The sequence below is a fragment of the Tachysurus fulvidraco genome, chromosome 1 (genome assembly GCF_022655615.1).
Source record: "Tachysurus fulvidraco isolate hzauxx_2018 chromosome 1, HZAU_PFXX_2.0, whole genome shotgun sequence".
Taxonomy (NCBI): Eukaryota; Metazoa; Chordata; class Actinopteri; order Siluriformes; family Bagridae; genus Tachysurus; species Tachysurus fulvidraco.
Window position 1 is genome coordinate 48101072 of NC_062518.1, and position 127488 is coordinate 48228559.

At 38.5% G+C, this 127488-nt stretch overlaps 5 protein-coding genes and 3 long non-coding RNA genes across 13 annotated transcripts in view; 3 read left to right on the top strand and 5 right to left on the bottom strand.

The window, feature by feature from the left end:
• Positions 1-10342, bottom strand: part of LOC113649478 (C-C motif chemokine 3-like) — a 22595-nt gene extending 12253 nt beyond the window's left edge. Inside the window, exons 1-3 of one of the 5 annotated variants that reach the window (XM_047809954.1) lie at positions 10038-10217; positions 9323-9440; positions 8696-9086 (exon numbers count right to left, since the gene is read on the bottom strand). In XM_047809954.1, the coding sequence (XP_047665910.1) occupies positions 8957-9086; positions 9323-9440; positions 10038-10107 (318 nt within the window). In that variant the 5' untranslated portion in view covers positions 10108-10217 and the 3' untranslated portion in view covers positions 8696-8956. Of the gene's footprint in view, positions 1-307; positions 470-8695; positions 9087-9322; positions 9441-10037 lie in introns of those variants that run through there. The other 4 variants (XM_047809953.1, XM_047809960.1, XM_047809956.1 and 1 more) reach the window with 4 other exon arrangements.
• Positions 10343-26462: 16120 nt separating this feature from the next.
• Positions 26463-29048, bottom strand: LOC125140722. 2 transcript variants are annotated; one of them, XR_007139938.1, is made up of 3 exons: positions 28920-28980; positions 26777-26883; positions 26463-26493 (listed from the first exon to the last, which is right to left on the bottom strand). It is a non-coding gene; the product is annotated as an uncharacterized LOC125140722 (long non-coding RNA). The 2 variants fall into 2 exon arrangements; XR_007139939.1 differs by lacking the exon at positions 28920-28980 and adding an exon at positions 28986-29048 and having other exon boundaries at positions 26467-26493.
• Positions 29049-32365: 3317 nt separating this feature from the next.
• Positions 32366-91065, bottom strand: LOC113649470. The gene is made up of 11 exons (XM_047809897.1): positions 90895-91065; positions 89606-89821; positions 79942-79956; positions 44875-44879; positions 35477-35568; positions 35165-35277; positions 34794-34868; positions 33776-34066; positions 33381-33674; positions 32929-33044; positions 32366-32580 (listed from the first exon to the last, which is right to left on the bottom strand). The coding sequence occupies exons 2-11, from the start codon at positions 89673-89675 to the stop codon at positions 32458-32460; spliced, it is 1194 nt and encodes a 397-aa protein (XP_047665853.1). The 5' UTR covers positions 89676-89821; positions 90895-91065; the 3' UTR covers positions 32366-32457.
• LOC125138354 (C-C motif chemokine 3-like) lies at positions 65564-67671 on the bottom strand. The gene is made up of 3 exons (XM_027157304.2): positions 67534-67671; positions 66239-66350; positions 65564-66031 (listed from the first exon to the last, which is right to left on the bottom strand). Exons 1-3 carry the CDS (start codon positions 67601-67603, stop codon positions 65902-65904), a joined length of 312 nt encoding a protein of 103 aa, XP_027013105.2. The 5' UTR covers positions 67604-67671; the 3' UTR covers positions 65564-65901.
• On the bottom strand, positions 83689-87724 carry LOC125138386. The gene is made up of 6 exons (XM_047809898.1): positions 87434-87724; positions 87039-87332; positions 85099-85389; positions 84704-84997; positions 84252-84367; positions 83689-83903 (listed from the first exon to the last, which is right to left on the bottom strand). Exons 2-6 carry the CDS (start codon positions 87079-87081, stop codon positions 83781-83783), a joined length of 867 nt encoding a protein of 288 aa, XP_047665854.1. The 5' UTR covers positions 87082-87332; positions 87434-87724; the 3' UTR covers positions 83689-83780.
• A 1280-nt stretch (positions 91066-92345) lies between the features above and the next one.
• Positions 92346-94976, top strand: LOC113649489. The gene is made up of 3 exons (XR_007143548.1): positions 92346-92402; positions 93622-93695; positions 94833-94976. It is a non-coding gene; the product is annotated as an uncharacterized LOC113649489 (long non-coding RNA).
• A 3773-nt stretch (positions 94977-98749) lies between these two features.
• Positions 98750-99862, top strand: LOC125138430. Its single transcript, XR_007144449.1, has 2 exons — positions 98750-99342; positions 99571-99862. It is a non-coding gene; the product is annotated as an uncharacterized LOC125138430 (long non-coding RNA).
• Positions 99863-104614: 4752 nt separating this feature from the next.
• LOC125145433 (C-C motif chemokine 18-like) lies at positions 104615-106629 on the top strand. The gene is made up of 3 exons (XM_047818166.1): positions 104615-104761; positions 105645-105756; positions 105993-106629. The coding sequence occupies exons 1-3, from the start codon at positions 104692-104694 to the stop codon at positions 106120-106122; spliced, it is 312 nt and encodes a 103-aa protein (XP_047674122.1). The 5' UTR covers positions 104615-104691; the 3' UTR covers positions 106123-106629.
• The last annotated feature ends 20859 nt before the right edge of the window (positions 106630-127488 follow it).

Below are 127488 nucleotides of genomic sequence, written 5' to 3' on the forward strand. Positions count from 1 at the left end.
AAAAATTAATAGTTTTTTCGGTATAAGAGAATAAACTCTTGTGGACGTTCTGTTACAGAACAATCCTCATCTTTACAGTGTAACAGTAACTCTGCTTCATCACACCACCACATCACTCAGTATTTTACTGTAACAGTGTGACAAACACACAGTGGTTTATTAATGCTGCTTATTTACAGAAACCTCATCAGCTTTTTAGGAAATTCAGCATCAGTATGAACCAGGGGTTTAATACTACTACTGATAATAATAATAATAATAATAATAATAATAATAATAATAATAATAATAATAAACTTTATCTTACCCTGGGCCTTTGTGAAGGACTGAAGGCAGGCGAGAACCAGCAGAACCAGCAGGAGAGAACGAGAGATCATGACTGCTGCTGATGATGATGAAGAGAATGATGAAGATAGTGATGGTCAGGAGCAGAATGGTATTAGTGCAGATATCACCTCCCTCTTCAGTTTATATAGCTGGTGAGAGGGGTGGGAGAGTGTGGTCTGGTGTTTAAGTGACAAAAAATTTCCACTTTGACTGAGATAAAAAAACATCCACCTCTTTCACAGGAAACCCAACTGTGGTTTTTACCTACAACAAGGAAGAAGTGAATATTTAACACCTTGTAATCAAAAAGATCTTACACTAATCTATTAAAATAACATTATTAGTTCAACATTAATTCAGTCCAAACTCAGATCTCAGATCAAATCACACATCATCCACAGTACAGAGAGAAAATTACAGAAATCTTAAGCTTTAACTTATTAATAAACAGGAAATGTTACAGCTTAAAAATATTTTCATTCAGATCAAATCTATTTTAGTAGAAATCAGCTGTGCTTAATGGAGACTAGTGAAACACACAATTACGGGACAAATAGTCACATATCATCATCAGCATGGTACACACACACACACACACACACACACACACACACACACACACACACGTTTTCTAAATATAAAAGGTAGGAATTTTCTTTAATGGCTAAATTCAGTGACAGAAGTGTTGAGTAGGGACTTTCAGAACTGAAACACACACAGTTGCTCTCTCTGTCTTTCACACACACACACACACACACACACACACACACACACACACACACACACACACACACACACACACACATTTTAAGCCTTTACAATTATACAAGATGTAAATTTTCCTTATAATGCAAGTGATTAGTTGGGACTTTCAGAACTGAAACACACACACACACACACACACACACACACACACACACACACACACACACACACACACACACACACACATTCTAAGCCTTTCTAATTTTTAAAGATGTGAATTTCCCTCATAACAGTGTGATACATGATGTAGTACAACTGCAGTACAGTTTCTAATCAAAGAACCTGCACTAAACATGTAGGACAACTGTTACCTATTCTGAATCATTTAATATAATTACAGTCCACATTACTGAGTATTTTATTGTATTCATGTCCTTTACATATAAAAATCATGAAGCTTAGCTTTAAAGCTGAGAGTATACCACCGCTCACCTAAAGACGTGTTAAAGGCTATAATTCAACCTGCTATCTAAATTTAGCTCTTTTGGATTTAACAATTTTGAACTATTAAATAGACCTTACAGCAATAGTTAAGAAGTCAATTGGTCTACAAATGTTGGCATCTATTATTTCCTTTCCATCGCCCTCACCAACAATGATAGCATCAAGTACAACTATGTGACTGTTTATAGAGTACAGATCAGACTTCAAAACGCAGTCCACACACATGTTGGCCTCTAAGAGAATGACCCTCAGACTTGAGTCACTAGTGTGTCTATGAATGCTGACTTGTACTAGTCTGGGACAAAATATTTTGGCTAGAGAGACTTTCCCATGTTTTTTCTTTCTTATGCAACGTAGAATAACATTTTACTCATTTGTTTATATTTAAACAAGGCAGACACCCTTATCCAGAGTGACATACAAAAGTGTTTATATATTTGATGTCTTATTTTAGCTCATTAGTAGGAATGATGCAATCACTATTACTGTAATTAAGCTTTAATCACTAACTTGTGTCACTGTTATTTTAGTTGCTTACACAAACCTTTCTAAGATTTGAAGATAAAAAGAAATTAAAGGGGATCCGAGGCCACAACATCCAATAATTATGTACAATCCAAATTCCGGAAATGTTGAGCGTTTATAAAGCTTTGATTAAAATCAAAACGAAAAGACTTTCAAATCACATGAACCAAAATTTTATCCACAAAAAACATAGATAACATAAATGTTTAACCAGAAAAATCTGACACTTTTACCGATTAAATGAGCTCATTTCAGTGCCTGCTACAGGTCTCAAAACAGTTGGCACAGGGCAATAAATGGCTGGAAACGCAAGAAATTTTAAAAAGATTCAGCTGGGAGAACATCCAGCAACTAATGTTGTTAATTAATATCAGGTCTGTGACATGGTTTGCTATAAAAGGGATGTGTTAGAGAGTCTTTTAGAAGTAAAAATGGGGCGAAACTCTCCAATCTGTGAAAGAGTGTGGAATACTTTAAAAACAATGTTCCTCAACAACAAATTACAAATCTCATCATCTACAGTGAAAAACACCATAAAAAAAGATTCAGAAAACTGGAGAAATTGATGTGCATAAGGGACAAGGCTGAAGACCTTTATTGGATTCAGCGGTCAAGGTGCTGGGATACTAATCAGAAGATCGGGGTTCAAGCCCACAAGCTGCTGAGACATCTACGTTGGTACCCTTCACCTCACCTGCTCCAGGGACGCCACACAATGGCTGACCCTGCGCTCGCACCCCAGGGTCATAATAGACTGGGATATGGGAAAACGGGGCAGTGGTGGTTAAGGCTCTGGGTTATTGATTGGAGGATCAAGGTTCAAGGCCCAGCACAGCCAAGCTGCCACTGCTGGGCCCTCAACCTCCCTGCTCCAGGGGCAGCTGTATCATAGCTGCCCCTGCACTCTGACCCCAACCTCCCTAGTTGGGGTATGTGAAGAAAAGAATTCCACTGTGCTGTAATGTATATGTGGCCATAATACAGGCTTCTTTGCCCCCCGTTCTTCTTCTTCTTCTTCTTCTTCTTCTTCTTCTTCTTCTGGATGTCCGTGGTCTTCGGGCCATCAGACAACACTGCATCACTCATCGGCATGATTGTGTCAATGGCATCACTACATGGGAACACTTCCAGAAACCACTGTCAGTGAACACAATATGTTTACAAAAATGTACAAAATGCCCCAACATTTCTGGAATTTGGATTGTAATTCTTGATTAGCAAGCTAGAGATTAGAGGCTGTAATTATGTTTACACAGTAACAGGGTGAATACTAAAACAATCATAACTGTTATATAAGAGGAGAACATCGCTCCATCACTGCTGCACCTTACAGTTCCACAGAAAAATCAATGTTCTGCAGTATTGAAGTTATACTGGTAGCCCAAGAGCACTATAGCAACACATGTTTTTTTGGTTTCTCTTCTAACTGTTAGACATTTCCATCTTTTAGAACTAGATCAAATTTTCCAGTCTTTCCGCCAAACACCATGTTCTTTTCCTGATGCGGCCTACATTAGGTGCATAAGTTTAAAACAAGAGAATTTGCTGCTGTAACTGTGAAATCCTAGTCTATTATATTTAGACTAAAGACAAACAATGTAACATTAATTTCCTGAAGTACATCTGAAAGTATCCTGTTGTCACCAGCAGCTGCACTACCTTTAACATCATGGATGCGTTCTCAGGCAAATCTGCTCACACCTGCATGGTCTTTTATAGCACCTCAGTCCCATGCAGATAATCAATACAGACACACGACAGGTGCACATGATGCTGCTTAAACCCCAGCCTCAATCAGTGTACGGTAAAGTACTCCTACCCCCTGCCACTTGTCCCTGCCACCCAGGAACATCTGCACACTGCAGGCTTGACCTCTGCAGTGCATACAACCTGGTGAGGATTTACAAAGGGAACAACTGGAAGACGGGGTTTATTACCTAAAAGTAAGATCATTTAATTCATGTGTCATCATATGAAGGTGGTGCTGTCAGCATCAAACAGGAAACTAGCAACACGAATCTTCTAGTAGGAAAAATTACCTAAGCTTTTGGTAGTTTTTAAACAAGATTATAACTGTAATTATTACTATATTGATTAATGATGCACACACACACACACACACACACACACTGTTAACTATTAACTGACCAAGTTTCACCCTTATGATCTTTGTAAATTGTTGTAGGTTAAGCAAATCAGGTCCATCTGAGAATGTTGCAATAGGACGTGGAGGAGGAAGGAAGAAATTGGGATCATTTCCAGCCCTTGAAACTCCACAGACATCCACAGAATCCCCACTGTCCGTTTGCCTCTTTTGGTGGAAGACTGCTTGACATGGCTAGGGAAAACTAGGAGGAGCAGCCATATCAATTCTGCTCTGTAATTGAATATGTCCATGTATGTGAAAATAGATAGACGAGGCAGCTACCATCATGCATCACCACACTGAGTAACGAAATGCAGATCAGAAATAGTCCTTCTATCTTCCAGCAAGATGACTGCTGCCCAGTACAATCTGCAGGTTCCTGGCCTGCTGGTATGACCAGTAAACAGTGAATAAACAGGTGAACCTGGTAAACTAACACCTGCAGCAGTTAAGTTAAAGAAAAAAATACCCAACTTTATCTCATCAACTTATTAAAATGTAGATGACCTGTCACTGCTTTGTCATCCTTTGTCATCCTTTGTTGTTTTCTCCATGAGCTGCCAGGGTGTACTGCTCCAGAAGTGAGAAGACATCACCCCTTACAACAAAAACAACGGAGTGAATCAGTGGATCAGTTCACAGATGTATTTCACAGTGGAACCAGGACAGATGAACATTTCCCAGAAACCCAACATCAGGCTATTCAAATGACATTATAGTACTGCCAGACCCTGGTCCAGACCTAGGGAAGTCCCAGAATGTGTAAAGACCTCTGGAGACCAAACCAGTTGTCAGAGTTTGATGGCTCCCCTCCAGGCAAATGACTTGGTGGAGCACCTGCAGGGAACCAGGGTCATTTCAACACATAAATGAGAGCTAATGCCCAGTTATAATTTTAGGGCAAACATCCATTTTTAGAACAGTATAGTTTCAGTAGCATTTTGTTTAAGAACATTTAGAATCTTTTAGCATTAAGTTGTTAGCTGATCTATATCCTAATAATGTTAATTAATGACATAACGTGACTACTGTGAGTGACTACTAGGAGCTCCTTGCCAGCATACTAACCACACACACACCTGATACTCATTTACGCATCTTGTTTAATTATCAGTACTGCTTCCGGAGTGATGCCGAGTGGATTACTTTCCCCCGTTTCCAGCACAGTGCCGCGATTCTCCAACCGCGCACTTTTCCTTTCTTTCACAGACTGCCTCTCGTCAGTTCAGGACATAGTGGGCCGCAGCCTCGGAGCGCACAACCGGATCATCCCTGCGTTGGCCGCAGGTATTTGTTTTGGCGTTGTGTTCTAATAAACTGTGTTCACTGCTATTTCGGCTTCCACCTCCGCTTCCGCATAACACTGTTGTGTTTGTCTAGGATCCGTAGGATCTTTTCTGATTGTACGGAGATTACTTTATGAATCTGGGAATATTAGAGATTTATTATAACAGCTGATGTCTTTAGAATGCTGCAGGAATAGTTTTCCACATGGACACATTCCCATTTAAAATGTTTCCCCATATTGAGAATTCCCTTGAGTTGTCAGTCACTGAGCCCATAAAATGTTTCAAATGCATGAATGAATGTATGTCAGGAGTCATGATCATTTTCATTGCATGGAACCACCACTTGAGGGCGCTGCTGCTCAGTATGTATAGAGAGTACACACGTGATGGGAATCCAGTGTCTTTTAATCGAATCAGTTCATTTCTTCTCATGAAGCTCACAAATAAGAACCGATTCTTTTATTTTCTCTAAAACAGAGAGTTTGTGATATAATGACCGGTGATTGTTGTGTGTGAACTGTGGCCAAAACTATTTATTAAATCTTACACATTATCATTAGACTCTACACACTTCTGTTTGTTCCTTTTCTCTCTTTCTCTTTCATAAAAAATAATCACATGCCATTAATATAAATTAGAAATAAAATGTAAAGTTTCTTCTTTGGCTTATTTGTATGTTGCACAGAAAAACACCACAGGAAACTCATTTTATCATCAATTTAATCTACATTCTGTTTTTAGTTTTCTTTAATTCCTAGAATATTTTTTTTCTATCTATATGTAAATTTCTGTATCAGTTGGTCTAAATAAATACAGAGAAATGTTGATGGTGTGAACTTCTGCATGAACCACAAACACGTCTCATAATGCAGTGATTATTTTTTATATTTGTTTATAAAAATAAATTTATTTGTTTTTGATTTATAATTTATAATCAGAATTTATTTTGTGACAATTCAAATAAATATAAGAGAGAAATAATAAAATATATGATGCAAACCTGCATGAAGACAGAAACAAATCAAATTTTCCAGCAGAACAGAAAGTTATACATGGAAGAAAAAGAGTCCAGAAGTGACCTTGACCCCAAAGTGCATTAATATTCAGCTGAGGGATCCGTCTGGCAGCTTGGTGTTGGAGTTGCTGATCAGGAAGTTAGTCCAGGGGTGAAGCTCCTGTGTGACCTTAACTAAAGCATTCCTCAAAGACACTTCAAGGTGAGTGATAGAGGATATTTAAGGGTGAGAGGTATGCGATCCATCCCTGGTTAGAATACTCTGTATGTTTATTCAATTCAATTACATTTATTTGTATAGTGGTTTTAACAATTCACATTGTCTCAAAGTCTCAAACTATTAAAGTTTAAAATGAAGTTACTATATATCTCTAACATCTATCGCTATCGCTAATGAGCAAGCCAGAGGTGACGGTGACAAGGAAAAACTCCTTGATATGATATGAGGATGAAACTTTGGATGAATGAATAGATGGAACGATGGATGGATGATTGGATGGGTAGATATTTGTATGGATGGGTGGATTGATGGACGGACTAATGGATGGATATAGTGGTCGTAAATAGTGGAAACAGTCAAGCAGATATTTTTTGAACAGGAGAGTAAAGAACAAAGAAATGACAGGGTGATGAAGAACATGCAGCTGGATGGATGGATGGAAGGATGGATGGATGGATGGATGGATGAATGTATGGGTGGGTGATTGATGGTGAGATATTTGGATGGATGGATGGATGGATGGATGGATGGATGTACTGAGTTAGTGGGTCAGAAGAAAAAAGGCAGAAACAGACAAACCAATATTTTCTGAACAGAAGAGTAAAGAATGAAAAATGAGTATGAGAAAATTAAAGGTGAGTAAGAACATGAAGCTGGATGGATGGATGATGCAGGTGGTGCCAATGTAAGACAATATAATATTTGCAGCTGTAACTGTGATAGTTACAAATGGTTAAATGTTTAGGATTAAATGTTCACTAAGGGTTTTTTTTTATCTCAAAAATAATAAATAATATATATATAAATAACACACTTACAGCAGAATAGGTTTCAGTCAATTTTGTGTACTGTTCGTCCTTCACTGGGACACAGAGGGCCTACAGATTTACACACATATGTCATTTAACTGTGTTTTTATATATGAGCAAAAAGTGTTTTGAAATTAATTTCTTTTTAAATCAAAGATTTAAATGCTACACAACTAACATACTAACACTACACTGTTATATATACCAGATATCTATATTAATATTAAACGGGCATTTGACCTGTATAATGACATATAAACTCATTATTAATGTATAGAACCAGCACTTGAGGGAGCTGCTGCCCAGGAGGTGTAGAGAGTACATACACACAAACACATACACACACACACACACACACACACATACACACACGCGCACACACACACACACACACCACATACACACACACACACACGATGGGAATTCCATCTCTTTTCATTGAGTCAGCACATTTGAATCATGAAGCTCCTCTCGACTCTTTCGGCTCCCAAATGATCCAAATGTGCTGAATATAAACATAAAACAGTTCATTTAAAGGTTTATTTATTAAAAAAAACTTTTTTTTTTAAATGGAGAAATGTTAGTTATATGTTCCCACACTACACCCATCTGTTGGGCTCATTTTCTGTTCTTGTAAAATCATTAAATGTCATAAAGCATGAGTGAATGAGAGTGTGTGTGTGTGTGTGTGTGTGCCCTGTGATGGGTTGGCACTCCGTCCAGGGTGTATCCTGCCTTGATGCCCGATGAGGCCTGAGATAGGCACAGGCTCCCCGTGACCCAAGAAGTTTGGATAAGTGGTAGGAAATGAATGAATGAATGTTTGCGAGTGCCAGGGCAGATGGGGCTGTTTGGGGTTGTTACTTTGAGGATTGTTATAATGCAGCTATAACATACTGACCACTGTGTGCATTAACCACAAACACGCCTCATAATACACTGATTATTTATTGACCTTCATTCTTCTACTATTTTGTAACAATTCAAATCACTAGTAAGAGAGAAAGAAAGAAAAAATGAAGAATTGTAAACAGTAAGTATAACTCAGATTATTTTACATGGAAATGATGATTTTAACATATATGATGTAAGACTGCATGAAGACAGAAATAAATAAATTTTGCAGAATGGGAAGTCATATCATGATCAGACATATGTGTGTATGTTACATATATTAATATATTAATGTTGTACATAAACCTGTTAAATGTTTAAATGCAACCAACATGATTTTCTTTTAAAGCAGAGAAATGTCAATAAAAAGTAAATGAATTCATGTTAACAGTCTGTAGAATAAATCAGATTATATTTAAGTTTATAACTAAAAGCTTTGTTTCTCCTGTCTGATTATGTAAAAAGTCCATTTTATAAAATAATTATTCATTACTTATTAATGGAGAGAGGATTTTTAACTCTTTAAGGATTTGAACTCTCTGTAGGTTTGTTCAGACTGTTAAACAGACGCTCCTCAATTCTGTCCTTGTGATGCTTCACCCACTTGTCTTGGGGATCTGCACACACATGACGACCGTCCTGTAGAGTAAAGCTGTAGAGGAGAGAGAAGATTTACATCAGTGTGAAACTGTAATAAAATCAGAAAATCAGACACTCTGACACGCCCCAAACCTCCAATATAATATAAAGTTAGATTCATATATAAGATTTATAAGTTAGATTCAGTACCAAGTTCAGTTCTATTACACATAAACATAAAGAATTAATAGACATTAAATTACTAACTTTATTTATTCATTAAAAATAAACAAGGGACTGAACACTTACATGACTCCAGGTTTTGTACACCGAATATCTGTTACTGCATAAGCTGTAATGACTCTTACAGGGATTGGTCGTGTCTGAAAGCTGAAACAGCACTGGTACTCTTCTGGTCCATTTCCCTCTGTATGAAAACATTTCTACATTTAGTTCTGTGATTAAATGTTCAATAAGAAAATATTAGACACTTTTATATCTAGTATCAGATGCAGATTATTGTAGCTATTAAACTGTATTATGTCACAGTTGAGTTCTGGACTCTGATTGGTCAGAAGGTGATGATTAATTCTCTAGAAACTATTTATTATTGTATAGTTAAGAACATTATCAAACTTGTTTCACCAACATTAAATGTAACTGTAAATTTATAAAACATATTTCTTTAAGATGAAAAATTAATAAAAAATTAATAGTTTTTTCGGTATAAGAGAATAAAACACTTGTGGACGTTCTGTTACAGAACAATCCTCATCTTTACAGTGTAACAGTAACTCTGCTTCATCACACCACCACATCACTCAGTATTTTACTGTAACAGTGTGACAAACACACAGTGGTTTATTAATGCTGCTTATTTACAGAAACCTCATCAGCTTTTTAGGAAATTCAGCATCAGTATAAAGCAGGGGTTTAATATTACTACTACTACTACTACTACTACTAATAATAATAATAATAATAATAATAATAATAATAATAATAATAATAAACTTAATCTTACCAATGGCCGTTGTGAAGGACTGAAGGCAGGCGAGAACCAGCAGAACCAGCAGGAGAGAACGAGAGATCATGACTGATGATGATGATGATGGTGATGTTGAAGAGTGATGAAGATAGTGATGGTCAGGAGCAGAATGGTATTAGTGCAGATATCACCTCCCTCTTCAGTTTATATAGCTGGTGAGAGGGGTGGGAGAGTGTGGTCTGGGTGTTTAAGTGACAACAAAATTTCCACTTTGACTGAGAGATAAAAAAACATCCACCTCTTTCACAGGAAACCCAACTGTGGTTTTTACCTACAACGAGGAAGAAGTGAATATTTAACACCTTGTAATCAAACACATCTCACACTAATCTATTAAACTCATCAATTAAAATGAAATTAAATAAGTGCAGCTTTTTTGGAGTTCAACATTAATTCAGTCCAAACTCAGATCTCAGATCAAATCCCACATCATCCACAGTACAGAGAGATCAAATAAATTGTAATGACTCACAAATCTTAAGCTTTAACTTATTAATAAACAGAAAATGTTACAGCTTAAAAATATATTTGTATTTTCTTTCAGATCAAAACTATTTTAGTAGAAATCAGCTGTGCTTAATGGAGACTAGTGAAACACACAATTACGGGTCAAATAGTCACATATCATCATCAGCATGGTACACACACACACACACACACACACACACACACACACACACACACACACACGCACACACACAAGCTTTTCTAAATATAAAAGGTAGGAATTTTCTTTAATGGGTAAATTCAGTGACAGAATTGTTGAGTAGGGACTTTCAGAACTGAAACACAGTCTCTCTCTCTCTCTCTCTCTCTCTCTCTCACACACACACACACTCTCTCTCTCTCTCAAACACACACACACACACACACACACACACACACACACACACACACACACACATTCTAAGCCTTTCTAATTTTTAAAGATGTGAATTTCCCTCATAACAGTGTGATACATGATGTAGTACAACTGCAGTACAGATTCTAATCAAAGAACCTGCACTAGTTCAAGGCTATAAACATGTAGGACAACTGTTACCTATTCTGAATCATTTATAATTACAGTCCACAATACTGGGTATTTTATTGTATTCATGTCCTTTACATTTAAAAATCATGAAGCTTAGCTTTAATGCTGAGAGTATACCACCCCTCAGCTAAAGACCTGTTAAAGGCTATAATTCAACCTGCTTTCTAAATTTAGCTCTTGTGGATTTAAAAAGTTTGAACTATTAAACAGACCTTACATCACTAGTCAAGAAGTCAAATGGTCTACAAATGATGGCATCTCTTATTTCCTTTCCACCCTCCTAACCAACAATGATAGCAACAAATACAACTATGTGACTGTTTATAGAGTACAGATCAGCCTTCAAAACGCAGTCCACACACATGTTGGCCTCTAAGAGAATGACCCACAGACCTGAGCCAATAGTTTTTCAATGAATGCTGGCTTTTATTAGTCTTGGATTTAACTAAATTTGCCAAAGGAAAATATTTTGGCTAGTGACGCTTTCCCATGTTTTTTTCTTTTCATATGCAATTACAGAATTACAGTTTACTCATTTGTTTACATTTACATTTACAACATTTGGCAGACGCCCGTATACAGAGTGGCGTACTGTACAAACGTGTTTATATATTTGATGTCTTATTTTAGATCATTAGTTTGAATGATGTAATCAATGTTAATTACTTACACATACCTTTCTAAGATTAGAAGATAAGAAGAATTTAAAAGGACCCGAGTCCACAACATCCAATAATTATGTACAACCCAAATTCCGGAAATGTTGAGACATTTATATAAATTTGATTAAAATCAAAACAAAAATCACATGAACCAAAATTTTATCCACAAAAAACATAGATAACATAAATGTTTAAACAGAAAAATCTGACACTTTTACCCATTAAATGAGCTTATTTCCATGCCTGCGACAGGTCTCAAAACAGTTGGCACAGGGGAAATAAATGGCTGGAAACGCAAGAAATTTTGAAAAGATTCAGCTGGGAGAACATCCAGCAACTAATGTTGTTAATTAATATCAGGTCTGTGACATGGTTTGCTATAAAAGGGATGTGTTAGAGAGTCTCATAGAAGTAAAGATGGGCAGAGATTCTCCAATGTATTAAAGAGTGTGTAAAACGATTGTGGAATACTTTAAAAACAATTCCTCAACAACAAATTACAAAACTCATCATCTACAGTGAAAAACATCATAAAGATGATTCAGAGAAACTGGAGAAATTTATGTACATAAGGGACAAGGCTGAAGACCTTTATTGGATGTCCGTGGTCTTTGGGCCATCAGACAACACTACATCACTCATCGTCATGATTGTGTCAATGGCGTCACTACTGTGTATGTGAAAATTGATTAATGATGCACTCACACACACACACACACACAAACACACACACACTGTTAACTATTAACTGACCAGGTTTCACCCTTATGATCTCTGTAAATTGTAAATTGTTGTAGGTTAAGCAAATCAGGTCCATCTGAGAATGTTGCAATAGGACGTGGAGGAGGAAGGAAGAAATTGGGATCATTTCCAGCCCTTGAAACTCCACAGACATCCACAGAATTCCCACTGTTCATTTGCCTCTTTTGGTGGAAGACTGCTTGACATGGCTAGGGAAAACTAGGAGGAGCAGCCATATCAATTCTGCTGTGTAATTGAATATGTCCATGTATGTGAAAATAGATAGACGAGGCAGCTACCATCATGAATCACCACACTGAGTAACGAAATGCAGATCAGAAATAGAGATCAGTTTTCTCCATGAGCTGCCAGGGTGTTCTGGTCCAGAAGTGAGAAGACATCACCCCTAACAGCAAAAACAACTGAGTGAATCAGTGGATCAGTTCACAGATGTATTCACAGTGAAAACAGGACAGATGCACTTGACGCAACTCAACATCAAAACAGGACCTGGAGTTACAGCAGCATGAACAATCCCCAGAAGCCCAACACCAGGCTATTCAATGTCATCAATATGCTAAGTTTTTATATTATAGTACACTCTGCCAGACCCTGGTCCAGACTCATCAGGGTGGTCCTGCAACCACTAGAGAAGCCCCAGAATGTGTAAAGACCTCTGGAGACCAAACCGGTTGTCAGAGTTTCATGGCTACCCTCCAGGCTAATGACCTGTCGGAGCGTCTGCAAGGAAACAGGGTCATTTCAACACATAAATGACAGCTAATTCTGAGTAATTAATTTAGGGCAAACATCCATTTTAAGAACATTATAGTTTCAATAGCATTTTGTTTAAAATATTTAAACATTAGCATTAAGTAGTAATAATGTGAATTAGTGCAATTACTTAACATTATAATACTATATATATATATATATATATATATATATATATATATATATATATATATATATATATATATATAAAATAAAAAAACAATATAATAATGTTAACTAGATCACGACAAACTTTGATGTTGGCTTTGACGGTGCAAGTATTCGCAAAGGCCGGTGCATTTTGGAGGCGAGTGGACAGAAAGATTGTGAAAGCTACTGGACCGCTAGGGTGCCAATACTTTGGGAGGTGAGCGGACATGAGCGTGTGAACATGATCCGAATGCCCGTGAGGCAGTTCCTCTCACTGTGTTGAGTGTTTTGATATGTCCAGGTCCATGTTGTGTAAATTTTTAATGGGGTCACGTGACGTCACGTGACGTGACCATAATACCCGTGGGGCAGTTCCCTCATTGTGCTGAATGTTTTGATATGTTTTAATCTACATTACATTTAAAAATTCTAAAGCTTTAAAGCTTCTAAATTAAAATTCTTAATTCCAAGACTATAACAACCCTCACATAAAGGCCTGTAAAGGCTGTAATTTAACCTGTTTACTAAATTTAACTCTTGTGGATTTAATTAGTCTGAATCATTTAATAGACCTTACATCACTACTCAAGAAGGTCTTTGAGAGTCTTATGAATAAATCCATCTGTTCCTCCACCCCTGACACCACAACTCACTCCTGTTTACCAATTAACTCAATAGGTCTAGAAATGGTGGCATCTCTCATGTCCTTTACAACTCCCTCACCCTCACTGATAGCAACAAGTGTAACTATGTGACGCTGTTGTTTAGAGAGAACAGCTCAGCCTTCAAAATGCTTTTGGCCCCCATGTGTATGACCCTCAGACATGAGTCCACAGTGTGTGAATGAATGCTGGCTAATAGTCTGGAATTTATTCAAATATGCCAAGCAAAATATTTTTTTAGAGGGACTTTCCCATGTTTTTTTTTTTCTTTCAAATGCAGCATAGCATTAGAGTTTGCTCATTTGTTTATTTATTTGATGCTTATTTTATATCATTAGTAAAAATGATGTAATCACTACATACACACGGTTGAACTTTAAAAGGTAACTGATGTCACCATAATTTGTGTTGTTCACACAGACCTTTATGAGACTGAAGAAATTAAAGGGACTTTATGTAACTGGATCTTAAATTAGAGACTGTAATGTTTCACAGTAACGGGGTGAATACTAACACAATCACAACTGTTACATGAGAGCAGAACAGTGCTCCATCACTTCTGTACAGTTCCACAGAATAAAGAATCAATGTTGTGGAATATTGTAGCCAGGAGAACTATAGTAACACACAAGGTGGAGGTGGGAATCAAACCCCGACCCTGGAGGTGTGAGGAGAACGCGCTAACCATTAAGCCACCGTGCCCCCAATTTAATATTCTATATGTATATTACCCAATGTAATAATTTAAAATAATGCATTTTTAAACATATATTTTATCTCTCTTTATCGTGGATGATGTGTGCTCTGATCTGAAATCTGAAAGCTGCACTCATAAAATTTTACTTTTAATAGAGTTGTGTGAGATGTGTTTGGTTACAAAGTGTTAAATATTCAGATTCTCTAGTTTCAGAAACTAGATTCAGATTGATTCTAGGCCTTACTGGCACAAAGTTACAGAGGCTAGAATGGAAAGTTTTCATTTCCGCCCGGGGTTGTTTACCTGATAAACTGATTAATCTTATTTTTCTGGAACATGTTAGGGACCAAATAACAACTGAGGGTCATAGCCACATGTCTTGGCTTTCACCAAAAAAATTTCAAGTCAAAAGACCCAAAAATGGCTTCAATAAAAATATTTTTCTACGGACATGGGCGTCTGGTGCAGCGTTTTAGTGTACTTGTTTACTGTATAACTTTGAATTAAAAGACTGCATGCTCAGTTTAAAAGGACTAAAACAAGCAGAGACTCTCTGTCTATCACTCTGGTGTGAAAACAGGCCTGTAACTTGACACCCTGAGCTGTGAGAGGGACAAAAGGTCAGGGATTACGCAAGAATTCTTCTGCGCAGCTTGTTCACGCAGAACCAGGGAGCAGAGAGGGGGGTTGCCGCATATCGTTGGAATCGTCTGCTTATTGGCTAAAGAGCTATAGAAGTCCCGGCCCATTTCATTGCTATTGGAAGGAGTAATTGTCAGTCAAAGGCGGGTTCCCAAAAATGATGACAAAAATGCCGTCTATCTCTGCAATACAAGCGCCGATTGGCTCAAGTGAGGGCTTGTTTGATTCGTTCGGCCCTGGGCTATAAATATGACGTAAACTTAGAATTTTTGAATACCCCAATGAGAAGTTAGAGTGGCAAAACCAGATGATGGTGCACTTCTGTTTCCAGTTTTCAGAACAGTAACGGAATATTTGCGGCACGACCAAAGCATTTTGGATTAAAAGGTTTACAGATTCCAGTTCCTTGGACCTGTGTGGATTTTTGTGGAATATTTGTTTTGGAATATATTACCCCAGTGAAGAAAGGGACGCGTCTAAAGGTAAGGGAAAAACCGGTCTAGCGCCATCTAGGTCAGTTTTGTCCAAATTTTTTTTCTAATAGTATGAAGGCTGTGAATCATATTATGCTTTGTGTGGGGGCTTAAAAAAATATTGAGAGTATAAACTTTACTAGGTAAATAGGTTTTTTCGTGTTTTTAGAGGATTTGATGCTTTAAAGATGAAATGAAGCTTGTTTCTGGGTCATCCCCTAGTGGTCACTTTGACTTCCGTGCCATGCACGGCACGGCGGCCCGTATCAAAATGCATTATTTTAAATTATTACATTTGGTAACATTTAAAATGAATAAAAATGATACATTTTAACTATTACATTATTCACACAATATGAAAAAGTAAAATATATATTTTTTTATTAAAAAGGCTTAATAATGAAACTAAACATGAAGATGTGTCATGGGTGGATTGGAAGTCAATTATATCATGGTTTAATATGTGAAAGCTGCTTAGAATGAAGTCTAGCCATCAGGTCTATTGTAAGATCTACTGCAGCACAAACTGCTGAAAAAGTGACTGCTGACTCTGATAGAAAGGAGTCTGGTATGGATGTAAACAAACAGTTTGGCACAGCAGATTCTGCTCTGGACAGAGATTAGGTTTCTTTTTTTTTCTGAGAGCAATTATCATACCATAGCACGTAAATTGGGAGGCAGACTTCCTGTTGAGGCAGGTGCTGAGGCCCCCGGAGTGCTGTCTTTACCTGCAGGTGCTGGAGTTTATTTGCATATTTTTTAGCATACGTGGATCTGTATGCATCCAAATAGTCAACGCACCATCAGCTTTGGTATTCCCTTTTTCACCTGATCCCAGCTAGAGGGTGCTATGATCGAGTCCACTTTCTTCCAGTGGCTCCTTGTTGGCCTGATAGAGTTTGGTTCATGGACCTACAGTAGTCTTCCTCCTAGATGGCACTATATGGGAGATTCCCATCAGAAATGTGGCTGCCATTGATTTGAACAACACCGGCGGGTGGCAGCACGGGTATTGACATTCCCATAGCCTCAGCCATGATGCAGCGTCGAGTTTCCTCAAAAAGAAACTACACCAGGACACATATTCTTTATATGAACTTGGTGGCACATTATCCCTTCGTCATATGTCCTATCCGAGCCAGCAAATTGGCGTGTGTGCACACAGAACTTCAGACACAACTGCCTCAGTGAACATTCCATTTTAATTTTGATTACGAATGGACACATTTTCAATTCATAGTGAAGTCTGTCTTACACAATTTTCTTTCTTTTTTAAAAGTGAGACACACAGACTTCATGATTTTGTTATTCTTTTGGACATTCCTATATGTAATATTTTTCAGAGACCATGTAAAATTCTACAGCTAAAGAGCACTCTGTTGACTTTGTATTCTATTTCATTTCATTTCAATTTACATGTATAGATTATACTGTGGTGTTAATCATTAGTGTTTAGATGCAAAAGAAAGACTGAAATTGTAAAGTAAATATTCTTTTGGATGAATCCCATTATATTTGTTGGCACTTTACAGACATGTAAACATTGACCTCATTCTAGAAAGTTTTTATGTGCACAATACCATTCCACACTCTTCCACTATACACACTCCATTAGCATTATTTAACAGGCTACCATAATCTTCAAAAAATGTTAGTTTTATAAATCTCTGCCAAGTGTCGTCACGTTAAAATGATTAGCCCCAACTGGTAAACCTAAAAACCCCAAAGTAGAAAAATCCTGTCTTTGTTCATGAGAATGGAAACTACAGAGGAAGAGCTGATTGGTGAACAGGAAGTAGATAAGGTCATGTTTTTATATTTCCTGCTGCATTTCTTTTTCATTATTACTATATCAAACAGACCGAGCTCAGAAACATGATGAACATTAAAGAAATGAGAAATCTGTTACCATGAGATTTGAGCACAGAGATTTCAGCTACTATTTTGCTATCTTCATTCATTTTGTAAGCAAAAAGTGTTTTAAAATTCATTGAATCAAAAAAAAATTATGAAAAATCAAAATATTAAATCTGTTTTTATTACAATGTTAAAATGTAACTTTATAAAGACAGAAACAGACCTAAATATCTAAAAATCACCACCAATGCTATACAAACATTATGTATCACTATCAGCAATGCTGTAATAACACTACACCATTATATATACCATATATCCATGTTTATATAAACAAGAAATAATAAAAGATCATAACATTAACAGGTCATACACAACCTGAATTCCGAAACAGTTTGGACATTTTTTTAAATTTGAATAAAATGAAAACTAAAAGATTTTTATATCACTTGAGCCAATGTTGTATTCACAATAGAACATATATAACATAAAAAATGTTTGTACTGAGAAATCTTTTTCAACTACATAAGCTCATTTCAAATTTATTGCCTGCTACAGGTCTCAGAGTAGTTGGGACGGCGTCATGTTTGTGGTGTAGCATCTCCTCTTCTTTTCAGAACAGTTTGAAGACATCTGGACATCGAGGTTATCTGGTGTTTTGGTGTTGGAATTTGGTCCCATTCTTCTCTGATATAGGTTTCCAGCTCCTGAAGAGTTTGTGGTCATCTTTGATGTATTTTTCGTTTAATGATGCACCAAATGTTCTCTGTAGGTGAAAGATGTGGAATGCAGGCAGCCGATTCAGCAGCTGGATTCTTCTACGATGAAGTCATGCTGTTGTAATAGCTGCAGTATGTGGTTTTCATTGTCCTGCTGAACTACACAAGGCCTTCCCGGAAATACTGTAGACGTCTTTTCACTTTTCCACTTTGAAACAGTCCATTTTCAATGTGCCTCGACCCACAGGATATGACGGTGCTTCTGGACCATGTTCACATACTGTACGGCTTCCTTTGTGCATGTTACAGCTTAAGGTGGCATCTGCAGAGGGAAGTCCGAAAGTGGTCCTGAGTCCATGTAGTGATGTCATTGACACAATCATGCCGATGAGTGATTCAGTGTCATCTGAGGGACCGAAGACCATAAACATCCAAGAAAGGTCTTAAGCCTTGTCCCTCACACAGAGATTTCTTCAGTTTCTCTGAATCTTTTGATGATGTTCTGTACTATAGATGAGATTTACAAAGCCTTTGCAATTTGATGTTGAGGAACATTGTTTTTAAAGTATTCCACAATCGTTTTACACACTCTTTCACAGATAGAGTCTCTGCCTATCTTTACTTCTAAGAGACTCTTTAACACATCCCTTTTATAGCTAATCATGTCACTGACCTGGTATTAATTATAACATCATTAGTTGCTGGATGTTCTCCCAGCAGAATCTTTGCAAAATGTCTTGCTTTTTCAGCCATTTATCTCTACTTTGTGACATGTAGTATGCTTAAAATTTGAAATGAGCTCATTTAGTGGATAAAAGTCTAAACTTTCTCTGTTCAACATTTGTTATGTTATCTATGTTCTATATTGAATAAAATATTGGCCCATGTGATTTATTCATTCAATCATTCACAATTTATTCAAATGTTAGCAATTGCAGTTCTGGACTCATATTAATTCTTCTATTAATAAATAAATATTGTAACCTGTGTTATAAAACACTTGTAGACGTTCTGTTACAGAACAATCCTCATCTTTACAGTGTAACAGTAACTCTGCTTCATCAGGAATTATTATGAAAAGATTCGGACTCAATTTTCCTCTAATGACTCAGCTTCAGTGTGGAAATGTCTGAAAGCCATCACCAACTACACAACACCTTCCCCTCATTCTTCAAAAGCTCCACCATCATCCCCATTCCAAAGAAATCAAAAATTACCAGACTTAGTGACTACAGACCTGTGGCTCTAATGTCTGTGGTCATGAAATCATTTGAAAGACTGGTTTTGGCTTATCTGAAGGACATTACTGGACTCTTACTGGACCCTCTGCAGTTTGCCTACAGTATGTCAATATGTCAAAAAGTCAATATGGTACTGCATTATGTTCTGCAGCATCTGGACAGACCAGGGAGGATCCTGTTTGTGGACTTCAGCTCTGCCTTTAACACCATCCTCCCATCACTCCTCCAGCCCAAATCAACCCAGCTCTCTGTGCCCTCCTCTGCCTGTCAGTGGATCACCAACTTTCTGACAGACAGGCAGCAGCTAGTGCGACTGGGAAAACTTAAATCCAGCACCTGCACCATCAGCTCTGGCGCCCCTCAGGGTTGTGTACTGTTCCCACTGCTCTTCTCACTGTTCGGCCTCATCCAGGACGGTAACGAGTTTGTTTACAGACTGGAGGTTGAACGGCTGGCTGTCTGGTGCAGTCTTAACAACCTGTAGCTGAACACGCTCAAAACAGTGGAGATGATCGTGGACTTCAGGAGAAACCCCCTGCTCTCCCCCCACTCACCATCATGGACAGCATATGCCCCTTTTCCACCGAGGCAGTTCGAGTGCTGGTTCGGAGCCAGAGCCTAATTTAGAAACAGTTCTTTCTGTTTCGACCGCCAAAGCACGACTCCGAACCAGGAAAAGTGGTTCTTAAGTAGCACCAAAACGTTGCTGGTCTAGACTTAAGAACCGCTTGCGTCAGGAGCTGGGGACAGGGCTACTGTTAGCGCATTTGATAATGTACCTTGAGTATACTAATGTTTAATACACTTTTACTTTACCGCGATATGATACATTATCAGCACACATGATAGTAGTTAGCTACATGCTAAGGCTAAATTTTTTTCTGTGTTAACGATAAAATAACGTTATGTACTTTATCGATTACAACCTACTTATACAGATTACACGGAGCCGCACGTACACGTTTTATTCGCCGCGTTTGGATGCCAATGTAGGTTCGCAAAGCCATGAGCATTAACAGTAAAGCAACATCCGCCATTGTTGTTGTGTTTGTGTTTGCCGCTGCTGCGCTAACGTTTCTGGGACACGTGACACGTATTGAACTGTTGCCATCTGGTCGACGCTACAGAGCCCTGAGCACCAGAACGACCAGACACAGAAACAGTTTCTTCCCTCAGGCAATCTATCTGATGAACACTTGACATACATGGAACATACAACACTATTTAACATCACATTATTTACCTAAACTTTACACATACTTATTTATATTTCAATTGCACATTTTACACTTGTACATTTGTCTATATTATATATGTGTTCTTGCCTTGTCAATGTCATACTTTTACACTGTGGAGCTTCTGTCACTAAAACAATCTGATTCTGATGGATGAAGAAATGTATTCGTTATTTCACAGAGGAAGGCCAAATGCAGTGGGCCTCAGCCAGCCTGCTCATGGCCATTTAACTGGTAGTACAAGTAATTCTATCGAAGGAAACGTCCCTCCCAGTCCTCAGGGGACATCTGTATCAAACCTGTCTACAATCTGTGTCCGTTCACTCGGAAGGGCCAAAGACAGAGGAGGTGAGTAATAATGGAATAATGTTTTTTGGGGGGAGCATCTGCCGTAAAACCTGTGTCAAGTGGGATGCTCTTTCCCTACTCCCATTATTCCCTTATTACACTGCAAAGGGATGGGAGAATCTGTGGCCAGGAGCATCAAAAACCAGAGATCATTATGGATTATTATGTCACAAAAGGAGGGGTGGGCAACATGGACAAGCTGGTGAGGACTCTACGCTGGCCACTGCTGATGTTCTTTGACATATTGGACATATCAGCATACAATGCCTTTGGTATCTGGATCACACTGAATCCAGAGTGGAACAGAGAGAAGCTCCAGAGGAGACGAGGGACTGGGAAAGGCACTGGTGAGACCTCAAATCCAGAGACTACAACATGTTCCAAGAACCCCAGCCTGTTCGTCCATCATGAGGAGGATTCAGCAGTAGAATGCTGTTGCCCCATTTACCCGACCTACAGAAACACCATCTGAAAAACCTGAAGTGAGTGTGTGATGCTGTTGCATATGTCTGTCACTCATGCCTTGCGAGAGGGAGAGGTGCTAGTAAAATAATTTCCTGATCTTTTCATCATTCTAGGTTGCGTCCAGCAGCAACAAAAAGAAGCGCTGCGAAGTGTGTGGACCCAAGATGGAGAGAAAAACACAATATTCATGCATCAAGTGCAAGAAATACATATATAACACACACAGTAAAACTCTACCCCTCATGTGTTATATAGGCTGGTATGAAAAGGCAATGTGTTCAATGGGGCGGATGTTTCTAGACTGACATGATTAGACCTGAATGAGTTACATTTCTAATAAAGTTCAAATAAGTAAACATAAACAGTTTTGAAAAACTTTGCTTCCTGGTAATTTTGTTGATTTCTTTCCACTCATAACTTGATTAAATTTGATTTTTTTTTATTGCATTTTATTAAAAAAAAAAAAAAAAAAAAAGAGTAGCACTATAATTAAAAAATGTGATGTAATAAAGGTAAAAGGCAAATATTAACCATATATGCAGTTTATATTGCTTGTAAATGAGATGAAGTAAACATTTGTAGAGTATTTTAGCATAAAATTTTTGATTGTGCTGAATTAAAAACCCAAAAAAGCAGTGGGTCCACCAGACCGACGAACACTGGCTGAGTAACAAAAATGAGAACACCATACAAGGATGCTTGTATAAACCATAGAAGGAAGTTCTTCAAATCTCAACTTGTTACCTGTATAAAAGACACCTGTAATCATTCATTTTCCAAACTCTCCAGCAAGGCCAAGACCAAAGAGCTGTCCAAGGATGTCAGGGACAAGATTGTAGACCTACACAAGGCTGGAATGGGCTTTAAGACCATCGCCAAGCAGCTTGGAGAGAAAATGACAACAGTTTGAAGAAACACAAAATAACTGTCATTCTCCCTCGGTCTGGGGCTCCATTCAAGATCTCACTTTATAGAGTTTCTATGATAATGAGAACGGTGAGGAATCAACTCCCAAAAATACACAGAAGGATCTTGTCAATGATCTCAAGTGAACATCATATTCACCAAGACAACGGTTGGTAACCCACTATGCTGTGAAGGAGTGAAATCCTGCAGTGCTCGCAAGGTCCCACTGCTCAAGAATGCACATGTACAGAACTGTCTGAAGTTTGCCAATAAATATCTGAATGATTCAGAGGAAAACTGGGTTGAGAGGAAAAGTGTTGTGGTCAGATGAGACCGATGATTAGACCAAAATCGAGCTCTTAGACATCAGCAGGAATGCAGCCTTTCAACCCAAGAACATCATCCCCACCTTCAAATATAGAGGTGGAAAAACTTTGCGTAGGGGTGTTTTTCTGCCAAGGGGACAGGATAACTTCAAATACTTATTTCACTCATTAAAATTCAAATCAATTTATAACTTTTTTGAAATGATTTTTCCTGAATTTTATTTTGTTATTCTGTCTCTCACTGTTAAAATAAACCCTTAAAATTATAGACTGATCATTTCTTAGTCAGTGGGCAAATGGGACCAGATAACTTTTCCCTTACTGTACATATATTTAGTTATATGGTTTATATAGTTATCATTGTATACATCTAGAAATAGCAATAAATTAGAGTCATATAATGAGGTTCATTGAAACACTGAGTTAACACCTCACATTTAAGGTTCGGATACATCTGGGGGTTTTCATTTATTTATATATATATATATATATATATATATATATATATATATATATATATATATATATATATTTCTAATTGATACATGCTTATTGTATACTGTGCTATCTTTCTGGTTCCTTCATGTGAGTTTAACCAATATACAATGGTATAATGTACTCGAGGCTGTGGTGGGTTTTCCTTTGCTTCATATACATCTAATAATAATCTAGAATTTTTATTCTGTTAATTCTTATTTCTTTTATTATTCGTTAATTCCTTTATCATTAATTATGTTTACCTTCTGCTCTATGTTTATGTTCTGTAAAGCTGCTTTGAGACAATGTCTATTGTACAAAGTGCTATACAAATAAACTTGAATTGAATTGAATTGAATTGAATTGAATTGAATTGAATTGAATTGAATTGAATTCACCTATGGACGCTGCTCTCCCTAAGAATTGTGTACTTTCCAAAACTCTGTTCTATATGCATCACATTATTAGACACAGTATTAACACCTGGATAGTGGTCCAATATTTATATACATTTTAATGCAGTTGTGTCTAAAGAGAAAGCACACATAAAGGGACTTATCATTTATTAACACTTATTGTGCATGGAACCACAACTTGAGGGCACTGCTGTCCAGGAAGCTAGTAAACACACACACACACACACACACACTCGTGTGCGCGCGCACACACACACACACTCAGACACATACATACATACATACACACATACACATGCACATGCACACACACACGCACACACACACACAGACACACACACAGACACACACATACATACATACACACATACACATGCACATGCACACACACACGCACACACACACACACACACACACACACACACACACACACACACACACACACAGACACACACACTCGTATGCGCACACACACACACACACACGATGGGAATTTCATCTCTTTTCATTGAGTCATCACTGAGTTTCATTATAGTCAGTATATTTGGCTCATGAATCTCACTAATAAGTGTCGACTCTTTCAAATGATTCATTGCCACTTTTACTTAGAACGGACAAAGGAAAAATTGCAGTGACTCATTTGGTAGCCAAAAGAATCAAATGTACTTTGTAAGTTTATAGTCACCCTTCTGACTCCCATATGTTGAGCTCATTTTCGCTTTTTGTTGTAAATGTCATAAAATGTCATAAAGCATAAATACATCTTAGCACTTATTTGTAGAGAAACAGTAAATGTGTGTTGTATACTAGGAAACCAGTTATAATTTATGTTAAATATGTTTGCGAGGGCCGAGGCAGATGGGACAGATGAGGCTGTACTTTGAGGATTGTTATAATGCAGCTATAACAAACTGACCACTGTGTGCATGAACCACAAACATGTCTCATAATACACTGATTATTTATTGACCTTCACTCTTCTACTATTTTGTGACAAATCGAATCACTAGTAAGAGAGAAATAATAAAAGATATGATGTACATCCGCATGAAGACAGAAACAAATCAACACAATTTTAAAGCAGAACGAAAAGATATACAGGGGAGGGAAGAAAAAACCAAATAATTACACAAACAAAACGATCAGCTATATGTTACATATATTAATATAATAATATTGGTATATACATGCCCAGAAAGAGCACAACAGATGAAATTTTCGCTCTGAGAATGTTGATGGAGAAGTATAGGGATGGTCAGAGGGAGTTGCACTGTGTGTTTGTAGACTTGGAGAAAGCGTATGACAGGGTGCCAAGAGAAGAGCTGTGGTACTGTATGAGGAATGTTAGGAGTAGCAGAGAAGTATGTTAGGGTGGTGCAGCACATGTATGAGAGGTGCAGGACAGTGGTGAGGTGTGCTGTAGGTCAGACAGAGGAGTTCAAAGTGGAGGTAGGACTGCATCAGGGATCGGCTCTGAGCCCCTTCCTGTTTGCTATAGTGATGCACCAGTTGTCAGAGGAGGTCAGACAGGAGTCTCCTTGGACGATGATGTTTGAAGATGACATTGTGATCTGTAGTGAGAGCAGGGAGCAGGTGGAGGACAACCTGGCGAGGTGGAGGTTTGTGCTTGAGAGAAGAGGAATGAAAGTTAGTCGTAGTAAGACTGAGTACATGTGTGTGAATGAAAGGGGGGGAAGTGGAACAGTAAGGTTACAGGGTGAAGAGGTGAAGAAGGTACAGGAGTTTAAGTACTTGGGGTCAACAGTTCAGAGTAATGGAGAGAGTGGGAAAGAAGGAGTTCTGTGTGATAGGAACATATCAGCAAGAATCAAGGGGAAGGCGTACAGGGCAGTGGTGAGACCAGCCATGCTGTATGGTTTAGAGAAAGTGTCACTGAAGAAGAGACACGAGTCAGAGCTAGAGGTAGCCGAGCTGAAGATGTTGAGATTCTCTTTGGGAGTGACAAGATTGGACAGGATTAAGAAACAGTACATCTGAGGGACAGCCCATGTTGGACGTTTGGAGGACAAAGTTAGGGAGGCCAGATTAAGATGGTTTGGACATGTTCAGAGGAGGGTAAGTGAGTATATTGGTAGGAGAATGTTGGACATGGAGCTGCCAGGCAGGAGGCAAAGATGTAGGCCAAAGAGGAGGTATATGGATGTAATTAATGAGGATATGAAGCTAGTGGGTGCAAGTGTTCAGGATGCAGAAGATAGGGATAGGTGGTGAGAGATGATTCGCTGTGGCGACCCCTGAAGGGAAAAGCCGAAAGAAGAAGAAGAAAATATACAAACATGGTACGTTTTAATAGGTTTGAATGCAACCAACATGATTTTCTTTTATAGCAGAGAAATGTAAATAAAAAGTAAATGAATTCATGTTAACAGTCTGTAGAATAAATCAGACTATATTTAAGTTTGTCTGACTTTTTTATTTTAAGTACATTTTGTGAAATAATTATTCATTACTTATCAAAGGAGAAAGGATTTAAAATCTCTGTACTTTTGTTCAGGCTGTTAAACGCTGGTCAATTCTGTTCATGTCATTCTTCACCCACATGACTTGGGGATCTGCACACATATGACGACCGTCCTGTATAGTAAAGCTGTAGAGGAGAGAGAAGATTTACATCAGTGTGAAACTGTAATAAAATCAGAAAATCAGACACTCTGACACACCCCAAACCTCCAAGATAATATAAAGTTAGATTCATATATAAGATTTATAAGTTAGATTCAGTACTATTCTATTCATATATAAGATTTATAAGTTAGATTCAGTACTATTCAGTACTACAGTTCTATTACACATAAACATAAAGAATTAATAGATATGAAATTACTAACTTTTATTATTCATTAAAAATAAACAAGAGACTGAACACTTACATGACTCCAGGTTTTGTACAATGAAGTTACTTTATATGTTGTTATGAAGCTTACAGGGATTTGTTCTTTCAGAAACTTGGTACAGCACTGATCTGGTCCATCTACAGCTGTGTGAAAACATTTCTACATTTAGTTCTGTGATTAAATGTTCAATAAGAAAATATTAGACACTTTTACATCTAGTATCAGATGCAGATTATTGTGAAACTCCTGTCATCAAATGAGTCCAGTTTTATTTGCAGTCCTTTTTGTAAATTAGAGACTAATTTCATAAATAATTTTCATATTTTGTCTTTTAAGTACAAGTTTACAATTTTACAAATTTATGAATCACTCTGAAAGTTTTAAAAGAACTGATTTTACCTTAGACAAGACGGAATAAAAAGAAATAAAAAGAACTAGACTTGACAAAAGAACCAATTTAAGTCAAATTTAAGTCTTGCTCTACAGCAACAGCTCTTTAGCTGTGAACATGATTCATTTACATTTTTTTGGCTTTTTTTTCGCAGACTAGTAATGGTATTTGGCACGTCTTTATATAATATAACTTCTTCATTTTTTTTTTTTTTTTTTTGTCGTCCAATCATCATTTTGGTTTCTATCCACATTAGTCATTAGTTAAAAACCAAAAACAATATGTCCAATAAATTAAACCTATATAAAAATATATCAGATCCCCACATATATATGTGGGGATCTGATAATATATATATTATGTTAATTTTCCAACTCATACTCATGGTCACACGCTTGATCTTGTTTGTACATCTGGTCTAAATAATATCTCTGTTGACAGTTTAGCTACGCCTCTTTCTGACCATAGACTCATTTCCTTTGATTTTACATTTATCTGTCCAGTCAACCACATCTAAATTCTAACCATACATTATCGTCATTTAAATACTGTTGACACTAGCTTGCTTCCTCTATTCTTTCTGATGTGCTAAATTTAACTTGCCCATCTATGATTTATGACAAGTATTGCTGTTCTGTTGAGAAATTGTTGGATGAGTTTGACCCAACTAAGATTAGGTCTGTCCTGAGCTTCGAGGTTTGAAGGTAAAATGTAGACAACATGAACGTCTCTTCAGGAAAACTGGTTCAACTGGACATTTTCTTATATTTGCTGAATGTCTTCAGCAATATAAATTGGCCTTAAATACAGCCCGCTCTTCCCATATCTGCAGCATCATTAACAAAGCAAGCAATAAGCCCAAAATGTTATTTAGCACAATTAATAAACTGATTCCAGCACCAAAGCACAACCTTAGTGACTCTGAATCCATGGTTATGTGCTGCTTTTTCCTGAACCATTTCCACGGTAAGCTAGATACTCTGTATGCGACATTTGGTGAGGAACCAACTACCGATGAGCATATGAAATCTCAATCTAATAATTGTATGACAACCCTAGCCTTAACCAATTCCTCATTAATCACTGAGCTAATACAAAAATCTAACTCCTCATAATTTATTCTTGATCCTGCGCTTACTTTCCTGCTAAAAGACTGTACATTGGCGATTTCCCACCTTATTAATATGTCATTTATCTCCTCTACTGTACCTGTGTCACTTAAGACTGCTGCTGTTACTCCTATACTCAAAAAGACAATCTGGACCCGGCAGACTTATCCAACTGCCGCCCTATTTCCAACCTGCCATTTGTATTGAAGATTTTGGAAAAGGCTGTGGCCTCTCAGCTGCAGTCATTCTTAGCTGGTAATAACCTTCGATATTTTTCAATCTGGCTTCCGCCAACAGCATAGCACAGAGACCGCGCTAGTAAAGGTTGTTAATGATCTTTTACTCACTGGAGACTCAGGTAGTCTCTCTATACTTCTGTTATTAGACCTCAGCTCTGCCTTTGATACTGTCTGTCATAAGGTATTACTTTCCCGCTTAGCGGAATTTGGCATATCAGGCTCTGCACTATCCTGGTTTTCCTCTTACAGTACAGACCAAAAGTTTGGACACATCTTCTCATTCAAAGAGTTTTCTTTATTTTCATGACTATGAAAATTGTAGATTCACACTGAAGGCATCAAAACTATGAATTAACACGTGTGGAATTATATACGTACATAACAAAAAAGTGTGAAACAACTGAAAATATGTCATATTCTAGGTTCTTCAAAGTAGCCACCTTTTGCTTTGATTACTGCTTTGCACACTCTTGGCATTCTCTTGATGAGCTTCAAGCGGTCGTCACCTGAAATGGTCTTCCAACAGTCTTGAAGGTGTTCCCAGAGATGCTTAGCACTTGTTGGCCCTTTTGCCTTCACTCTGCGGTCCAGCTCACCCCAAACCATCTCCATTGGGTTCAGGTCCTGTGACTGTGGAGGCCAGGTCATCTGTCGCAGCACCCCATCACTCTCCTTCATGGTCAAATAGCCCTTACACAGCCTGGAGGTGTGTTTGGGGTCATTGTCCTGTTGAAAAGGTGGTATGTCCAAACTTTTGGAAGGTGTGTCCAAACTTTTGGTCTGTACTACATATATATATATTAATAATTGAACGTTCATTTAAAACACCATTCATTAAAAAAGGATTAAATGATATCGAAGCTGTCGATTCGAGTGACGTTTATGATTCGAGCATCTCTAATGTACAGTAAGAAAAAAGATTAAGCTGTAGATGATTTCAATGGAATTCTGAATGTCCACATCAGTGGTCACCATCACTATTTCTGAATGTGGTAGACATTAGGTGGTTCTAAAACTGCATCAGCATGAGACCCCCTGGCAGTATGCAATGTGCATCCTAGTTTGTGTCCCCTTCCACAGAAAATGAATGACACGAAACAATTTCAAACTTACAAACCATAAATATGAACTAATACAAAAGAATGCTTCATGCAATGATTTGATAAGTTATGTTGGTCGGTAGTCTTTTTCTCTGATGATTACATTCAATAAATTCTATAGGCGTAGTTCATAAAATGTCAAAAGTGTGGCTTGCCCTCTGTGCCATCTGGCAACTCCTCGGGAGACATGATGACCATCCGTTTGGAAACAACTAGGTTAAAATCCATATTAATGGACTTGTATTACATAAAATAATACATAATGTTATTACAAAATGGAGGTTATGCTTTGGTGGGGTTGTTGCCACTGTCTTATTTGTTGAATTCTTTATACTTAACTGGATTTTTAATTGATTCACAAATAAAGACTGAGAAGCATAGGATGACCTTTCATGGACCTTTCAACCCTTCTCGTAATAACTATATAACTTATAAAAACTTTGTTTGTATTGTGTAAGTCTGTTATTGAATTACTTGTACTGCTTCTCATCTTGGCCAGGTCACTCCTGTGAATTTTAATTTCAGTGAATTCTACCTGGTTAAATAAAGGTTAAATAAAATAAATAAATAAAAAACTAATGGATAATTATTTTCAGTTTTTTCTCCAAAACTTGATTGTTACATTTCCAGGTTAAGTTACATTTTTACATTATATTTGGTGTGGTAGCCTATCTTTTATTATTTTGATTCCTAAATGCATGTTTATAACTGAATTTTGCTAAATGAACCATAAATATTTGACTGAAACCTGTCTATTAATATCTGTTTGCATGAACTTTAAGTTTGAAATTTTGTAACTGTTGCCCTGCCTCTTACACCTGGAGCCTCGTACTTTTAATTCCTTTCTATGGTATCGCGCTGGGAAAACGGAAGGAACGTTGTGCTTTGTGAATTACCCATCTTGGGTTGGTAAACGGCGTGTGCTACAGTTTACTATGCCGATTGCGAACCGCAATAGGGAAACCGTTTGCCAGAATATACCCTGACCTACATAGACGTGTATATCTGTGATCTGGTAGTATGAGTTGACCTTCAGCTTGTTCTCCACATGTGGCATGTTGTCTGGTGTCTCTGTCATGCTGAGGAGGGGCATTTATTTTTGTTGCTGCTGTGGTTTGGCTCCACTCATCCCCTTACAATGAAGTATCACTGCACCACAGTTCTTCTGACTGTCAGTAAACATAGCACCTGGAAATAATAACTGTCAGTGCAGATAATTCTAAATAGATTCTGTTCTTGGATGAGGTTCACTTGTGAAAAAGGTTCTGTTCATGGAAAGTGTTGTTGTAAACTTATTCCAGAGAAGACTAGGAGACTTGTGCCCCTTTTCCCCCGAGGCAGTTTGAGTGCTGGTGCGGAGCCAGAGCTAATTTTAGAACCAGTTCTTTCTGTTTTGACCGCCAAATCACCGGCTCTGAACCAGGAAAAATGGTTCTTAAGTAGCACCAAAACGTTGCTGGTCTAGACTCAAGAACTGCTTGCGTCAGGGGCTGTGGGCGGGGCTACTGTTAGCGCATTTGATAATGCACCTTAAGTATACTAATGTTTAATACACTTTTACTTTACCGCAGTATGATCAATTATCAGCACGCATGATAGTAGGTATCTACATGCTAAGGCTAACTATTTTCTGTGATAATGATAAAATAACGTTATGTACTTTATCGATTACAACCTCCGTTTATACAGATTACATGGAGCTGCACGTACATGTTTTATTCGCTGCGTTTGGATGCCAATGTAGGTTCACAAAGCCATGAGCATTAACAGTAAAGCAACATCTGCCATTGTGTTTGTGTTCGCCGCTGCTGCGCTAAAGTTGCTGGGACACGTGACACATACTGTATACAGTGACGTCACACTCGGCGCTGTGATGGCTCTCTAGCCGGTGGAAAGGCAAACCGGTTTTTAGAAGGTTCACCAGTGGAACCAACTTTGAACCAGCACCAGTGCTAGCTCTGAACCAGCACCCGGTTCTTTCCGGTGGAAAAGAGGCACTGGATTTCCTTGTGCAGTATTCATTATTGAGTAGACACTCGATGAACATGAGTCTTCAAGTCAGAGTGTACTGTCACGGGTGCTGTAGTCATCAAGTCTAACTAAGTTGTAATTAATTGTAAATATACACATTATAGGGGGCAGTCCCATCAGATAGAGACAAAACCCTCCGGTGCATGAAAGGATGTAACAGCCCCACACCAGATCCTGGAATTTCACCTGCCCTTAATCCAATTAACACAACAGTCTTTCTCAGACACCTTCATTATCATAGGAATGAGTTCACCTCTAACGCTTGGCATTCCTTCTTGACTCAGACTTTGAATCAATTGGCCACCTTAAACAATGGGACAAATGTCACCAAGGGACAGATGATATCCTGAGTTACCTTGCCCTTTCCTTTCATATTGATGAGATACAGGAACCACAAGACTAATGTAAAGTTTGAATTTAACTAGCATTGTAACTCGATTTGGCTTCAGCATGATCCACAAAAATATGCTAGAACTAAAAGGAAATAAAACAATGACTTAAAATTATTTTCCCACAGTGGACACACATCCCACTTCTGAGGAACCAGGACTGAGCAGATCCCAGAGAAGGACAGACTATATTCCATGAGTTTGAAGGCCTGTTGTGGGGTGTAGGTGTGGACATCTAAACCAGGGTCTGATTCCAAAAAAAAAGCTGCAGTAGTCAGGTCTAGGTGTGAGTATTGAAGCAGATTCTGTAGTCAGGTCATATTCTTCAGTTGTTGTGAAGCACAAAGGGACGGAGAAAGCTGTTGATCCAGATACATGTCATTTATTCCTGTGCAACCATCTGATTTTTGATCTCTCATTGTTCCACATATGTAGTTGCAAGTTTCTTCCCTCTGTTACTACTCGTCACTTTCATTCTCACTCTGTCTTAACATTCTTTGGTTCACCATTAGGTTCATATTTGTTGTGCCATTAGAGCTCTGATGTTCTCCTGCTCCATTCCCAGGCCTCTGTACAATATACTGTAGAAGAAATAATATGTATATATACATTATATATTAATCCTAATCATTAGCTGTAAATACTAAATTTCAGTAAATTCAATCTCCTCAAAAGCTGATGAATAAAACTAAGATAAATTGAAGATAAATTCAGTCTTTATTTATAAAGAACCTATAGAGGGTTTAGTTGTCAGTGTGAGACTTGAAGACATTTATTTAGTTATTATACAGTAGGTGATCATTATATTTGTTCTGTGGAAGTGTCCATGTAGTAACTGAGTGATGTTTATTCAGGGTGATGTGGAGTTTATTACAGAACACAGTCATGTGATCTCTGATGTCACAGTGCTGTATGTCTCTGTTACTTACATTATCTTTTCGGTTACTGTGATATTTTTTCCTCAGGTTCAGGATTAACACGATCAATACAGCAACCAGAAGCACCACCACCACCACCACCACTACCAGGACTATTTTGTTCTGATCTGTACAACACACACACAGTTTATTAGTGATTTAACACACACTATGTGCCAGTGAGTGTGATTAACTGAACACCAATAACACACCCACCGGGCCTCATTTACAGTGTTAGTTTTAAACATTTATTTATTTTTAAATCATCTGCAGGGGAATGTATTTACTAGTAAACAAACCTGTGTGTAGAAAATGTAGAATTTAATGACAGGTTCTCATATGGTCGAGTTTCAGAGCAACTTTAAGTTTTATTTTATTATATTAACTGAATGTTCACGATGATTTCTGACTAATATCAGACTGTTGAATTTTACACACTGACACAAATCACACTGAATACGTACCTCTTACTGTTACTGTGTAAGTATGAAGGATGTTGTTATTCATCGTGTCTCTGATACTGTAAACTCCATCATCAGTACTCTTTACTCCTCTCAGTATAAGATGTGTGATATTGAGTGATGTTCTCTGTGTGAATTCAGCTGTACAGTTTAGTGAGCTTTTATACACACTGCAGATCTGTACACCATGTGGATCTGCTGAATCTCTGTGTTTAAAGATCACCTCCACTTGGTCTGTTAAGTGTAAATTCAGCTGTAGATCTTCACCAGGATTCACCTGAACTGATGAATTGAAGGCTGAGGAGAAAAAACACCAGACTGTATTTTAACTGGATGTAAATATAACACATTAAACCTAAATCAGAGTTTATAAACTATAGAGCAGTAAAGACACTTACACTCGATGCGGAGATGAAAATAATTAACGTCTTTGCCATCACACTGACACGTGTATATGTTCCTCTTACTGTCATCAGCTACAGTGATGATGAGGGTCAGATCTCCCTTCAAATACTGATTATGGGAGATTTTAAATCCTTCTTCTGACCAGCAGGATGTCTGATCACACCGAGCCACTATATAACTTTGGTCATTGATCCATGTGGCCTGATGAGAACATCTCCGATTACAGGGCAGAGCAGCAGTCTGATTAATCTTCACCTCTACAGTAGTGACAGCTGATGCAGGAACTGAAAGAGAAAAGCAGATAAACAGAATAAAATCTAAATCTATACATGTACATATAATATTTTAAAATCATCTAGGACATTTTGTCACAAACACATGCTTTTTATGCAATAAAGTTAAGATTCTTATAAAAATAGTCAAAAAGTGGAATAAAACTGAGATAAATATAAAATGAAGGTGGTAATGATCTTAACCCTTGTGGACATTTTAAAAACACTACCAGTGATGTTCATGAACTAAACTAATATAAAAATACATACTTTTTATTTTGTTGCACAAATCTGTTAAACAGCTTCAGTTCTAATCAAAATTGCTGAATATTTATTTACTAATTAATTATTTATGTCACAAATTTGCATAAAATACACACAAAATTATTTATTTTTAATATAAAAGTGAACTCGATTTTTGTTTAACCTTTTATTACAGTTTAAGAAATGTTAAAGATGACTAATAACACTGGCTTTTATGCATTGTTAGTTTTTGTGTAGCTTTAGATTTATTATTTCTCCCTCATTTACGTATCAGGGCTGTTTTTCCCCATTGACTGTCGTTATAACCATGTTTATTCATTGCATGGCCATGACATAAAAAAAAACATGCATTCTTACTTATTTATGGTTTCTTCTACTGAGAAGAGGTAAAATTTGCAATTTTTACTGTTAACAAAAAATTGGGCCACTGGATCATTACACAGGCCTGTGCAAAAAAAAAAAAAAAAAAAACTACTGGTACTGCTGGGTTCATCCTTATCTGAGTGAATCAGAGGAGGTTGCAGTTCTGAATGCCCCTCTGGAAGACCTCCTAAAGATCACAACTTCAAGACTCAATGTTTTATGAGTACAACATTAAATACATTGTCATGGATAAGGGCTTCTAAATGAATGGAAAAACATACAAACAACTCCTTAACCTGCTTTAAATATGCAGAACTTAATTTTTATAAAAAGAAAAAAAAGAAACATGCATGTTATTGTATTATATTACATTATGTATATAATGGTAAAATAAAGAAAGAAAAAAATATTTTAAAAAAGTTAGGAATTAAGTATGTACAAAATAAATAATACTTTGTTATTAATGGATACAGATTCACTCACCTTCAGGTTTGTTCAGACTGTTAAACAGACGCTGGTCCAGTTTGTTCATGTGATGCTTCACCCACATGTCTTGGGGATTTGCACACACATGACGACCGTCCTGTAGAGTAAAGCTGTAGAGGAGAGAGAAGATTTACATCAGTGTGAAACTGTAAAAAAATCAGACACTCTGACACGCCCCAAACCTCCAAGATAATATAAAGTTAGATTCATATACAAGATTTAAAAGTTAGATTCAATATAAAGAATTCATAGACATGAAATATTAACTTTATTTATTCATTAAAAATAAACAAGGGACTGAACACTTACATGACTCCAGGTTTTGCACACCGAATATCTGTTACTGCATACGCTGTAATGACTCTTACAGGGATTGGTCGTGTCAGAAAGCTGAAACAGCACTGATCTTCTGTATTTCCAACTGTGTGAAAACATTTCTACATTTAGTTCTGTGATTAAATGTTCAATAAGAAAATATTAGACACTTTTATATCTAGTATCAGATGCAGATTATTGTAGCTATTAAACTGTATTATGTCACAGTTGAGTTCTGGACTCTGATTGGTCAGAAGATGTTGATTAATTCTCTATAACAGCAGCTCTGACTGTAGTGCAGGTTTATGTTAATGCACTTATTTGTTTCTATAGTAACAGCTTGTTTACAAGGACGTGTACAGCAGATGGGACACATTAACTGATTAAGAGGTGAGATTTTCTTTAGGGCGATGTTTATTTAACCTTAATTGAGTTTTGTATCATTATTATATTGAAGTGAATAAAAAAAAGATACCAAAGAAACTATTTATTATTGTATAGTTAAGAACAGGAACTAACTTGTTTTACTGACATTAAATGTAACTGTAAATTTATAAAACATATTTCTTTAAGACGAAAAATTAATAAAAAATTAATAGTTTTTTCAGTTTAAGAGAATAAAACAGTTGTGGACGTTCTGTTACAGAACAATCCTCATCTTTACAGTGTAACAGCAGCTCTGACTGTAGTGCAGGTTTATATTAATGCACTTATTTGTTTCTATTGTAACAGCTTGTTTACAAGGACGTGTACAGCAGATGGGACACATTAACTGGTTAAAAGGTGAGATTTTCTCTAGGGAGATGTTTATTTAACATTAATTGAGTTTTTGTTATTTTATTAAATAGGAATATTAAAAAGAGAGACCGAAAGAGCTATTTATAATTGAATAGTTAATCACAGGAACTAATTTGTTTCACCGACATTAAATGTAACTATAAACAGATGAAACATATTAAATACTTCTTTAATAAATGAATATTGTAACCTGTGTTATAAAACAGTTATGGAGGTTCTGTTACAGAACAATCCTCATCTTTACAGTGTAACAGTAACTCTGCTTCATCACACCACCACATCACTCAGTATTTTACTGTAACAGTGTGACAAACACACAGTGGTTTATTAATGCTGCTTATTTACAGAAACCTCATCAGCTTTTTAGGAAATTCAGCATCAGTATAAACCTGGGGTTTAATATTACTACTGATAATAATAATAATAATAATAATAATAATAATAATAATAATAATAATAATAATAATAATAAATATTATTATTATTATTATTATTATTATTATTATTAATAATACATCCATAAATAAATAAATAAATAAATAAATAAATAAATAAATAAATAAATAAATAAATATTAAAGAGATTAACTTTATCTTACTGTAGGCAGTTATGAAGGACTGAAGGCAGGCGAGAACCAGCAGAACCAGCAGGAGAGAACGAGAGATCATGACTGATGATGATTATGATGATGATGAGGAGGAGGAACAGAATGGTATTAATGCAGATGTATCAGGTTTCAGATGGACATCAAACACAGAAGACTAGAAAGCCACCACACGATGAGATCCAGTTCTTTTTCTTTCTGAAACTGAGGAATATCATCAGTGCATCAGGAGGCAATGACTTCCCTCTCTATGGGAACAGTAAGTTACATATCATACTTATACACAATAATATTTACATCATCTATATAATATTAACAGTTATGTGTAATATAGATCATATGTAAGAGATTTCTATAATACACTGTTCTATAATAATATAATTAACATCAGTCACATTTATGTGTATCTCTATTTCCATGTTATAAATCAAACAAAATGAAACACAACAAATATCTTTTCAGCTCTATTTCATATCTACATCACGAAATCTCCAGTCTTTTATCTCCCTCCCCTTTCTAAACATGGACTCTTCCAGTCTTACCCCCACCTTTCTGTGACAGATGGACTATTCCATAAGAGTATGTTGGAAAAAATCTTGATATGGGCTCTTATTATATGAACTATTACAATTGATGTTGTAGGACATATGGGGGTAGGCCAGATATTGTAATGGTGTTGAGCTATATGAGTTATATGATTATAATATAATGTATGTATGTATGTGTCTATGTCATATATATATATATATATATATATATATATATATATATATATATATATATATATATATATATATATATATATATATATGTGTGTGTGTGTGTGTGTTAGATGCCTGGAGACAGTGTTAACAGAGATAAGGTGGTTTATTGGGTTTATTGAAGTTGTAAAACTCAGTACTCAGAACTCTGAGAATTTGAGAAAAACAAGAAAAAGGGAACCTGTGCTTTAGGAGAGAACAGAGGAACTAAGGCTTAAAAATAAAAATGCATGTGCAGGCCCAGGCTGGACAAACAAGACAGACTGAGATCATAGACTAGCAAACTTAAGGAGTCAGCATAAACAGACCTCCACATATATGCTAAACAATTTTATAAAATACAAAAGATTAGCTTAGTAATAGTGCAGTACACTTATACTAATCAAACCGTAATCAAGTCAAACATCACTAATATATGATCCAGTTGATTCGGAACCAGAAGGTTATTTTAGTCAAAAACCCATATCCTAACATATGATCATAAACGTATGTCATAATCATATTCTAAATCAAACTAAATCAGAACTCCTATACCATAGGTGATTGTAGGTGATTGAGTATCATCATTGATCATTTTATATGTAGAGATGTGATTAATGTAGGTATTAATATAGGTGGATATCTCATACATAGGTTTTTGTATTCATGTGTATGTGTACGGTTGTCGTATTCATGTGTATGTATGTGTATACGTATATAGGTGTATGATCAGTGGAAATCATATACAGACAAAACATAGAAAAAGATAGAGAAAAACTCACTCATTGTATTTGTATAAAGGGAAATTGGGAGATTGGTCCACGAGACATGTCTTCTGTGTGATACGTGACAGGGAAGCGTACAAGAAGTTCTCTGGAGCACATTTTAACAACAGTTTTGACAACGCAGCATGTCTTTCAATAATAAGGCAGAAGTACTGCAACAGAAAAAAACAAAAGGCCATACTTGATTTTCGGTAAAAGGCAGACTTGTTTTCGGTGAAATGGGGGGGGGGGGGGGGGGGGGGGGGGGTTTCTTATTATTCAAATTCAAATAGTTTTAAATACAAAGTTTAAAGTGTGATTACTTAATTAGTATTAAGTATAATTAAGTATTAAGTATTAATAATTAAGTATTATTAATTAGTATTAAGTATAATTATTTAGTATTAAGTGTGAAAGACTATTATTGACTATTATCTATTATTGACTATTAATATGGCTATAATTCACCCCTTGCAAATGTCCACTTGGAGGGGGGGCTCTCCAAAATTTCCGACAGTTCCACCTGAGTTAGCAGGTAAACAGGTAAAGAGCACGTAACGTAACAGGAAGGTGGGTCGGATCAGTATGTTGTAAATAGTTTGTACAGGAAAGTGAGCTAGTGTCATTGTTTGTGCTCGTATCACACTGTAAGTATATATTATTTCTGACTGTCTACCGTCAACTTCTGCAGAATGATTTAAAGAACAATCGATTTATATATAATGATGTTCATGCTATATTAAACTCATCTCAAGTCACGCAGTACGCATGCGCACTAGAGTTGTTTACCTTTCAGCGGAATGTGCGCAGAAACAAAGATCATGTGGTCGGTTCATGAACAGCTTTAACGTCCATATTCCAGTTTACACAAGTAGTTTAGACAGAGTTTGTGATGTTACATTTATCTCAACGGATCAGTATTTTGTATAATAAAAAAGTGTTAATGAAGTAATGACAATCTCTCTCTCTCTCTCTCTCTCTCTCTCTCTCTCTCTCTCTCTCTCTCTCTCTCTCTCAGTCTGTAATAATATTGTCTTGTGTTTTTGTCTGTATGTATATCTGTATTGTATATTTACAGGACCACATTTCTATACAAAACCAATAAATGAAGTGATGTAGAATTGAAACAGTTTCACTTTGAGACATCATTGTTCTGACCAGACAAACTGTAGCCTTCAGCCAAACACTAAACATCAGCAGACAACACAGTTAAACACTACAATCAGCTTATTTCATGTAACCAGTAATAAAATATCATTGTAAAGATCAGGAATAAACTTACCCAAGTTACTCGAGGGGAGAGCCACAGTACATCCACAGGGTCATTAACCCTCAGTGTGTACAGTACTCACAGTCTGAGACTGACACATGAACCCTGAACACAGGAAGTGCTGCAGCAATGGTACTCCCACTCGACAAAATACCCCAAGATATGTTCCAGAACTTTAATAATGTACTCTCATAAACCAAGAACAATAAATGGAGCTAAAACTCTTCTTATACAACAACATGTAAACCAAAAAAATAAATCATTGGAGAAGGAATAATTTGAGAAGATAATACAGGAAAAGAAAGAAAAATAAATCTCACCAGCTACAGAGATTTCATCTCATTCCTCAGTTTAAGATGTTTAGAAGAATGAAAGAGTGTAGTTTGTGTGTCTAGGTGATGAAAAATCTCTAAATCACAAGAAACCCAGTTGTGGTTTATACCTAAAATGAGGGAGAAACTGATTGTTTAAAACACTGTAACCAAACATATCTCACTCTTCTGGTATTAATAGTGTAAAATAAATTGAAGATAATTAAGTGGCTCTTTAAAATAAAATATTAATATTTTAAAATATTATTTTTGTAAAGATTTGTTGTTTTAAAGTGTTGTGTAGATATTTCTCTGTACTCATGAATACATTGTTTTTGTTCATACTGTATGTATAAGCACAAAGTCAAATGTCGGTAGATTTGATGCTGATAGATGTAATGGAAGTATAAATAAATAACAAAAACAAGTTTCATTGGTGAAGTAATTGGACTTCTGATCAGGATGTCATTAGTTCAAATCCCAGCACACTTTTCAGCTGTATAAATGAGATTAATGTCAGTTTGTATGGATAAGGGCATCTTCTAAATATTGTAAATGTTCTCCACTACTTACACTACACCACTATAGGTACTCCAATTATTACATCCTACCACCATTGTAGAAAATACCATAAACTAAAACTATACTACAGTGGCAGAGAAGTGCAAAACAAAATAACAAATTCAGAAACAAAATAACAAATCATAAAAAATTCTCAAAGTCTCAAAGAACATAATATATAAGGCGCCTGATTCTTTTGACACTGTGTGTTAAATAAATATGAAATCTGTTACCACGAGCTTTGATAACAGAAATTTCAGCCACTGCTCTTTTCATTGATTTTATTTTGGAATTTTAAACACTTACAGCAGTATAGATTTCAATTAATTTTCTTTACCACAATCTCTGTACTGGAAGCCGGATATTCACCATGGAACACAGAATTTGAAATTTAAGCAAAAAGTCTTTTATTTATCTAGAATTGATTCATAGAAATCAAATCTACATGAATGTCTTTTCTGTACTGGCACCAACGTGGTGGAATGACCTTCCCCTAGAGGTCCAGACAGCTGAGTCACTGGCTATTTTCAAACGACTGTTGAATACCTACTTATTCATGAAACACTTCAACTAGCACTTTCTTCCCTGTTTGTTGTATCTGCATATTATACTTTGAGGATTTCTAATATAATGGTGCCATGAATTAGTGCATTCCACTAAAAATCTCTTTAGTTAACAGACACATTGTATTATAAAATAAATAGCAAAAGAATATACTGTAAAAAAATGGACAAAACTTAAAGTGTCATTACTCTGTCCTTTGAAATGTTCCTGTGGTATAAGAGAAATAATAAAGAATAAAACACTTGGGGAAATGCTGTTAAAGGAAAATCAACACTACATAACATAACAGTAACTCTGCTTCATCAAACCACCAGATTACTCAGTATTTTACTGTATCAGTGTGACAAACACAGTGGTTTATTAACATTGGTCATTTACTCTACAGAAACCTGCTTATCTTTTCAGGAAATTCAGAATAAACCCGGGGTTTTGTGTTGCTTCTAAGAGATCATCATCATCATAGAAAAAAAGTGAAATATTAAAAAGTTGAACTTTATCTTACACTTGGCTTTGTAAAGGACTGAATGTTTTAAAGATCATAACCATATAAGCATAATATATGAGGCTGGAGATTCTGGCTTGTCAGCCTCTGGTTAAAAAAATAAAAGATTATTTTTCATTTTTAATCGCCCCTCATTTGAAGGTAACCAGTGACTCAGCTGTTCGGACATCTAGAGGAAGTTCATTCCACCACCTCAGTGCCAGAACAGAAAAGAGTCTTGGTGTATACTTAAATCTTATCCTGAGAGATGTTGGGACCAGTCGAGCAGTGCTGGTAGCTCTGATGGTGCGAGGTGCAGTGTGAGGAGTGACAAGAGCTTTGAGGTAAGAGGGAGCTTGTCCATTTTAGGATTTGTAAGCAAACATCAGTGTTTTCAATCTGATGTGTGCAGCTACCAGAAGTCAGTGGAGGAGAGCAGCAGAGGGGTGGTGTGGAGAACTTGGGCAGGTTAGAAACAAGACATGCAACTGCATTTTGGATCATTTGAAGAGGACATATTTTGTTCAATCTTTGGGGCGCCGTTGATCTTTGTGGCTGCATTCACTATCCTTTGAAGGGAAACTGCACTGCAGTTCCCGTGCCATACAGTGATGCGGTTCATCAACACGCTCTCAATGGTTCCTCTGTAGAAGGTGGTGAGGATGGGTGGATGGAGACATGCTCTCTTCAGTCGGCAGAGAAAGTCCAGCCGCTGATATGCCTTCTTGGAGAGTGGACCAGTTGAGATTCTCCGTGATATGCACCCCCAGGTATATTGTATTGCCAACCCTCTCAACTGTTGTGTTATTTATGGTCAGTGGACGGTGCTAAATAGAGTTTCTCCTGAAGACTATCACAACCTCCTTTGTCTTTTCAACATTAAGGGACAGGTTTTTTATTTCGCACCACTTAACCAGCTGAGCCACTTCCTCTCTGTAGGGAGTTGTTGCTGATGAGACCGATCAAAGTTGTGTCATCAGCAAACTTGACGATGCGATTGGAGCTGAACTTTGCAATGCAGTCATGTGTCAGCAGCGTGAGGAGCAGTGGGCTGAGCACACAGCCTTGTCTGTCTGTGGTTCCATCATGTTTCAAAAAATCCACCATAGTACCCATATCAAAGAAAAATAAAATCATATGCCTAAATGACTGGAGACCAGTTGCTCTGACACCCATCTTCAGTAAGTGCTTCGAGAGACTCATCAGAGATTACATCTGCTCTGTGCTGCCTGCCTCTCTTGATCCGCTACAGTTCGCATACCGCAGCAACCGTTCCACAGATGATGCTATTGCTTTCACCCTACACACTGCTCTCTCCCACCTGGAAAATAAGAACACCTATGTGAGAATGCTGTTTGTGGACTACAGCTCAGCATTTAACACAATAGTGCCTGCCACACTTGTAGCGAAGCTTCAGACTCTGGGACTAAACATATCTCTGTGCAACTGGATTCTGGACTTCCTGACAGGCAGAAGTCAGGTGGTGAGAATGAGCAGCAATACTTCATCCCCTCTGATCCTCAACACCGGTGCTCCTCAGGGCTGTGTCCTCAGCCCACTCCTGTATTCCCTGTATACACACGACTGTACAGCTACACACAGCTCCAACGTCATCGTCAAATTTGCTGATGATACAACGGTGATAGGCCTGATCACCGACAACGATGAGACGGCCTACAGAGAAGAGGTGAGCACCCTGACCAAATGGTGTCGAAAGAATCACCTCTCACTAAACATTGACAAGACCAAGGAGCTGGTGGTTGATTTCAGGAGACAGAGCAGAGAACACAGACCCATCTCCATCAACAAGACACCTGTGGAGCGTGTGAGCAGCTTTAAGTTTCTGGGTGTCAACATCAGTGAGGATCTCACCTGGTCCACACACACCGACACAGTGCTGAAGAAGGCACATCAACGCCTCTTCTTCCTGAGACGGCTGAGGAAGTTTGGAATGAGCCCCAGCATCCTCAGAACATTCTACACCTGCACTATAGAGAGCATCCTGACGGGCTGCATCACCGCTTGGTTTGGAAACAGCACCGTTGGCAACCGTAAGCCTCTGGAAAGGGTCGTGCAAACTGCCAGCCACATTGTTGGAGGTGAGCTTCCCTCCCTCCAGGACATCTACAACAGGCGGTGCATAAGGAAAGCTCGGAGGATCATTAATGACTCCAGCCACCCATCTCACAGACTGCTCTCTCTGCTCCCCTCAGGAAGACGTCTCCGCAGCATCCGATCCCGCACTAGTCGACTGAGGGATAGCTTTTTCCCTCAGGCCATAAGACTAATTAACAGCCATAAATAACAAAGCACACAGCATATTCAACAGTTCAACACCGGACTATACACACATGCACACATGCACACGGTATTCGTACTGCATCAACACACATAGGACTATACACACACACTGCATCTAATCTAAAATAACAATCTATCTGACAATAAGCTATCGGTACCACAGGACATTTCTGTATCTGTACAGTCCATTGCACCTTAACATGTTACATAATATTACATGTATATAATACTTTATATATATATATATATATATATATATATATATATATATATATATATATATATATATATATATATATATATATATGTGTATGGTTATATATATGTCTAGCAGTACACTGTGTGTACTGACTATGTATGAACACATTGCACCCTTTCCACATTTTCCACATTTGCACATTTCAATGATACTGAGCATTTTGCACATTTTTTTCCTACCTGTCTGTAAACTGTTCTATTTATGTTTATGTTATGTTACTACTGTATGTAAATGGTTCTGCAATGTCTGGAGCTCGCTCCCAAGAATTTCACTCACCAAGGCACATGTGCCGTGGTGATGTGACAATAAAGGTGACTTGACTTGACTTGAAAATGCAAAACAGTGTGCAAAAAAGCATGTAAACAGTTGTATCTTTAATTTATCAATTTTTTTCAGGACAGAGGAGTTTATGCTTTGTAGTTTCCAGGTAAAATGACAAGCTGAATTTTCTTTGTCTTATTAATTTAAAGAGGGAATTAAACAAAGCTGGTGAGGAAACCACTGTTTATAGCAGTTAAATAACATACATTTACTTGAATGAATGAATGAACGAAACAGGACATGGAAGCATTAGAGCACAGCAGAATTCTTTATTTGCATATCCCGGCAGAGCAGGTTGGGGTACTTGAAACTGTTTAGTGTTATATATATTTGCAATAGTGCGTTGATGTAGCTTTGATCATTTTACATGACCATATAAAGCTAACTGGTAAGCATTATACTGTACCACATATTATACCACATGTGTTGAGACATTATTTGATGATCAACAGGCATGGATAGGCAAGAGGTTTCTGATGTTGTTTGTTTTGTTAAGGTATAGATTGTGGTAAATAGATCATGGTCCTAATAAGATTTATTTAAATGTGTTTATTTATCTTATCTCATCTTATAATTGTTATGTTAGAATTATACCAGCTCTCTTTTGCTGGATCCAAGCCAAATGCAAGCTACATGAAATCGCTCTTTGCCCCCTGGAACTGGCAGCACCACTGGGTGTTGCTGTAAGGCAGAGTGGTCAAAAGCCAGTAAGACGGGAGTCAATATGTCACAGCCTCTAACTCCTCACTCTCCAGGAGAAGGCAAGCTGGGAGGGTCTGGTTCAGCATTAGGGGATGTAAGAGTTTAAGCTTCCGGAAATGAAATAATGGTGTGCAATCCCATCTGTGTGTCTGCAGATTCACCTGACTAGAAAGACAAATCTTCCCACTCTAATTCGAGCCATGATCCTGGTACTGCCTTGCTGCCTCCAGCTTCCCTGCACTCCATAGCGCTGTTCAACTGTTGCAAACTTTAAACTTTCATGTTAATAGAAATAAAAGAGCACTATTTTCTTCTCACTGCCGCAGGTGTTACCTGAGGTAAAGAAATAAATCATGCTTTGCAGCTTCATCATTGAGTGTGAAATCTTTATTTTTAACAAAACACAAATTCAATACATATGCATGAATGTACGTGTAATAGTCTACCTAAATATGTTTTATATTATTTGTATATAAAAGTATATGAATTTGTGTCAATGTATTTTTTTTATGTAAATAACATGAAAATGGACCACACACAAACCTGCAATAAAAACAAGACAAAAAAATTTTAAATACTTGAAGTAAATAACTAACAGTAATTAGGTATAATAACTTATCATAAGTACCCTCGAAAGGGAAGAGTAACAACTGGTTGAAAACTTACATGGCTCCAGCTTTTGGTTGTTCACATTCCTCCAGTATGTGAAGCAATGCAAAACTCCTCCATTTTAACCTGTGTGAAAACATCTCTGCATTCATTTATCATAAACAACAATATTCATATGTTTTACACAAACATTTATAGAGGAAAAGTATTCAGACTCTATAAATTACTAACATTAGTACCTTGTTGTGAAACCAATAAAAATCCAGAAAATGCTTATCTAATACAATTGTTTGATTAGTTATATAATTATTAGCTGCCTTCAGAATTCTAATTTATAAGTCAAAGTGAGTATATTTGATGTTGATATGTTAGCTGGAGGTTTACTGATAACAAATGGGAGATATACAAGGGAAACATTTCCTAGGTGTTTTTCCATGTCTTATCGTCTTATGTGATGCAATTATGTAATGATTAATCTGTATTTCAGGATTTAATCACATTTTCTGACCTACAATAAACAGAGTGAACGGGTAATGACTGAATTTAAGACCCCATGCACAAGCAGAACATCCGTTTTTCCCCCATTTCCACCATTCAGTGAAAATAGAAATGACTATGCTCGTGAACAGAAACATGCAAATTTACAAATAAGTGGATAAAGAGACGGGAATCTGTGGAAGGAAGCCCAACGCAGACAAGGGAGAATATTAGTAGACACAAAGCGGCTACCCGCTTTGCCTTAAAGGGAGTTGCCTGCTGCAATAACATGCTGTGAAGACGACAGGCAGGGACCCACTCATCACAGCTAATTTAATAACCCCTAGCTTCTTCTCCTGCTCGTCAAACATGGGATGAGGTAGCCAAACTGTCATTCAAAAGGTGACATACCCAACGCTGAGTGCCACAGTGTTTTATGGGCATACTCCACCCACAGTAGGTGTTTAGCCCACATTAAATGGTTCGAGGAAGCCGGACAACAGAGGGAGTTCACCAAATCTTGGTTAACCATGTCTGTCTGGCCATTTGACTCCAGATGGAATACTGAAGATAGGTTCAACCGTAGCACTTCCTAGACAGCAAGATGCCTTCTAGAACTGACGAACAAATCGAGGGCCTCGACCAAGTCATATGGAACGCTGTATGTCATTACTACAGTACATGCTGAAGGAGGAGCTCAGCAGTCTGCTTGGCTCCGGGGAGTTTGGGCATTGGAAACAAATAAAAATAAAATAAATAAGTGTGTCTCAGCAACCGTGGGGTCACTGGCTCTGCAAGACTGGATTGGGGGCTTTTTCTCTGGACAGTCACCATAGAAGAAGCTTACTGGTGCTGCAGCAGGGCCTGGATCTGCCCCAGTCATATTAATATTTCTCAAACTTCAGTAAACCAGACTGACAGGGCCTGCTTGGGTTTTCCCAGAGCATTGGCTTGGAAAGCGACAACCCACCCTATCCACTCCAGATCTGCAGGCTTGTGGTCTTGGAGGAGGCCTACAGAGTGGAAGTGAGTGCTACGCGTTATCCGATTGGAAAAAGAGGTGGGAAACTGTGGACAGGAAGCCGGATCAGTAGTCCAGTACAGATATTGAAGACTGCCACTTCGCCAAGTGATGACTTCAATAATGCTAATAATAATAATAATAATTATTATTATTATTCATTCATTCATTTTCTACCGCTTTATCCGAACTACCGCGGGTCACGGGGAGCCTGTGCCTATCTCAGGCATCATCAGGCATCAAGGCAGGATACATCCTGGACGGAGTGCCAACCCATCGCAGGGCACACACACACTCTCATTCACTCACGCAATCACACACTACGGACAATTTTTCCAGAGATGCCAATCAACCTACCATGCATGTCTTTGGACCGGGGGAGGAAACCGGAGTACCCGGAGGAAACCCCCGAGGCACGGGGAGAACATGCAAACTCCGCACACACAAGGCGGAGGCGGGAATCGAACCCCGACCCTGGAGGTGTGAGGCGAACGTGCTACCCACTAAGCCACCCTGCCTCCCTATTATTATTATTATTATTATTATTATTATTATTATTATTATTATTATTATTATTATTATTATTATTATTATTATTATTATTGTGATTCACAGGAATTATGGCAAGATTAGGACTCGAACCGAGCATTGCCATTTTAGTTGAAGGCATACATATATACATATATGATTATTAATTATTATATTACATACATATATGATTATTAATTATTAATTTCATAGAAGGGCCCCAGAAATACGGTAGTGAGTGTAAAAAAACATACATTGGGGTCTGTGCATGTTTGTTTTTTATTAATTGATTTTCTACATTTTAATGGTACAGTGCACATTTATGTTTCTTTCAAACTGAATGGCACAAAGGCATAACAATTCTATGTTTGAGACATTTTTTGTCAAATGCCAGCTTGGCCCTTCAAATCAAATCAAATTTTATTTGTCACATACAAATACATACAGGGTACAATATGCAGTGAAATGCTTTATGCAACTGTCCGGTATAAGAATAAAGAATAATAAATAAAAAAAATACCTTGAGCTAGTTACCCTGGATAAGGACAAATGCTCTAAATGTACTGCTATTTTTACTCTAATACTAATACTGTGGAAGTCACAATTCCCATATTATACTAAAACAGTAAAGTTACAGCCACACCCCCTACAACTCTATATAATAATTGCTCTAGACTACAGTACTATTTAGGACCCTAGTAGAGATATTAAAATGCAACTTGCATGATTAATTCATTTACGTACCAGTATGACAGGAGAATCTGTCTTTCCAGACTCTGGTTTGAAAACAAAAAGCTGATTATAATTTTACATTAATTATATCAACATATACTAAAACAATTCCTAACAAAGACACACTGCTGACATAAACTACAGCAAATAAATTTAAATCTAAAACATCTTTTTGCATAATAGGAAGTAAACTACATTATATAGTATAGTGGTCTCTATAGTGGGGTAGTGTTTGTCTAGTAGTACAGACAAACACTACCCCACTATAGAGACCACTATACTATATAATGTAGTTTACTTCCTATTATGCAAAAAGATGTTTTAGATTTAAATTTATTTGCTGTAGTTTATGTCAGCAGTGTGTCTTTGTAAGGAATTGTTACGAGCTACTTGGACATTTCCCTGCCAGACCAACAGAAAGTGCTGGCAGGCATTTCTTCATAGCCGACGTTCCGTTTGTTATTCCCCACATGAGGTGTGGCCCCGGGTTTAACCCCCTTAACCTTCTGCAGACCCAGCAAGATTGCCCAGGTAGTTTCCTATTTTATTCCTAATGAAAAAATGAGCTGGCAAAAAAGGTAAAAGCCCCGGGAAAAATAAATAAATAAATATATATATATATATATATATATATATATATATATATTGCGGGTGTTTGTGCACTTCAGTTGGTATCTCCCAAACTTTACAGGAAGCCATCAAAGGGAAAAAATACTGCAGACACACATTCTTCAAAAAAATAACAAATTACCCAATTCCTCTGAGTCATCTTGCTGAGTTGGATGACTTCTAGCTAAAATAGAAAACAGCAAAACTTTACCAAGAGACAACATGTAGAACCATAAGCTGTGAGGTAGTAATACTACACACTGTGCTTATTTACTGCAATTTTAGTTTTATACTATAATTATTCAGACCTGCTACCTTTACCACTCATCCAAATGAGGCGTCAGTACAGTTTTATGAGAGAAAAAATGAAGACTGCTATGCTAACATTAGACCACTAGAGTTGTTATTATTATTATTATTATTATTATTATTATTATTATTATTATTATTATTATTATTATTATTATTATTATTATGTGCCATATTTGACATATCATGATAGGTACACTTGCTAGTACAACTACAGAAATGGTCTCTCTGTACCAATTATGACCAAGCTGTTGTTTATTCTGTTATCCTTTTTTTTGGTTTAAGTCTGTTTGTTGTTCTCTGATCTTGATGATGTTGTTTTTACATTGCTGACTTGTGGTTGTTTACAGATTATATGTTCAGTAAAAGCATTAGGTACCTGCACTTGTGTCCATTCCCAAGTCCTGACTGGCTGATGAAGTAGAAACTTGTTCAGTAGTAACAGGTTCTGGTTAAAACGATAGTTAAACCGAAAAATTATACTTTTATGCCAACATACAGTAAAACAGTGCAACAGTATATACTACTATACTAACACTATTCCACTATGGATTCTCCTATGCTTAACACTTGACACTGTTATTACTACTATACTAACGTCTCTAGGTTATGACCGTAACCCTAGTTCATTGAGGAAAGAGACGCTGCGTCAAAACGCTATGGGAACGCCCATGCGTGACCGCGCTCTGAACCACGTCTGTAATCTGACCAATAGGCGTAGGGACGTGACGTCATCTGCGGGTGACGTCGCGTAAACAGGAAGCTACAAATGGCTGCGAGATGGACAAGACGCTAGCTCCTGTGAGAGAAGGTAAGTGCTCTGAGGTCAAGTTCATAGAACCCGACAAAGGTCAGCAGGGTGGACCAACCGGGTGGAGTGAGCTCAGACCCCAAATGGTGCGGGGAAGCCAGAGGGCTTGTGAGCCGACAATCGCATCCACTACCCATCTGCTCAATGTCTGCATAGCGGCCGGGAAACCCTTCCTGTTAGGGCCGTAGCAGACGAGCGGCTGCACCGATTCTCTCCACGGACTCGTCCTGCGGAGGTAAGTGACCAGTGCTCACACTGGACACAGTCGCTTCTGTCGCTTCTGTTCGGGGGCTGTAAGTGGAGGAAGCTCTGGAGCAGAGAAGGGTCTCTATTACCTCGGTAGAGAGACCAGCCGCTATGCAGATGTGCTGCACAACAATCGAAGAGAGCTAAGATCATCAGAGAGAAAGTGGAAAAAATCACAACTTGATGCAGATCTTGATTTTTACCGAACACTTCTTGTCAAGTTCTCTTCAGATGTGACTTCTGCCAAGACTTCCTTCTACAAGGAAAAGCTTAAAGCTTCCTCACATGACGGAAATTCCTCGGAAATTCCACAACATCATCTCTTCTCTGCTCAACCCCCTGGCTCCACCTTCTTCATCCTCCCTGACTGCAGAAGACTTTGCTTCTTTCTACCAGGAGAAGATTGAGGAAATCTGCCAGACCTTCACTTCAGCCCCAACTGCACTTACATCTCAGAGTATGGATTCCCCTACACCTTCGTTGTCACATTTCTCAACTGTGGCAGCAGAAGAGATTTACAACTCATCCAGTCCTACAGTCCTACCACCTGCCCATTGGATCTGCTTCCTACCACTATGCTCCAGACCATCTCGCAAGACCTTTTGCCCTTCATTTCCACTATCGTCAATAGATCCATAGCATCTGGTCAGGTACCAACTACTTTCAAGTGAGCAAGGGCTATTCCCATTCTAAAGAAACCTGCTCTGGATCCATCAGACATCAGTAACTACAGACCGGTATCACTTCTCTCATTTCTTTCAAAAATTCTTGAATGCATTGTCTATAATCAACTGTCTGTCTATCTCTCACAGAACAACCTCTAAGACCCCAACCAGTCTGGCTTTAAAGCAGCTCACTCTACAGAGACAGCCCTTTTGGATATCTCTGAGAAGCTACATGCTGCTAGATCAGCCAAACTGTCATCCATCCTTATCCTTCTTGACCTTTTAGCAGCATTTGATACGGTCAACCACAAGACTCTCTTATCCACCCTCAAGAGTCTTGGGATTTCAGCTTGGGAATGGTTTGCTTCCTACCTGGAAGGATGCTCATATCAGGTAACATGGAGGGGAGTGACATCTGCTCCACACAGACTCACCCCTGGCATCCCACAGGGCTCAGGACTTGGTCCTCTTCTTTTCTCCCTGCATACTCACTCTCTTGGTGAAGTTATTTCATCACATGGGTTCTCTTACCACTGCTATGCTGATGATACACAACTTATCTTCTCTTTACCACCCTCAGATGCCACAGCTTCTGACCGGATCTCAGCATGTCTGGCAGAAATTTCATCATGGATGACTGCTCATCAGTTAAAGCTCAATCCTAGCAAAACTGAACTGCTGTTCATCCCAGGTGATTCATCCCCAGGTCATGATCTTGCTATATCCTTGCACAAAGATCTGATCTCCCCTTCAGCTACAGCTCGCAACCTTGGGGTAACCATGGACAATCAACTGTCCTTTTCCTCTCATGTTGCTAATGTGACTCGCTCATGTCGGTTTCTTCTCTATAACATAAGAAGGATTCAGCCATTTTTGTCCACACAGCCTGCTCAGTTACTTGTTCAGACTCTTGTCATTTCTAGACTGGATTACTGCATTGCACTGCTGGCAGGTCTACCTATGAACGCAATCCGTCCTCTGCAAATGATCCAAAATGCAGCTGCCCGGCTTGTTTTCAACCTGCCAAAGTTCTCGCATACCACCCCGCTGCTGCGATCCCTCCACTGGCTTCCGGTAGCTGCACGCATCCGATTCAAAACACTGATGCTGGCCTACAAAGCCAAAAATAGACCAGCTCCCTCTTACCTCAAAGCCCTCATCTTTCCTCGCACTGCACCCCGCAACCTCCGATCTACCAGCACTGCTCGACTGGTTCCACCATCTCTCAGGGTAAGAGGCAAGTATACTACAAGACTCTTCTCTGTTCTAGCACCAAGGTGGTGGAATGAACTTCCCCTAGAGGTCCGGACAGCTGAGTCACTGGCTATTTTCAAGTGGCGATTGAAGACCTACTTATTCAGGAAACACTTCAACTAGCACTTCTTTCCTTATTTTTTGCATTAAAAAAAAAAAAAAAAAAAAACCTTTGACACTTTTTCATTGTAACTTTGAACAAATGTTTTAAACTCATGGTATCTTAAGTATGTAACCTAGTGAACCAGCATTAATGTATTCAATGTTAGAGATTTAAGCACTTATGTATGTCACTCTGGATGTAAATGTAAATGAACTGTGCCCCCTCAGGGGCCACAGCCACAGCCTCCACAGCTCTGGGTGGGGGTGCACCAGGGTTCTTCCCACCTGTGAGAGGAGATCTCTCCTGGGAGTATTCCCACGGAGGGCCCTCGAGTAGGGACACCAGATCCGCAAACCATGGCTTGCCCGGCCATCAAGGTGCTACCAGGAGGAGACAGATTCCATCTCAGCGAACTCTCTCCAGAACTCCAGGGAGCAGTGCAATCAGAGGAAAGGCGTACAGACGTAGCCTCGGCCATGACTGTACCGTGGCATCCAGACCTAACGGGGCTGGGTGAGAGAGAGAGAACCAGAGGGGACAGTGCGAGGTCTCCCGGGTCACAAACAGATCCACCTGAGCTCTGTAGAACCTCTGCCATATGAACTCCACCACCTCGGGGTGGAGGCGCCATTCCCCAGGCCTCTGCCCCTGCCTCGACAGAGCATCTGCTCTGACATTCAACCTTCCCAGGATATAAATGGCCCTCAGAGAGAGGACTCTGTCTTGAGACCACAAGAGGACCGCTCATGCTAGCTTGTACAAAGGGCGAGATCAGAGGCCCCCTTGGTGGTTGATGTAGGAGACCACAGCATTGGTCCATGCGGACCAATACATGGCGATCTCGCAGGTCCGGGAGGAAGTGTTTTAACCCCAAAAACACCGCCATCATCTCCAGGTAATTTATGTGCCACGAGAGACGTGGGCCACTCCACAGACCTTGGGCAGAGTGGCCACTCATGACCGCACCCCACCCAGTGAGGGAGGTGTCCGTCGTTACCGTTATGCGGCGACATGGAGCCCCCAACACGGGGCCTTGGGACAGAAACGTTCGGTCTTTCCAAACATCCAAGGCTCGAAGGGCATGCCGCGAGACCTTGATGGAACGATATGGGTTTCCCCTGAGAGAAAACCCCCTGCCCCGGAGCCACCACTGGAGGGGCCTCATGTGCAGGAGGCCGAGTGGGATTACGCTGGACGCCGCAGCCATGAGCCCTAGCAGCCTCTGGAACTGCTTCACAGTGAGTGGCTGGCCTTCCCGCACTCTCCTGACTGAGGTGAGGATGACATCAACCCGAGCAGGTGACAACCATGCCTGCATCCTGGCCGAGTCCCATATCACGCCCAAAAAGGTGGTTCACTGTGCTGGAGAGAGCACGCTTTTGCTGGCATTTAACCGAAACCCAAGCACCTTCATGCAGGCGAGGACGACATCTCGATGACGCAATGCCTGACGCTCCGACTGAGCCAGAATCAACCAGTCGTCAAGGTAATTTAAAATGCAGATGCCCTGGAGCCGCAGCAGGGTCAAAGCTGCATCGACGCATTTCGTAAAGGTGCGGGGCGAGAGTGCTAGGCCGAACGGGAGGACCCGATATTGGTAAGCTTCGCCCCCGGAAGCAAACCTCAGGAACCTCCTGTGTGCAGGAAGGACGGAAACGTGAAAGTATGCGTCTTCCAGATCTATTGTGACGAACCAGTCCCCTAACCTGATCTGAGTCACGACCTCCCTGAGGGTGAGCATCCTGAACCTGAGCCTCCTGAGAGAGCGGTTCAAGGAGCCTAGATCTAGAATGGGACGCAACCCACCATCCGTCTTCGGAACGATGAAGTACGGGATGCCGCCGAACAGCCCCACGAGATCGCCGAGGGAGGTACTGCTGAAATGCAGCCGACTGCTTTTTAGACTCCTGGAACTTGTGTACAACCGCTGTTACAGTGACACCTCGGCGTGCAGATCTGGAAAAAATGGCCGACTCCGGCGCTGAGGAAGTGACACAGGGCGCAGGAAACGCTCATCCAGCTTACTCGGTGTGCGCTGCTTCTGCTGATCCACCGGCCAATCTAAATCCAGCTTGGCTACGGCTCGTGTCACGACCTCGCTTCTCATACAGCACAGGCCGTGAGGAGCTCACGGGCTCACTAGCATCCATCAGCTCTCCTTCCTCGGAGGGAGAGACATGTAATGCCACGAAAGATAAAGGGAAAACCAATGCCGTGAAAGGTGTAGCGATTTTGGCTCGCGAAGCAAGGTAAATATTTATAAGCAACTAAAACGTGTTATAGTGACTTCCAAATATTTTAACCTAAGTTGAAATTAACGGTACTGGAATTAACGTTATGCTTATTTGGTCTGTTCGTCCGGCGAACAGGCCGTGTAACCTTTATTAATTCTATGAAGGCGGTATCTTCCCGGCCAAGAAAGATTCGCTCTTCTTTTACTGTATACCGTAATTTAAATTAAATTAACTTAATAGCGCATGTAGTTCAGACCAGATATTGCAGGTACCTTAATTTGTGAGCGATACTCAGAGACAAATCACCTGTGGCTCAAAATTATGACATTTAATGAATGAGACAAACACAACATAAAACTAACTACACAAACAAACAAAAGAAATAGGGAAAACGGAAATGAAAATAAAATAAAACAAAAGAAATTAAAATTGGGGAAAGGGAGGAAGAGACTGGAAAGAAGAAACTAGAGAAAGGAAGGAAAGGAAATGGCAAGCTTAGACTTCAAAATTAAATCACACCCTAACTGGGAAATCGTCACAGAAACTTAAATTCACCTTAAGATTCAATGAAATGATTTTCCTACTTAAAATTACGCATCTAAATTGGTTGGTAAAGGAAACGGTTACTTGCATTGGCTTACTGAACAAGAGTCCGGATGCAACAGAGAAATCTGTTTCAGGTGTCTGTGGGCGTGGTTTAGCTATCAAACTTTTAGATGACTTTAAAGTTTGATCCAGGGTGTATTAAGATGGTATGGCGCCTTTCGTGCTCAAATAAAATACACCAGTGCTTGAAAAATGAGTAACCGATAATTTTGTGGTCATTTGGATACTAAACATGAAGGGTAATGACGGTATGAAGGCAGCGGTACATTACATACATAGATCATTAATCAAGGCAAAGATAAAGGCAAAGAAACAAAAATGAAACATAAACAAGATGCACTTTCATTAGGGAAGTAAAAAGAAAACGATAGCTTCGTATACATTCTGACATCAGACCTTAAAGGGGCATACGGCATTAGAACAGGTATACATTAACATGCCATGATCAGTAAGATATGATGATAGAGTATAACGGATGTTAAAATACAATGTTGTTTTCTGACACATGAATAAAATACACCCTTGTCAGGAAATTAAGGAGCAAATAATTTTAAGTCAGGCAAGCCTTAAAAGAAGAAACACATTACAAAAAGGGTTATAAGAATGAGAACCTTAGAGTACCTTATCTTGGGTTTTATTAGTAAACGGAATGTCTCATTGTGTTGTTTGTGTGTGTGTGTGTGTGTGTGTGTGTGTGTGTGTGTGTGTGTGTGTGTGTGTGTGTGTGTGTGTGTGTGAGAGAGTTCTGTTTGCAGGCCCCAATGAGCCGCATGGGGTTATCTGGTCTTTGTGGAGACTCCAGACATTCTGGAGCCAGGTGTGGGTGTAAAACTGGGTTGCTCATCGGTTAATTGAGGAGTAGATGTTGAAATTTAGGGTGCCTGGGACATGAAATCTAAAATGACTGGTACAAAACGCTACAAAGGGAACACCATCCCACTATAGATACCACTATGCAATGCAATTTATTCAGATGCACTTATCCAGATCAATTTACATCTTGTTTATAAATATACTAATATAATATTCATACATCTGAATACTGTCCTTCTATTTATGTTATCATAATGTTAATAATTATACTGTTCCATGTATACCATTATAACCCTATACAACTGTAGATACTAAAATGGCACTGCAGATAAAGCTTTAGATATCACAGTACAATGCAAGCAAATACTGTATAAATTATTACTTCCTACTTTCTTACTGTATATATAATGAAATCACTTACCATTTCTACTGGGTGAGGCAGTAGAGACTGGATTATCATGCTCTGGATGAAACAATAAAAGATCATAGTAAACATAAGCACATACTAATATACTACTATACTAGTGATAACACCAGCTGCATCCTGTGTAAAAGTATTTAGCTGCATCCTTGCAAAAGTATTTATACCCACTGAACTTTTTCACATTTTGACATGTTACAACCACAAAGATAAATGCATTTTATTGGGATTTTATGAAATAGACCAAAAGAAAGCATTTGTATTCAGCCCCCTTTACTTTGATACTCCTAACTAAAATCCAGTGAAACCAACTGCCTTCAGATGTCACCTAATGAGTAAATAGAGTCACCTCTTGTGTGTAATTTAACCTCTGTATAAATACATTTGTTCTGCAAAGGCCTCAGAAGTGTGTTAGAGAACTTTAGTGAACAAACAGCATCATGAAGACCAAAGAACACACCAGACAGGTCAGGGATAAAGTTGTGGAGAAGTTTAAAGCAGGGTTAGGTTATAAATTAATATCCCAAGCCTTGAACATCTCACAGAGCACTGTACAATCCATCATACAGAAATGGAAAGAGTATGGCACAACTGCAAGCCTACCAAGACATGGCCGTCCACCTAAACTGACAGGCCATGTAAGTAGAGCATTAATCAGAGAAGCAGCAAAGAGGCCCGTGGTAACTCTGGAGAAGCTGCAGAGATCCACAGCTCAGTTGGGAGAATCTGTCTGGTCATTTATGCTTCTCCCCAGCAAGATGGCTTTCAGTCAACAAGACATAGTTTCAGTCAGTACATTGCTTGTGCATCTTGGCAAACTGAAAAGATTTCTTTTGATTTGCCAACCTTAGTAGGTTTCTGTTCATGTGTAGTGTCACTTCCAGTTTTGATTGATGTCACTTCCATCTTGACGGTCATCTTGGAGGTAGTACTTTCGGGGTATCGGTCATTTTATGCATTTTATGCTTCCAGCATTGCTCTGTTTGCCCAAGTTGACATGTTTTCTGACATTGATTATCACCTGCCCTGCATTACGCTGTTCTTCCCATGTTGGATTATTAGACTGTTTACCTGTGTACTGAATTACTGGACTGTCTTTGCACTATTACACTGTGTTTTGGATATCTGGACTCTTCACTACGTTAATCTTTGGCTACCTTGTATTCTGCTATCTGCTAATAGTTTCTATTAATACATCAATAACTGTCTGGTCTGCACATTAATAACTGTCTTGTTTGGCTCAGCTACTAAATCAGACATCAGAAGAATACAGAGAATGGTTAGGACTGCTGAAAGGATTTTTGTGTTGAAAGGTTTTTTCCCCTGCCCACCCTTCAGAAACTGTATATATCCAGAGTGAGGAAAAGGTTCAGAAAATCACTCTGAAAGAAGCAAAAGAACAGATTTTTCCCCGTGGCAATCTACCTTATGAACAGTTAAATGTTCCCTCATTATGCTATAACAATGTGCAACTAGATTTGTAAAGTTCGTCGCGACAAACTTTGATGTTGGCTTTGACGGTGCAAGAATTCGCAAAGGCCGGTGCATTTTGGAGGCAAGTGGACAGAAGGATTGTGAAAGCTACTGGACCGCTAGAGTGCCAATACTTTTGGAGGTGAGCAGACATGAGCATGTGATGTGATCCGAATACCCGTGAGGTATTTCCCCTCATTGTGCTGAGTGTTTTGATATGTTACATGTCCATGTTGTGCAAATTTTTGATTTCGCTTGTTTTGGGGGCGTGGCTACACGTGACGTCACGTGACGTGACCAGAATACCCATGGGGCAGTTCCCCTCATTGTGCTGACTGTTTTGATATGTCACATGTGTATGTTGTGCAAATTTTTGATTTCGCTTGTTTTGGGGGCGGGGCTACACGTGACGTCACGTGACGTCACCATAATATCCGTGGGGTAGTTCCCCTCATTGTGCTGAGTGTTTTGATATATCACATGTCCATGCTGTGCAAATTTTTAATTTTGCTTGTTTTTGGGGCGGGGCTACATGTGACATCACGTGACGTCAAGTGACGTGACCATAATACCCATGGGGCAGTTCCCCTCATTGTGCTGAATTTTTTGATATATCACATGTCCATGCTGTGCAAATTTTTGATTTCGCTTGTTTTGGGGGCGGGGCTACACGTGACGTCACGTGACGTCACGCGACATGACCATGATACTCGTGGGGCAGTTCCCCTCATTGTGCTGAGTGTTTTGATATGTCACATGTCCATGTTGTTCAAATTTTTTATTTTACTTGTTTTTAGGGCGGGGCTACATGTGACATCACGTGACGTCACGTGACGTGACCATAATACCCGTGGGGCAGTTTTGACATATCAAAACACTCAGCACATTGAGGGGAACTGCCCCACGGGTATTCTGGTCACGTCACGTGACGTCACGTGTTGCCCCGCCCCCAAAACAAGGAAAATCAAAAAATTTGCACAACATGGACATGTGACATATCAAAACACTCAGCACAATGAGGGGAACTGTCCCACGGGTATTATGGTCACGTCACGTGACGTCACGTGTAGCCACGCCCCCAAAACAAGCAAAATCAAAAATTTGCACAACATGGACATGTGACATATCAAAACACTCAGCACAATGAGGGGAACTGCCCCATGGGTATTCAGATCACGTCACATGCTCATGTCTGCTTACCTCCAAAATTATTGGCACCCTGGCGGTCCAGTAGCTTTCACAATCTTTCTGTCCACTCGTCTCCAAAATGCACCGGCCTTTGCAAATACTTGCACCGTCAAAGCCAACATCAAAGTTTGTCGCGACAAACTTTACAAATCTAGTTTATTTTATTTTTTTTATCATCAGCTTATTTTTATTGTCTGTGTGTAGTTGAGGCATATGACACTAAAACAAATTTGTATGCACAAACATTACTTGGCAATAAAGCACATTCTAAATCCTATTCTGATTAAAAATTTTAAATTTGAACTCTTGTCAGCATCTTGCATTCTTTGCCAGCCCTGCACCCCTGACAGTTCCATCTGGCCAAACATGGACCAAGCAGATGCTTAGAGCATGCATGTCTTGTTCAGCTTGCTGTCCCAAGCCTCTGCAGCACACAAGTGCTGTCTCCAGGACCTAGCTACTGTCACACAAGAACTAGACTGTCACCTCAATCTGTCTTCTGCCTCAAACTATTCTACAGCCTCTGCTTCCCTGACAGTCACACAAACCATGTCAGCTCTTGCCCCTCTTTGGGACCCGCAAGTTACACAAGCTCTATGGATACAAATAGAAATACTTATTAACAAAAAATTGCTTCTGGGGGATAAGCTGAAGTACATGGGAGTGGACTGTATACTGGAATACCTCACAAACCGACCACCGTATGTGAGGACTCATGACTCTGAGTCTGACTTGATCCATTCCCCGGTTGGAAGAGGCAGAGCAGCTGTTTTTAATGTGGACTTACCACAAAAACCCAGCATACCTCTGAGCAGCCAAGAAACTCAATCTTAGCCAGGCCTGTTAGGCTCTCCTCTTTGGGAAGTTCAAATTCTTGATATCTTTCTGTCCCAGAACCATCAAGAGCAAGCCCAACACTCCCTCTTGTGAGGTTGGCCACAAACCTTGCCTGGAAAACTGTACCTACGATCAGCCACAGCTCCTGCCTGTGCCAGTCATGTTCTGGTCTCAGGGAACCGGGTTACATACCTAACACAAGATGGTACCTTTCGAGGGAACTCAATGCTGTTGATGCTATGGCGACTTTAATACCCATGCCATCATTCTGAGGGGATGCCTAGCCAGAGGTGCAATGTAAGGACATGCAAATAACCTGTTGGAGAAAATGTACACCTCAAGAGCCTGGGGTTCCCTGAAGGGCTTGAACCTGGGGTTGAGACCATATCCATAGAATCTAATTAAAGTGTGTGGAGAGGACCAGCCTGCCATAGCACAAACATCTTGGAAAGGCACACCTTGGATAAAACCTTGCATGAAGCCATATTCTGAGTAGAGTGAGCTCTAATGCTTACAGAGGAGCCTTCATTTGGACAACCCACAGGCCAGGAAATCAGCTCAACTATCAGGTGCAATGAATGCTGATTGGTGCATGTGAAAGCCTAAGCTGGCTGGTAGGGATGGCTAAGGCTTGGAGCTTGAACAGTCCAGGGGCAAATTCCAAGCAGAAGGAGGTAACCAAGATAGCCTGCAAATCTACTTTTAACAGTAAGGTAAATGCTAGCAATAGAGCCACTGTTAAAAAGTAGATTTTCCGGCTATCTTGGTCACCTCCTTCTAAGCAGAAGGAGGTGACCAAGATAGCCGGCAAATCTACTTTTAACACTAGGGTAAATTCTAGCAATAGAGCCACCTTAAGTGTCAGAATCTTCTAAGAGCCTGACTCAAAGGGGTCCAATGGAGCCTCCAATAAGCCTTCAAAGACAAACGATGGATCCCAATAGGCAAGTCAAAGCCGCAGCTGCATATACGAATATATACGATATAGTATACATGAAAATACGTACTAATATATACACAGATCTCTAAACAGAAATACTGTATTTCTGATCAGTTTCTTCCATTCTATATTAGCTGAGGCAGAAAAAATTTGCTTGTCAGACTCTAAAATAAAACCATATAATACCAAATTAAAGGCCAAAATACTGTTTGATAAATAATTTATTGCTCCTGATACTTTCTAAACCTCTTCAGCTTCAGCTTGTCATCAAATGTCTCATTCAGTTTTTTTTTTAGCTATTCTGCAGTTGTTTTTGTAAATTAGAATAATAGCATAAATAACATTTGATTTTTGTCTATAAATATTAATTTTGTTATTAATGTATAGAGATTCACTCACCTTCAGGTTTGTTCAGACTGTTAAACAGACGCTGGTCAATTCTGATAAAGTGATTCTTCACCCACATGTCTTGGGGATCTGCACACACATGACGACCGTCCTGTAGAGTAAAGCTGTAGAGGAGAGAGAAGATTTACATCAGTGTGAAACTGTAAAAAAATCAGAAAATCAGGCACTCTGACACGCCCCAAACCTCCAAGATAATATAAAGTTAGATTCATATATAAGATTCATAAGTTAGATTCAGTACCAATTTCAATTCTATTACACATACACATAAAGAATTAATAGACATGAAATTATTAACTTTAATAATCAATTAAAAATAAACAAGGGACTGAACACTTACATGACTCCAGGTTTTGTACACTTATGATCTGTTACTTCATACTCTGTAATGACTCTTACAGGGATTTGTTCTGTCAGAAAATTGGTACAGCACTGATCTGGTCCATCTACAACTGTGTGAAAACATTTCTACATTTAGTTCTGTGATTAAATGTTCAATAAGAAAATATTAGACACTTTTATATCTAGTATCAGATGCAGATTATTGTAGCTATTAAACTGTATTATCTTAAAGTTAGTGAGAACAGGAACTAGCTTGTATATAAAAAGTTTGTAATCAATTCCTTATGAAAGACCAACAAAGTGCTTAATAAAAAATAAATAATTCATTACTCCTGATAGTTTCTGATACTCTTCAAATGAGTCTCAATGTTTTTTTTCCACTGTTCTTTTTGTAAATTAGTGAATAATTACATAAATAAGTTTGATATTTTGTCTTCTAATTACAAGTTTACAATTTTGCAAGTTCATATAAGAAAATAAAAACAGACAAAAAACTGCTTAACCTGCTTTAAATATGCAGAACTTATTTATTTTTCTAAAAACAGAAACATGTATGTTATTGCATTATATAACATTATGTAAATAATGGTAGAATAAATCAAGAAAGAATTATTAAAATAAAAGATTTAGAAATTAAGTCAATTCATTAAAAAAAACTAACCTATTCCACCTGCTCTATTACAGGAAATGATGTACAAAATAATTATTAACTTTGTTATTGGATAGAAATTCACTCACTTTCAGGTTTGTTCAGACTGTTAAACAGACGCTCCTCAATTCTGTCCATGTGATGCTTCACCCACTTGAAGCTGGGATCTGCACACACACGACGACCGTCCTGTAGAGTAAAGCTGTAGAGGAGAGAAAAGATTTACATCAGTGTGAAACTGTTTATTATCTTGGAGGTTATGGGCATGTCAGGGTGTTTGATTACAGACACTATTACAATTAGATTCTATTACTCAAAATTATATAGAAACAATATACATGAAAATACTAAATTGTATTATTGATTAAAATTCTTAAAAAAAAATAAACAAGGAGCTGAATTCTTACATGACTCCAGGTTTTGCACACTTAGGATCTGTTACTGCATAAGCTGTAATGACTCTTACAAGGATTGGTCGTGTCTGAAAGCTGAAACAGCACTGGTACTCTTCTGGTACATTTCCCTCTGTATGAAAACATTTCTACATTTAGTTCTGTGATTAAATGTTTAATAAGAAAATGTTAGACACTTTTATATCTAGTATCAGATGCAGATTATTGTAGCTATTAAACTGTATTATGTCACAGTTGAGTTCTGGACTCTGATTGGTCAGAAGGTGTCGATTAATTCTCTATAACAGCAGCTCTGAATGTTGTGTAGATTTAGAGTCACAAGGATGTGCAGAAGATTTGACAGTTAAACAGATTAAAATAAAATGTATTCAATTGTTCCAAAACATGGGAAAGGTCACTCTTTAAGACCTAAATATTGTAACTGTTGAACACTTGCTGTGGTCTCAAAGAATAAAACAGTTGTGGACGTTCTGTTACAGAACAATCCTCATCTTTACAGTGTAACAGTAACTCTGCTTCATCACACCACCACATCACTCAGTATTTTACTGTAACAGTGTGACAAACACACAGTGGTTTATTAATGCTGCTTATTTACAGAAACCTGATCAGCTTTTTAGGAAATTCAGCATCAGTATAAACCTGGGGTTTAATACTACTACTGATAATAATAATAATAATAATAATAATAATAATAATAATAATAATAATAATAATAATAATAAACTTTATCTTACTCTGGGCTGTTGTGAAGGACTGAAGGCAGGCGAGAACCAGCAAGAGAGAAGGAGAGATCATGAATGCTGAAGATGATGAAGAGAATGATGAAGATATTGATGGTCAAGAGCATAATGGTATTAATGCAGATATCACCTCACTCTTCAGTTTATATAGCTGGTGAGAGGGGTGGGGAGAGTGTGGTCTGGGTGTTGAAGTGACAAAAACAATTCCATTTGACTGAGACATAAAAAAAAAACATGTAACACAGGAAACCTGGTTGTGGTTTTCATCTAAAATAAATAAGAACTGAATATTTAACACCTTGTAACCAAACACATCTCACACTACTCTATTAAACTATTTAAATAAAATTACATTCAAATAAATGCAAGTAAAATTGAATAAGTGCAGCTTTCAGATATTTAATTAAAAAGACTCTTAATAATGAAACTAAACATTTAATGAAGATGTGGGAGGGGTGGACAGGAAGTCAATTAGTCAACCAGACTGCGTATATGTATATACATACACCCACACACAGACACACACACAAAAATATAAGATGTACGTACAATAGAATGACCATCATTTTGGTCCTCTTTTTGCTGCCAAAAGAGCCCTGCTGAAAGTTGCACAGTTATAAACAGTTGTACAAAGGATTTTCCTTATAACACAAGTGAGTAGTAAGGACTTTCAGAACTGAAACACACACACACACACACACACACACACACACACACACACACACACACACACACACACACACACACACACACACATTCTAAGCCTTTCTAATTTTTAAAGATGTGAATTTCCCTCATAACAGTATGATATATGATGTAGGATGGGTGATTGGATGGTTATATATTTGGATGGATGGAGTTAGTGGGTCAGAAGAAAAAAGACAGAAACAGACAAACCAATATTTTCTGGCACAGAAGAGTAGAGAATGAAAAATGAGTACGAGAAAATAAAAGGTGAGTAAGAACGTGAAGCTGGATGGATGGATGGATGGATCGATGATGCAGGTGGTGCCAATGTAAGACAATATAATATTTGCTGCTGTAACTGTGATAGTTAAAGTCAAAATGGTTAAATGTTTAGGATTAAATGTTCACTGAGTGTTTTTTTTTATCTCAAAAATAATAAAAATAAAAACACAAAGCAGAATAGGTTTCAGTCCATTTTCTGTACTTTTTATCCTACACTGGGACACAGAGGGACTACAGATTTACACACATAATGTCATTTAACTGTGTTTTTATATATGAGCAAAAAGTGTTTTGAAATTCATTTAGTTTTAAATCAAAGATTTAAATGCTACACAACTAACATACTAACACTACACTGTTGTATATACCAGATATCTATATTAATATTAAATGAGCATTTAACCTGCATAATGACATATAAACTCATTTTTAATGTATAGAACCAGCACTTGATGGAGCTGCTGCCCAGGAAGTGTAGAGCACACACACACACATGATGGGAATTCCATCTCTTTTTATTGAGTCAGCACATTTGAATCATGAAGCTCATCTCGACTCCTTCGGCTCCCAAATGATTAAAATTTTTATATAAAAAATATAAACAAAGTATATATATATATATATATATATATATATATATATATATATATATATATATATATATATATATCATCAAATGTCATAAAGCATAAATATATCTTCTTAGCACTTATTTGTACAGAAATGTAAATGTTATTTGTAAATGTGTGTTTGTACTACTTGGCAACCAGTTATAATTTATGTTAAATATGTTTGCGAGGGCCGGGGCAGATAGGGCTGTTTGGGGTTGTTATAATGCAGCTATAACATACTGACCACTGTGTGCATTAACCACAAACACGTCTCATAATACACTGATTATTTATTGACCTTCATTCTTCTACTATTTTGAGACAATTCAAATCACTAGGACTTGTAAACTGTAAGTATTATTCAGATTATTTTACATGAAAAAATGATTTCAACAGAGAGAAGAGAAATATACTTTGCAGCAGAACAGGAAGTCACACATGGGAGAAAACACAAACACACTGATCAGACATATGTGTGTATGTTACATATATTAATATATTAATGTTGTACATAAACTTGTTAAATGTTTGAATGCAACCAACATGATTTTCTTTTAAAGCAGAGAAATGTCAATAAAAAGTAAATGAATTCATCTTAACAGTCTGTAGAATAAATCAGATTATATTTAAGTTTATAACTAAAAGCTTTGTTTCTCCTGTCTGATTATGTAAAAAGTCCATTTTATAAAATAATTATTCATTACTTATCAATGGAGAGAGGATTTAAACTCTTTAAGGATTTGAACTCTCTGTAGGTTTGTTCAGACTGTTAAACAGACGCTCCTCAATTTTGTCCATGTGATGCTTCACCCACTTGAAGCTGGGATCTGCACAAAAATGACGACCGTCCTGTAGAGTAAAGCTGTAGAGGAGAGAGAAGATTTACATCAGTGTGAAACTGTAATAAAACAGAAAATCAGACACTCTGACACGCCCCAAACCTCCAATATAATATAAAGTTAGATTCATATATAAGATTTATAAGTTAGATTCAATATAAAGAATTAATAGACACTAAATTACTAACTTTATTTATTCATTAAAAATAAACAAGGGACTGAACACTTACATGACTCCAGGTTTTGTACACCGAAAATCTGTTACTGCATAAGCTGTAATGACTCTTACAGGGATTGGTCGTGTCAGAAAGCTGAAACAGCACTGATCTAGTCCAACTGGATCTGTGTGAAAACATTTCTACATTTAGTTCTGTGATTAAATGTTCAATAAGAAAATATTAGACACTTTTATATCTAGTATCAGATGCAGATTATTGTAGCTATTAAACTGTATTATGTCACAGTTGAGTTCTGGACTCTGATTGGTCAGAAGATGTTGATTAATTCTCTATAACAGCAGCTCTGACTGTAGTGCAGGTTTATGTTAATGCACTTATTTGTTTCTATAGTAACAGCTTGTTTACAAGGACGTGTACACACAGATGGGACACATTAACTGTTTAAGAGGTGAGATTTTCTTTAGGGCGATGTTTATTTAACGCTAATTGAGTTTTGTATCATTATTATATTGAAGTGAATAAAAAAAGATATCAAAGAAACTATTTATTATTGTATAGTTAAGAACAGGAACTAACTTGTTTTACTGACATTAAATGTAACAGTAAATTTATAAAACATATTTCTTTAAGACGAAAAATTAATAAAAAATTAATAGTTTTTTCAGTTTAAGAGAGTAAAACAGTTGTGGACGTTCTGTTACAGAACAATCCTCATCTTTACAGTGTAACAGCAGCTCTGACTGTAGTGCAGGTTTATATTAATGCACTTATTTGTTTCTATTGTAACAGCTTGTTTACAAGGATGCGTACAGCAGATGGGACATATAAACTGATTAAAAGGTGAGATTTTCTCTAGGGAGATGTTTATTTAACATTAATTGAGTTTTTGTTATTTTATTAAAAGGAATATTAAAAAGAGAGATTGAAGGAGCTATTTAGAATTGCATAGTTAATCACAGGAACTATTTTGTTTCACCGACATTAAATGTAACTGTAAACAGATAAAACATATTAATTCTTCTTTAATAAATAAATATTGTAACCTGTGTTATAAAACAGTTGTGGACGTTCTGTTACAGAACAATCCTCATCTTTACAGTGTAACAGTAACTCTGCTTCATCACACCACCACATCACTCAGTATTTTACTGTAACATTGTGACAAACACACAGTGGTTTATTAATGCTGCTTATTTACAGAAACCTCATCAGCTTTTTCGGAAATTCAGCATCAGTATAAACCAGGAGTTTAATATTACTACTGATAATAATAATAATAATAATAATAATAATAATAATAATAATAATAATAATAATAATAATAATAATAATAAACTTTATCTTACCGTTGGCCTTTGTGAAGGACTGAAGGCAGGCGAGAACCAGCAGAACCAGCAGGAGAGAACGAGAGCTCATGACTGATGATGATGATGATGATGATGATGATGATGATGATGAAGAAGAGAATGATGAAGACAGTGATGGTCAGGAGCAGAATGGTATTAGTGCAGATATCACCTCCCTCTTCAGTTTATATAGCTGGTGAGAGGGGTGGGAGAGTGTGGTCTGGGTGTTTAAATGACCAAAAATTTCCACTTTGACTGAGAGATAAAAAAACATCCACCTCTTTCACAGGAAACCCAACTGTGGTTTTTACCTACAACGAGGAAGAAGTGAATATTTAACACCTTGTAATCAAACACATCTTACACTAATCTATTAAACTCATCAAATAAAATTAAATTAAATAAATGCAGCTTCATTGGAGTTCAACATTAACTCAGTCCAAACTCAGATCTCAGATCAAATCCCACATCATCCACAATACAGAGAAATAAAATAAATTGTAATGACTCACAAATCTTAAGCTTAAAGTTATTAATAAACAGGAAATGTTACAGCTTTAAAAATATATTCATTCAGATCAAATCAATTTTAGTAGAAATCAGCTGTGCTTAATGGAGACTAGTGAACCATGCAATTAAGGGTCAAATAGTCACATATCATAATCAGCATGGTACACACACACACCACACGCTCACACACACACCACACGCGCACACACACACACCACACGCGCGCACACACACACACACACACACACACACACACACACACACACACACACACACACACAAGCTTTTCTAAATATAAAAGGTAGGAAATTTCTTTAATGGGTAAATTCAGTGACAGAAGCTTTCAGTAGGGACTTTCAGAACTGAAACACACAGTTGCTCTCTCTCTATCTCTCTCTCACACACACATACACACACACACACACACACACACACACACACACACACACACACACACACACACACACACAGACATCCATTTAAGCCTTTACAATTATACAACATGTGAATTTTCCTTATAATGCAAGTGATTAGTGGGGACTTTCAGAACTGAAACACACACACAACCACACACACCCACACACACCCACCCACACACACACACACACACACACACACACACACACACACACACACACACACACACACATTCTAAGCCTTTCTAATTTTTAAAGATGTGAATTTCCCTCATAACAGTGTGATACATGATGTAGTACAACTGCAGTACAGATTCTAATCAAAGATCCTGCACTAGTTCAAGGCTATAAACATGTAGGACAACTGTTACCTATTCTGAATCATTTATAATTACAGTCCACAATACTGGGTATTTTATTGTATTCATGTCCTTTACATTTAAAAATCAGCTTAGCTTTAAAGCCGAGAGTATATCACCCCTCACCCAATGACCTGTTAAAGGCTATAATTCAAACTGCTTTCTAAATTTAGCTCTTGTGGATTTAACAAGTTTGAACTATTAAATAAGTGAAAGTGACGTGACATACGGCTAAGTACGGTGACCCATACTCAGAATATGTTCTCTGCATATAACCCATCCAAAAGTGCACACACACAGCAGTGAGCACACACACACACCGTGAACACGCACCCGGAGCAGTGGGCAGCCATTTATGCTGCGGTGCCCGGGGAGCAGTTGCAGGGTTCAGTGCCTTGCTCAAGGGCACCTCAGTCATGACCGGCCCGAGACTCGAACCCACAACCTTTGGGTTACGAGTCAGACTTTACATCAATAGTCAAGATGTCAATTGGTCTACAAATGATGGCATCTCTTATTTCCTTTCCACCGCCCTCAACCACAGTGATAGCAATAAGTGAAACTATGAGACTGTTTATAGAGTACAGATCAGCGTTCAAAACGCAGCCCACACACATGTTGGCCTCTAAGAGCTTGACCCACAGACCTGAGTCGATAGTGTGTCAATGAATGCTGGCTTTTATTAGTCTTGGATTTAACAAAATTTGCCAAAGGAAAATATTTTGGCTAGAGACACTTTCCCATGTTTTTTCTTTTCATATGTAATGTAGAATTACAGTTTGCTCATTAGTTTATATTTACATTTACAGCATTCGGCAGACACCCGTATACAGAGTGACGTACAAACGTGTTTATATATTTGATGTCTTATTTTAGATCAGTAGTAGGAATGATGCAATCACTGTTAATTTATTACACATAGCTTTCTAAGATTAGAAGATAAGAAGAAATTAAAGGGATCCGAGACCACAACATCCAATAATTATGTACAACCCAAATTCCGGAAATGTTGAGACATTTATAAATCTTTGATTAAAATCAAAATGAAAAGACTTTCAAATCACATGAACCAAAATTTTATCTACAAAAAACATAGATAACATAACAAATGTTCAACCAGAAAAATCTGACACTTTTACCCATTAAATGAGCTCATTTCAATGCCTGCTACAGGTCTCAAAACAGATGGCACAGGGGCAATAAATGGCAGGAAAAGCAAGAAATTTTGAAAAGATTCAGCTGGGAGAACATCCAACAACTAATGCTGTTAATTAATATCAGGTCTGTGACATGGTTTGCTGTAAAAGGGATGTGTTAGAGAATCTCATAGAAGTAAAGATTGGCAGAGACTCTCCAATCTATTAAAGAGTGTGTAAAACGATTGTGGTATACTTTAAAAACAATGTTCCTCATCAACTGTCACGATGTGACACGGTGAGACAAAGGCGATTGAGGATCCAAGTGCAGTTTAAGGATTTAATAAACAAAACACAAACAAACAGTAGGCAGGCAAAACAGATCGGGACACTGAACCGGAACAGAGAACGACACAGACCAAATACAAGCACAAACACAAACAACGACCAACAACAGGGAAGTGAACAGACAGAGTAAATATAGTGGACAGGAGCCAATAACAAAGCAGAGACGATTAGAGACAAAGACAAGACACCTGGGGAAGAGATGGAATGTAATTAGTGTCCATGGTGAGCCATGAGTGGGCGGAGCAAAACAATAAACATCAGGGAGAGACGGCAGACAGAAACAAAGGGAAAACACAGACAGACACATTACAGAGCCGCCACCCCCCCCCCCCCTACGAGCGGCTTCCAGACGCTCCCAAGTCCACAAAACCCAGTTCAGGCGGGTGGAGCGAAGGCGCAACCAGGGTGGGAGGGCGGGTCGGGTTCGTGTAGTGGTGGCGCCCACTGAGCAGGAGGCCGGGGTGGCGCCAGCCGAGCCGGAGGCCAGGGCGGCGCCGGCAGAGCAGGAGGCCAGGGCGGCGCCGGCAGAGCAGGAGGCCAGGGCGGCGCCGGCAGAGCAGGAGGCCAGGGCGGCGCCGGCAGAGCAGGAGGCCAGGACGGAGCCGGTAGAGCAGGAGGCCAGGGCGCAGCCGGCAGAGCAGGAGGCCAGGGCGGCGCCGGCAGAACAGGAGGCCAGGGCGGCGTCGGGTGAACAGGAGGCTAGGGCGGCGCCGGGAGAACAGGAGGCCAGGGCGGCGCCGGGTGAACAGGAGGCCAGGGCGGCGCCGGGTGAACAGGAGGCCAGGGCGGAGCCGACAAAGCAGGAAGCCAGGGCGGAGCCGGTAGAACAGGAGGCCAGGGTGGTGCCAGAGGCAGAGCCAGAGACCAGAGCAGGACCGGAGACCAGGGTGGTGCTGGAGGCGGAGCCAGAGACCAGAGCAGGACCGGAGACCACGGTGGTGCTGGAGGCGGAGCCAGAGACCAGAGCAGGACCGGAGACCAGGGTGGTGCTGGAGGCGGAGCCAGAGACCAGAACGGAGTTGGCAGCCAGGGTGGTGCTCTGGGCCTGTGAACAGGGACAGGAGGTAGAAGGGCTGGCAAGTCCAGCGAAGCAAAACACAGGAAAACAGAAACATGCATAGGTTCAGGCCAGGCAGAGAGTTCAGGTAGTTTGGGTGTCATGATGTCGACCGCGTTCTCTGACTCAGTCATTTCGGTCGACCCGGCCGATTCGGCTGGTTCCGTCGGCTCGGCCGGTTCCTTCGACCCGGTCGGTTCCGTCGACCCGGTCGGTTCGGCAGGTTCCGTCGACCCGGTCGGTTCCGTCGACCCGGTCGGTTCGGCAGGTTCCGTCGACCCGGTCGGTTCGGCAGGTTCCATCCTGGTCGGTTCCGTCGACCCGGTCGGTTCGGCAGGTTCCATCGACCCGGTCGGTTACGTCGACCCGGTCGGTTCGGCAGGTTCCGTCGACCCGGTCGGTTCGGCAGGTTCCATCAACCCGGTCGGTTCCGTCGACCCGGTCGGTTCGGCAGGTTCCATCGACCCGGTCGGTTCCGTCGACCCGGTCGGTTCGGCAGGTTCCATCGACCCGGTCGGTTCGACAGGTTCCATCGACCCGGTCGGTTCCGGCGACCCGGTCGGTTCGGCAGGTTCCATCGACCCGGTCGGTTCCGTCGACCCGGCTGGTTCCGGCGACCCGGCTGGTCCAGCTGGCGGCTTAGGGATGCCGGCCGCCCGAGCCGAGCTCATCGGGGTATCCGCCAGTTTGGAGACCAGCCGGTTAGCACGGACCTCAGCCGAGCTCGCCGGTACGGTAGCCATGGGAACTGGCTCAATCACGGGTGTGCACGGGACTGGTCTGGGCGGAGGCACTGTGGAGCATTCGGGCGTCCGTGGCTGATTCCACTCTGTGGCCCACGGACCCCGATGCTTGCTGCCCCCCCCCAAAAAATACTTACGGCCGGCTTCCGTCTCTACACTGCTCACGCTCAGCGTGGACCCGTCCAGGAGCAACGCCAAGTTGACGAACTCTGAGAATGTTTTTATCTCTCGAGTAGACGGCATCAGATACCGCAGGATGTCTTTTAGTCCGTACTTAAAAATGTCCTTGAGAGCCTTCTCCCCAAAGTTGACCTCGTTGCACAGGTCCAAGAATACCTCCGTGTATTCCTCAACTGGGGTGTCCTCCTGACGTAGACAAAACAGGATTTCTGCTGGATCCATATGGTTGGTCGTTCTGTCACGATGTGACACGGTGAGACAAAGGCAATTGAGGATCCAAGTGCAGTTTAAGGATTTAATAAACAAAACACAAACAAACAGTAGGCAGGCAAAACAGATCGGGACACTGAACCGGAACAGAGAACGACACAGACCAAATACAAGCACAAACACAAACAACGACCAACAACAGGGAAGTGAACAGACAGAGTAAATATAGTGGACAGGAGCCAATAACAAAGCAGAGACGATTAGAGACAAAGACAAGACACCTGGGGAAGAGATGGAATGTAATTAGTGTCCATGGTGAGCCATGAGTGGGCGGAGCAAAACAATAAACATCAGGGAGAGACGGCAGACAGAAACAAAGGGAAAACACAGACAGACACATTACATCAACAAATTACAAAACTCATCATCTACAGTGCAGAACATCATAAAAATGATTCAGAGAAACTGGAGAAATTTATGTGCGTAAGTGACAAGGCTGAAGACCTTTATTGGATGTCCGTGGTCTTCGGGCCGTCAGACAACACTACATCACTCATCGTCACGATTGTGTCAATGGCGTCACTACATGGACCCAGGATCACTTCCAGAAATCACTGTCAGTGAACACAATATGTTTACAAAAATGTACAAAATGTCCCAACATTTCTAGAATTCTGGTTGTAATTCTTGATTAGCAAGCTAGAGATTAGAGGCTGTAATTATGTTTACACAGTAAACATAATTACAGCAACGGAGTCACCAGGTCCTTCACTCACTCACCAGCATTCACATTCCCCTGAGTACTAATCAGCACCACCTGCTCCGCATTAATCAATCAACACACACCCTATATAAGCCACTCTCAGTCACTCAGTTGTTGTCTGGTCTCGTATGTTCTAACGTGATTTTTCCCCGCAGTCATTCAAGCTCCACACTCCCGTTTGCAATCGGCTGTCCTTCCTTCTCCCTCGCCTTCGGGGCAACAGGATTATCCTCCTGCCTCTACTAGCTCCAGTCTGGGATCCTGTCTCTCCTTTCCCTGTGTTCTCCCCAGTGTGTGTGTGTGTGTGTGCGTGCTGCAACTTGGTGGTGCTTCGTACAGCTCAAGTACGATACATCTGTTCACGGACTTTAATAAAATTTCACTTTGTTTTTGCTTACCCTAGCCCATGGCGTGTGTATCATTACAGAAGACCAGACCTATACCGGAAGCACGATGAATGTTCCAGCATCGGATCGCATTCGCGAATTGGTGGATCTTCTTCGCTCAGCGCTACAATCCGGCGCCACCGCACCAGTCATAGCACCTTAGTCGCATCTCCCATGGCCAGCCCAGCGCCCTACTCTGGTTTGGTGGAGAATTGCACAGATTTCTGCATCAGTGTTCTCTAGTGTTCGAGATGCAACCTCAAAAATATCCCACCGAGCGCTCTAAAATAGCCTTCATCATCCCACACCTCCGAGGAAATCTCCAATGGGCAGATTCATTGTGGCAACAGAACTCCCAGACGGTACAGTCATATGCCTTATTTATCTCTCATTTCAAGGAAGTATTTCATATTTCTGATGCTGATTCCTCAGCGCATGATGAGCTGTATCACTTACAACAAGGGAACATGACAGTCACTGACTATGCCTTGAAGTTTTGCACCCTAGCAGCTGTAAGTGGCTGGAATGAAACGGCATTGATTTACAGCATTTCGTAATGGATTGGATCCATCAGTGCAATTACATCTCGTCTCTTATGATGATCAAATGGGATTGGAGAGGTTTATTCAACTGTCCATTCGCACGGATCATCGCCGACTAGGGTGTCTAACGACGGAAGGTTCACCACCCAGATCTCTCAGCCGACCAGTGTTCACTCATCCCGAACCTACACCCATGCAGGTGAATTCCATGCATCTCTCACTGTCAGAACTTCAACGGAGAATTAATCAGGGATTGTGTCTGTACTGTGGAGCTTCGGAGCATACGGTCTCCTCATGCCCCATTTGCCACGACACCCGGTGAGTGTTATCCAATCTGCACCACCCCTTCACTCACCCTTACAAATTCAAGTGTTGATATATTTTCTCCATCACACTATGTCTGTTTCAGATCTCCTCGACTCCGGTTCAGCGAGCAACTTCATCTTCTCGAACCTCTGTCGCGCACTGCAGATCCCCAAGACCAGAGTTCCGAGGGCACTCCAAGCCTACTCCATGTTGACAGTGGGAGCGCTGCACGTGGAGGACATCACCCTTCTGGTTTTGGAAAATCTAGCTGCTCTCGATTCCCGAACAAGAGGCCATGGAAGAGTACATTCAAGAGACTCTTGCACAAGGCTACATCCGTCCCTCTACCTCTCCTGCTGCGTCCAGTTTCTTCAACGCTTTTTGGGATTTGCACATTTCTACAGACGGTTTATCCAGAACTTCAGCCTCATAGTCACACCCCTCACCTCACTCCTCCGGGGCAAACCGAAATCATTGAGCTGGTCTCCCTTGGCTACAAAGGCCTTTGAAGAGCTGAAAGAAGCCTTCACCCATGCTCCGGTCCTCATACATCCCAATCCAAAACTTCCCTTCACCGTAGAGGTCGACGCCTCCACTACAGGTGTCGGCGCAGTTCTTTCACAGCCTCATAGTAATACCCAGGTACTCCATCCATGCGCCTTCTTCTCCCGCAAGTTCACTCCAGCAGAGGCCATTTATGACATAGGCAACCGCGAACTCCTAGCCATCAAACTTGCTCTAGAAGAATGGAGACACTGGTTAGAGGGTGCCAAATCCCCATTTATCGTTTTCACTGATCACAAGAATCTAGTATTTCTCCGAGATGCTAAAAGGCTGAACCCTTGTCAAGCTCGATGGGCCCTGTTCTTCACCCGCTTCAACTTTACCATCACCTATCGTCCAGGAGTGAAGAACAAGAAAGCTGATGCTTTATCCCGCATCCACGTGCTTGAGGAGGAATCTGACCAACCAGAGACCATCCTTCCATCCTCCATGATCGTCAGCCCAATCCAGTGGACATGTAAAAGAGCAAATACTGTCCATCCACCACCGGAATGTCCAGCCAATGTTCAGTTCATTCCTTCATCTCAATGTATGCCCCTCATCAACCAAGTACACACCTCAGTTGGCACTTGTCACCCAGGCATTAGCCGAACCCTCTCACTCCTCCAGGGGAAGTTCTGGTGGCCCAGAATGGCCCAAGATGTCAGGAGGTTTGTGTAAGGGTGCTCAGTCTGTGCCACCATCAAATCACCTCATCATCTACCCACTGGCAAACTTTATCTTCTTCCCATTCCCAACCATCCATGGTCACTCTTAGGGATCGATTTCGCAACAGACCTGCCTACCTCTGAGGGTAAGACCTGCTTTTTCATTGTGGTTGACCGTTTCTCTAGATCTATCAGGTTAATCCCCCTCAAGGGCCTCCCCACAGCTATGGAAACTGCAGGACTCCTCTTCGAGCATGTATTCATGTATTTTGGTATTCCTGAAGATATTGTCTCTGACCGTGGTACTCAATTTACCTCCAGAGTCTGGAAAGCTTTTTTCAAACGCCTAGGTGTGGCCGTCAGTCTATCCTCCGGATATCATCCCCAGTCTAATGGTTGGGCGGAAAGTTCCTTCAAGCTTTCTGTAAGCTCCACCAGGACAGCTGGGGTCAGTACCTCCCATGGGTCAAGTATGCACAAAACTTGAGACAGCAAACTACTGGCTTAACGCCTTTCCAGTGTGTACTCGGTTACCAACCACCTTTTTTCCCTTGGTAAGATGAGCCTTCGGATGTCCCGTCTGTTGACCACTGGTTCCGTGAGAGTGAGAGGGTATGGAACTCGGCGCATCATCAGTTGCAGGGAGCCGTTAGAAGACACAAGAGGGCTGCTGACACTCATCGTTCATCCACTCCGTGTTACCAAGTAGGTTAGAAGTTATGGTTGTCCACGAGGAACATCCGTCTACAGCTCCCCTGCAAAAAGCTGAATCCTCGGTACATCGGACCCTTCAAAATCGTTAAGGAGATCAATCCGGTGGCATTCCAACTTAAACTCCCCAGCACCTATCGTATACATCCAGTCTTTCACGTGTCTCACTTTAAACCTTATCACTCACCAGTCTCTCTCCCATCTTTCCCAGGTCCTGGTGCTGAAGAAGTACCCCCCCTACCTACCCTAGAAGAAGACACCGTGATCTACTCGGTGAAGGAGATCCTGGATTCCAGACATCAAGGTGGGGCTCTACAGTATCTCGTCGATTTGGAGGGGTATGGACCCGAGGAACGTTCATGGATGCCCCGAGATGATATTCTGGACCCCATTCTCCTCCGGGAGTTCCATGAGTCACACCCAGGCAGACCCGCACCTCGACCCAGAGGCCAACCACCTCGATGCTCTGGTGTTCCCCGGTCCTCAGGAGTGGACCGTGAAGACCCTGGAGTACCTCTACTCTAGGCAAGCAAGCTGGTCCCTGTTCTCACACACTGTCACGGAGTCACCAGGTCCTTCACTCACTCACCAGCATTCACATTCCCCTGAGTACTAATCAGCACCACCTGCTCCACATTAATCAATCAACACACACTCTATATAAGCCACTCTCAGTCACTAAGTTGCTGTCTGGTCTCGTATGTTCTAACAGTCTGGGATCCTGTCTCTCCTTTCCCTGTGTCCCCAGTGTGTGTGTGTGTGTGTGTGTGTGTGTGTGTGTGTGTGTGTGTGTGTGTGTGTGTGTGTGTGTGTGTGTGTGTGTGTGCTGCAACTTGGAGGTGCTTCGTACAGCTCAAGTACGATACATCTGTTCACGGACTTTAATAAAACTTCACTTTGTTTTTGCTTACCCTAGCTCGTGGTGTGTGTATCACTCACACACACACATACACACACACACACACACACACACACACACACACACACACACACACACACTGACTCTTAACTGACCAAGTTTCACCCTTATGATCTCTGTAAATTGTAAATTGTTGTAGGTTAAGCAAATCAGGTCCATCTGAGAATATTGCAGTGGGAAGTGGAGGAGGAAAAGAGAAATTGGGATCTTCTCCAGCCCTTGAAACTCCACAGACATCCACAGCCTGAATTCCCCATTCATTCACCCCTTTTGGTGGAAGACTGCTAGACATGGCTAGGGAAAATTAGGAGGTGTGGCAATCTCAATTCTGCTCCATAATTGAATATGTCCATGTATGTGAAAATGGATAGACCAGGCAGCTACCATCATAAATCACCACATTGGGGAACAACATGCAGATGACTGCTGGTACAGTATGACCCATACACAGTGAATAAACAGGTAAAAAAAATACTCAACTTTACCTCATCAACATATTAAAAAGTAGATTGGACCTGCCCCTGCTTTGTCATCCTTTGTCATCCTTTGTTGTTTTCTCCATGAGCTGCCAGGGTGTACTGCTCCAGAAGTGAGAAGACCTCATCCCTTACAGCAAAAACATCTGAGTGAATCAGTGGATCAGAACTTAGATGTGACACTTGACGCAACTCAACATCAAAACAGGACCTGGAGTGACAGCAGGACAAGCAATTCCCAGATGCCCAACACCAGGCTATTCAATGTCACCAAAATGCTAAGTGACATTATAGTACACTCTGCCAGATCCCTGGTCTAAACTCATCAGGGTGGTCCTGATACCACTAGGGAAGCCCCAGAATGTGTAAAGACCTCTGGAGACCAAACCGGTTGCCAGAGTTTGATGGCTACCCTCCAGGCTAATGACCTGGTGGAGGATCTGCAAGGAACTATTATGTTATTAGTAATTATTTAAGGGCAAAAATACATTTTAAGAACATTATAGTAGCATTTTGTTTAAGAACATGTAGAATCTTTTAGCATCTTTTACTGTCATATATTTTATGTGCTTAATACCCAATATTAGCTTTCAAATTTAAAATTAATTTTTTTATCAGTTCTTCCTTTAGAGATGGAGGACTGTTAAATATCTAACTAATCAATGAAGTGTAATAAATTATAAATAAATGTGAATAAATTTTCAATTGTCTTAATGTAGGTCTTTGGGTGGCAGCCCCAGTAAAAGGTAGTTAGCTAAAAATCTTAGCTGCTGTCATTACTTCCTTTTGTTTGTTTCTGTGTTGTGTTTGTCTAGGATCCGTGTTGTTTTCTGATTGTAGTGAGATTAGTTTATGAATCTGGGAATATTAGAGAGCTATTATAACAGCAGATATCTTTAGAATGCTGCAGGAATGGTTTTCCACATGGACACATTCCCATTTAAAATGTTTCCACATTTTTAGAATTCCCTTGAGTTGTCAGTCACTGAGCCCATGAAATATTTCAAAAGCATGATATCAGTAGTCACAGTCATTTTCACTGCATGGGACCAACACTTGAGAGCGCTGCTGCTCAGTATGTATAGAGAGTATACACAGACACACACATGCGCACACACCCGCACACACACACACACACACACACACACACACACACACACACACACACACACACACACACACACACACACACACACACACACACACACACACACGTGCGTATGTGATTAGAATTGAATGTCTCATTGAATCAGTACATTGGTCTCATGATTCGTTGGACCCTAAATGATTCATTGACATTTTTTTCTTAAAGATTTGTAATATTATGTGGGAGAGAATTGTGTGCTTTTTTATTATATTTAATTTTTTTCTCTTTCGGTTAACAAAGGTGGATTTTTTCAAAAAGTTTTTATTTTTATTTTCTATTATCAGTTCATTTTCCATCTATATTTTTCCTGTGATGTTGATGTGAACTTCTTCATTAATCAAAAACACACTTTATAATACAGTGATAATTTATTGATTATTATTGACTGGTAAGAGAAAAAAAAAAACAGTGAACAGAATAAAGCAGATTATGTTTAAATATATATTTAAAAAAACTTTATTCCTCCTGTCTCCCTGTGTAAAAAGTGCATTTTCTTAAAGAATTCATTCATTCTTTATACTCATTAATGAAGAGAGGATTTAAACACTCGCTGTAGGTTTGTTCAGGCTGTTAAACATGCGCTGGTCCAGTTTGTTCATGTGATGCTTCACCCACTTGAAGTCAGGATTTGCACACACATGACGACCGTCCTGTAGAGTAAAGCTGTAGAGGAGAGAGGAGATTTACATCAGTGTGAAACTGTAACAAAATCAGACACTCTGACACGCCCCAAACCTCCAAGATAATATAAAGTTAGATTCATATATAAGATTTCTAAGTTAGATTCAGTACCAAGTTCAGTTCTATTACACATAAACATAAAGAACTAATAGACATGAAAATATTAACTTTTATTATTAATTAAAAATAAACAAGGGACTGAACACTTACATGACTCCAGGTTTTCGACACTGACGCTCTGTTACTTCATACACTGTAATGACTCTTACAGGGATTGGTCGTGTCCAAAATTTCAAACAGCACTTATCTGGTCCATCTGGATCTGTGTGAAAACATTTCTACATTTAGTTCTGTGATTAAATGTTCTATAATAAAATATTAGACACTTTTATATCTAGTATCAGATGCAAATTATTCTTGTTTCTAAAACTAACTTGTTTCACCGCAAACAAACTTGTTTCACCGACATTAAATGTACAGTAACTGTAGAACTACAAAACATATTGCTTTATGACAAACAAACAAACAAACAAACAAACAAATAAATAAATATTGTTGTGGTATAAGAGAATAAAACAGTTGTGGACGTTCTGCTGGTTAAATTAGAAATTATTTGTTAACTAAATTTTTTCTGCCTAATTAACCTGAATGCAACCGTGACTGAAGGTGAACCGTAACTAATCCCATGGGTCATGCACTGTCTGTGCAGATCTATCACAGCAGAGTTCACCACTAAGCACTAACCCTGTCCTATAGGGGATCAAGATGGATCAGGCAGGTACAGAAAGAAGCGTTGGTCACACTGGGAACTCCTTTGTGGCTTGTTTAGCAGAGAAAGAGAGAGAAAGAAATATTAGGTATGCTTGTAATCATGTGATGGCTAAATATAGTGACAAAATATAGACAAAATATAGTGTTTTATAATCAATGTGATATTTAACTAGGAGACAATGAAGTGTGGATAGGATAGGAATGATGTGTTCATATAAAAAGAGAGGTGTTTAGTATTTTTAGAATGAAATTGGGATTTCCTTTCTTCTGATTCATTTTAATCCTCACATTGACGGCATTCAGTCTGAAAAAAATCGGGTAAATCGGGTAAAGCTGGGGATCGGGTAAATATGCACAATTGTGAGTTTAGTATTTCTTGAGTTGTGTGCTCAGCAGACAGGTGACATTTTTACAGAAAAATATTTATTTTACAATTCTGCCAAGCAACACATTTTCTGTCAACATGAACTGTAAAAATTGGACTCAGATATAGTTCTACTGCAGTCATCAAAACTTGTAATGCCTTTAAATGCTGGAGTTCTCAAAGTGCCAGAATAACAATCTTAAAATGCTGCAGCAATAAACAAAACAAACATGAACAAATCAGAACTTGCATTTTTGATTGGCCATATGAACTGCAGCAAATTTAACAATTTGTTTTAGAAGGACTGGACTTTTTGGATATACTCCATGTTGCCAAAAGTATTGGGACACCCCCTTCTAATGAACAGGTTTGACTACTTTAGTAATTTCCATGAATAAAAATCTTAATATTTAAGCATATAATAATATTTGATCGAATTGTGTGCTTCTAATTTTATAGGAAGTGTTTGAACAGGACCCTTTTCTATTCTAAAATAGCAATGCCGCTTTGTGTAAGGAAAGATTTAAAAAGAAATTACCGATTCAGTCAGTGTGGGAGAACTTGACTGGTCTGCAGAAAGCAAAGGCTTAATCCCAGCTGAATACCTCTGGTGGGAATTTAAATGCAGACCTTGAGCCAAAAACATCACCAAACACCAATGACTTAATGCGCAGTGACAGGAAATGAAACGCTTGAATTAAGAAATCAAAATATTACGTTTTCCCAATTTAATTGTTTATTTTCATTGGACGAAATTGCAGTAAACATGCAGTTAAATCTTTTTTATGAGTAAACTCAACACTGTGCTCGAACATTTGTCCACCTAACTATAATTTTAAAGTGAATTAACAATTTGCAAGTTGGATATTTTACAGTGTATGTAAATGAAAGAAATAAAGACAGTGCATTAGTTCTCCAGAGTTTTGTCCACTTACCTTCTTCTGGCTGCTGAGCTTTGTTCTCCGCTGTGTTTCCCAGCCGAATGGTGAGTGACACAGCAGCAGTTTTTGCCAGGAATTTGGCCGCCCTGCCTTGCACGCTATAACAGTGGTGCTGATTGTGGTGCTGAAGTCTTTGTGCACGTTGTCATCGGCACTGTCCGTGGTGCTGAACCGCACCTTTTTCCCCCTCCGGTATCAGTTTTCTGAGAGTGAAGAACGGTTTTCTTACTGCAACACTCAGAGGCCATTTCCATCCTGACTGACATAATCTAATGTTCTACCGCTGCCTAGAGTCTTGTCACCTTGCCAGGGATTGATCGGCATGATCAGCCAGGTCTCATGGGTTTGTTGTGTATTAAGCCGCCTGGAGACTGTCATGCATTCTTTTGAACCAATCATGTGTCAGTCAGCTGTATGGTCTGGTCTTTATCAGGTCTGTGCTGAACTCAGAGTTTACAATGACCCATTAGTTCCTTAGGAGCTCCCGGTTTCACTATTATAAACTGTTGTAGAAAGGACATTATTTAAATGTACACTTTTCACTGTAGAGTGTCACCCAAATGAGAATGGGTTCCCTTCTATACCTGGATCCTCTCAAGATTTCTTTTATGTATGTACAGTGGGAAAATGTGCAAATCAAAATATAAATGTGCAAATTGAAATATAGATGTGCAAATTGAAATATAAATAAGTAAGTATTTGCAAATATTGTAAGAATAGAGTTTGTTCTGTGTATGTTAAGAGTTCATCAGATGGATTTGCCTGAGGGAAGAAACTGTTCCTATGTCTGGTCGTTTTGGTGCTCAGGGCTCTGTAGTGTTGACCAGATGGCAACAGTTCGAAGACAGTTCGAAGAGTGAAATTTTAGCTTATGAACTAACAATAAAATTCTTATTTTGGCAAGTCTTATCAGAGAGATAGAGTCTACACAGCAGCATTAATTGTTCCTCTTTTAAAGTTGAAGTTAGTGTCAAGGTCAGGTAGATTGCTCAGAGCAGTGTTGTTCCTGTGGACACCTGCAGCTGAAGTCTAAAAGAATCCATTTATTTCTGAAGCACCCCAGGTCAAAGCTAAAATTGTAATTCAAAATGCATTAATTAGCCATGAGTTTAGAATAATTAACATGGAAAAGGAATGGTGACTCTGACATACCTATTGTTGTAAACCTCTTTCCGGTGGAAAAGAGGCACTGGATTTCCTTGTGCAGTATTCATTATTGAGTAGACACTCGATGAACATGAGTCTTCAAGTCAGAGTGTACTGTCACGGGTGCTGTAGTCATCAAGTCTAACTAAGTTGTAATTAATTGTAAATATACACATTATAGGGGGCAGTCCCATCAGATAGAGACAAAACCCTCCGGTGCATGAAAGGATGTAACAGCCCCACACCAGATCCTGGAATTTCACCTGCCCTTAATCCAATTAACACAACAGTCTTTCTCAGACACCTTCATTATCATAGGAATGAGTTCACCTCTAACGCTTGGCATTCCTTCTTGACTCAGACTTTGAATCAATTGGCCACCTTAAACAATGGGACAAATGTCACCAAGGGACAGATGATATCCTGAGTTACCTTGCCCTTTCCTTTCATATTGATGAGATACAGGAACCACAAGACTAATGTAAAGTTTGAATTTAACTAGCATTGTAACTCGATTTGGCTTCAGCATGATCCACAAAAATATGCTAGAACTAAAAGGAAATAAAACAATGACTTAAAATTATTTTCCCACAGTGGACACACATCCCACTTCTGAGGAACCAGGACTGAGCAGATCCCAGAGAAGGACAGACTATATTCCATGAGTTTGAAGGCCTGTTGTGGGGTGTAGGTGTGGACATCTAAACCAGGGTCTGATTCCAAAAAAAAAGCTGCAGTAGTCAGGTCTAGGTGTGAGTATTGAAGCAGATTCTGTAGTCAGGTCATATTCTTCAGTTGTTGTGAAGCACAAAGGGACGGAGAAAGCTGTTGATCCAGATACATGTCATTTATTCCTGTGCAACCATCTGATTTTTGATCTCTCATTGTTCCACATATGTAGTTGCAAGTTTCTTCCCTCTGTTACTACTCGTCACTTTCATTCTCACTCTGTCTTAACATTCTTTGGTTCACCATTAGGTTCATATTTGTTGTGCCATTAGAGCTCTGATGTTCTCCTGCTCCATTCCCAGGCCTCTGTACAATATACTGTAGAAGAAATAATATGTATATATACATTATATATTAATCCTAATCATTAGCTGTAAATACTAAATTTCAGTAAATTCAATCTCCTCAAAAGCTGATGAATAAAACTAAGATAAATTGAAGATAAATTCAGTCTTTATTTATAAAGAACCTATAGAGGGTTTAGTTGTCAGTGTGAGACTTGAAGACATTTATTTAGTTATTATACAGTAGGTGATCATTATATTTGTTCTGTGGAAGTGTCCATGTAGTAACTGAGTGATGTTTATTCAGGGTGATGTGGAGTTTATTACAGAACACAGTCATGTGATCTCTGATGTCACAGTGCTGTATGTCTCTGTTACTTACATTATCTTTTCGGTTACTGTGATATTTTTTCCTCAGGTTCAGGATTAACACGATCAATACAGCAACCAGAAGCACCACCACCACCACCACCACTACCAGGACTATTTTGTTCTGATCTGTACAACACACACACAGTTTATTAGTGATTTAACACACACTATGTGCCAGTGAGTGTGATTAACTGAACACCAATAACACACCCACCGGGCCTCATTTACAGTGTTAGTTTTAAACATTTATTTATTTTTAAATCATCTGCAGGGGAATGTATTTACTAGTAAACAAACCTGTGTGTAGAAAATGTAGAATTTAATGACAGGTTCTCATATGGTCGAGTTTCAGAGCAACTTTAAGTTTTATTTTATTATATTAACTGAATGTTCACGATGATTTCTGACTAATATCAGACTGTTGAATTTTACACACTGACACAAATCACACTGAATACGTACCTCTTACTGTTACTGAGTAATTATGAAGGATGTTGTTATTCATCGTGTCTCTGATACTGTAAACTCCATCATCAGTACTCTTTACTCCTCTCAGTATAAGATGTGTGATATTGAGTGATGTTCTCTGTGTGAATTCAGCTGTACAGTTTAGTGAGCTTTTATACACACTGCAGATCTGTACACCATGTGGATCTGCTGAATCTCTGTGTTTAAAGATCACCTCCACTTGGTCTGTTAAGTGTAAATTCAGCTGTAGATCTTCACCAGGATTCACCTGAACTGATGAATTGAAGGCTGAGGAGAAAAAACACCAGACTGTATTTTAACTGGATGTAAATATAACACATTAAACCTAAATCAGAGTTTATAAACTATAGAGCAGTAAAGACACTTACACTCGATGCGGAGATGAAAATAATTAACGTCTTTGCCATCACACTGACACGTGTATATGTTCCTCTTACTGTCATCAGCTACAGTGATGATGAGGGTCAGATCTCCCTTCAAATACTGATTATGGGAGATTTTAAATCCTTCTTCTGACCAGCAGGATGTCTGATCACACCGAGCCACTATATAACTTTGGTCATTGATCCATGTGGCCTGATGAGAACATCTCCGATTACAGGGCAGAGCAGCAGTCTGATTAATCTTCACCTCTACAGTAGTGACAGCTGAAGCAGGAACTGAAAGAGAAAAGCAGATAAACAGAATAAAATATAAATCTATACATGTACATATAATATTTTAAAATCATCTAGGACATTTTGTCACAAACACATGCTTTTTATGCAATAAAGTTAAGATTCTTATAAAAATAGTCAAAAAGTGGAATAAAACTGAGATAAATATAAAATGAAGGTGGTAATGATCTTAACCCTTGTGGACATTTTAAAAACACTACCAGTGATGTTCATGAACTAAACTAATATAAAAATACATACTTTTTATTTTGTTGCACAAATCTGTTAAACAGCTTCAGTTCTAATCAAAATTGCTGAATATTTATTTACTAATTAATTATTTATGTCACAAATTTGCATAAAATACACACAAAATTATTTATTTTTAATATAAAAGTGAACTCGATTTTTGTTTAACCTTTTATTACAGTCTAGGAAATTTTAAAGATGACTAATAACACTGGCTTTTATGCATTGTTAGTTTTTGTGTAGCTTTAGATTTATTATTTCTCCCTCATTTACGTATCAGGGCTGTTTTTCCCCATTGACTGTCGTTATAACCATGTTTATTCATTGCATGGCCATGACATAAAAAAAAACATGCATTCTTACTTATTTATGGTTTCTTCTACTGAGAAGAGGTAAAATTTGCAATTTTTACTGTTAACAAAAAATTGGGCCACTGGATCATTACACAGGCCTGTGAAGGAAAAAAAAAATACTGGTACTGCTGGGTTCATCCTTATCTGAGTGAAACAGAGGAGGTTACAGTTCTGAATGCCCCTCTGGAACTTTCCATAAACAAAAATTAACAAAGCATAGTCGGAGCAGTTGTGATGGCAGACGACCGCATCGGGACCAACTTGGAAGTATATTTCTGTATAAATCCTTCCTGCAGCTAAACTTACACTTTAAAACAATATAACTATAGAAATTCCTGACATTCCTTAGGCTCAGCATCCTGACAGCGGATAAATGACTAAGTGCTGCTCTGACCTGCATTGATTAGGCACAAACACATCTGTTAAACAAAATCCCAGAGTTTATATTCAACAGAACACAAAGGCATACAGACCTCCTAAAGATCACAACCTCAAGACTCAATGTTTTATGAGTACAACATTAAAGACATTGTCATGGATAAGGGCTTCTAAATGAATGGAAAAAACAGACAAACAGCTCATTAACCTGCTTTAAATATGCAGAACTTAATTTATTTTTCTAAAAAAAAAAAAAAAAAAGAAACATGCATGTTATTGTATTATATTATAATGGTAAAATAAATAAAGAAAAAAGTATTTTAAAAAAGATTTAGAAATTAAGTATGTACAAAATAAATAATACTTTGTTATTAATGGATACAGATTCACTCACCTTCAGGTTTGTTCAGACTGTTAAACAGACGCTGGTCAATTTACAGTGTTAGTTTTAAACATTTATTTATTCGTAAATCATCTGCAGGAGAATTTATTTACTAGTAAACAAACCTGTGCATAGAAAATGTGGAATTTAATGACAGGTTCTCATACGGACAAGTTTCAGAGCAACTTTAAGTTTTATTTTATTATATTAACTGAATGTTCATGATGATTTCTGACCAATATCAGACTGTTGAATTTTACACACTGACACAAATCACACTGAATACGTACCTCTTACTGTTGCTGTGTAAGTATGAAGGATGTTGTTATTCATCGTGTCTCTGATGATGTAATCTCCATCATCAGTCCTCTTTACACCTCTCAGTGTAAGAAGTGTGTTAGTGAGTGATGTTCTCTGTGTGTATTCAGCTGTACAGTTTAGTAAGCTTTTATACACACTGCAGATCTGTACACCATGTGGATCTGCTGAATCTCTGTGTTTAAAGATCACCTCCACTTGGTCTGTTAAGTGTAAATTCAGCTGTAGATCTTCACCAGGATTCACCTGAACTGATGAATTGAAGGCTGAGGAGAAAAAACACCAGACTGTATTTTAACTGGATGTAAATATAACACATTAAACCTAAATCAGAGTTTATAAACTATAGAGCAGTAAAGACACTTACACTTGATGCGGAGATGAAAATAATTAACGTCTCTGTCATCACACTGACACGTGTATATGTTCCTCTTACTGTCATCAGCTACAGTGATGATGAGGGTCAGATCTCCCTTCAAATACTGATTATGGGAGATTTAAAATCCTTCTTCTGACCAGCAGGATGTCTGATCACACCGAGCCACTATATAACTTTGGTCATTGATCCATGTGGCCTGATGAGAACATCTCCGATTACAGGGCAGAGCAGCAGTCTGATTAATCTTCACCTCTACAGTAGTGACAGCTGAAGCAGGAACTGAAAGAGAAAAGCAGATGAACAGAAAATATAAATCTATACATGTACATATAATATTTTAAAATCATCTAGGACATTTTGTCACAAACACATGCTTTTTATGCAATAAAGTTAAGATTCTTATAAAAATAGACAAAAAGTGGAATAAAACTGAGATAAATATAAAATGAAGGTGGTAATGATCTTAACCCTTGTGGACATTTTAAAAACACTACCAGTGATGTTCATGAACTAAACTAATATAAAAATACATACTTTTTATTTTTTTTGCAAAAATCTGTTAAACATTCAGTTCTAATCAAAATTTCTGAATATGTATTTACAAATTTGCATAAAAATACACAATTATTTATTTTTAACATAAAAAAGTGAACTGGATTTTTTTTCCTTTTATTACAGTCTTGGAAATGTTAAAGATGACTAATAACACTGGCTTTTATGCATTGTTAGTTTTTGTGTAGCTTTAGATTTATTATTTCTCCCTCATTTACGTATCAGGGCTGTTTTTCCACATTGACTGTCGTTATAACCATGTTTATTCATTGCATGGCCATGACATAAAAAAAAAACATGCATTCTTGTTTATGGTTTCTTCCACTGAGAAGAGGTAAAATTTGCAATTTTTACTGTTGAACAAACAATTGGGCCATTGGATCATTACACAGGCCTGTGCAAAAAAAAAAAAAAAAAAAAAAAAAACGGTACTGCTGGGTTCATCCTTATCTGAGTGAATCAGAGGAGGTTGCAGTTCTGAATGCCCCTCTGGAAGACCTCCTAAAGATCACAACTTCAAGACTCAATGTTTTATGAGTACAACATTAAATACATTGTCATGGATAAGGGCTTCTAAATGAATGGAAAAACATACAAATAGTTCCTTAACCTGCTTTAAATATGCAGAACTTAATTTTTATAAAAAGAAAAAAAAGAAACATGCATGTTATTGTATTATATTACATTATGTATCTAATGGTAAAATAAAGAAAGAAAAAAATATTTTAAAAAAGTTAGGAATTAAGTATGTACAAAATAAATAATACTTTGTTATTAATGGATACAGATTCACTCACCTTCAGGTTTGTTCAGACTGTTAAACAGACGCTGGTCCAGTTTGTTCATGTGATGCCTCACCCACATGTCTTGGGGATTTGCACACACATGACGACCGTCCTGTAGAGTAAAGCTGTAGAGGAGAGAGAAGATTTACATCAGTGTGAAACTGTAATAAAATCAGAAAATCAGACACTCTGACACGCCCCAAACCTCCAAGATAATATAAAGTTAGATTCATATATAAGATTTATAAGTTAGATTCAGTACCAAGTTCAATTCTATTACACATAAACATAAAGAATTAATAGACATGAAAATATTAACTTTATTATTCATTAAAAATAAACAAGGGACTGAACACTTACATGACTCCAGGTTTTCGACACTGAATATCTGTTACTTCATACTCTGTAATGACTCTTACAGGGATTCGTTGTGTCAGAAAGCTGGTACAGCACTGATCTGGTCCATTTCCCTCTGTATGAAAACATTTCTACATTTAGTTCTGTGATTAAATGTTCAATAAGAAAATATTAGACACTTTTATATCTAGTATCAGATGCAGATTATTGTAGCTATTAAACTGTATTATGTCACAGTTGTTCACTGCTTCATCACACCACCACATCACTCAGTATTTTACTGTAACAGTGTGACAAACACACAGTGGTTTATTAATGCTGCTTATTTACAGAAACCTCATCAGCTTTTTAGGAAATTCAGCATCAGTATAAACCTGGGGTTTAATAATAATAATAATAATAATAATAATAATAATAATAATAATAATAATAATAATAATAATAATAATAATCAACTTTATCTTACTGTTGGCCATTGTGAAGGACTGAAGGCAGGCGAGAACCAGCAGAACCATCAGGAGAGAACGAGAGCTCATGACTGATGATGATGATGATGATGATGATGATGATGATGATGATGATGAAGATGATGAGGAGGAGGAGGAGGAAGAGGAGGAACAGAATGGTATTGATGCAGATGTATCAGGTTTCACTACACGATGAGATCCAGTTCTTTTCCTTTCTGAAACAGAGGAATATCATCAGTGCATCAGGAGGCAATGACTTCCCCCTCTATGGGAACAGTAAGTTACATATCATACTTATACACAATAATATTTACATCATCTATATAATATTAACAGTTATCTGTAATATAGATCATATGTAAGAGATTTCTATAATACACTGTTCTATAATAATATAATTAACATCAGTCACATTTATGTGTATCTCTATTTCCATGTTATAAATCAGACGAAATGAAACACAACAAATATCTTTTCAGCTCTATTTCATATCTACATCACGAAATCTCCAGTCTTTTATCTCCCTCCCCTTTCTAAACATGGTCTCTTCCAGTCTTACCCCCTCCTTTCGGTGACAGATGGACTATTCCATAAGGTTCCACGTGAGTTAGAGGTAAACAGGTAAAATCACACTGTAGGTATATATTATTTCTGCCTGTCTACCGTCAACTTCTGCTGAATGATTTAAAGAACTATCGATTTCACTGATATTTATATGTAATGTTGTTCATGCTATATTACACTCATCTCAAGTCACGCAGTACGCATGCGCACTAGAGATGTTTACCCTGTCAGCAGGATGTGCGCAGAAACCAAGATCATGTGGTCGGTTCATGAACAGCTTTAACGTCCATATTCCAGTTTACACAAGTAGTTTAGACAGAGTTTGTGATGTTACATTTATCTCAACGGATCAGTATTTTGTATAATAAAAAAAAGTATTAATGAAGTAATGACAAACTCTCTCTCTCTCTCTCTCTCTCTCTCTCTCTCTCTCTCTCTCTCTCTCTCTCTCTCTCTCTCAGTCTGTAATAATATTGTCTTGTGTTTTCTCTGTATGTATATCTGTATTGTATATTTACAGAACCACATTTCTATACAAAACCAATAAATGAAGTGATGTAGAATTGAAACAGTTTCACTTTGAGACATTATTGTTCTGACCAGACAAACTGTAGCCTTCAGCCAAACACTAAACATCAGCAGACAACACAGTTAAACACTACAAACAGCTTATTTCATGTAACCAGTAATAAAATATCATTGTAAAGATCAGGAATAAACTTACCCAAGTTACTCGAGGGGAGAGCCACAGTACATCCACAGGGTCATTAACCCTCAGTGTGTACAGTACTCACAGTCTGAGACTGACACATGAACCCTGAACACAGGAAGTGCTGCAGCAATGGTACTCCCACTCGACAAAATACCCCAAGATAGGTTCCAGAACTTTAATAATGTACTCTCATAAACCAAGAACAACAAGTGGAGCTAAAACTCTTCTTATACAATGACATGTAAACCAAAAAATAAAATATTGGAAAGGGCATAACTCAAGAAGATAATACAGGAAAAGAAAGAAAATAAATCTCACCAGCTACAGAGATTTCATTTCATTCCTCAGTTTAAGATGTCAAGAAGAGTGAGAGAGTGTAGTTTGGGTTTCTAGGTGATGAAAAACCTCTCAATCACAAGAAACCCAGCTGTGGTTTTCCCCGAAAATGAGGGAGAAACCGATTGTTTAAAACACTGTAACCAAAGATATCTCACTCTACCCTCTTAAGGATCTCCGCCTTTATGACTTGCCCAACAAAAAGTGGTACAGCTCCCACATACTTTGACACACAGGGGTGAGTCTGGTCTCATTTGAAAGAAGAGATTCTCTAGTTTCAGAAACTAGTTTCAGATTCACAAAGTTACAGGGGTTTGAATGCAGGTTTTCATTTCCGCCTGGGTTGTTTACCTGATAAACTGATTAATCTTATTTTTCTGGAACATGTTAGGGACAAAACAACAACTGAGAGTCATAGCCACATGTCTTGGCTTTCACCAAAAAAAATTTCAAGTCAAAAGACCCAAAAATGGATTTTATATGAATATTTTTCTACGGCCATGGTCATCGGGTGCAGCGTTTTTGTGTACTTGTTTACTATATAACTTTGAAATAAAAGGCTGCAGGCTCAGTCTGACAAGCCATAAATAAGCCTAGACTCTCTCTCTATCACTCTGGTGTGAAAACAGGCCTGTAACTTGACACCCTGAGCTGTGAGAGGGACAAAAGGTCAGGGATTACGCAAGAATTCCTTTGCGCATCCAGTTCACGCAGACACAGTCAAAGAACATACGCATGCCGCATAGCGTTGGAATCGTCTGCTTATTGGCTAAACGGCTGTATAGGTCCCAGCCCATTTCACTGCTATTGGAAGGAGTAATTGTCAGTCAAAGGCGGGTTCCCAAAAATGAGGTCATGCCACCATTGGCTTCTCAGCCGTCTATCTCTGCCATACAAGCACCGATTGGCTCAAATGAGGGCTTATTTGATTCGTTAGGACCTGGGCTATAAATGACGTAGACTTTGAATTTTTGAATATCCCAATGAGAAGTTAGAGCGGCAAAACGAGATGATGGCGCACTTCTGTTTCCAGTTTTCAGAACACTAACGGAATATTTGCGGCGCGACCAGAGCATTTTGGATTAAAAGGCTTACAGATTTCAATTCCTTGGACCTGTGTGGATTTTTGTGGATTATTTGTGTTGGAATATATTACCCCAGTGAAGAAAGAGACGCGTCTAAAGGTAAGGGAAAAACCGGTCTAGCGCCACCTAGGTCAGTTTTGTCCAAAAATTTTTTCTAATTGTATGAAGGCTGTGAATCATATTGTGCTTTGTGTGTGGGCTTAAAAAAATATTGAGAGTATAAACTTTACTAGGTAAATAGGTTTTTTCGTGTTTTTGGAGGATTTGATGCTTTAAAGTTGAATTGAAGCTTGTTTCTGGGTCATCCCCTAGTGGTGACTTTGCACGGCACGGCGACCCATAAGAGGTTTTTAATAGTGTAAAATAAAATGAAGATAATTCAATTTCAATAAGTGTCCCTTTATTAAAATATTAATATTTTAAAGATTTGTTGTTGTAAAGTGTGTAGATCTTTGTCTGTACTCATGAATACATTGTTTTTGTTCATATGTATAAGCACAAAGTCAAATGTCAGTAGATATGAAGCTGATAGATGCACTGGAAGTATAAATAAATAACAAAAACAAAAGTTTCATTGGTGAAGTAATTGGACTTCTGATCAGAATGTCATGAGTTCAAATCCCAGCACCACCTTGTTGCAACTGCTGGACCCTTGAGCGAGGTCAGTGACTCTAACCCTCTTAACTGTTCAGCTGTATAAATGAGATTAATGTCAGTTGGTGTGGATAAGGGCATCTGCTAAATATTGTAAATGTTCTCCACTGCTTACACTACACCGCTATAGGTACTCCAATTATTACATCCTACCACCATTGTAGAAAATACCATAAACTAAAACTATACTACAGTGGCAGAGAAATGCAAAACACAATAACAAATTAGAATACACACCGAACATTCAGAAAATCAAATAACATATCAGAAAACAAAATAAATACAAAAACAAAATAACAAATCATAAAACACAATGACATTTCAGAGTTTGCAAATGGAAGTCTTACTGCTGATTGGACGATACACAAATGCAGACTACATTCCCCTACAGCTGTAAACAACAGAATACTCTATACTGGACTACCGTGTAAACTAATGTAGCTGCTGGTTGCAAACTGGCTGGAATATTCTGGCTCTGAAGTAGATGATATTGCAACAGAGTGACCGCATCCTGGAAAAGCAAGATCAGCCTCTCTTCCTCTTTTCTGTAAAGCTTTTGTGCTTTCTTTCTTCCCTTCTGACCTCCCTCTTCCCTATACGATGTAAACAGTGGTAATTTCCCTGAAGCCTGTGCCCCAAACCCATGCCTGTCTCTTTCCCTTAGATTGTTAATTACCAAGCCTTGGGTGTGGGGATAAGACCTGGGCTGGTGTGGTGGTGTTCCAGGATCTAAATATGGTACTGTACACTATACTAGCACTATACTGTGATGTTTTAATAAAGCCTCTGAGATGTCTTAATGTCTTTTCTTTATTAACATCAGATATATATATATACATATTAAGAAACGGACAGGAACATGCTATGGCTACATTCACTGCTCAGCTTGCACGAGGCTACAACGACTTCTTCAGTACCCACGCATCCCCACATACTCCATACTCTATTGCCATCTAGTGGACAAATACACACATCGTATTATAGCAGTAACCTGATTATATCACATATACCACCACAGATACTAATATACTAGGAGTGGGATCCATTAGCAGATTTATTTAATGACAAAATCAGTAAGAAACACAATGGAAAAAAAAATTGTTTGTGCTGAAGCTGGTGGTCGTGTGGTTTAATATCCCTAAATCCCGGAAGTGTCCTTTGACACAGAAGTGTGGAAAAACTCGGGCAATGGCTCCTTCTGGTGGAGGAGACAACAAAGTTTTTCATAACCACAGCGTCAGCGGTCATTTTTACTGCATGGAACCACCACTTGAGGGCGCTGCTGCTCAGGAAGTATAGAGAATACACACATGATGGGAATTCTGTGTCTTTTAATCGAATCAGTTCATTTCTTCTCATGAAGCTCACAAATAGGTCGATTCTTTCATTTTCTCTAAAACGGACACTTTGTGATATAATGACTGGTGATTGTTGTGTGTGAACTGTGGCCAAAACTATTTATTAAATCTTACACATTATCATTAGACTCTACACCCTTCTGTTTGTTCCTTTTCTCTCTTTCTCTTTTATAAAAAATAATCACATGCCATTAATATAAATTAGAAATAAAATGTAAATTTTCTTCTTTGGCTTATTTGCATGTTGCACAGAAAAACACCACAGGAAACTCATTCTATCATCAATTTAATTTACATTCTGTTTTTAGTTCTCTTTAATTTCTAGAATCATATTTTTCTATCTATATGTATATGTAAATTATATACAGAGAAATGTTGATGTGATCTGCTGCATAAACCAAAAACACGTCTCATAATTCAGTGATTTTTTTTTTTTAATATTTGTTTAAAAAAAACAAGAAATATATATATATATATTATATTTTATTTTATTTATTTATTTATTTATTTTATTTAGCTGAGGGATCCGCCTGGCAGCTAGAAGTTGGAGTTGCTGATCAGGAAGTTAGTCCAGGGGTGAAGCTCCTGTGTGACCTTAACTAAAGCATTCCTCAAAGACACTTCAATGTGAGTGATAGAGGATATTTAAGGGTGAGAGGTATGCGATCCATCCCTGGTTAGAATACTCTGTATGTTTATTCAATTCAATTACATTTATTTGTATAGTGGTTTTAACAATTCACATTGTCTCAAAGTCTCAAACTATTAAAGTTTAAAATGAAGTTACTATATATCTCTAACATCTATCGCTATCGCTAATGAGCAAGCCAGAGGTGAGGGTGACAAGGAAAAACTCCCTGATATGATATGAGGATGAAAACTTGGATGATTGAATAGATGGAACGATGGATGGTTGATTGGATGGTTAGATATTTGGATGGATGGATGGATGGATGGATGGATGGATGGATGGATTAATGGATGAATTGATAAATGGAAATACTGGGTCAGAAGAAAAAAAGACAGAAACAGTCAAACAGATATTTTTTGAACAGAAGAGAAAATAACAAAGAAATGACGGGGTGATGAAGAACATGCAGCTGGATGGATGGGTGGATGGATGGATGGATGGATGGATGGATGGACATGCAGAGAACTGGATGAATGAATAGAGGGATTGATGGATGGATGATTGGATAGTTAGATATTTGAATAGATTGATGGATGGATGGATAGATGGATTGATGGTTAGTGGCTCAGAAGAAAAAAGACAGAAACAGACAAACCAATATTATTTTAACAGAAGAGTAATGAAAAAAAATTACAAGAAAATAAAAGGTGAGAAAAAACATGAAGCTGGATGGATGGATGGATGAATCAGGCGGTGCCAATGTAAGACACTATAATATTTGCTGCTGTAACTGTAAAATTGTTCAGGATTAAATGTTCATGTCTTTATATATAACATTTATATAACATTTACGTATATATATATATATATATATATATATATATATATATATATATATATATATAAATCATAGAATGTCATAAGGCATAAATGTACCTTCTTAGCACTTATTTGTAGAGCAATGTAAATGTTATTTGTAAATGTGTGTTTGTACTATTTGGCAACTAGTTATAATTTATGTTAAATATGTTTGCGAGGGCCGGGGCAGATGGGGCTCTTTGGGGTTGTTATAATGCAGCTATAACATATTGACCACTGTGTTCATAAACCACAAACACATCTCATAATACGCTGATTATTTATTGACCTTCATTCTTCTACTATTTTGTGACAATTCAAATCACTAGTAAGAGAGAAAAAAATCAGGAACTAGATTTGTAAAGTTCGTCGTGACAAACTTTGATGTTGGCTTTGACGGTGCAAGTATTCGCAAAGGCCGGTGCATATTGGAGGTGAGTGGACAGAAAGATTGTGAAAGCTACTGTACCCGTGGGGCAGTTCCCCTCATTGTGCTTAGTGTTTTGATATGTCACATGTCCATGTTGTGCAAGTTTTTGATTTCGCTTGTTTTCGGGGCGGGGATACACGTGACGTCACGTGACGTGACCAGAATACCCATGGGGCAGTTCCCCTCATTGTGCTGAGTGTTTTGATATGTCACATGTCCATGTTGTGCAAGTTTTTGATTTCGCTTATTTTGGGGGCGGGGCTACACGTGACGTCAAGTGACGTGACCAGAATACCCGTGGGGCAGTTCCCCTCATTGTGCTGAGTGTTTTGATATGTCACATGTCCATGTTGTGCAAGTTTTTGATTTCGCTTATTTTGGGGGCGGGGCTACACGTGACGTCAAGTGACGTGACCAGAATACCCGTGGGGCAGTTCCCCTCATTGTGCTGAGTGTTTTGATATGTCACATGTCCATGTTGTGCAAATTTTTAATTTTCACGTGTCGTCACGTGTCGTCACGTCACGTGACGTGGCCAGAATACCTGTGGGGCAGTTCCCCTCATTGTGCTGAGTGTTTTGATATGTCACATGTCCATGTTGTGCAAATTTTTGATTTCGCTTGTTTTGGGGGCGGGGCTACACGTGACGTCACGTGACGTGACCAGAATACCCGTGGGGCAGTTCCCCTCATTGTGCTGAGTGTTTTGATATGTCACATGTCCATGTTGTGCAAATTTTTGATTTAGCTTGTTTTGCGGGCGGGGCTACACGTGACGTCACGTGACGTGACCAGAATACCCGTGGGGCAGTTCCCCTCATTGTGCTGAGTGTTTTGATATGTCACATGTCCATGTTGTGCAAATTTTTGATTTCGCTTGTTTTGGGGGCGGGGCTACACGTGACGTCACGTGACGTGGCCAGAATACCCGTGGGGCAGTTCCCCTCATTGTGCTGAGTGTTTTGATATGTCACATGTCCATGTTGTGCAAATTTTTGATTTCGCTTGTTTTGGGGGCGGGGCTACACGTGACGTCACGTGACGTGGCCAGAATACCCGTGGGGCAGTTCCCCTCAATGTGCTGAGTGTTTTGATATGTCACATGTCCATGTTGCTTCTACAAAGCAATATAATTATAATTATGATGGCTTCTACAAAGCCAACACACTTATAAACAGTCATTTTAAAACCAAAAAACAATTAAATCAATTTTGCAGCAGAACAGGAAGTCACACATGGGAGAAAACACAAACACACTGATCAGACATATGTGTGTATGTTACATATATTAATATATTAATGTTGTACATAAACTTGTTAAATGTTTAAATGTAACCAACATGATTTTCTTTTAAAGCAGAGAAATGTCAATAAAAAGTAAATGAATTCATGTTAACAGTCTGTAGAATAAATCAGATTATATTTAAGTTTATAACTAAAAGCTTTGTTTCTCCTGTCTGATTATGTAAAAAGTCCATTTTATAAAATAATTATTCATTACTTATTAATATAAGAGATTTAACAAACGAGTTGAAGGTAGTTCATCGTCGAATCTGCTAAGTTGAAGGCAATCAATCAATTAACTCAATATTTTTATGTACTATATTCAGTACGAAGGGCTTCTGGAAACACTTAGTTAATTAGAGAATGTTTCAATGAGAAAAAAAAGGCTGAATGTTTTAATGAAACCTAGCCGAGATGTTAACCAGGAGTCAATAACCCGATTTGTTTATAACTTGTAGCACTACTTGGTGAATTACTTGCTACCTTTTTTCTTTTTTTTTTTAAAAAAAGGAAAGAAATTACAGGAGTTTGGATACAGTAGCTGTTCCAACTACATTTTCTGTATACCGAATAATATGTTTGAATTGAACCTCTGAATACTGCCTAATGCTAGAATATAAGTTAGGGATCAGACTGTGAGCAAACATGTAACATGACCAAGCAAAACTCCTACCTGCTTGTTCTGTGTTCAAAGGTTATTCCATGGTGGTAGCACAAACCTTTAAGCAATTCTACATCATTCAGGGAGCTCCAAGAGATAAGCACATGGGGGCAGTGATCATATACAATGGAGGCAATGTCTTTCAGGCACTGGATTCTCCCGAGGTAATTTTATTCATCTAGTAATAGCAGTAAAAAATGCTGCATTGAGATGCATCTCACAGCTCCAGCACACACTGTTCAGTCCTAGGCCTAGCAATGTGAACTGTGTATTTCCCAGTCTTAGATGAAATTTAGACCCTGTCACCATTTTTTCAGCCTCAAATTGGTGCCTATTATGGTGCTGAGTTATGTGTTGTGGACTTGAATTTGGACAACATCACAGACCTCCTACTTGTTTCTGCTCCGATGTATAATGAGAAGGATCAGGAAGGAAAAGTCTTCATCTACACCTTTCAAGGATCTTTTGGGTCCCAGGTAAAGAGTAGAACGTCCACAAGTGTTTTATAACACAGTTACAATATTTATTTATTAAAGAAGAATTAATATGTTTTATCTGTTTACAGTTACATTTAATGTCACAGAAACAGGTTCATTAAATATTTTTATTACTGGTCTCACTGCTATAAACAGTTGTTCCTCATAAGTCTCTCTTTATTCTCGCTTTATGTGTAAACTTCTCTGTCCTGAAGATGTTAAAATGATAGATACAAGTCTCCTTAGAGAAAACTTCACTACATCAGTGATCACACAGGTTTTTACATCTGTTTATGTGATGTGTCTGCCATACGAATCCCTGTGAATGTGCCGTTACTATAGAAACGATAAGGTATCAGAGCGAGTGCATTAATATAAACCTGCACTACAGTCAGAGCTGCTGTTATAGAGAATTTATCAACACCTTCTGACCAATCAGAGTCCAGAACTCAACTGTGACATAATACAGTTTAATAGCTACAATAATCTGCATCTGATACTAGATATAAAAGTGTCTAATATTTTCTTATTGAACATTTAATCACAGAACTAAATGTAGAAATGTTTTCACACAGATGCAGATGGACCAGATCAGTGCTGTTTCAAATTTCAGATACAACCAATCCGTGTAACATTCATTACAAAGTATGAAGTAACAGATATTCGGTGTACAAATCCTGGAGTCATGTAAGTGTTCAGTCCCTTGTTTATTTTTAATGAATAATAAAAGTTAATATTTTCAAGTCTATTAATTCTTTATGTTTATGTGTAATAGAATTGAACTTGGTACTGAATCTAACTTATAAATCTTATATATGAATCTAACTTTATATTATCTTGGAGGTTTGGGGCGTGTCAGAGTGTCTGATTTTATTACAGTTTCACACTGATGTAAATCTTCTCTCTCCTCTACAGCTTTACTATACAGGACCGTCTTCATGTGTGTGCAGATCCCAGCTTCAAGTGGGTGAAGAATCACATGAGTAAACTTGACCAGCGTCTGTTTAACAGTCTGAACAAACCTACAGCGAGTGTTTAAATCCTCTCTCCATTAATGAATATGCACTTTTTACACAGGGAGACAGGAGGAATAAAGCTTTTTTTTTTTAAATATATATATTTAAACATAATGTGATTTATTCTGTTGACTACATATACTATATATCTTACCAGTGAATAATAAATAAATAAATAAATAATCACTGTATTGTAAGGTGTGGTTTGATTAATGCAGAAGTTCACATCATTATCACAGACTGACTGAAATATAAATATAAATGGAAAATAAATTGATTATAGAAATTAAAGAGAAAGAAAAGCTTTTTGAGTTGTCAACTGATAAAAATAGAAATAATAATAAAATAATAACAAAAAAGCATATAATTCTCCCCCCAATCCCTACATAATATTTATGTATACTTTTATATACTTCATGAGTCCAATGTACTGATTCAATGAGACTCACTTCTCATCACCTGCGGGCGCGCGTGTGTGTCTCGGTGTGCGTGTGCGTGTGTATGTGTGTGTATGTGTGTGTGTGTGTGTGTGTACTCTCTACTTCCTGAGCAGCAGCGCCCTCAAGTGTTGGTCCCATGCAGTGAAAATGACTATGACTTCTGACATCATGCATTTGAAACATTTTATGGGCTCAGTGACTGACAACTCTCAATTCTCAATATGAGGAAACATTTTAAATGGGAATGTGTCCATGTGGAAAACCATTCCTGCAGCATTCTAAAGATATATACTGTTATAGTATCTCTATAACATTCCCACATACATAAACTAATCTCAATACAATCAGAAAACAAAAAGGATCCTAGATCCTAAACACAACACAGAAACAAACAAAAAGAAGTAATGACAGCAGCTAAGATTTTTAGTTAACTACCTTTTACTGGGCCTGCCAGCCAAAGACCTACATTAAGACCACTGAAAATTTATTCACATTTATTTATAATTTATTACACTTTATTGATTAGTTAGATATTTAACAGTGCTCCATCTCTAAAGGAAGAACTGATAAACAAAATGAATCTCAAATTTGAGAGCTAATATTGTGTATTGAGGGTATTTTAATCATATAAAATATATGACAGTAGTCACGTTACATCATTAATGTGTGTGTGTATGTGTGTATGTGTGTGTGTGTGTGTGTGTGTGTGTGTGTGAACAGGGACCAGCTTGCTTGCCTAGGGTAGAGGTGCTCCAGGGTCTTCACTCTTTAAGAGCCAGCTAAAACATAAACATCTCCATATCCTCACATTGTACTTCTGCTTTCCAGAGGGCAGCTTACAAGAGAAAAAGTCCACCTGGTGCAGCTTGGGCCTCTCCCAAAATCCCTGCATTAACACTGCCTCACTCTGGTTTCAGAAGCATCCATATCTGCGATGAAATCCAGGTCAGGTCATAGAGTTTTAGCATTGAGTCATGGTAAATGCTCTCTTTATATATTTGTTATCATGATCTCCCTCTGGATTCCAAGCTAGGCACATCTCTCTGCAACAGAACCATGAGAGTGAGGGCAGTAAAGCTGAAACCCCTGAGAAAGCACCAGTAAAAGTCGGCAAACCTCAGGAAACACTGCATCTCTTCAAATTCCATTGTGTTGGTCAGTCTATCACTGTACCTTAGGAACATAAAGGTGCATTAGTGGAATTTGTATTTCTAGCCTTTGACGTACAGCTGGTGATTAGGAAGCACCATAGCATTTGGTGGATGTGCTAAAAATTAACGTTACAGCAGCAAATGTCTTGTTTTAACTTGTGTGCCTGCTGTAGGCTGCATGAGGAAAGGAACTTGGTGTTTGGGGAAATTTAGATCTAGATCTATAAGATAGAAATGTGTAACAATTAGAAGACAAACCACTAAAAAGTGTATTGCTATAGTGCTCTTGGGCTACCAGAATAGTTTCAATACTTCAATACTGCAGAACATTGATTTTTCTGTGAAACTGTAAGGTGCAGGAGTGATGGAGCGATGTTCTGCTCTTATATAACAGTTATGATTGTTTTAGTATTCACCCTGTTACTGTGTAAACATAATTACAGCCTCTAATCTCTAGCTTGCTAATCAAGAATTACAACCCGAATTCTAGAAATGTTGGGATATTTTGTACATTTTTGTAAACATATTGTGTTCACTGACAGTGGTTTCTAGAAGTGTTCCTGGGTCCATGAAGTGATGCCAGTGACACAATCATGCTGATGAGTGATGCAGTGTTGTCTGATGGCCCGAAGACCACGGACATCCAATAAAGGTCTTCAGCCTTGTCCCTTATGCACATACATTTCTCCAGTTTCGCTGAATCTTTTTTATGATGTTTTTCACTGTAGATAATGAGTTTTTAATGAGATGTAATTTGTTGTTGAGGAACATTGTTTTTATAGTATTCCACAATCGTATTACACACTCTCTTACGGGCCCTGTGCTGTACACGGCACGGAAGTAGAAGTGACCACTAGGGGATGACCCAGAAACAAGCTTCAATTCAACGTTAAAGCATCAAATCCTCCAAAAACACGAAAAAACCTATTTACCTAGTAAAGTTTATACTCTCAATATTTTTTAAGCCCGCACACAAAGCACAATATGATTCACAGCCTTCATACAATTAGAAAAAAATTTTGGACAAAACTGACCTAGGTGGCGCTATACCGGTTTTTCCCTTACCTTTAGACGCGTCCCTTTCTTCACTGGGGTAATATATTCCAACACAAATAATCCACAAAAATCCACACAGGTCCAAGGAATTGAAATCTGTAAGCCTTTTAATCCAAAACGCTCTGGTCGCGCCGCAAATATTCCGTTAGTGTTCTGAAAACTGGAAACAGAAGTGCGCCATCATCTCGTTTTGCCGCTCTAACTCCTAATTGGGGTATTCAAAAATTCAAAGCCTACGTCATATTTATAGCCCAGGTCCTAACGAATCAAATAAGCCCTCATTTGAGCCAATCGGTGCTTGTATGGCAGAGATAGACGGCTGAGAAGCCAATGGTGGCATGACCTAATTTTGGGAACCCGCCTTTGACTGACAATTACTCCTTCCAATAGCAATGAAATGGGCTGGGACCTATACAGCTGTTTAGCCAATAAGCAGATGATTCCAACGCTATGCGGCATGCCGTATGTTCTTTGCCTGTGTCTGCGTGAACTGGATGCGCAGAAGAATTGTTGCGTAATCCCTGACCTTTTGTCCCTCTCACAGCTCAGGGTGTCAAGTTACAGGCCTGTTTTCACACCAGAGTGATAGAGAGAGAGTCTAGGCTTATTTATGGCTTGTCAGACTGAGCCTGCAGCCTTTTATTTCAAAGTTATACAGTAAACAAGTACACAAAAACGCTGCACCAGACGACCAGGGCCGTAGAAAAATATTCATATAAAATCCATTTTTGGGTCTTTTGACTTGAATTTTTTTTTGGTGAAAGCCAAGACATGTGGCTATGACTCTCAGTTGTTGTTTTGTCCCTAGCATGTTCCAGAAAAATAAGATTAATCAGTTTATCAGTATATGGACGTCTGCCAAAAGTTGTAAATGTAAATGTAAACAAATGAGTAAACTGTAATTCTATGTTGCATATGAAAAGAAAAAAAACATGGGAAAGTCTCTCTAGCCAAAATATTTTCCTTTGGCAAATTTAGTTAAATCCAAGACTAATAAAAGCCAGCATTCATTGACACACTATTGACTCAGGTCTGTGGGTCATGCACTTAGAGGCCAACATGTGTGTGGACTGCGTTTTGAAGGCTGATCTGTACTCTATAAACAGTCACATAGTTCCACTTATTGCTATCACTGTTGGTGAGGACGGTGGAAAGGAAATAACAGATGCCATCATTTGTAGACCTAGTGACTTCTTGACTAGTGATGTAAGGTCTATTTAATAGTTCAAACTTGTTAAATCCAAAAGAGCTAAATTTAGATAGCAGGTTGAATTATAGCCTTTAACAGGTCTTTAGGTGAGGGGTGGTATACTCTCGGCTTTAAAGCTAAGCTTCATGATTTTTATATGTAAAGGACGTGAATAAAATAAAATACCCAGTATTGTGGACTGTAATTATAAATGATTCAGAATAGGTAACAGTTGTCCTACATGTTTATAGCCTTGAACTAGTGCAGGTTCTTTGATTAAAATCTGTACTGCAGTTGTACTACATCATGTATCACACTGTTATGAGGGAAATTCACATCTTTAAAAATTAGAAAGGCTTAGAATGTGTGTTTGTGTGTGTGTGTGTGTGTGTGTGTGTGTGTGTGTGTGTGTGTGTGTGTGTGTGTGTGTGTGTGTGTGGTTGTGTGTGTGTTTCAGTTCTGAAAGTCCCTACTCAACACTTCTGTCACTGAATTTGCCCATTATTAAAGAAAATTCCTACCTTTTATATTTAGAAAAGCTTGCGTGTGTGTGTGTGTGTGTGTGTGTGTGTGTGTGTGTGTGTGTGTGTGTGTGTGTACCATGCTGATGATGATATGTGACTATTTGACCCGTAATTGTGTGGTTCACTAGTCTCCATTAAGCACAGCTGATTACTACTAAAATAGTTTTTATCTGAAAGAAAATACAAATATATTTTTAAGCTGTAACCTTTCCTGTTTATTAATAACTTTAAGCTTAAGGTTTGTGAGTCATTACATTTTATTTTATCTCTCTGTATTGTGGATGATGTGGGATTTGATCTGAGATCTGAGTTTGGACTGAATTAATGTTGAACTCCAATGAAGCTGCATTTATTTAATTTCATTTTATTTGATGAGTTTAATAGATTAGTGTAAGATGTGTTTGATTACAAGGTGTTAAATATTCACTTCTTCCTCGTTGTAGGTAAAAACCACAGTTGGGTTTCCTGTGAAAGAGGTGGATGTTTTTTTATCTCTCAGTCAAAGTGGAAATTATTGGTCACTTAAACACCCAGACCACACTCTCCCACCCCTCTCACCAGCTATATAAAGTGAAGAGGGAGGTGATATCTGCACTAATACCATTCTGCTCCTGACCATCAATATCTTCATCATTCTCTTCAACATCTTCATCAGCAGTCATGATCTCTCGTTCTCTCCTGCTGGTTCTGCTGGTTCTCGCCTGCCTTCAGTCCTTCACAATTGCTGATCGTAAGATAAAGTTCATCTTTTATATTCTTCCGATTCTTCTTCTTCTTCTTCTTCTTCTTCTTCTTCTTCTTCTTATTATTATTATTATTATTGTTGTTGTTGTTGTTGTTGTTGTTGTTGTTGTTGTTGTTATTATTATTATTATTATTATTATTATTATTATTATTATTATTATCAGTAGTAATATTAAACCCCTGGTTTATACTGATGCTGAATTTCCTAAAAAGCTGATGAGGTTTCTGTAAATAAGCAGCATTAATAAACCACTGTGTGTTTGTCACACTGTTACAGTAAAATACTGAGTGATGTGGTGGTGTGATGAAGCAGAGTTACTGTTACACTGTAAAGATGAGGATTGTTCTGTAACAGAACGTCCACAAGTGTTTTATAACACAGTTACAATATTTATTTATTAAAGAAGAATTAATATGTTTTATCTGTTTACAGTTACATTTAATGTCGGTGAAACAAATTAGTTCCTGTGATTAACTATGCAATTCTAAATAGCTCCTTCAATCTCTCTTTTTAATATTCCTATTTAATAAAATAACAAAAACTCAATTAATGTTAAATAAACATCTCCCTAGAGAAAATCTCACCTTTTAACCAGTTAATGTGTCCCATCTGCTGTACGCATCCTTGTAAACAAGCTGTTACTATAGAAACAAATAAGTGCATTAATATAAACCTGCACTACAGTCAGAGCTGCTGTTATAGAGAATTAATCAACATCTTCTGACCAATCAGAGTCCAGAACTCAACTGTGACATAATACAGTTTAATAGCTACAATAATCTGCATCTGATACTAGATATAAAAGTGTCTAATATTTTCTTATTGAACATTTAATCACAGAACTAAATGTAGAAATGTTTTCACACAGCTGGAACTGAAGTAGATCAGTGCTGTTTCAGCTTTCTGACACGACCAATCCCTGTAAGAGTCATTACAGCTTATGCAGTAACAGATATTCGGTGTGTAAAACCTGGAGTCATGTAAGTGTTCAGTCCCTGGTTTATTTTTAATGAATAAATAAAGTTAATATTTTCATATCTATAAATTCTCTATGTTTATGTGTAATAGAACTGAACTTGGTACTGAATCTAACTTATAAATCTTGTATATGAATCTAACTTTATATTATCTTGGAGGTTTGGGGCGTGTCAGAGTGTCTGATTTTCTGATTTTATTACAGTTTCACACTGATGTAAATCTTCTCTCTCCTCTACAGCTTTACTAAACAAGACGGTCGTCATGTGTGTGCAGATCCCTACTTCAAGTGGGTGAAGCATCACATGAAGAACATTGAGGAGCGTCTGTTTAACAGTCTGAACAAACCTACAGAGAGTTCAAATCCTTAAAGAGTTTAAATCCTCTCTCCATTAATAAGTAATGAATAATTATTTTATAAAATGGACTTTTTACATAATCAGACAGGAGAAACAAAGCTTTTAGTTATAAACTTAAATATAATCTGATTTATTCTACAGACTGTTAACATGAATTCATTTACTTTTTATTTACATTTCTCTGCTTTAAAAGAAAATCATGTTGGTTGCATTCAAACATTTAACAAGTTTATGTACAACATTAATATATTAATATATGTAACATACACACATATGTCTGATCAGTGTGTTTGTGTTTTCTCCCATGTGTGACTTCCCGTTCTGCTGCAAAATTGATTTATTTGTCTTACATCATATATTTCTCTTTCTCTGTTAAAATCATTTTTTCATGTAAAATAATCTGAGTTATACTTACTGTTTACAATTCTTGATTTTTTCTTTCTTTCTCTCTTACTAGTGATTTGAATTGTTACAAAATAGTAGAAGAATGAAGGTCAATAAATAATCAGTGTATTATGAGATGTGTTTGTGGTTAATGCACACAGTGGTCAGTATGTTATAGCTGCATTATAACAACCCCAAACAGCCCCATCTGCCCCGGCCCTCTCAAACATATTTAACATAAATTATAACTGGTTGCCAAGTAGTACAAACAAACATTTACAAATAACATTTACATTTCTCTACAAATAAGTGCTAAGAAGATATATGACTTTATGACATTTGATGATATATATATATATATATATATATATATATATATATATATATATATATATATATATACTTTGTTTATAGTCAGTACATTTGAATAATTTGAGAGCCAAAAGAGTCGAGATGAGCTTCATTATGTCACTGCTGAGATAAAAAAAAGACATGAACATTTAATCCTGAACTAACCATTTTTAACCATTTTGACTTTAACTATCACAGTTACAGCAGCAAATATTATATTGTCTTACATTGGCACCACCTGCATCATCCATCCATACATCCATCCATCCATCCATCCATCCAGCTTCATGTTCTTACTCACCTTTTATTTTCTCATAAAAAAATTTCATTCTTTACTCTTCTGTTCAGAAAATATTGGTTTGTCTTTTTCTGTCTTTTTTCTTCTGACCCACTAACTCCACCCACCCACCCATCCATCCATCCATCCATCCATCCATCCATCCATCCATCCATCCATTCAAATATCTAACGATCTAATCATCCATCCATCATTCCATCTATTCAGTAATCCATGGTTTCATCCTCATATCATATCAGGGAGTTTTTCCTTGCCACCGTCACCTCTGGCTTGCTCATTAGTGATAGGGATAGATGTTAGAGATATATAGTAACTCCATTTTAAACTTTAAAATGTTTTTTCTTCTGTTGCTCACCTTGAAGTGACTTTGAGAAATGCTTTAATTAAGGTCACACAGGAGCTTAACCCCTGGACTAACTTCATGATCAGCAAATCCCACACCAAGCTGCCAGAGGGATCCCTCAGCCAAATATTAATGCACTTCCAGGTCAAGGTCACTTCAAGGTCAAGGTCACTTTGGGGTCAAAGTCACTTCCAGACTCATTTTTTTCCATGTACAACTTTTTATTCTTATATCACAAAGTGTCTGTTTTACAGAAAATGAAAGAATCTGCTCTTATTTGTGAGCTTCATGAGAAGAAATTAACTGATTTGATTAAAAGACACAGAATTCCCATCATGTGTGTACTCTCTATACTTCCTGAGCAGCAGCGCCCTCAAGTGGTGGTTCCATGCAGTAAAAATGACCGCTGACGCTGTGGTTATGAAAAACTTTGTTGTCTCCTCCACCAGAGGGAGCCATTGCCCGAGTTTTACCCACTTCTGTGTCAATGGACACTTACGGGATTTAGGGTTTTTAAACCACACGACCACCAGCTTCAGCACAAAGTATTGTTTGTGTTCATTGTGTTTCTGACTGATTTTCTGTGTTTTTGCTGATTTTGTCTTTAAATAAATCTGCTAATGGGTCCCACTCCTAGTATATTAGTATCTGTAATGGTATAGTGCTAGTATAGTGTACAGTACCATATTTAGATCCTGGAACACCAGCACACCAGCCCAGGTCTTATCCCCACACCCAAGGCTTGGTAATCAACACTCTAAGGGAAAGAGACAGGCATGGGTTTGGGGCACTGGCTTCAGGGAAATTACCACTGTTTACATGGTATTGGGAAGAGGGAGGTCAGAAGGGAAGAAAGAAAGCACAAAAGCTTTACAGAAAAGAGGAAGAGAGGCTGATCTTGCTGTTCCAGGATGCGGTCACTCAATTGCAATATCATCTACTTCAGATCCAGAATATTCCAGCCAGTTTGCAACCAGCAGCTACACGGTAGTGCAGTGTAGAGTATTCTGTTGTTTACAGATGTAGGGGAATGTAGTCTGCATTTGTGTAGTACTTCCTGTATATCTTGAGTGACAGATGTATCGTCCAATCAGCAGTAAGACTTCCATTCCAAACTCTGAAATGTCATTGTGTTTTATGATTTGTTATTTTGTTTTTGTATTTATTTTGTTTTCTGATATGTTATTTGATTTTTCTGAATTTTCGGTGTGTATTCTAATATGTTACTGTGTTTTATCCTCTCTGCCACTGTAGTATAGTTTTAGTTTATGGTATTTTCTACAATGGTGGTAGGATGTAATGATTGGAGTACCTACAGTGGTGTAGTGTAAGTAGTGGAGAACATTTACAATATTTAGCAGATGCCCTTATCCACACCAACTGACATTAATCTCATTTATACAGCTGAACAGTTAAGAGGGTTAGAGTCACTGACCTCGCTCAAGGGTCCAGCAGTTGCAGCAAGGTGGTGCTGGGATTTGAACTCATAACATTCTGATCAGAAATCCAATTACTTCACCAATGAAACTTTTGTTTTTGTTATTTATTTATACTTCCAGTGCATCTATCAGGGGGGTATTCCAGAAAGCAGGTTATGTGACATACCTGGGTATGTTTAAGGGTAAGTTCGTGGATAACCTCAACTTTTGGTTCCAAAAACGGAGGTAACTTTCTGGGTATGTATGTAACCATAGCAACTGACTCTCTGAAGATAACCTGCTCGGGAGCAGGTTATGTTTCAGTGTAACTTCGTTGCAGAAGCTTGCTGAGCATGGCGTGCCCTTTTGATGAGGATCCTGTGGACTTAGAAGCACAAATTATACAAGTTTTTTTTTCGTCGGGAGAGGGTTATAAGACCGCGTATTGATGTGTTTGCATACCCTAATGAATATTTGAAAGAGCGTTATCGTTTTTCAAAAGATTCGTTAGTTTATTTAACACGTCTTTTAAAACCGCATATCGCAAATGTGACAAACTTCTGCGCTTAGCACTTAGGTTTTTTGCATCTGCCCATTTTTTGTACAGTGTGGGCGATTCAGAGCATGTGGGAAAGGCAACTGTGTGTAGAGCTGTTCGTACAGTATGTTTGGCACTTAAACAGTTCTTACCCACGTTTGTGCAGTTCCCTGGCCATAAACCTCTGCTTGTTATTAAAGACGAATTCCACAGAGTGGCAGGTTTGTCCTTTGTAGTAAAATCTATGACGCATATTTAATATTTAGTCATATTATTTATATCTATACATGTATTCATTATGTGCACACACACTTCATACTTCCATTCTTCATACTTCACATACCACTTTCTGTTTCATGGTTTCCAAATGTAATTGGGTGCATTGATGGCACTCACATTCCTATTAAATCTCCACCAATAAATGAGGGAGACTATGTTAATAGGAAATCTATTCAATGTGCAGGTAACAACTTAGTTTTTTCCCTTCTTAAAAAATCATTAAAGTCATTACTTTTTCCACTAACTAGGTAATATGTGAGGCAACCCAAATCATTACCAATGTCGAGGCAAAATGGCCAGGATCTGTGCATGATGCCAGAATTTTCCGCGAGTCATCATTATGCCAAACATTTCAGCAGGGTATGTTTTGCTTTAAACAATTTTTTTTTTCCTTTTTACATTCTATTTGTGTTGTACACTTCAATCATTACAGGACAGTACAATGGTTACTTGCTGGGGGACAGAGGATACCCTTGTCTGCCCTATTTAATGACACCCTACCCTGAACCTGAGCCTGGACCACAGACACGGCTCACAGCCGAACACGGGCCAAGGTGGAGATGACTATAGGGATCGTCAAATCTTGGTTTCAGTGTCTGCGTGGGCTCCGGGTTAGTCCAGAGAGGGCATGTAACATTTTAGTGGCTTATGTTGTGCTTCACAATATTGCCACTATAAGAGGAGAGTGCCACCCTCCTTGTATTGAGGAAGATGGCCCAGAGGAACACCTACAGATTTTAGAGGCCAGCAGAGACGGAAGACTTTTGACAGACAGGATCTGTCAAAATTACTTTTATGAATTTTTTTGCACTGGCCTATATATATATATATATATATATATATATATATATATATATATATATATATATATATATATATATATATATATATACACACACACACACACACACACACACACACACACACACACACACACACACACACACACACACACACCACTTTTAACATGCAACAGTACATGCAACAGTACATTTAACAGTAACATGCAAAATTGAATTACTGGAACAATTCAATTTCAAGTGCTGCTTTTTTAAAGAGGAGCCTTTTCTCTTCCATTTGAAGCTGTATAAGGTCCTTAGATGATGGAACTTATACAACTCCTTTGCTGGCAACTAGGAAGGTGGAAAAATGTAATGAATGAGATTGTTTGGTCAGACAATAAAATTCAAATATGGACACCTGGACACAAATTCTTACCCTGCTTAGACTGTGTGCTGAGGTTGAAGGACCCTCATCTGTGGGCAAATCCCTAGGTATGTACTTTGAAAGGACAATGACAGTTTGTTACTCTAATGCAAAAAGGGGCCATACATTATAAATGGTATGCATCATACCTCAGTGGATCTACCAGCATTGTCCACTTCTGTCACAGCAGATGTGGTCTCTTCATCGTCATCTTCATCATCTTCATCCCACAGGAAAAATATTCAAGTATACATTATCTGCGGGAAAAAACAAAACAAAAAACAAAACTAAAAGCAACTAAAGGTACCTGACAACAAATCACTTACAACTGTGACAGACTGTGTTCTTTCTGGAGGGTCCAATAATACAATCCGTCCATCAGTATCTATAAGAACACACAACCCATTAAATTCTCAATATTATCAAAGAAAATAATACATGAAAAGAGTAACATGTCAGACTAAGATCACAGTAGCCTATACATCATATGCAGTTAAATAAAATAAGCCTACATAAAAATTAATCTTGTTCAAAAAGCCTTTAAGTTGACAGAGATAGTAATTTATTAGGACAAAAAATTTAAAAAATCATATAGGTAAACTTACATTTCACCATTTTTTCACCATCACTTGTGGTGCATGGTGTGTGCGAGGAACTGCCCCCTGGAATGCCAGCAACCACTGGTCGCCCATAATTAAGGGACAGAGCCAGCTCCTCAGATGGGGTGAGGGGAGGTGGTGGTGGGCCCCCGCCAGTTAGACGGGCTTCAGTCTTCTTTCTATTAGCTACATGACAGAATGAATATACTAAATCCTGTTATGATAATAGTTCAGTAATTGTGTAATCAAATATTACCTTTTTGCAGAATGTTTTTGTGTTTCATTTTGATGGCTTAAATTACAAATTTGGTATTGGCTCCCATTTTATTATAATGCAAAATAATGAAGTATGACTTATACATCCTTTTGAATATGTTATATCACTATGAAAGCATTTACTTTTCCTGCCATTTATTTCTTTAGTTTAAAATAATGTATATTTCTTATTTAATAAGGTGTAGTCCTTCTGGAGCCACAAGAACTTTAATACACTCACGCATTTACTCTGTCCGTTATTTACTCTGTCCATTTACTCTCTTGCTTTAGCCGATGCAGCTGTATCGCTTCTTTTTAATATTATTGGCTTAAATTCCTCATAAGCGTGCATTAAACTCCAACTCCGCCTCTGTGAAATACGCCGCTCTCTTTTTCTCGCTTTGAGTTTCCATGGTGACTCGTGAAATCAGCGATCCATTGAAAATGTCTTTATATATGCACCGTGCACGCACATAAACTCTGGGTAACCAGTTGGAGGTTGATTAAACTAACTCTTCTCAGGTGTTTTGGAACCGACACACTCATGGTGTGCCTGTTTGGGGTAAATCAACCCAGAGGTTATGATTTATCAAGTGGTAAGTTAACCAAGCTTTCTGGAATACCCCCCAGATTCAAATATACCGACATTTGACTTTGTGCTTATACATACGAACAAAAACAATGTATTCATGAGTACAGACAAAGATCTACACAACAATTTACAACATCAAATCTTTAAAATATTAATATTTTAATAAAGGGACACTTATTGAAATTGAATTATCTTCAATTTTTTTACACTATTAATGCCAGTAGAGTGAGATATGTTTGGTTACAGTCTTTTAAACAATCAGATTTCTGATGTTTTATATTTTTGGTTTGCACGTCGTTGTATAAGAAGAGTTTTAGCTCCACTTGTTGTTCTTGGTTTATGAGAGTACTTTATTAAAGTTCTGGAACCTATCTTGGGGTATTTTGTCGAGTGGGAGTACCATTGCTGCAGCACTTCCTGTGTTCAGGGTTCATGGACTATGTGTCAGACTCAGACTGTGAGTACTGTACACACTGAGGGTTAATGACCCTGTGGATGTACTGTGGCTCTCCCCTCGAGTAACTTGGGTAAGTTTATTCCTGATCTTTACAATGATATTTTATTACTGGTTACATGAAATAAGCTGATTGTAGTGTTTAACTGTGTTGTCTGCTGATGTTTAGTGTTTGTCTGAAGGCTACAGTTTGTCTGGTCAGAACAATGATGTCTCAAAGTGAAACTGTTTCAATTCTACATCACTTCATTTATTGGTTTTGTATAGAAATGTGGTTCTGTAAATATACAATACAGATATACATACAGACAAAAACAAGACAATATTATTACAGACTGAGAGAGAGAGAGAAAGAGAGAGAGAGAGAGAGATTGTCATTACTTTATTAACACTTTTTTATTATACAAAATACTGATCAGTTGAGATAAATGTAACATCACAAACTCTGTCTAAACTACTCGTGTAAACTGGAATATGGACGTTAAAGCTGTTTACCTGTTTACCTGCTAACTCAGGTGGAACCTTATGGAATAGTCCATCTGTCACCGAAAGGAGGGGGTAAGACTGGAAGAGTCCATGTTTAGAAAGGGGAGGGAGAGAAAAGACTGGAGATTTCATGATGTAGATATGAAATAGAGCTGAAAAGATATTTGTTGTGTTTCATTTTTTTGTTTATAACACATGGAAAAAGAGATACACATAAATGTGACTGACGTTAATTATTATACATATGATGTAAATATTATTGTGTATAAGTATGATATGTAACTTACTGTTCCCATAAAGTGATGTGACATACGGCTAAGTACAGTGAACCATACTCAGAATTCGTTCTCTGCATTTTCTTCTTCTTCTTCTTCTTCTTCTTCTTCTTCTACTACCACTTATCCGGGGCCGGGTCGCGGGGGCAGCAGTCTAAGCAGGGATGCCCAGACTTCCCTCTCCCCAGACACTTCCTCCAGCTCCCATCCAAAGTGCACACACACAGCAGTGAACACACACCCGGAGCAGTCATAAAGGGGGAAGTCATTGCCTCCTGATGCACTGATGATATTCCTCTGTTTCAGAAATAAAAAATAACTGGATCTCATCGTGTGGTGGCTTTCTAGTCCTTTGTGTTTGATGTCCATCTGCAACCTGATACATCTGAATCAATACCATTCTGTTCCTCCTCCTCCTCATTATCATCATCATCATCAGTCATGTGCTCTCATTCTCTCCTGCTGGTTCTCGCCTGCCTTCAGTCCTTCATAACAGCCCAGGGTAAGATAAAGTTTATTGTTATTTAGTGCCAGAGCACCGATGGTGCGAAGCCCTACTCTTTTTCTCGGGTTTATTATTTATTTTTATTTTTTATTTTTTTTTATTTTTTAGCACACATTGGCCAATTGGGGTCCCTTAACATGCTCAAAAACTCTTGAAATTTGGCACACACATCAGAGTCATGCGACGCTAGGCTCGGGCAAAGGCTGGAATACGGGCGTGGCAGGGGGGCTCTGTAGCACCCCTGTAATGCAAAAACAAACATTTGTGCACAGGTCGGGCAATTATGTACTCACATGTACGAGTTGGTACGCATATAGATCTCATTGACCCGAACAACTTTCGCGCTCTAAACTATGAGCTCCGCCCAACAGGAAGTCAGCCATTTTGGATTATTGCATAATTGCATGCGGTGAACTTTTAAGTAGTCCTCCTAGGGAATTAATGCGATTGACATCAAATGTGGTCAACATGATGCCGAGACATTGCACTTGCGAAATTCTTAAGGGATTTTTGATATCTCGAACGGTGCTGCCATGGCGAGGCGACTAAGTTATGGCGAATTCAGAGAACTTGGAAGTGTCTTCTATCTAAGGTAAAAAATGTCTTATTGTGATGACACGGGTGTGTATGTTCAGCCAAGAATTCTTATCGCATCGATGTGCTTATTGTGAGTCCCGGGTATAGCGCCACCAACAGGCCCCAGGAAGTGTGTCAGTCACAAAGGTGGATTTTTTCACAGTTGCATGCAATGAGCTTTTAAGTACTCCTCCTAGGGAATTCATGCGATTGACGTCAAACGTGGTGAACATGATGGCGAGACATTGCAATTGCTAAATTCCAAAGGGATTTTTGATATCCCGAACGGTGCTGCCATGGCGAGGTGACTAAATTATGACGTATTCAGAGAAACAGGAAATGTCTAATATCTAAAGCAAAAAATTTCTTATTGTAATGACACATGGTGTGTATGTTCGGCCAAGGATTCCAATCGCATCGAGCTGCCTATTGTGAATCTCGGACATAGCACCTCCAACAGGCCCCAGGAAGTGTGTCAGTCACAAAGGTGGATTTTTTGACAGCTGCATCCGATAAACTTTTAAATGCTCCTCCTAGGGGGTTCATGCAATTGAGACCAGACTTGGCCACCATGACGCAGAGATATTAGTGATGCGAAATTGTGAACGGATTTTTGATATCTCAAACACTGTTGCCATGGCATCGTGTCAAATTTACTTTTATTTCAGGCATATTTAAGGCTTTTGGCGTGCTTAGATTAACTTGAAATTTGACACATGCATCACATGTCGGCTGTTAAGTGTGGACAAAAAGGTCAAACAAAGGTGTGTCTCTTAAGTGGCTCAATAGCGCCCCCATTTGTCTAAAATGTGGAGTTTCATTTACCTACAGTCCCCAAATGGGTCAGTAAAAACATAAAATAGTCCACTGATATTTACCAACTTTTCTGGGAGGCACCGTATAGCAATAAAAAAACGTGCGAGGGCCCGCCATCGCTGCTTGCTGCTATATTAGTTACATTTAATGTCACAGAAACAGGTTTATTATATAAGTTTGTTCCTGGTCTCACTGCTATAAACAGTTGTTCCTCATCAGTCTCTCTTTATACTCTCTTCATGTGTAAACCTCTCTGTCCTGAAGATGTTAAAATGTTAGATAAAATTCTCCTTAGAGAAAACTTCACTACATCAATGATCACACAGGTTTTTACATCTGTTTATGTGATGTGTCTGCCATACGTGTCCTTGTGAACGAGCCGTTACTATAAAAACCATAAGGTATCAGAGCGAGTGCATTAATATAAACCTGCACTACAGTCAGAGCTGCTGTTATAGAGAATTAATCAACACCTTCTGACCAATCAGAGTCCAGAACTCAACTGTGACATAATACAGTTTAATAGCTACAATAATCTGCATCTGATACTAGATATAAAAGTGTCTAATATTTTCTTATTGAACATTTAATCACAGAACTAAATGTAGAAATGTTTTCACACAGAGAGAAATGTACCAGATCAGTGCTGTACCGATTTTCTGACACAACCAATCCCTGTAAGAGTCATTACAGAGTATGAAGTAACAGATCCTAAGTGTCTAAAACCTGGAGTCATGTAAGTGTTCAGTCCCTTGTTATTTTTTTAATTATTAAAAAAGTTAATATTTTCATGTCTATTAATTCTTTATGTTTATGTGTAATAGATTTGAACTTGGTACTGAATCTAACTTATAAATCTTATATATGAATCTAACTTTATATTATCTTGGAGGTTTGAGGCGTGTCAGAGTGTCTGATTTTCTGATTTTATTACAGTTTCACACTGATGTAAATCTTCTCTCTCCTCTACAGCTTTACTATACAGGACGGTCGTCATTTTTGTGCAGATCCCGGCTTTAAGTGGGTGAAACATCACATGAACAGAATGTACCAGCATTTAACAACCTGAACAAACCTACAGAGGGTTTAAATCTTTTCTCCATTAATAAGTAATGAATAATTATTTTACAAAATGTACTTAAAAAAGTACCTAGTCAGACAAACTTAATATAATCCGATTTATTCTACAGACTGTTAACATGAATTCATTTACTTTTTATTTACATTTCTCTGTTATAAAAGAAAATCATATTGGTTGCATTCAAACCTATTAAAATGTACAGTACCATGTTTGTATATACTGACATTATTATATTAATATATGTAACATATACACATGTCTGATCAGTTTGTTTGTTTAATTCTTTGATTTTTTTTCTCCATTGTATAATTTTTTGTTCTGCTTTAACATTGCGTTTGATTTGTTTGTCTTCATGCAGATTTACATCATATCTTTTATTATTTCTCTCTTACTAGTGATTTGAATTGTTACAAAATAGTAGAAGAATGAAGGTCAATAAATAATCAGTGTATTATGAGACGTGTTTGTGGTTAATGCACACAGTGGTCAGTATGTTATAGCTGCATTATAACAACCCCAAACAACCCATCTGCCCCGGCCCTCGCAAACATATTTAAAATAAATTATAACTGCTTGCCTAGTAGTACAAAGAAACATTTACTGTTTCGCTACAAATAAGTGCTAAAAAGATTTATTTATGCTTTATGACATTTGATGATTTTACAACAAAAAGAGAAAATGAGCCCAACAGATGGGTGTCAGAAGGTTTTAGATTATAAACTTACAAACTTGATTATAAACTTACAAAGTACATTCAATTCTTTTGGCTCTTTCGGATCCATTGCAATTTTTACTTTGTCCGTTCTAAGTAAAAGTCATTTGAAAGAGTCGACACTTATTAGTGAGATTCATGAGCCAAATATACTGATTATAATGAAAATCAGTGATGACTCAATGAAAAGAGATGAAATTCCCATCGTGTGTGTGTGTGTGTGTGTGTGTGTGTGTGTGTGTGTGTGTTTACTAGCTACACTTCCTGGGCAGCAGTGCCTTCAAGTGGTGGTCCCATGCAATAGTAGTTAATGAATGATGACAAGTCCCTTCATTTTCGGTTAGTAAAGTTTAACGTGCTTTCTCTACAGACACAACTGCATGAAAATGTATGTAAATATTGGACCACTATCCAGGTGTTAATACTGTGTCTAACAATGTGATGCATATAGAACAGAGTTTTGGAAGGTACACAATTCTTTGGGAGAGCAGGGTCCATAGGTGAAGCAAAGGAAAACCCACCACAGCCTCGAGTAAATTATACCATTGTATATTGGTTAAACTCACATGAAGGAACCAGAAAGATAGCACAGTATACAATAAGCATGTATCAATTAGAAAAATATATATAAATGAAAACCCCCAGATGTATCCGTACTTTAAATGTGAGGTGTTAACTCAGTGTTTCAATGAACCTAATTATATGACTCTAATTTATTGCTATTTCTAGATGTATACAATGATAACTATATAAACCCTGTAACTAAATATATGTACAGTGAGGGAAAAGTTATCTGGTCCCATTTGCCCACTGACTAAGAAATGATCAGTCTATAATTTTAAGGGTTTATTTTAACAGTGAGAGACAGAATAACAAAATAAAATTCAGGAAAAATCATTTCAAAAAAAGTTATAAATTGATTTGAATTTTAATGAGTGAAATAAGTATTTGAAGTTATCCTGTCCCCTTAGCAGAAAAACACCCCTACGCATAATTTTTCCACCTCCATATTTGAAGGTGGGGATGATGTTCTTGGGTTGAAAGGCTGCATTCCTGCTGATGTCTAAGAGCTCGATTTTGGTCTCATCATCGGTCTCATCTGACCACAACACTTTTCCTCTCAACCCAGTTTTCCTCTGAATCATTCAGATATTTATTGGCAAACTTCAGACAGTTCTGTACATGTGCTTTCTTGAGCAGTGGGACCTTGTGAGCACTGCAGGATTTCACTCCTTCACAGCATAGTGGGTTACCAACCGTTGTCTTGGTGAATATGATGTTCACTTGAGATCATTGACAAGATCCTTCTGTGTATTTTTGGGAGTTGATTCCTCACCATTCTCATTATCATAGAAACTCTATAAAGTGAGATCTTGAATGGAGCCCCAGACCGAGGGAGAATGACAGTTATTTTGTGTTTCTTCAAATTGCGAATCATTGCACGAACTGTTGTCACCTTCTCTCCAAGCTGCTTGCCGATGGTCTTATAGCCCATTCCAGCCTTGTGTAGGTCTACAATCTTGTCCCTGACATCCTTGGACAGCTCTTTGGTCTTGGCTTTGGTGGAGAGTTTGGAAAATGAATGATTACAGGTGTCTTTTATACAGGTAACAAGTTGAGATTTGAAGAACTTCCTTCTATGGTTTATACAAGCATCCTTGTATGGTGTTCTCATTTTTGTTACTCAGCCAGTGTTCGTCGGTCTGGTGGAACCACTGCTTTTTTGGGTTTTTAAATTCAGCACAATCAAAAATTTATGTTAAAATACTCTACAGATGTTTACTTCATCTCATTTACAAGCAATATAAACTGCATATATGGTTAATATTTGCCCTTTACCTTTATTACATCACATTTTTTAATTATAGTGCTACTCTTTTTTTTTTTTTTTTTTTTAATAAAATGCAATAAAAAAAAATCAAATTTAATCAAGTTATGAGTGGAAAGAAATCAACAAAATTACCAGGAAGCAAAGTTTTTCAAAACTGTTTATGTTTACTTATTTGAACTTTATTAGAAATGTAACTCATTCAGGTCTAATCATGTCAGTCTAGAAACATCCGCCCCATTGAACACATTGCCTTTTCATACCAGCCTATATAACACATGAGGGGTAGAGTTTTACTGTGTATGTGTTGCATATGTATTTCTTGCACTTGATGCATGTATATTGTGTTTTTCTCTCCATCTTGAGTCCACACACTTCGCAGCGCTTCTTTTTGTTGCTGCTGGACGCAACCTAGAATGATGAAAAGATCAGGAAATTATTTTACTAGCACCTCTCCCTCTCGCAAGGCATGAGTGACAGACATATGCAACAGCATCACACACTCACTTCAGGTTTTGCAGATGGTGTTTCTGTAGGTCTGTTAAATGGGGCACCAGCATTCTCCTCCTGAACCCTCCTCACGATGGACACAGAGGCTGGTTGTCGTCTCTGGATTTGAGGTCTCACCAGTGCCTTTCCCAGTTCCTCGAGAAAGAGTCGTCTCCTCTGGAGCTTCCCTCTGTTCTGATATGTCCAATATGTCAAAGAACATCACTAGTGGCCAGCAAAGGGTCCTCACCAGCTTGTCCATGTTGTCCACCCCTCCTTTTGTGGCATAATAATCCATAATGATCTCTGGTTTTTGATGCTCCTGGCCACAGATTATCCCATCCCTTTGCAGTGTACTCATGAGTACCACATTCTTGCCTTTCTTTGGCACATAGGACACCAGGGATGTGACAGCTGTCAGGCCTGTTCTTTGTAGTCAGCAGTTGGGTTGTGAGCTCAGACTTGTTTTTCCGTATCGTTCCAACCATACATTTGGTATTAAGCAGACACAGATTGTAGACAGGGGATTGTAGACATACACATACACTAACCGCAGGCCCAGACAGGATGAGGACAAAGTGACAGGTCACAGGTACACAGGAGCGACAATTTCCACACATTTATTAGCCCTGGGTTCAGTGGAACCCGAACATCCTGTATGTAATATAAATGTGCGGGGGGCGGGGGGGGGGGGGGGTGGACGACACACCGTACAAGGGTTAAAAGTGAGTGCTGCTAATCTCAGCTTGTGACCTGTATAAAAGACACCTGGGAGCCAGAAATGTTGCTGATATGATAGGGGATCAAATAATTATTTCACTCATTAAAATGGAAATCAATTTATAACTTGTAAAACTTATAACTTTTAAAATGTGTTTTTCTGGATTGTTTTGTTGTTATTCTGTCTCTGTATACTGTTAAAATAAACTATTAAAACTATAGACTGATCATTTCTTTGTAAGAGGGCAAATGTACAAAATCGATATCTGTACATACGTATATATATATTATGACAAGCTGTTTAGGAAATTATTCATAAGAGAATTGAGTGAAAAGTCTAAATATAAACTTAGTTGCTTTGGTGAGAGTGTGTACGGCCCAAAGTGGTGCCGAAAACCGCACTCAGTCCTATATCCGAGTGAACGGACGCAGATTGCAGATTGTATCAACCCCTGTTTACAATCTGCGTCTGTTCACTCGGAAGGGCCCAAGACAGAGGAGATGAGTAATAAGGTAATTATGGGAGTAGGGAAAGAGCATCCCACTTGACACAGGTTTTACGGCAGATGCTCCTCCCAAAAACCCATTATTCCACTATTATTAACCTCCTCTGTCTTGGGCCCTTCCGAGTGAACGGACGCAGCTTGTAGACAGGGGTTGATAGAGATGTCCTGGGAGGGACGTTTCCTTTGATAGAATTACTTGTACTACCAGTTTAATAGCCATGAGCAGGCTGGCTGAGGCCCACTGCATTTGGCCTTCCTCTGTGAAATAACGAATACATTTCTTCATCCATCAGAATCAGATTGTTTTAGTGACAGAAGCTCCACAGTGTAAAAGTATGACATTGACAAGGCAAGAACACATATATAATATAGACAATTTGTATGTACAAGTGTAAAATGTGCAATTGAAATATAAATAAGTAAGTATGTGTTTTAGGTATATAATGTGTCACTGTCTGGTTTGGGAACTGTACGATCTCGGATCGCAAAACCCTGCAGCGGATAGTGAGGACAGCGGAGAAGATCATTGGGGTCTCTCTTCCCTCTATCATGGACACTTACACCACATGCTGCATCCGCAAAGCCAACAGCATTGTCGATGACCCCACACACCCCTCACACACACTCTTCACCCTCCTGCCGTCTGGAAAAAGGTACCGAAGCATTCAGGCCCTCACGACCAGACTGCGTAACAGTTTCTTCCCACAAGCCATCAGACTTCCCAATAACTGAACTGTACTATACTGAGCACAACATACACACACATCATCTGTATGGACTGCACAGACCCTCACAAAACACACACACTGTTTTGCACACTTTTCTGCTGTTTTTGCACATACTGTCCAACATTCCAGCTTTTTTTTGCACATATTGGACATTATCTCAGCCATTTCGCACATACTATACAATATTTCATTCAACTGCTGTTTTTTTGCACAACTCTATATATAATCCAAAGGACCTGCTGCTAAGAACCTGCTGCTGTTCATTCTTTTACTGCACAAAATATTGTTTGAACATTCAGTATATACACCGGTCAGTCGGCGCTGTTTCTGTTACTGTTTATTGTCTTTTGTGTATTGCATTTTTTGTACTTTTTGTATTGTCGTGTAACTTAATGTCTGCACTGTTTTTTGTCCTGCACTGTCTTTTGTCCTGCACTGTCTTTTTGTCCTGCACTGTCTTGCTTGTCTTGTCCTGCACTGTTTGCACCAGGTTGCACAGTTGCACTTTATGTGGCTAAGACTACTGTCCTTAGCCCTGTCTTTGTTTTATGTAGCACCTTGATCCTGGAGAAACGTTGTCTCATGTCACTGTGTACTGCAACAGCTATATATGGTTGAAATGACAATAAAAGCTTCTTGACTCTTGACTTGACTTGACTTGTGATGTTAAATAGTGTTGTGTGTTCCCTGTATGTCAGGTGTTCATCAGATGGATTGCCTGAGGGAAGAAACTGTTCCTGTGGCTGGTTGTTCTGGTGCTCAGGGCTCTGTAGCGTCGACCAGATGGCAACAGTTTGAAGAGTGTCAGCCTCTGCTGAGCCTTTTTCACAATGGAGTCTATGTGAATGTCCCACTTCAGGTCCTGTGAGATTGTGGTTCCCAGGAATCTGAATGACTCCACTGCTGTCACTAGAACCTCTTTTCCACCGGAAAGAAACGGGTGCTGGTTCAGAGCTAGTGCTGGTGCTGGTTCAAAGTTGGTTCCACTGGCGAACCTTCTAAGAACCAGTTTGCCTTTCCACCGGCTAGAGAGCCATCACAGCGCCAAGTGTGACATCACTGTATACGTGTCACGTGTCCCAGCAACGTTAGCGCAGCAGCGGCAAACACAAACACAACAACAATGGCGGATATTGCTTTACTGTTAATGCTCACCGCTTTGCGAACCTACATTGGCATCCAAACGCGGCGAATAAAACGTGTACGTGCGGCTCCGTGTAATCTGTATAAGTAGGTTGTAATCGATAAAGTACATAACGTTATTTTATCGTTAACACAGAAAAAAATTTAGCCTTAGCATGTAGCTAACTACTATCATGTGTGCTGATAATGTATCATATCGCGGTAAAGTAAAAGTGTATTAAACATTAGTATACTCAAGGTACATTATCAAATGCTCTAACAGTAGCCCTGTCCCCAGCTCCTGACGCAAGCGGTTCTTAAGTCTAGACCAGCAACGTTTTGGTGCTACTTAAGAACCACTTTTCCTGGTTCGGAGCCGTGCTTTGGCGGTCGAAACAGAAAGAACTGTTTCTAAATTAGGCTCTGGCTCCGAACCAGCACTCGAACTGCCTCGGTGGAAAAGGGGCATATGCTGTCCATGATGGTGAGTGGGGGGAGAGCAGGGGGTTTCTCCTGAAGTCCACGATCATCTCCACTGTTTTGAGCGTGTTCAGCTACAGGTTGTTAAGACTGCACCAGACAGCCAGCCGTTCAACCTCCAGTCTGTAAACAAACTCTTCACCGTTCTGAATGAGGCCGAACAGTGAGAAGAGCAGTGGGAACAGTACACAACCCTGAGGGGCGCCAGTGCTGATGGTGCAGGTGCTGGATTTAAGTTTTCCCAGTCTCACTAGCTGCTGCCTGTCTGTCAGAAAGCTGGTGATCCACTGACAGGCAGAGGAGGGCACAGAGAGCTGGGTTGATTTGGGCTGGAGGAGTGATGGGATGATGGTGTTAAAGGCAGAGCTGAAGTCCACAAACAGGATCCTCCCTGGTCTGTCCAGATGCTGCAGAACATAATGCAGTACCATATTGACTGCATTATTCACAGACCTGTTTGCTCTGTAGGCAAACTGCAGAGGGTCCAGTAAGGGTCCAGTAATGTCCTTCAGATAAGCCAAAACCAGTCTTTCAAATGATTTCATGACCACAGACATTAGAGCCACAGGTCTGTAGTCACTAAGTCTGGTAATTTTGGATTTCTTTGGAATGGGGATGATGGTGGAGCTTTTGAAGAATGAGGGGAAGGTGTTGTGTAGTTTGGTGATGGCTTTCAGACATTTCCACACTGAAGCTGAGTCATTAGAGGAAAATTGAGTCCGAATCTTTTCATAATAATTCCTGATGAAGCAGAGTTACTGTTACACTGTAAAGATGAGGATTGTTCTGTAACAGAACGTCTACAAGTGTTTTATAACACAGGTTACAATATTTATTTATTAATAGAAGAATTAATATGAGTCCAGAACTGCAATTGCTAACATTTGAATAAATTGTGAATGATTGAATGAATAAATCACATGGGCCAATATTTTATTCAATATAGAACATAGATAACATAACAAATGTTGAACAGAGAAAGTTTAGACTTTCATCCACTAAATGAACTCATTTCAAATTTTAAGCATACTACATGTCACAAAATAGTGATAAATGGCTGAAAAAGCAAGACATTTTGCAAAGATTCTGCTGGGAGAACATCCAGCAACTAATGATGTTATAATTAATACCAGGTCTGTGACATGATTAGCTATAAAAGGGATGTGTTAAAGAGTCTCTTAGAAGTAAAGATAGGCAGAGACTCTATCTGTGAAAGAGTGTGTAAAACGATTGTGGAATACTTTAAAAACAATGTTCCTCAACATCAAATTGCAAAGGCTTTGTAAATCTCATCTATAGTACAGAACATCATCAAAAGATTCAGAGAAACTGAAGAAATCTCTGTGTGAGGGACAAGGCTTAAGACCTTTCTTGGATGTTCATGGTCTTCGGTCCCTCAGATGACACTGAATCACTCATCGGCATGATTGTGTCAATGACATCACTACATGGACTCAGGACCACTTTCGGACTTCCTTCTGCAAATGCCAACCATAAGCTGTAACATGCAAAAAGGAAGCCGTACAGTATGTGAACATGGTCCAGAAGCACCGTCATATCCTGTGGGTCAAGGCACATTGAAAATGGACTGTTTCAAAGTGGAAAAGTGAAAAGACGTCTACAGTATTTCCGGGAAGGCCTTGTGTAGTTCAGCAGGACAATGAAAACCACATACTGCAGCTATTACAACAGCATGACTTCATCGTAGAAGAATCCAGCTGCTGAATCGGCTGCCTGCATTCCACATCTTTCACCTACAGAGAACATTTGGTGCATCATTAAACGAAAAATACATCAAAGATGACTACAAACTCTTCAGGAGCTGGAAACCTATATCAGAGAAGAATGGGACCAAATTCCAACACCAAAACACCAGATAACCTCGATGTCCAGATGTCTTCAAACTGTTCTGAAAAGAAGAGGAGATGCTACACCACAAACATGACGCCGTCCCAACTACTCTGAGACCTGTAGCAGGCAATAAATTTGAAATGAGCTTATGTAGTTGAAAAAGATTTCTCAGTACAAACATTTGTTATGTTATATATGTTCTATTGTGAATACAACATTGGCTCAAGTGATTTAAAAATCTTTTAGTTTTCATTTTATTCAAATTTAAAAAAAATGTCCTAACTGTTTCGGAATTCAGGTTGTGTATGACCTGTTAATGTTATGATCTTTTATTATTTCTTGTTTATATAAACATGGATATATGGTATATATAATGGTGTAGTGTTATTACAGCATTGCTGATAGTGATACATAATGTTTGTATAGCATTGGTGGTGATTTTTAGATATTTAAGTCTGTTTCTGTCTTTATAAAGTTACATTTTAACATTGTAATAAAAACAGATTTAATATTTTGATTTTTCATAATTTTTTTTTGATTCAATGAATTTTAAAACACTTTTTGCTTACAAAATGAATGAAGATAGCAAAATAGTAGCTGAAATCTCTGTGCTCAAATCTCATGGTAACAGATTTCTCATTTCTTTAATGTTCATCATGTTTCTGAGCTCGGTCTGTTTGATATATTAATAATGAAAAAGAAATGCAGCAGGAAATATAAAAACATGACTTCTACTTCCTGTTCACCAATCAGCTCTTCCTCTGTAGTTTCCATTCTCATGAACAAAGACAGGATTTTTCTACTTGGGGGTTTTTAGGTTTTCCAGTTGGGGCTAATGATTTTAACGTGACGACACTTGGCAGAGATTTATAAAACTAACATTTTTTGAAGATTATGGTAGCCTGTTAAATAATGCTAATGGAGTGTGTATAGTGGAAGAGTGTGGAATGGTATTGTGCACATAAAAACTTTCTAGAATGAGGTCAATGTTTACATGTCTGTAAAGTGCCAACAAATATAATGGGATTCATCCAAAAGAATATTTACTTTACAATTTCAGTCTTTCTTTTGCATCTAAACACTAATGATTAACACCACAGTATAATCTATACATGTAAATTGAAATGAAATGAAATAGAATACAAAGTCAACAGAGTGCTCTTTAGCTGTAGAATTTTACATGGTCTCTGAAAAATATTACATATAGGAATGTCCAAAAGAATAACAAAATCATGAAGTCTGTGTGTCTCACTTTTAAAAAAGAAAGAAAATTGTGTAAGACAGACTTCACTATGAATTGAAAATGTGTCCATTCGTAATCAAAATTAAAATGGAATGTTCACTGAGGCAGTTGTGTCTGAAGTTCTGTGTGCACACACGCCAATTTGCTGGCTCGGATAGGACACATGACGAAGGGATAATGTGCCACCAAGTTCATATAAAGAATATGTGTCCTGGTGTAGTTTCTTTTTGAGGAAACTCGACGCTGCATCATGGCTGAGGCTATGGGAATGTCAATACCCGTGCTGCCACCCGCCGGTGTTGTTCAAATCAATGGCAGCCACATTTCTGATGGTAATCTCCCATATAGTGTCATCTAGGAGGAAGACTACTGTAGGTCCATGAACCAAACTCTATCAGGCCAACAAGGAGCCACTGGAAGAAAGTGGACTCGATCATAGCACCCTCTAGCTGGGATCAGGTGAAAAAGGGAATACCAAAGCTGATGGTGCATTGACTATTTGGATGCATACAGATCCACGTATGCTAAAAAATATGCAAATAAACTCCAGCACCTGCAGGTAAAGACAGCACTCCGGGGGCCTCAGCACCTGCCTCAACAGGAAGTCTGCCTCCCAATTTACGTGCTATGGTATGATAATTGCTCTCAGAAAAAAAAAGAAACCTAATCTCTGTCCAGAGCAGAATCTGCTGTGCCAAAATGTTTGTTTACATCCATACCAGACTCCTTTCTATCAGAGTCAGCAGTCACTTTTTCAGCAGTTTGTGCTGCAGTAGATCTTACAATAGACCTGATGGCTAGACTTCATTCTAAGCAGCTTTCACATATTAAACCATGATATAATTGACTTCCAATCCACCCATGACACATCTTCATGTTTAGTTTCATTATTAAGTCTTTTTAATAAAAAAAATATATATTTTACTTTTTCATATTGTGTGAATAATGTAATAGTTAAAATGTATCATTTTTATTCATTTTAAATGTTACCAAATGTAATAATTTAAAATAATGCATTTTGATACGGGCCGCCGTGCCGTGCATGGCACGGAAGTCAAAGTGACCACTAGGGGATGACCCAGAAACAAGCTTCATTTCATCTTTAAAGCATCAAATCCTCTAAAAACACGAAAAAAACTATTTACCTAGTAAAGTTTATACTCTCAATATTTTTTAAGCCCCCACACAAAGCATAATATGATTCACAGCCTTCATACTATTAGAAAAAAAATTTGGACAAAAC

Excerpts from the sequence above, each read along its gene's own strand:
- LOC125138354 (XM_027157304.2), bottom strand. The coding sequence starts at position 67,603 with ATGAGCTCTCGTTCTCTCCTGCTGGTTCTGCTGGTTCTCGCCTGCCTT. Across the intron at positions 66,351-67,533 it reads GTCCTTCACAAAGGCCAACG|ATCCAGTTGGACTAGATCAG; the intron begins GTAAGATAAAGT and ends GTTTTCACACAG. Across the intron at positions 66,032-66,238 it reads TGTACAAAACCTGGAGTCAT|CTTTACTCTACAGGACGGTC; the intron begins GTAAGTGTTCAG and ends TCTCCTCTACAG.
- LOC125138386 (XM_047809898.1), bottom strand. The coding sequence starts at position 87,081 with ATGAATAACAACATCCTTCATACTTACACAGCAACAGTAAGAG. Across the intron at positions 84,368-84,703 it reads TTACTCAGTAACAGTAAGAG|ATCAGAACAAAATAGTCCTG; the intron begins GTACGTATTCAG and ends TGTGTTGTACAG. Across the intron at positions 83,904-84,251 it reads ACAGTAACCGAAAAGATAAT|TATATTGTACAGAGGCCTGG; the intron begins GTAAGTAACAGA and ends TTTCTTCTACAG.
- LOC113649470 (XM_047809897.1), bottom strand. The coding sequence starts at position 89,675 with ATGAGCTCTCGTTCTCTCCTGATGGTTCTGCTGGTTCTCGCCTGCCTT. Across the intron at positions 35,278-35,476 it reads TGTGCAAAACCTGGAGTCAT|CTTTACTCTACAGGACGGTC; the intron begins GTAAGTGTTCAG and ends TCTCCTCTACAG. Across the intron at positions 32,581-32,928 it reads ACAGTAACCGAAAAGATAAT|TATATTGTACAGAGGCCTGG; the intron begins GTAAGTAACAGA and ends TTTCTTCTACAG.
- LOC125145433 (XM_047818166.1), top strand. The coding sequence starts at position 104,692 with ATGATCTCTCGTTCTCTCCTGCTGGTTCTGCTGGTTCTCGCCTGCCTT. Across the intron at positions 104,762-105,644 it reads GTCCTTCACAATTGCTGATC|CTGGAACTGAAGTAGATCAG; the intron begins GTAAGATAAAGT and ends GTTTTCACACAG. Across the intron at positions 105,757-105,992 it reads TGTGTAAAACCTGGAGTCAT|CTTTACTAAACAAGACGGTC; the intron begins GTAAGTGTTCAG and ends TCTCCTCTACAG.